Source organism: Pavona decussata, unplaced genomic scaffold (assembly GCF_977016875.1).
Source record: "Pavona decussata unplaced genomic scaffold, jaPavDecu1.1 SCAFFOLD_336, whole genome shotgun sequence".
Classification (NCBI taxonomy): Eukaryota; Metazoa; Cnidaria; class Anthozoa; order Scleractinia; family Agariciidae; genus Pavona; species Pavona decussata.
Genome location: NW_028145724.1, coordinates 2,356 through 146,534, shown reverse-complemented (window position 1 = coordinate 146,534; position 144,179 = coordinate 2,356). Strand labels below are relative to the sequence as shown.

The window sequence follows — 144,179 nt, the reverse complement described above, 5'->3', positions numbered from 1 at the left end:
AAAAAAAATTATGCCAAAACTTCTATGGCACCCATGGGCCACCATACAGGCTGGCACAGACTCCTCATGTGTTTTTTGCATTCGCATTGCATAAATGCCTTCAAATTATATCTTTGCTCTTACGAGCGTGTCTTTAATATCTTTACCTCTTTTGTATGATACGATCGGAGGTTTCTTATAAATAATTATCGTTTTCAGCAATGGCTGATTTTGTATTTGTCTCCAGTGTTCCATCAATATTCCTTTAAGATTTTTAACTGCTGGGTGGTACGAAGTGACAAAAGGGAGTATAGAATCCTCCCATTATCATTTTCTTTTGTGTGAGGGCTGATTGTCTAGAGGCAAAGGTAACCCCTGACAGAGACCTTCCTATAATTTTTTTTAAAATACCTGTGTGCTTGAAGGCCTGTATTGAATTTCACAAGGCACCCTTCAGATGCTGTTTCCAAAGAGTTTGTTCTAAGCAGTCTCATTGGTTTGGCTTGAATGAACTTTTTTTCTTTTACACCTGGGGATCACACGAGGTGAAATCTGTGTATATTGAAAGGTTTCCATCCACTTATATATAGTAAGTTTTACTGTCCAGGATGGAATCTTTTGTGAATCTTTCCCCTTTAAACGCCACTGTGTCGAGGAAAGTAACTTGGTTCTATAATACTTCTGTCGTGAATTTGATGGTAGGGTTGAATATTTTAGCCTGTTCAATAAGGCAATCCACGTCTTCTATCTCTGTCCCATAGGGAGAAAACGTCATCAATGTAACGTTTCCATTCTCTTGGACTGATTTCGTTTTGTTGTATTAACTTTGTTTCATTTTCCGCCATGAAAATATAAGGAAATTACACTGCCGTTTTTGTTCCCATGTGGTTCCATGTGTTTGGAGATAATTCTGCCCATTGAACTGGAATGAGTTCTCTTTAAGGATCAGGCCTTGCATTCCATTAGGTAGCGTGTTGGGATCGGTGGGTTTTGGTTGTGAAACCTTTTGTATGCCTGCATAGAAACGTCCATTGATACTAAAATTGTGTCTTGGCCTATCTTTGCTTTCTCTATGTAATTGATAACATCAGTTGTATCCTTTATAAAGGATTGTTGTTTTTGTGGTAGGGCTTGTAATACCACAACAACATCGGGAATGTCAACACCCATGCCCAATGCACAAGTGGCAACAACCAGCCGCATCTTGCTGTCTCTCTTTACAAATTCGCATAAGACATTCTTTAAAATTGACTCGGGGGTCTTACTGTGGAACATACCATACAGTTCAATGGCTGGGAGGTTTTCCAACAGGACTTCAAAATTGGCTCCACATGCAGTGATAGATCTACAGTAAATGATGGTCTTTTTCATTTCAAGACCCTTGGACTTCAGGTCCTCAATAAGCGATGTGAAAATTTTGTCTAGTTCTTCATTTCCATCAAGTTTCGATACACACAGTTTTATGTTTGACTTGTTTGGGCTAAGGTTTACAACTTTAGGATTCTTCATGTGCTAGTTCTTCACAATTTGGGTTCTGATAGTTTTCGGCGCAGTGGCTGTAAGGCACAAGAATGGTTTTCTTGTAAACCTCACACATCGCCATCGTGACACTCAGACCCCTTAAGAAGTTAGTGTTTCATTACTAGGCGACATGAGTTAATAGTATGTAGTTTTGTTGGATTTTGTTGAAAAGTGGCCAGCTTGTTAAAATTTATACAAAAAAAAAAACAGTGTGAGGCTTTTACTTAACTGCTAGAAGAGGGGTCTTTTTATTTGTATAAAGAAGCCTCTGATAGCAGGCAAAGCTTTTAAGGCAATTCAATCAATTTTTTCTTGTGACACCCCAGTGCTTGACACGCATAGGAATTTTTTGCTATTGGCAAAATTTACAATGAATTTATTCTGTTATCAATATGAATTTATACCAAGGGCCTCAAAACGTTTCTTTGTTTAAATTATCATGCTGATACAACCAAATATGTTGTTTGGATATTTGGGCTTACACAATGGCAGGTAATCACACTGTGTCTGAACAAGTTTGCTTTTCGGATCCTACATTTTGTCACCATTAAAATGGTATATAGGCCTCTGTAATGTCTTACAGTCTTACGTCTTACCTTAATAGGAGAAAAACATGCAGAATTCATGGAATGAAAGTCAAAAAAGGAAAAATATTTTAAATGTTCAATCGTAATCTTTATATTTCCTATGTTGTATGTCATTTAACCTTTTCAATTTAGGTTTTTAACTCTAATTCAACTCGTTAACTCATTTAATTGAAACCCGTAAAGGAGCAGTCTCAGCTATTTTAGTGTCACTTTGAATAGTATTCAAAGTAGTATTTGTATCTCTAGAAACGTTAAGATAATGGTTCTGTACTTTTGTTAACAACAATGCTAATTAAGTGCACAGAGTCTAGAATTAATTGTTTTTGGTCACGGGTGGCTTGGATGGACATGAATTACAACTTGAGAAAAAGTGGCCAATTTTCCTGTGTATCAGTGTTAATGAAACGACTAAGAAACTGATTATAGTTTGTTCTTCCTTAAGTAAATTAATTAATATTTCCTCACAGTGATCCAAGAGCAACTTCGTGTTGGAGAAAAGATTCTTTGTCAAATATTTGAGAAGTTTTCACAAAAATACGACAACATGTTTGTGGTAGTACTCGTTTGATTCTACTCATTGCAGTGCCCCTTGAGAGGCTTCTAAAGGTTTGCTGCATTTTCAGCAAGAGGAAGCGAAGTATAAATTATCCATTTTTTCTTCTTTACAGGAAAAGCATCGAAATCAAGAGCTAAAACAGAAGCAGCAGCAGCTTCAAAATCAATGTCAAAGGTGAGGCTTACGTTACTGGTTTTGCTGATTATAATCTTTTGGAGGGATTTCTCCTGAGGAAGAGAATTGAAAACTTCAACCTACTGGTTTTTACTAAACATTTTAATTTTTTTGTGAATTAGGACATTGAGATGGTTTTAATTCACTACTAAACAAAATTTAGTACAGTATGCAACCCCCGATTGGGTCAATGGGGAGGTGGGGCTGGAGTTCTGTCGGGATAGTCAAAATAAATGCCGCTTTCTTTTGAGTACTGTGAGTGGAACATCAAATCTGGAACTCAGTGTAATCATCTAACTGCTATCTATAGATCACTACAATCTGAGACCGATTTTGTGTCTACCAGCGTATTTGTCACTGAATTTGCAGAGTCTGCTGTTCTATGCACAGACAGAGTTTGGATTGTGGGTGATTTATTCATGTTGGCATTGCTGGTGATGCCAATGCTGATAGGCTACACGAACTGCTCGATAGTGCAGGACTAGATCAACATGTTAAATTTCCAACTCATGTTTGTGGACATTTTCGTGAAATTTTCGCGAATTTTTCACCCAGCCAAAGACTTAGTACATTTTTGTGGTGGAAAATGGCGCTACCCCTTCTCTTCTCAAATGTTGATTTCAACATCCGGGACTTAAGCTGATATGGAAAACGCTAGCAAGAATGGGCAAGGATTTTCTCTTCAAGAAGCGTGAGTTTGAAAGCTATTCTATTATTTTTCGCCGTTATAACTGTATCGTTGTTAGGCTAGTCATCGATTAGTCGAGAAGTGCGATTTTGGTCGGATTTCCAGACTTAATGTCATAACTAATTTCCAGATGTTCGTTCGGCGTGATTCGCACTAGGTCTTGAACTTATAATTAACCCGGAAAATCGATTTAAAACGCTGTCTTGCCCCGATTAAGCCGATTCTTTTGTGGAAGGCTAGTCTTGAGCGCTTAAAGACCAGGTTTTGGTTGAGATTTAAGATGCGTTGGCGCCGTTAATAATTACCAAGTGTCACACTTGTTTAGTCGGATCACAGGTCATGTCTCATTTCACTCAGGTGTCAATGTCACGTCTAATTCCAAAGAAAAGCCCCTCTTTTCTCTTTCATAGTATTTCCTGACCTTACTTTCTTGTGATGAACCGTAACTTGAGTATTGTTAATGACTAGCATATTCCTTCAGCTTAGAAAGTCTCAAAATGTGCTCAATTTCTGTAGCCACCTTTTTGAAAATCAGCTCAGATATACTGTCGAGTCTTGTTGCGTCCTTTTATACGTCATGTAGTGTGCACGAAAGGTGTTCTCAACCCATATGCCTCATGCAGTGTACATGAAATGTATCATGATCTATCAATGCTCATCTTCTGCTTCCGCGGTCATACGTGCGTGGATAATTTTATTTACGAACTACAAAAGTACACTTCAATAGCGTTTTCAAGGAACTCACTCTACACTTTCTACTCCAGAAATCCCACCTGTGGAATTCACCAGTGCCTTCGGATATCCAATCGTAAATACCCCCATGCCCTCAGAATTCCATAATCGTGAACCCCCCCCTCCCCTTCGGAAATCCTAAAAGCCGTCCGTGGTATGGTATGGATATTTTCTGGAATCGCCCATTTAGGATTTAAGATTTAGGATTTAGGATTTATGATTTAGGATTCAATCCACAGCTGATATGTTTACAGTTATTTGCATGCGAAATAATGCAATCGTATGAAAAAGATTACCACCCGAGTTACCTAATCCCTTCCGAATGGTTCATAAGCAACAAATTAAATTACACAGACTTCGGTCATAGCGAGCAAAGGCAAAAAAGTATTTTTATTCATGGACATGCACAGAACCGTGGACCCCTCGCTTTAAACTACATCCTGACAATCCCTCTCTGAGAAAATCACAAGTATCCAACCACAATTGAAAAGGCCTGGAACTAAGATTGTTTTAAATACTCTTTGTCTGATTAGCAACCTCCCATTTAGATAGGTTACAGCACATGTCATTCAACAGTGGGAGATCAACGAAATTTGATTTGGAATATAATATATGCCACGAGGGCCACGTCTTGTTCCCCTTATTTTGTCATGTATGCAAGTGAGCTGATCACTGTACTGGAAAGACATCCACCATTAAAGTTGATTCTGTTCAGATCTTAGTAATGTTTTGTTAGGCAGTGGTCTTCTGCGTTTCTGCCATCCAACCAGATATACAAACCGCATTACACCCATTCTATATAATCTTGCAGTAATCACAGATTATAGGGGTGCCTTTGATACCTTACATAGCACAAATGTTTGTTTCAATTTGACTTCATTCGTTTCAACTTTTTTTGAACTTTTTGCGCAGTTTTTCTTTATCGCGAAAATCATCATTTCACAGAATATTTGAAGTTTTCTTTCAAATTAATAACCACAGCTCTGCTGCTGCTAACCCAGCTTGAACAAAATCGAAGTCAATTGGACGAACAAAATTGGAGAGAAAATGTATGTCAAACCATGCCAAAAGAACCGACAAACTGTGGATCTACGTCGAAGTGGTAGGAAAACCTGCCCCAAGATCATCTTCAGTGAGCACTCCATTTGGAACAATCTTTCATAAACACGCTCAGTTAAGGAAGGTTTTCACGAATCCAGCACACGATTATGCTAACCAATTGAAGTGGAAACCATGTCTCTACATGGGAAAGATGACACCAACACCCCAACAGACCAGGCAAATCCAGACAGTTTAACAATTGCTGGAGATCCGCAGGAAGAATCAAGTGCTCTGGAACATGATTCGTGACTGAAACTAACCGTCGAACAGCCAAGCTCTCTGGAACATGATTCACCACTGAAACCCACTGTCCAACAGGAGATTAACAAGAAATCGAAAACTTCCTTCCAAATTTAAAGATCATGTGACGAACATTTTATCTTCGAAGAACTTAGGTTAGAGACGAATGAGAGCATTGCAAAAGCCGGTAATCGACATCAGACTTTTATCCTTTTGTCTTTATAAGAAGGAAGGAGTTATACGTGCACATGCACATGCACTTGCACGTGTGCATTTACAAGTCCCTTAATTTTCACATAACTTGTTCATTCTACACGAGCAACAATAGTGAACTTAGAGGGCCAGTTCTTTACATGGAAATCACTAGAGCAATTGCTGAACTCAGTCGCTTCTCACCAACCATCGCCTAGTTACGAAATGGTCGATAACTTTGATCTTTGGCGTGCTTTAGTTTAACCAATCATCGTTAGAAGTACGCTGTTCGTTGGTTGTCAGGACTCCCCGGAAACTACACTCAATCTGATTGGTGCCACATAGTGTTACCCACTAACATGCATACCAACGCAAAACCTCAGGCCGACAAGGACCTATGCAATACAATACAATACTTTATTTCACATTTCCTAAATACATTTCTTATGTTAATGAGATCAACATGATAAAAAAAATCTGTCATTGCATTGATTAAACTAAACTCTTGGTGATGGGAAATCGCCAGATTCTGCAAAGACTCCCCAAGGATTTTCATGTCACTTTACTAGGTAAAGAAGTTACACCATCCAACTCAGCTAGGGATGTCGGCATAGAAATGGACGCTAAGCTTTGATGATCATATTAAGAACACTGTCTCATCTTGTTTCGCTAGCCTATGCCAGATTAACAGAATTAAATATCTTTTTGACTCAGAGTCTTTAGAGAATGGTAACCACGCTTTGGCATTTAGTCGATTATTTTATTGTTCTCCTATATGGTCCAGCACATCAAAGAAGAACGTCTCCAAATTGCAAAGTGTCCAGAATTTTGCTGCAGGGAGTTGTCACAGGCTCGAGAAAAGTCGAACACATAACACCTGTCCTGAGGGACTTAAATTGGGTTCCTGTTAGTAACATGCTGAATTATAATCCATGAAATATTTTCGCTCGCGCCAATTAGTCTAAACACCTCACGTGACCGAATATACCCCAGCTAAAACTGGGGAATATCCGATGATATTCCCCAAGTGATATTCCCCAATTTCAAAAACTGCAAGGCGCATCTTGTTACTCGGGCCGTAAGGTGGCACGAGTTAAGGTTTTGGTAGCATCATCAAATTCTTTTTTCTTTTTGGGGTCGCGATGGGCCGAGAGATAAGACATCAGTCCACGAGTTATTGTTCTTGGTCTGGTTTTTTGTACTCGGCTGGTACGAGTTACGTTTTCGGTCGTATTATCAAATTCTTTATCAGTAATCAATCAATAAATTTTTATTTAAACACGGTTAAATCCATTAGGAGTATAAAAATTAGAAATAACCTAACTATCCTAAACAAAATTCAGTACCTAACTACAACTAATCTAACTAAAACCTGTTTTTCATGAATGCTGTGTATACTAGTACTCTAACATTAAAAATGATCATTAACTAATCTTTTGAATTGACGAAGAGATTTAGCTTCTCTCACATGACAGGGCAGGCCGTTCCAGAGAACTGCTCCGCTATAAGTAAAGCTGTTTTTCATGAAATTAGTTCGTGGAAACGGGACAAATAGTTTGTTAACAGAGTCCCTCAGGTTAGCGTCAGCATCATAGCTAGAAAAGGTTAAAACGTGAGCGGCATGGTTCTGAAGCTTTTGTAGCCTGTCAAATAATGTTTTACCACAATTACCCCAGACAAGATTGCAATAATCGAAATGAGATTGAATTAGTGCATTGTATATATAATGAAGGGTAGGTGGAGGGACAAAAGGTCTAATTCTTTTTATTGCTCCTATTCCGGAAGCGACCTTTTTGGATAATTTATCAATGTGTGTTTGCCACCGTAGATTTTCATCAATAAATACCCCAAGGGATTTGACAGAGGAAACGTGTTCTATCGGAACATTATTAATCGAGAGCTCAAGTGGGTTCGACAAAGTACTCAATTTTTGTCTGGAGCCAATTAACATGAATTCAGTTTTAGCAGTGTTCAAGGTAAGTTTATTGGAAATAAGCCATTTGTTTAGGTTATCTAAATCGTGATTCAGATTTAACTGTATTGAATTCACATCAACGCCAGCATAAGTGATGTGGGTGTCATCGGCATACATCCTAGGCTGGGACGAAGTTAGGCAGTTTGGCAAGTCATTAATATCAATAAGAAATAAAAGGGGGCCAAGGATTGTTCCTTGCAGTACCCCAAATTTAAGTGAGCAGATTCTAGAAAGAGAACCGATTAACAAGACAGGGGGGAGCAGGGTTGGCACAGTGTTTGAGCACTCGCCTTCCACCTATGTGGCCCGGTTTCGATTCCCGGACTCGGCGTCATAAGTGGGCTGAGTTTGTTGGTTCTCTACTCTGCTCCGAGAGGTTTTTCTCCGGGTACTCCGGTTTTCCCCTCTCCTCAAAAACCAAGATTTGATTTGATTTGGTTTGTAATTAGCTTTCTTGGATTGTAAAGCGCCTTTGATCATTTAGATGTTAAAGGGCGCTATATAAGTATTAAAATTTAATTTTAATTTAAAATTTCAAGACATTGTTGTGTACGATTAGTTAAATATGACTTAAACCAATCAAGAGCGGTTCCTTGTATTCCATAAAGGTTCATTTTAGATAAAAGGATATCCTGGTCAACGGTGTCGAATGCCTTTTTTAAATCGAGGAAAACCACAGCATTAACATTACCACGAGCAATATTAAAGGCCCAATTATCCGTAGCTTCCAGAAGGGCAGTTACAGTTGAGTGTAACGAGCGAAAACCCGATTGATGATTAGAAATGATATCTTCATTGGTCAAAAAGTTATACAACTGATCATAAACAATCCTTTCAAACACTTTAGCTATAACGGAAATGACTGAAATAGGTCGATAATTATCCAGATCAGATGGCTCACCTTCCTTAAACAACGGAGTAACTCTAGCACATTTCCAATCATCAGGAAATATACCAGAAAATAAAGATTTATTAAAGAGAGCACATAGTGAAACTGAAATAAGATCAGCACATTCACGTGCAATTTTAACAGAAATGTTATCAAGACCTGTTGCTGTAGATCTACATAATTTGTTTAGATGTGAGAAAACAATACTGCAGTTAGTCGAAGAGAAGCTGAATTTGCCGGTTATTTACATTTATATTATTGATATAAATTGAATTATTATTAGCAATTGGAGGTATTTAATTAGCAAGTTTGGGCCCAATTGTTGAAAAATGGTCATTAAAAGCATTAGAAAGCTCACTAGAATTAGAGATAATGGTATCATTCAATTTCAGTTCTTTCACGGTTGTATTATTCACACGACGGGATGTAAGCTCATTAAAGGTTTGCCACGTTTTTCGAGGATTACCCTTGGATTGAATAAAAGCATTAGAATAATAAAATGCTTTAGAAGTTTTGATGTCATTGTTTATTATATTTTGCAACTTTTTGTACTTTTCCCAATCGTGTGGATCATTCGATGTAATTGCTTTTCTTTTGGCAGCATCACGATCACGCATGCCTTTCTTTAATTTTAAATTGGTCCAGGGTGCTTTATTTGTCCTAGTACGTCTAGTTTAGAGTGGTGCGTGAATATTAACAATATCCAAAAATTTTGATTTCCAGTCAGTCCACAAAACATTTGGATCTTCAGAACCATTACAGGACCAGTCTCGTTGAGCGACATCGTTACGAAAACTCTCTCGATTAAAGTTTTGGAAATTTCTATAAGAAATGGTTGAATGCCCTTTTGAAGGAAAAGCGAGAGGTAATTTCCTATAAACGTAAATACGGCTAGGATCGCTGATACCAATATGAGAGACTCCGGAACAGACTACCCTGTCAGTATAGTTTGTATAAATTAAATCAATTAATGTTGGAGAGGATTCAGTTATACTTGTAGGTTCAGTTATAAGCTGTTGAAGCCCAAATAAATCAGAAATTTCGCATAAGCGTCAAGTATTTAAATCATATTGTGCAGAGGCTAGGTTACAGTTTAAATCACCTGGCAGATAATATTCTAGGCCGAGGGAATCTAATTTCTCAAGAAATGATTCGTAATATAAAAATAAATCAATTGAAGAGCAAGGAGGTCTGTACCAAGTGGCTATCAGAAATGGCCTGGAGTTTGGTTTCCGAATCTCTATACATAAATTTTCAAGATTGAGTACATTCAAGTCAGAGGGAACTCCAAAATTAATCGAGGTTTTTTTATAAAAACCCACTCCTCCTGGCCTCCTTGTCTGTTTCTATCACGACGAATAAATTCATAGCCTGGTATTTGGACCTCACAACTTTTGATAGAGTCGTCAAGTTTAGTTCCATTAATTGAGAGAATATCAATGGAGCGATTGGCAAGGAGAATTCTTAGTTCATCAATATGCTTTGTAAGACTATTAATGTTTAAACCCGCAATTTTAAAACCACGTCCAGAAGGAAGAAAACCAGAGAGATTAGTACTTTCAACTGAATCAATGTTTTGATTAGGAATACCTGATGATACATCACTTCGTTGAGAACCTAGCGTGGGCATCTCCTGTCGTGAGCTGGAGAGGGAAGGTTTCCCAGATCCATCAGAAGCTTTACCAGTTGTTGGATAGCTGAGGACTGAAAACCCTTAAGAGACTGATTATACTTGCCAGAACCAGATCTTAAAAACTTAATAAAATGCATGGCCAGCAATGACGAACCTTTGGCATTCAGATGAAGTCTACTACCATTTAATGCTGAGGTGTCAATAACTGAATTATCAATATAAGTAATAATAATGTTATCATTTTCTGCTATGAGCTTGACCCTCTCATTAACTTCGACGTTGGTATCTTCTCTGTAGGCTATACCCGAGAGACCAATGCTTGAGTTAGGAAACTTGCTCTTCATCTTCAACACAAGGCTCTTAATATCGACGACACATGAATCGACAGACTCCAATGGAAGATTGTTAGTGCCAGTATGGATTATGATGTGAGAAGGATCGGATGCAACGGCGATGTTGTCAACAGCTTCAGCTATTTCATCAGTGGTTTTCCCGGGATATGAGAATTTATGTACATGTCTTTGCGAAAGCTTTTTTGGATCAATGTGTTTTATCACTGAATCACCGATTAGCACTATGGGTCTTGTTTTTCCGACTTCACCGCTTTTGGAGTTATTTACACTAATTCGAGAGGTATTTGCGTGCGCTCCAGACTGATGCAGTGGCCTCTCAGATGATACTTGACTCGAAGGAGAAGGAACATGTAAGGCCTGATAGTGGTTATGACTGGTTGGAATTGAGTTAACTGCCTGGTTCGCTTCAGATGAATCAACATGTGATTGTTGCTGTTGCTGTTGTTGGCGTCTATCTTCGTTATTTGCAGTATGGTTGTCCTCATTTCTCACTTGAACTTGTACCTCACTTCTAAGGGGCTCAAATCTGCTCTGGGTCTCTATGTTGCAGGCGGGCAACGGCGGTTGGATATGTTTGTCATTCACACTTTTCCCAAGTGTGCCCACTTGGGACCAACAATCACATATCTTTTGTTGGTGGCATTCGCCCTCGCTTCTTTCTTGCATAATGATCTTCATTGCCAGCTTAAGAGAATCATTGTCTTGTTGCAAGGACAAAACTTGGCTCTGATAGGAAAAACACTTTTCTTCCAACACCTCAATTTCATTATCTTTTTAGATAGTGTCGATAGCACCTTCTCATATCTCTCTTTGTAATCGAGGAGCTCGGCGCTGAAAGCGGTTTCTTGTAATTGGCATTTTGTCGACAGAAGGCTTGTATTTGCTTCAACCTTTTTCTGAAGAATTAATAAATCCAGTTTTAAGCCCTCAATATCGGCACTGATATCAGAGTTCGATCGCTCTTGAATACTGTTCTCAAGTCCCGCGTCAGCGGTCGAAGCTAGTCGATTACTGCAGATGCCATTGCCTTCTTGCAAAGGCGGAATTTCTTGTTCGGTTGTTGGAGCATCCGAGACAGGCGTATCGGCTTCCGTTCCCAGTTTATTTTGAATAAACTTGACCAACTTGTCCTTTAAGACGGGACCATCTCGACCTAGGAAACAAAGGGTTAGCTGTTTCTTATTATACCAGTTCATGACGAGATTATTGTTAGAACTTTTGAATTGCTTTACGTTTCTTCCGGGCGACGACCACTTTCCTTGTAGTTTCAAGCCATTTTCCACAAAATACTTTAGCGATTCAAAGTTATTCGTCCACGTTAATCGTTCCCCATTTAGCTTAAGGGATTATAATTCGCACCATTCAAGGTTAAGCTGGTAAGACTTGGTATCTTTCGTCAAAACGGGACCCGAAGGTTCACCTCTGTCCGCCATGCTGTTGCTTCTCTCTCCTCCTTAAATTCTCGGTCGCTTTCTTTGTTTTCGGGCCGTGGGGAGTGTTTGCAATATGCGAGCTAGACGTACCAGGCATGAACAAAACATGTGAGGCATGAACAACCTCAACATAAACTGCTAACCGTTAAGCTAACCGGGGAGCTATTTAAGCTAACCTAAGTGCTTTTTAGGCTAACTGGAGTGCTCTTTAGGCCAACTGGAGTGTTTTTTAGGCTAACTTGAGTGCCTCAAGGTTAGTTTTGTTTAACCAAAAATTTGGCAACTAAATCAGTCTATGACCTTGCGGGCTAAGATAGATAAAGATGTCTCACGTTTACTATAGAAAAACAATCAATGTAGAAACGGTTTCTGTCTTCAAATGAAAGGTGAATAACAAATGCTTTCCCCTGAATTTCATTTAAAAACATAAACAGCGAAACATTGAAAAACGTTCAAGGATATAAACGTACGCATGATGCGTAATGTTACTCTAGATCCCTGGGGGGGGGGGGGTACTCAACAGATGCTTGGGTAGGGAGGTGCGGCCCCGGGGTTCAAACCCTGACCCTGTTTAAGACAATTCTCCGATTTCCCTATCCCGTTTAAGACAGAATTCACAATTTTCAGGTCCTTTCTAAGACATTGAACCCAAAATCACACCCTCTTTAAGACTAGAATGAAATAAGAATACACTAGTTTCTTACTGTATTTTAATGTATGGCAATCACAATCTGTTTAAGCCATTAGTTTATGTAGGGATACCGTGTTTAAGACAGAAAGTGATGAAATAGATACCCCATTCAAGACAAAACACCCTGAAAACCATACCCTATCGGGCCGCACGTCCCCATTAAGGTCACATAAGGGAGTACCCCCCCCCCCCCCCCCGCCGGTCTAGATCATACCGAAAATTACGATCCGTCATTGACCCGGCGTCGCGTACATATTGGGACCGTACAAATGGTTTCTGACTCAAAACGAAAGGTGAAAACGTAAGGATTAAAGCCCGGGGATTATAAAAAGTATTCGTATGATAAATGTCGTTTTCCCCTGTATTTCATTCTGACTGCAAGAAATGCAATTGTATCTGGACGTACTTATTGCCTCACTATATCTCTGTACCTATCTATTTGGTAGCCTACGAGCAAGCTCTCTTTGGGGTGGGGGGCAGGAGGGGGAAAGAGGAGCCAAATGGAGGCTATTGTTTATATATGCTGTCGGCAGTCTCACGTTTAAATGTGTTAAGGGACTAGCGCCTCGATATCTCTGTTCCCGCTTTGTCACTAGGGCTACTGTGCACGATCGAGATGCTAGAAATAAGAACAAATTAGATATTTCAGGATACAAATCTGCTACTGGGTAGCGATCTTTTCTGTACCGATCAGTAACTATGTGGAACTCATTGCCTACTGCTATCATTGATTGTAATAACCTATCAATGCTTAAGAGGAAATTGAATGATTATCTTTTGCAATTATATTTTTCAAATAGTTAATTGTTTCATTGTACGATGATTATTATTTGCAAATTAGGACTGAATGCCCTTTTTATTGTAGATAATATTAATTTTAATATATATTGGTAAATTAGGATTGATAGGTATTTTTCCTATTGTAGACAATGACTAATTCATTTCTGTAAATTTTAAAGATCATTTCATTTCATTATTCAAATATGAACTTTGTTTCACAACTGAAATTCTAAAATTGGGAAATTCTGCAGAAACATCAAAGAGGCTGCCATATATGGAAGTGCAGGCTTATTTTGATTAACTTCCGAGAAAACAGAAGTCACTTTACTTCTGAAGATGTCAAACTAACAAAATTGAGTTGAAGTGTTTTAATGCACTGATCCTGAGTATGCTACATTTTTTGTCAACACTTCACTTGACCCTGATACCTGATGAATATTATATGTGCTTTCCCTGAAACTTTCCCCACACATTCATTAGAATGTCTAAGGATCATTCTGCGGTTAAAAAGATTCAACAAACGATTTTTCGGGTATTACCTTGACTATTTGGTTTCAGTGTTAAAAGTAGAGATAAAGTCATAGCAAGTTGGAAAGCAAACTTTGATTTGCTTTTTCTTTCAGCCTCTTGAGCAGTGAACAACAACTTCTGGCAGCAAATGAAAGACTTAAAACATCGCTGGAGTTACTTAATGATGAACTTAGTAAGAAAAAACAGTGTTTGTTTTGTTTTCTAAACGTAATGCTCCTCGTTTCAATATCAGACTTTTTTTATATGCGCATTGTTTCTTCATGCTAGTAGTGGGAAACAGAGAGTTCACCAACAGGGTGGACAGGGTGGAGGTGACGTCACGGGCTGACTTCATTGGAAATGATGACATCATAATCTAAACATAGCACAGTGACATCATTTGGTGGGGGTGATGTCATTGGAAAAACTAAAAATAGAATAGTGACAGGGTGGAGAGGTGGGAGGTGCTGTCATCGGAAATGATGACATCATATTCTAAAAATAGAATAGTGACATCATCGGGTGGAGGAGTGGATGACGTTATTCGCTTAGACAGTAGAAAACATTTTTTCCTGGTTGATTGATTCCTTGCTGCTAAATTGTGCATGTTAATAATGTCCCGCATAAAATAAACACATCGTCCTGTGAACTAGTTACCGTGCAATAAACAGGTTTCCCGGAGCCGACTAAAACAATTCATCTTCAGGTTTCATAAACAAATTTCAACAAGTTCCTACCATTGCCCACCCAACAGCATTAATGACCGAAAGTTTTGTTTCCTGGTTAAGGTTACCGTATACCTTCAGAGGTGTCTCACGTCCAAACGATGTAGCATGTCCGGTTTAAACTGTAGATACGTGAACCCCCATATCAAATTAAATCTTATAGAGCTGGCTATCAAACTATACCAAGCATTTTAAAATAAAACGAATAACCGAACTTTTAGCACCGTTTTCTCGAATCAATTTCTTCACTTGGAGGAGACACTTTAAAGAGCTAAAACTCAAAGGGAATTTGTTCGTTTGCCTTTAAATTTGGACAGTAGCTAGTTTAAGATACAAACAGCAAAAACGTGTCTGCGAATTTTTTCTTTCGAAATGTTTTTCTTCGAGAGCAATTTTAGTACGATCAATCCACATTTTTTTTATCCTATTTCGAAAATGTTCTGTAACTTTTCACTGCGATTGAATATGGCAAAACGCAGACACGTTTTTTAGCGCTTTGGTATCGGAAACTGAGGAGCAAATTAAATTAGAGAAAAACAAAATTCGCTTTAACTTGTAGCTTTCAATAGGTGATTCAGACACTCCCATTTAGAGGTCATGAAAAATTCGACAATTTATTTTATTTCAAAATTCTTGGTATAGTTTGATAGCCACCTCTATAAGCTTTAATTTGATATAGGGGTTTAGGAATCTACAGTTTAAACTGGACGTGCTACATCCCTTGGACGCGAGACACCTCTGAAGGTATACGGTAACCTGAACACTATATTTATTGGTTTTTAACAGCATGTTATTTTTGGCTGATGGGCTTGAGTGGAAACTTCACAGCATTCTGTCTCACCAATAGTTGATCCACGCAGAGAATCGTTGAACATCACAATCAAATGTCTCCTTACTGTTTTATTTACAATAATTGTGGATTGTTTGTGCTTCTTGGCAGTTAATCAGCCCTTCCTCTTCCCTTTGTTGGAAGAACTTAAAGAAAGAAATTAGAATGTGATCAGTCATTAATGATGATTGAATATGTGGCCATTTATTCCCCCGTCAGGTATTGCAAGATCAGATCTGCAGAGACAACAAGAAGAAGGTCGCACCAATCTTGAACAGAAGAAGTAAGAACCACAAGAAATTCCAGATGCTCAATTAACTCTTGTTTCTAATTCAGTGTGCAAATTGGGGTTGAAAACACAGAGCAGTCATTAAGTAGGAGATCACTGAAATAATTACAAACAGGCTTGGATGACACATCATTCTATTACCATGTAAAATCAAGAACATGAACGTGGCCCTCTCCGATTGGCAAATTAGAGTAATGCTGAGCACTAGTCTAACTTCAAATTTAAAATATCTGAATAGAGAATCAAATTAAACATTCTATTTATCAATTTAGAAAAAAAACTAACTCTAAATTACCTCCTGTTTATCAAAAATATCTGAATCTGAATTGAAAATCATATGATACGTCCTCTGTATGAAATAGATAATTTTAATCTCAAATGAAAATCAAATTGTAACAAAATTCTTGTAAATCGTCAGTAGGAGATCCGATTAAGCAGTTTGCCAGAATCATCATCTTGTAATATAATGTGAGTAAGGCAGAGAATTTCTCCGTCTCTGACCATATCATTTAAAGACAGTTGAACAGGGGCCACCTCCTATTAATCGGTCAGTTTTCAAAGTCCCGAAACTAGTATGCTAGTATAATACTGTATTTAAACCCCAGTTTAAAAACAGCCACCTTTACCGAGCATTCTTCCTGTTAAATTTACCCATATTAAATGAACACCAAGAAATTTGTTAGACTTTTGCGTGTACCCACGCGAGTGTATCGCATGTGGATCTATCACGTGATCTGTTATTTTACTCACATGTTTTCGGGAATAAATCTTGTCGTTTTTCGTTCATAACATGGCGCCCAACATGGGGCACAGACTCGTGATTTTTTTTCGTTTAATAGTCTTTTCACAGTGTTTATAAATCATGTCGGAGGATCAAACGTTATTGTTAGCTTGTTTGAGAGCAAAAAGAAATGGACATTGTTCAGTCATGACAAGAAACATCAATGAAGCAAAAGGTATACTCGAAGGAGATGAAATCGATGCGCAGAAAGGGAATAGATTGAAAATCATAGAACAAGTTTTGAAGGAAAAACTTGAACTACTCACCAGTTTCGACGACGAAATTACGCAGCCATGCAAAATAGATGCCAATCGAATTGGCGGACGAAATACGGTCGAGAATTCTAGAAACTAAAGGAAACATCGCCATAGCACGTGCTTTGCTTCAAGTTCATGATGGACCTTCGTCGACTTCGTCACATACCACCTGTCAGGTTGTTAATGTTCATGATCCATCGTCAATTGCTCCCAATCAATCGTCTAATCAAGGTGGAGGATCGTCTCCAGCAACCGTTGCAGGACAGAATCATCATTTGGAAAATGAATCATCACCGAGTCTTCCCGCTCAATGGGAAATTCAAGATGGCGGATCGTCTCGCATGTGGCGGGACAAAATATGCATCTAGAGAATGAATGGCCGCCGACTATTCCAGCTCTATCCATCTCGTCAAATCATAGCCAAGCGACGCCGACCAAGACATGTCTCCCAAAGTTAGTGCTCCCCAATTCAACGGTGAGATTACAAAATTCACTTCATTTTGGGATAGTTTTGACAGTGCTGTAAATAAGAACGTGGAACTGTCTCCCATTGATAAGTTTAATTATCTGCATGCACTGTTAAAGGGCCCAGCTGCAAGAGCTATCCAAGGGCTGACATTGTCGGAATCTAATTACAAGGCTGCAGTTGACATACTACATGAACGGTTTGGCAAAACCCAGCAGATCATATCGGCACATGTGGATGATCTTTTTTTTTTTTTTTCCAACTACTTTGTAGTCTATTGTAACAAAACAAAACTGTTTTACAATAATTACAGTAGTTCAGATTACAGAACGTTACAATTGACAATTTACACTATTCTACAATACTTGCGTTACAATAATAACTAATGAAACAAAACTAACAAGCTAAAAGGAAACGAGATTACATTATGCAAAATATATATACATAAAACTACTCAAACAAAACTAAAACGCTAAAAGGATACAACCGCCGACCGGTTGGCTCAGTTGGTAGAGTACTGGACTACCGTGCAGGAGGTCGTGGGTTCAAACCCTGGCCGGACCAACACTCAGGGCCTTTAAATAACTGAGGAGAAAGTGCTGCCTTTGCTCTGACATCTGTAAATGGTTTGACTTTCTAGTCTTCTCGGATAAGGACGATAAACCGTAGGCCCCATCTCACAACCCTTGTTTGTAAATAACTCTGTGGGACGTTAAAGAACCCACTCACTGTTCTCAAAGAGTAGGGGACGTAGTTCCCGGTGATGTGGTCTGGTCTTTATGTGTATAATCTCATGGTTGGGTGGGTAAATGCTCGGAGATATTAGCTGCATTAAGCTAATCTGTAAATCCGAGGGTAAATAAAGATATGATGATGATGATGATGATTACTCTACGTCATTCACTTATATTTATACTTAGTTGAATAACAAAGAAACATGTGGATGATCTTCTTAGGCTGCCAAATGTAATAGGGGACAAACCAAGTCAACTGCGAGTTGTGTATGACAAGATCAAGGTCAACGTGCGTGGTTTGGAGTCGTTGGGGGTTGGAGCGGATCAGTATAGGAGTTTCCTGATACCAGTCATAATGTCAAAATTGCCTGTGGATGTACGGCTGCACATAGCTCGTGTTTCAACTAAGGATGTGTGGGAAATCAAGGAGTTGTTGGAGGTGATTCGGAGGGAAGTGAATGCAAGAGAAATGAGTGAGACAATGAAGGTACATGGCAAGAAAGGAACTGACATGATTCACGGTCACACAAGTAAGAAATGACATCCCCAGTCCACTGCGTCTTCAGTTGTCGTCAAGTCAGGGATTCATTGTGCCTTTTGCAAGGGTGATCATTATTCGTCTGCTTGTGAAGAAGTCAAGGATGTTCAGAAGAGGAAAGATATCTGGAGAAAGGAGAGTCGTTGTTTCTTATGCTTGTCAAAGGGTCATCGCGCGAGCCAGTGCTCATCTCAGCGAAAGTGTAGGAGGTATGAAACCCACAGAACAACCAACACAAACAGCCAGCAGTCAATTGCCGTTGGTGACATTGTGATTGTGAAGGAGGACATACCAGGACGTTCATGGTGGAAGGTAGCTAAAGTTACGGAGATGCTAAGGAGCAAGGACAATGTTGTGAGAGCTGCAAAGATTCAAGTCCTTAACAAAGCTGAATCACAAAGGAGACCAGTAATCCTGAGGCGTGCAATTCAGCACCTGATACCCCTGGAAGTTAAAGCTTCATAGAGACATGAACGGTGAACAGTGTCTTCAAGATTGCTCCAGAGTTGAACATTTCAAACCGTTACATACTAGTTTTTTGTTCAGAGGGTTTATGAAGATGACAAGTCAAGACTGATTGGAGACACTTATGAACAGACTCGGCGTTGTCTCTTGAAACAGTTACTTGTTTATTGGTGCCTTTCATTGTTGTTGTTATGGACATTGTAATTCGTTGTGTCAACATTTTCGCGTTAGATTTCCTTCCGATAATCAAACCCCCGGCAGTGTTATAGACTTTTGCGTGTACCCACGCGAGTGTATCGCGTGTGGATCTATCACGTGATCTGTTATTTTAGTCACATGTTCTCGGGAATAAATCTTGTCGTTTTTCGTTCATAACAACATTCAAGACACGTTTATTACCGTGTTAATTCCATTGTCACTTGGCTGAGTGATAATCTTTTGAAGTTGTGGCAAAAAACCCTGTAAACCATAACATTAAAAATGATGAAATGATATAAATAACTTGTTGAACCTCCATGTTGGAGACTAACAGACGCGTTTTCAGGACTTTTTCAATTACGGACTTTTTTTTTATTCCTCCGTTTACCTTATTTTTCTAATATCGACTTACTTTAAGGTGATTCCCGCAAAATGAAAGTTTTCGTGAAAATTTTCTCAAACTTCCTGCAATTGTCCACTACTATGTACTACTTCGAAAAATAAAATAAAGAAGATAGGTTGCCATGTCCGCAAAGGAACTTCAATCCACTCAATTTACTCCATAATCGCCTGCAGTACCGTAAACTGACGCTTATGGGCTTATACAACTTCGTAAGGGGTTTTAGATGGGCTTATATCAGGGGAGGGGGGGGCTTATAAGCGGCAGTTTACGGTATTTGCTTCAAAAATGAGTTTATTCCGATCAGTTACTTCCATGTCTGGTGGTAACAAAAGTAACGTAGAGAAAGCACAACTTAGAAAAACGTAATACATAGAATGCATGCAGCATAATCGGCAACTAAAGGTGAATTTCTTGGCAAGAAAGCAAAATATGAAGCAGTATCAACCCAAAACGTTTCTTACGTGCGAGTTCTCTGGGAATAACATCTTTCTGTCGTCAATTTTTTCTAAAAAAAATGTAAACATAAAGAGGATAATAGCTAAGTTAAAATAACGAATTAATAAAATAGATAGGTCACCATTTAGTTATTGACTAGGCTCAGCATGTGGGAAAACAGATTATGTTTTCAATGCGGGCGCCAATGACGCAAGTAATTACGCGCAGTAAGAATGTGCAATGCAATTCAATGGACTCACCTTAAATGGTTCTTGTTGTAGTTGAGACTTTATGACAGAATTTTCTTGAGAGAAATTTCACGATTCAGTTTTTAAGGGATGTAGAATTGTCATGATAATTATAAGTGAAACTTTGAATTTGTGAATAAGAGCTTTTATCATGTGCAGCATTTGTCCCAAAGTCTAAGTGTGTTGGTATTCAAGTATAGAGACGTTTCTAGCACGTCGTCTGCGAAGTTGTGATGAACCCTTATTAAACGGTCAACCCCTATTAAGCGGCCACTTGGCATTTTCAAATCGGGGTTCGACGGTATCTTGTGGGTTCCTACTAAAGGGTATGTTCAGGGATGTCCATCGTTCAAATAGGCTGATGAATATTGTCTGTATTCTATATCTGTGGTTACAATTACGGAAATATAAAAGCCTTCTTCAAAGACTGTTCCAAAAAAAGGACCGTAAATATAGCATAATTAACATTCATACCTTTAATCGATTTTAATACCGTATTATCAAATTAGTGGTTCAATTTCTGTTGACATGCAGTACTGTAAGTATTCCGTGTAAGGGATTAACAACAACAGCAATCTTTATTTGTACTCTTGCCTAATGTGAAGTAATTATTTCATTGTTGAGTGTTCTTATTCTCAGGGAAGTGTGGAAGGATGACAAGAATAGATTGCAAATGCAAATTAGTGACTTGGAGAAAAAGCTAAAAGGAAAGGAGGAAAATTCCCGAAAACTTGAAAAAGAAAATAAAAAGGCGAGTATGCTTACAATGGTGATGTAGCTGCTGCAAATCAAAGGAAGTTTAAGCTTTCTCATTTTTGTGAGATCGTACTGATGGGAAGAAATTGGAGCTTGATAAGTTGCACATGATTAACTTTGATTTGATCATGAATGATTTATGACATTGGAGTGTACGTGCCCTAACTATAGTAAAATAACTGGCATATGTAAATGCATACCTATCAATAGGCTTCCCGACCATTCATCTATGACCATGATTGACGGCAATGATTTTTGTTGAGTAGCTGACCAATTCAACAATGATGTTCTCGTGTATCGGGGGTATCAGTCTGGTAGTTGTCCCTTTAATTTTGATGTTCTAAAAACTTGCAGATAGGCATACATTTGTTTTAAGAACATCAATTTCCATGGGGCAACTATAGCGATAGTCCCGAGACAGAACACCCTGTCAAACTGTCAAGCAAAGGCATGAGTTAATTATGGGTTGTTACAGTTACACTTATTTCTTTATTTGTCAGTTATTGTATCCGACTTGGTGTAAAGGAACCACTTGTCAAAAATGCCATTCTATCATCAACAAATTTTTACGCAATTTTCCTTTTTGATTTTATTGCTTGCCAACACTCTCTGAGGCAATACCAACGCTAATAAAAGTTTTCCTTCTTCACAGAAATACAAGAAACACCAACAAGAAATAAATCAACTTAAGGACACGATTCAGGTTTTGGAGGCAAAAGAAGAACAGCTAAAACTAGAAAAAGATTCGATAAAGTAAGTGTTCACGGCACAATTAATTACTACATCAATCTTAATACGATACTAGTTTTGATATCCAGAAACTGATGATGATGATGATGATGATGATGATGATGATGATGATAATGATAATTGGCACAGCCGAAGTATCTATCAAGACACAACGGAGCGCTCAAAATACTTTTCTTTGAGCTGCTGAAAGACTACCAACTGATAGAAGCCGTTCCGCCTTGGTACTACCGCACAACCTAAGCCGCTCTACCAAAATGATCAAGTGACAGCATATTGGGATGTACCAGTATATGCAGACCACACAGAGGTGCGAGTTAACAGAGTAGACGCAAGGATTGTAGATAAGGAGAGGAAGACAGTGACCCTGTTGGAGATGAGCTGCCCTTGGATTGAGGACTGGAAGCAGAAAGACGAGAAGAAAACCCGCAAGTACACCCCACTATGATGGGAAATCAAGAAGCAGTACCCGGGCTACAAGACAACTCAAATCAACATTATAATGGATGTACTTGGTGGATTTCCTAAGGGACTGAGTAATAGGTTAAGGGAAATACTAAGAGCAAAGCGTAGCAGAGATGTTCTAGGACGGATGCAGAAGTCTGTCCTAAGTAGTAGCCTGAACATTGCCAGAACTTTCAAGGTCTTGTGCTAGATTAAGATGTCCAAACTCCCGTTGCATCCTAATATCTAGATTAAGCAGACCATTTAAAGACTTTTAAAATTTTAATTGTTTTTACTAATATTTTTTAATTTTAAGACGCAGGGCTAGCCACGGGTTTCCGCCTAGCTCCTTGTGTGTTTTTTATTTTATATCTGGCATTCAGATGTTGACATACTGCCTTTATAATAATGATAATAATAATAATAATAATAATAATAATAATAATAATAATTTCATTTCGATTAAAAAAAAGATAATATTTTTAAGCAATAATGTTTTTGTAAAGAAAAAGAAAAAGAAAAAAAAAAGCCAAATGTCATGAAGTTTTAAAAAAATGAAATTCGGCATTTTAAAATCAGTTCCACTTGATAAGAAGAAAAGAAATGGTCCCTTCTGCAGTTTCAATGTCAATGTCCGCGTTCTTGATGTCACGTTGAATTCTTCGTAATGTCATAGAACCTCTAAGACAGACGAGTGCACATCTTAACAGTGCAAATGAAATTCGGCTTCTGATTCATGACATGGTTTTGGCATATTGCTCCCCTTTCTTGATAGCAATCAGCTCCGCTAATCGACTATGGTATCTCAAGCATTAATTGCCCATTCCGCCGGTTGTAGTGTAGACCAAAGGTGTAAATGTTCCATGCTCAATGTCGAGAACTCTCCTTGAGTACAGGCGCTTTTTCTCATTCTCATGCGTACGATAGATCAGTTGCGGCACCAGGTCCTTATACGATTCAGCATTGGGGTGGCAAACCCTTACACCAAAGAATGCCGATCGTCGTTGCTCCCAGAACCCACGTGCATGGATATCCAATCTCGCATCTTGTGCTTTGTTGGATCCTCTTCTTAACTGTTCTCCAGAGATGTCTAGGAGAACTGGCTCAGTCTCAACGTCACTGCAAACTGTACTCAGGAGTTCAGCCTCCAGATCTCTGAGCTCATTGTGACGCTGAATGACGAAACTTCCTAGTTTACAGATCATGGAGTGGTTAACTGTAAATAATAATAATAATAATAATAATAATAATAATAATAATAATAATAATAATTCACTGGGATCTTAGTGAGAAGTGTGGTTTGGAAAGGGAACCAAACTGGTATGATCATACAAGCCAAATCCAGTGTGCGAGTCAGAAAGATACAAATTGCTGTGGGATTTCAAGATACCACCAGATCGCCTCCTCGATCATAAGCCAGATATTGTCCTTGTGAATAAGGAGGTCAAAAGCTGCCTTATTATCGACGTTGCCTGCCCCTTCGATACCATGATAGACAGTAAAGAGACAGAAAAAGTTGAGAACTACCATGACGTAAAGCACGATATCAAATGGATTTGATTTGGTCATTCCAGTTGTCATCGGTGCATTGGATAGAGTCTCGGGAGGACTTCGGTTAATGGTTGAAACTGCTGGGGATGCCCTACAACATGGACCTCTTGCAACGTGTGTGTTTGCTGCCAGAATTCTGAGAAAATTGCTAGACTTAATATTTATGCCTGACAGTTAGTAAAGGAAACAGGTGGTGGCCCGATCCTCTGCAACTCACTTCCTGCCTAACCAGTGACTGATTAACACACAGTAGTAGTAGTAGTAGTAGTAGTAGTAGTAGTAGTAGTAGTAGTAGTAGTAGTAGTGGTAGTGGTAGTGGTAGTGGTAGTGGTAGTGGTAGTGGTAGTGGTAGTGGTAGTGGTAGTGGTAGTGGTAGTGGTAGTGGTAGTGGTAGTGGTAGTGGTAGTGGTAGTGGTAGTGGTAGTGGTAGTGGTAGTGGTAGTGGTAGTGGTAGTGGTAGTGGTAGTGGTAGTGGTAGTGGTGGTGGTGGTGGTGGTCGTCGTGGTGGTCGTCGTAGTCGTGGTTGTATTCATAGTCGTAGTCATAGTCGTAGTCAGAGCGGGACTTGAACCAGGGACCACCAGATTAAAAGTCGGACGCCTTAACCACTCGAACACACTGCCTCCCACAAATGTGTGAAGCGAGAGCATTTCTACTACTGTTTTATGTCTGACATTTTAATTTCTTTAATGGTACTCATAACTGCATCCATCTTTGTAGTGCCCTGTCTTGTTTATATCGTGCAAAGCTGATTAAAATGTGGCTTGCAGGAAACTTTTGGAGTTAGAGAATGAGAAGATGAAGAGACAGTTTGAAAAGGTAAGTGTGCATATTCTCTATATGCCACAAGTATGGATCATGGATGTTGTGAAGCAACATTTGTGTAAGAAAGGATATCATACAGTTGTTTCAATGTGAAGATTCCTTATTCCCACCACTTCCTCTAAACGGTATAGGACAAGGATCCACTTTTAAGTTTACTTTTAATTATTATAAACTCACGTTTCTTATGCCTATGTTTAATTCCATTAACGTCAGTGGTGCAGAGTTAGAGGATACTGCAAGTACGAAGGCTGCTTTGCAATGTAAAAAACAAAAAGTGTTTCCTTACCAAGATATACGATGCACAGTAAGCTAGTATAGTACCTGTACGTGGGATTTATTATTGTTATTATTATTATTATTATTATTATTATTATTAATTTTTTTTTTTTTTTTATTTTTTTTTTTTATGAACTTTTGGAGTCGGACTAGTTCAAACACATTTAATTGCTACTCGGAGTTTCATGCTTCTAGCGAAGCAATCATCAGGCAACTGACAACAATAACGGTTACATGAAAAGATATTCAAATTTGAAAAAAGGGAACACTGCTTGCTTGCGTGATATGTCAAGATTCTATTGGGCGGCAAAACTGAGCGCAATTTAAAACGATTGGGTAAACTAAGTAAACGCGGCATTTAACAGAAACCTCTTAGAATGTCTACAAATCGATGTCAGTTCATTTCTATGATTGAGTGTTGACATTTTCGGTCTGCAAATTATGAAATATTTCTCCCATAAGCAAAGATTACATTTTTTGTTGACATTTGAATACGATCTAGCTTGCTTCACTTTTCTCCATTTAATGTGATAATTGATTTTCTGTTCCTTTAGACTAGATATATAATTGCTTAAAAGTAGAAACCGTTGTAATCTAATACTTTTCCACTCATTCTGTATATATTTTTTACCAGCTTTACGTTGTAATTTTACATTTGGCTATTTATCTGATGAGTGCCGTACAGGTTGTGCAGTACGAAACTATATAGTAATAAATATGCCAAGTCAAATCTTCAGTTGACCAGACTGTCTTAATCTATTTATGCTCTAGTTTTTCTATTGAGCACTCTGACAGCAGTTCTGCAAATCAACTAATATATACATAATATATATATATATGATATATATTTTTTTGGCAGTTCAGGAAAAGACAGAATCGTTTCAAGAGTGTACTAGACAGTGGCCAGGGTGTCGGATTCACGTTTCTTCCTACCTCAAGTTCACCTGTACCATTTAACTCCTCTTTTGATCAGGTAATCAAAGTGCAGACCATGAATATGAAGTGTGTAGTGATATTTTAATATACTTGGCTCCTGTGTTGTTTCTTAATCTCGCGCTCATGCATGTCATACCTTATAATTAAATTGTACACGAGATGCGGGCTAAGGAAATGCGTCTATTGTTAATTGGACTTCTTTGCACATCATTCAAGTGAACATTGCTTTCTTGAATATACACTTGCTAGCCTGTTGTACGTATTGCAGTAAAGTAGTGTGAAAGTTGTTGCCTTGTATCACTATGCACCTACTACTCTGTTGTGGCTAAATAATAGAAGCATGTAAGTAAGTAACTATAGAATGTTCAGGGCCAATCAAATCCAGCGGCAACCAATGAATCGGTTGAGAACTGAGCGGAGTTCATTGATCTTTATTGATGAAAAGCGATGATGCACCCGTTGTTCCTCCATTGCATTTTCGTTCTCTCTCTTTCACTATGCTGGAGTTTCAGAATTTCTGCCGTAAATGCAGTATTCGGAATAACTCCATCCAACCAGAAACAATAAAAGCTAAGAGTTTTTCAGTTTTGTAAACAAAAATAGGTCGTTCTGTGGTCAAAAGTTGACCAATCAGAAGAGCTTGTTCCCACGACTGGAAAACAAACCTTTTATTGAATTGGATACGCACTGTCCAAATCAGCACGCAAGCTGTTACCGGGTTCAAAAAATAATGGTGATGAATTCCCACCTTGAGTTAATTTACTCTGTAAATGACATTTCTCACTCAGAGTAAAAGTATTTGTCATCTACACAACAGTTGCTTCGAAGTTATGCAAATTTGTATTAATTTGTCATTTACATTCCACTTGTATTGCAGTGTAAGACAAATGCAGACTGCAGACCTAACACACTAGCCTTTCGCAATTTATTTTAAAAATAATATTGTGCAACCTCCGCCATTTCCACACCGTGCGCTTGCCGCTTGGTACGCTTTTAATAACAGCCTTTATAGGCCGTTACCTGGAAGGCTTAAACTTAGCATCCTTCATTCGTGTCAACACTCTCACAAAAATCCACAAACCGAATCCATTCGGCAGACCTATAATATCCGGTTGTAGTGGTGCAACCGAGAGAATCTCACCCTTTGTAGGAGGGGGGTGAATAGGGGTATGTAAATCCGCCCATCCGCTAAAACTAATGGCTGAATCCGTCGATCCGCTCAAAAAATCAACTAAATCCAAATCCAAAAATTGTTTGCCGCGTTAGATGATACGCGAGATACAAAGCGACTTCAGTTGTTGGAGTTGCCTTGCGTGATATTGTGTTTTAGCGTTGAGGATGACTATCAACGAAATACTTATGTAACCAATGTCTGTATCGAAACAAAATCTTGCAGATACGAGAAAAAAGAGCAAACTTGAACTTCCTGAGAACCAAAATCCAAAATCCGAGCCCCAAAACTGGATAAAACCGGGATCCGTTGTGATCATAGGATCCGCAGATCCGTTAAAATTTCGCTCTGAATCCAGAATCCGGGCTAAAATATTTACCAAATCCGCCGATCCGTAGACCTATTCACCCCCCTCTTGTAGCCTATTGCTATAAAACAGAAATCGTATCTAAAAGATACAAAAAAAAAAAAATAAGTATCGCACAATAAAATTCTAGTATCCATTGATGATGCCACAAGCTTGTATACAAACATCTTCCAGTAGAGGAGGGCATCAGTGCAGTATGCAAGCATACGAGCGTTTCTTTAACAATTATTCCATGAGCGCGCGTTGGAAATGAGATGGTAAATAGCCCACGAGGCGCGAAACGCCGAGTTGGCTATAACCAATCTCATATCCAACAAGCGCAAATGGAGTAATTGTTTTATTAAATTCTCCCCGTTTGGATATTGATGTTGAAGTTTTAAGAATTTAATTATAAGTAAAAATTTCTTTTAAATTAAACGACCGGATGTTGACTTGTTGACACAACTTCCGACCAAAGCGCGCGAAACTTAATGATCACATGACACGCGCAGCTCATTGCGAACGGAGTTGGATGAAAAATCGAAAGCGAAGTAGATCGAACAAAGCCGGACATCTCAAATTCAAGATACGTACGTTCAAGTGTACAAGTAACAACCTTTCTGAGACAAGCATTTAAGTGCCTTTGAAGTTCCAGCTAATCGAGAAGCGTAATAGTTGAGCACATTTGAGCAAATGTTTTGCTGTGTGGTGCCGAGCGAAGGAAGGGATAAAGGACGGCTTTTTTTATGCTGAACTGAATTCCACCCAGACGTTTTAAAACACTTAAGGCAAGCCGAGTCCAAGTGTACGAGGTACAACCTCGCTGAGACAAGCATTTACTGCAAGTTTTTTAACTTCAAGCTTATCGAGAAGCGTAAGAGCTGTGCACATTTGTGCAAATGTTTTGTTGAGTGGTGCCGAGCGACGGAAACGAACATTATGGACGCTGCTCGTACGGATTTCATGGATGAACTTTTGTAACTGGAGTCCTCGTAAATGCCTAGAAACGGAAAGACAGGCATTAAGCTCTTCTTGAAAAATTTCTTCGATCGGGTTTTAACCTCTTACCGCCAGGATTTGCAAGCCATCCTGAAATTTTTGAAGGTAACCGGTTGTTATTGTTTTTGTTGTTATGTAATCGTAAAATCGTGCAATTTTTCTGATTTTAAAAGAAACTTAAGAGATACGTACCATTAAATAGTGTCATGCCGAACTTTGTGGCTTTTATTGTTGTCATTGTCTGGTATTTCTTTTCTTTTCTTTTCTTTTTCTCCATTTTTCCGAAGAAACTTTCGCTTCCCGACGAAAAAAGTTTTTAGCTTAGCGACACCTCGGGCAATCGTTTTCCATATAAGGTCAAACTACGGTATATGAGCTGATAACCGGGATTTAGTGAACCAATCAGAACGCTAGAAATGCAATTTCCGAGGCTGAGAATTTAATAAACGACATTAGCATACCTCAGTGACCGACTATCGCGTAACGCGCAATCTGATTGGCTACACAGGTGCCGTCTATCGATCGATAGACGGCAGTTTGTCAGAGCGCGCGCGATTTAGCATGCATCGTTGCACAAATATATCAAAATGAATGAAATAAAAAGATTTTTGTGCTTGATAGATCGATCACTGAGGTATGCTAAAACAATTAGACGGCTCGCTCTCGGTTTCTATCGCCTTTGATAGTTGGCTCGGGGCTTCGCCCCTCGCCAACTATCAGCCGATAGAAACCTCGAGCTCGCCGTCTAATTGTTAAATATCCATTCCATCCTATCACACTATCTGAAAGAAATGTGTGGCCTTATTCTAAAAGAAAATTAATCAGTCCAGTTCAACGGAGAAAACTATCTCCACATTCATGGAACAGCCTTGGGAACAAAAATAGCAGTTTATTTTACCAACATTTTCATGGCACAAACCTTCCAGTACACCCATTTTACCTCGTGCCACATACCGGGATTAAGACAGGTTTCATTAAAGGTGAAGCTATCAGACCTATATAACCAACTCCTCATAAAGTACGTTGATGTTGCTCATAAAATTTGCTTTTTCTCCTCACATGCTTCGTTCTCGTGGCTTTAACGTATTTTGAATAAATGTTGGCTTTAATGATCTGCTCATTCACAGAAGCCCTTTCTATCAAGTACTGCTGAGCTGCCTTATCCATAATGATCGCTACACCCCTCTAATCACATCCTGAAATCTAGAGTAGAGGGTTACTTCTCCAGTTTAAAAACCCCCAACTACCTCATCTCACTCACACCAAGAATGCTTAGGTTATCACCACTTATTTCATTAACCGCCATTGCTGTTCTCTCTCCCGCAAACATGGTTCTCATGTTCCGGCTTCCTGCCCTACCATAAACCGTGGGGCTGACTATTGACATCCTCTGGGCACGAGCTTCCAACTGGCTATCACGCATGGCCCTTCATACGCGAATTCTCCCAAACTAGGCGGTGCTCTTTGGGAGATTTACAGGTCATTTTTACGAATTAACACATAGGCGAGCCTCCAACCCTAGAGAGCAGGGAGACTGCTCTTCTCCGGACTCTCGCCTTCCACCTGTCTGCCATATATGGTCCTACCAGGAAAAATCTCCAGCCCGCATAACTCTCAGGGTAACTGGGACTCCCAAGTTTTTTTTTTCTCTCATCCAAGTCTCTCGTCCATGGCAAGATGGTAGAGTCATGTAGAATGGTAAGCAACTTTTGTGCTAAATTTCCAGGTTCTGGAGGAATGGCTGCTAAAAAAAGAGCAGAGATTAATAGAGTTTGATTGTATCAGTTTAAGGGTTTGTTATGGCTGAAGACAAATTGAGCACTGGTACCATCTCCTTGTAGCTACTATTAGTTTCTTGGGGTCCCTTCTGTGAAGCAGGTTATCCCACATAAAAATTATTTGTGTTAAGTGGAATAGTGTTTTGCACGTGCTCTGCCTGACTGCCTAAACTTCAGATATTATTTGCTATTCACCTCTTGCTTTCTTCTGTATTTGTTGCGCTGGTGTTGTCGCCAATATTTCAGAAATAAACTGGCTAACTGGGGCTCGCTACCCACTGTCATTTTTATGCTAAAACAATTTTTATATACCACAGTCAAACCTGTATTTAGCGGACACCCTCGGGACTCATGCTAGGGTCTGCTGAAGACAGGTTCCCTTAGAATTCGTTTTAAAAGGGTCATATGAATACTCCTCAGTATTAAAAGGCCTAGAAAGGGTCAAATATCATTTCCGTGAACGGAAAGGTGTTCGGCACGCAGAAAGAGGGAAAGAGGGTCAACAGAGGCGGTTGGTACGGTTTGGGGCTACCTACCCTGCGAGCAGTGGTTTCTCCACCGGACGCTATGCTACGAAAGGGTTTCTGTCTCTTTCGTAGCGTAGCGTCTGGTGGAGAAACCTCTTCTAGTAGGGTAGGAACTACCCTGCGAGTACAATTTAAAAGGGGGCACGAAATTGATGAAGGAAGGATTTGTAGTATGTGATTCGTTTTACAGACATGTCTCTATGTACACGAATTTCCTGTTTGCCGCACAAATGTTTTGTCGGTGAGGCCACGCATTGCTAATTTGATCACTTTTTATTAATCAGGCCGACAACAGAGATAGTATTTCCTGTTTGTTAAATGTCTTAAAAGATGTGACAGCTCTTTTTGTCGGCAAAGTTAAATGATCGATCTATTAAAGCGAGGACAAGAAACATCCATTCTTTTTGCAGTGTCCGTTTAATACAGGTTGTTAACAATAAAAATGACCCTAAAAGACAAGTTTAAGGTGTCTGCGTCCCCTTTATACAGGCCTAGGTGTTCGTTGAATACAGGTTTTTTTTGGAGTAAATGTGGGGGGAAAATATGGGACTTGTGCTGATGTCCCCTTAATAGAGGGTGTCCGCTTAATGAGGGGTTCGCTTAAGGTGGGAGTAAACGTGAATTTGAATGGAATTTAAGAGGTTTGAAGAAGAGATAAAAGAAAGAAAATGATTTTTGGAACACTAACAGACAGTTGATACCCACGCAAGAGCACCCCAAGTTTCTGGTGGACTAACTTGGGGTCCGTCTATTAATTAATAACTACAAATTCTAATTTTAAAACTTCACTAAATCTTCAATATTTCTTATTTCTCTTAATTTTACCAATCCTTCTAGGAAAACTATCTCCTCCCAAATATACCCAAAATTCACCTAAAAATTCACAAAACACCCAGCAACATAGATTTACGGGATAAGCAGAGAGCTTTTGGATTGCTTGAAACGTGAACGAGATATTTCCATTAAACCGATTTTAAGCGGCATGGAAACGGCTTTCAGGTTTACCCCCGCCTTAATACAGGTTTGACTGTAAAGTAATTCTTCGTGGCTTGTCTTTGAATAATTCTCCTCTTCGGTGCATAAGTATATTCTTGTATCCGTTATCATCACCACGATCATCATCATCATCATCATTATTATTATTATTATTATTATTATTATTATTATTATTATTATTATTATTATTATTATTATTATTATTACTCTACAGTACTCATTAAGATAACTTAGCTTCCCAGTTAAGAAACACTTCTTTCAACACTGTATTCTAGCACTGGTCCAATGCTATATTCAAGATACATTGTAGCGTATTTCTGCTCTTTATTCAGGATCGACAACAGCGTGATATGACAACAGTACGAGATCGCCTTGAAGAGCTTGAGGAAAACCAAAAGCATATGAGCGATTTACTGACGAAAACAGAGAGACCCATGGGGGATATGAGCATCAGTTAGCCCCGACCTAACTCACAACATTATAATGGCTTAAAAGAGAAAGAAAATTTGTAATGAAAAATTGAACAGTCTTGTTTGTCTATTTGGTTTTTTTTTTTAATGCTGCTACTTTTTGGCAGTGTAGGAAGCATTTTACGGACTCACTGTCTTGGCGTCCTTGTTTAACGTTATTAGAGACTGGAGCTTTGCTATAACATGTACCTTATTTTCACTAAGAATATCGTTGAAACTAGTAAAAAGGCCTTGTTTTAAAAACGCGAGTTCTTGGTTTATCACTGATTCTCTCGTAGACCCCTCACCGTTCATGCCTTCGTTCCACCTCCACCCTACATCTGACGTGCGTTTGGAAAACTTTCCATCTAGCAAAAGAGCAACTGACATGCTCTGGCTGATTTGAGGCTGTAGTTGCTCATAAGGGACTGTCAAGTCCCAGTGTGCTATTTGTTAATAATTAATAGGATATCGTCGTTTGTTTGTTTGTTATTCTTTTAATAATCACGATTCACTTTGATGTATCAGGGTACGTTTTTTAGTGCGGTGCGGCTCGCTTCTCCAAACCTAGACCTTATTTCAGACCAAAATATGAAATGTTCTGTTACCTTTTTTCAGACCTGGGGCCAGATTCACGAAGCCCTCCCAACTTAAGATTTATCCTAAGTATTGCCTCTTAACAATAGTCTATCGTCATTACAACAATAGACTTTTGTAGACACAAACGTTTCGATGCATCTTAACAAAGAACGGCGTCGTAAATCTGGCCCTTGGTCTCTAAAATTCATACCCATTTTCAGACCAGTTATCTAGAATCTATTTCCGTTTCTGTAAAAGCCGTACCAATTCTCACACTTGAGCTCAGAATGGTTAAAATATATACCCAATTTCAGACCAAAACGGCTCAAAATCCGTACCGTTTTGCGCCGTAGATGGGCCTTATGTAGGGGTGGTAGACAAGAAAAGGAAGTTATTAAATTGAATAAAACATTTGATCTACACTAAAGGTAGTCCGAGAGCCGAGTCATCTCGTTTTAAAATGAGAGTGGCTATATAGTCTACAGGGTTTCTATAGTTATAATTTTCTGAACAGTAGATAGGTGTTCCCCCCCCCCCCCCCCCTTAGAAAAAAAAAATCCCGTTTTGACCCTGAAATGCGGTTTACAATACCTGCTGAAGGCACGCCCTTCAGGCTTGGCTGAATGGTCAAGCCTAGAAGAACCTTGGGTCTAGTCAGGGTCTGACGTCATTTCAGGAACGGACAATCTCCCACAAAAGAAACCACAGGTTCTCGATACGTTCACATATCGGCTCCGTGAGATATCATGCTAGACAGTTGTGTTGTTTGCGGGATGTTCGAATTTGAACAATACGAGAAATGAATCTACACCAAACCTCAAGCGCTCGGCCAACCTTAAAGGGCATTCAAGCCAGAAACATTTCATTTCTAAAACAATTTAAATCCTCTATTCGTAAAGCTGATCTGACCCAGATTCTTGACACCAATCTTGTAGATACTATACCCTTTGCTCCACATAGTCCTCACAAACGTCATGCATATGGCAATGACAGCAACGTAAATATTACTTTAATTTCTGGTAGTAGGCTTTTCAAATTCTTGTATGTTGTAATTTAAGGTGCGTGCAGTCTAATAGTTTAATTTTTAGGTTTTGGAAACTTGTAATGTTTAGGTCTCCACAATAGTACAGGGGATTTCTCCCCTCAGCTACACGACACCAACATGTTCGTTCCTTCGAACCAAATTTGTACGGGGAAAACGGGTTAGAATACCTACAATTGTGGACAAAAACTGCGTATTGTGCGCATATATTTCGATCTACCTTAAAGAAAACACCACCTGGAAGGTACTAAACCTTCACTCTCCCCTCCCCATAACTCAATGTGACTTTGAAGGCCGGCCGATGAGCCCGCCTTTTTTTTTTTCAGCGGCAGAGCAACATGGGGGAGGGAATTCATAGCTATTACAGAACATGGGGGGGGGGGGGGGGGGGTCTGTGTTGTTGACGTATCATTGTACCGCTCGAATTTGGAGATCGACTAACAGATTCTTATCAGTTTTGTCCACGCTCGTATGCTTCATAAACTTGCCAAAACTGCTAAACCATGCAGGCCATATAGACACTTAAGTACAAATACTGACGGCAGACTGATCCTAACGTCGGAGGTGGCGAACTTGACAGAAATAAACACCAAGGGCTAGAATAACTGAAATATGTTTTTTAAAAAAATTTACCCGATGTTAAGTGAGAAACATAAAATGATCGTTACAAATTAAATACAAAATGCGTGACAATGATTATCATGATTATCAATGATGGTCACGCATTTTATATATTTTCTGTCTTTGCAAGTTCCGGGCAGCCCGACACAAGGTGTTCCACGGTTTCTTCATAGCTATTACAGAATCGGCAATGAGGGTCTGTATTGTCTTTTATGATGTGATGGTGGTATGATCTAGTGACAAGGCTTTGATCATGTGCTGCCACTGTTTTCGCTTAAAGCCCGGCGGATTTCAGCCACTGGTTTGTTTTCTTTGTATCCACATCAGCCTCTTGAATTCGTTGGGAGTACTTTCCATGCAGTGCCTTTTCTTCCTCTTTTCGTTTTAAGTTGTTGCCGGCCTTGTTGTTTTGCAGCTACCTTGGCCCGTGTTACGTACACTATTGCACACACCTTTGGATGAAATCTCGTGGAGGTCCTATTCTCGCTTGAATGTTGCACCTTCTTTGGGAATCGAATAAAGCTTTTTCTTGCATCTTTCATGTTGTCGAACCAAGGAAAGGTGTCTCCTTAGTGGACGATAAGTACGGGTCCAGGCCTATGGTGATAGTTTTGTAGCTCAGCTCATGTTGGAGAAGGCCTCTTCCACCGTCCGTTGTTGAGAGATAAAGTCAGTGGATGGTGTATTTTTGCCATCGTCAACAACTTTCTGATTTCTTTCTATTTGATGACCGTGTTTTCCATGAGCACAACAGATGATGACAAATCTGAACTGGGCCAATTTGATCATCACCAATTTGTACCACTAATACCAGGAAAGGACGTCGTGGTTACTTGGAGTATGTCCGACCAAAGGCAAGCTGAAATTGAGATTTTGTTCTCCAAGTACAGTTGCCATGCCATTCTCTCACGAACTTCATGGGAGAGACGTATCTCGAAGAGAAATTTCGTATCTCCGCGCGGCCATGTAACAAGCGAATTTCTCCAAGATAACCTAACAGTTCAGTACCCGCTTCTCGTTTAAGAAAGTCGAGTGCTGGACTAAGCAGAATAATTTTTTATTTGTTTTAGCATACACTCAATGTATACAGAGGAACTATGGTAATTATATTTCATAATCCTGTGAACTTGCATGGACATAGCACTGTACATAGGAACCGCACCCTCAAAGTGTTTGTGACATTATTTACGTTAAAGTTTTGTTTAAAATGAGACGCTCAAATAGGATAGAGATTTATGACAATGCTTTCAAAAAATCTTTAGGTGTTAGCCGTCTTTATCACTATTAACATTACCCCCACTAGTTAATTTATTGTTTTAGAATTGGACGTTTGGGGTGAAAATTAAATTGGGCCATGCCCACAAAACTAGATTCTGGTATTCTAGATTCTAGTATATAGTAGTGGTGTTTTCGAACAGTTCAAAATACAAAATAGTCCATGGAGCGAACGTTTAGCTGCTTGCAAATGTCTTGGATTACGGCAATTCTTGACGTAATATGTCAAAAACGAGGGCGAGTGCTTTATCACGGGTTCCAAATACTGAGAAACAGATGAAAGCACGAGGCCGCAGGCCGAGTGCTTTCATCTGTTTCGAGGTATTTGGAACCCGTGATAAAGCACGAAGCCCGAGTTTTTGACATGTCTTCTCAAATGAAACAATAAGAAATTAATCTCATTAAAATGCAAATGTTTGATCTCAGATGAAAAACATGTTTCATGTCAGATGAAAACCTGGTGGTGTTTCATCTGGTGTTTCATTGGGGTATCAAGATTCATCCACCTGACCGAAATGGAGGTCATTTATTGGCTTTTGACTGCATGAATTATTAATGAGTTTGAGAATTCTTGTTCAAACAAGGGTACTCTACAAGATGTTTCCTTTGAGCCAGAAACAATGGATCCAACATTTTGATCCCCTAGTTCTGTTCTATTTCACAGCGGATGCCACATTTCAACTACAGTGCGAAAAATGCGTCATTTCCTCGTCTGTTTGAATCAGAAATATAACGCATCTTGTAAAGTGTTACTTAATTGTAAGACGTCACGGCGGTGCCTGCCCCACTACAATTCCTATGGGAGAGATATCATCCTAGCTTAGTTCACATGAGATATCATCCTTTCATCTGCTGATGACATGTGATGAGATAACCAAACGGTCTTATTTGCAGTTCTTTGTGAGCTTTTTAAACTGTTTCTTCTAAAAACAAAGTATTGGAAGTAGGTTTGTCGAGGCTTAGAAGTCTCAACGAAACAATGCTTAGTTCTCTAACAGTTAAATTCTCTTCCTTCGGATCGTAATACTCTTAGTTACAATTTATCAACTTTTGAGTTACAGTAAATGAGAGCACTAAACAGAAGTAGTGTGCTACAGTATTCAAGACTGGTAAAAAAAACATAGGGGTGTGGGGGAATGGCGGAGCGGAAAGTGGTGGCTGGGTCATCACTTCTTGAGGGGAAGGTCATCTTATTTTAAAACAGGAATAAGCACACACAATAATTGTTTTTAATAATCAAAGTCTTGACACTACTGGAACAGTTGACCACACATTTATATTGAGCAGCTTTACTGATCTGCGGTTTTTTGATTTATAAAACACGTTGACCCATTGTTTAAAATAGACTCTCAACTATGTCTCCTTTTAAATAAAATGCAATTAAAGTAAAATGTATGAATCTTTTTCTTAAATTTCATTCTTGTTTAATATTCTAATAAGATTAAATACAGTTGACTGTTACATTCTTTACTTGGTGATAGTGCCAAGATGACACCGAAACGTCGTTCCGTTTTTTCGCTTATTTTTATAGGCAACTGTTAATTTTCTGCTACCTTAATCAATATGTTACTACCGTACAACCAAACTTCTAGCAAAGAAGCAAACAAGGAAACATGAAGTTCTATTTCTTCTCGTATAAAAAATAGAAAGAAAGGAAAATCCAACAAATGCATTTACAATATCACTAAGAACTGTGCATGGCTAGTATATATCAAGAAGCAAAACTGCTTCTAACAGTTGGGGCAATTCCCCACGAAGCGAGGCCGGAGACCAGAGGTTTAAGATTATGTCATACACAAAATGTGGTTATGTGAACATTACATTCCGACTGCATTCGTGCTGTTATCTACTGTAATTTACAAGACAATTTACCATATCCTTAATCTGTTGTACACTTGTGTCCACCGATGAACACAACTCTGACTTGGGTGTCATTTTGAAAAAAATATCGTCAAATTCGTCGGTGACATATGCTAGAATAATGTAAACTACTGCAACAACAACAACAACAACAACAATAATAATAATAATAATAATAATAATAATAATAATAATAATAATAATAATAATAATATTGATTTGTATTGCGCAAATATCAATCCAAGAAACAAAACAAAATCCAAAAAAAACCTAGTACATATTCCAATTTACAAATCGTCTTATTTACAAATCCTTTATAATAAATTAGCTGGGAAACGCCATCTGAAATAAATGAGTTTTAAGAGCCTTCTTAAAAGCATTAACTGAAGATATATTTCTAATAAAATATCGTTCCATAATTTAGGGGCAGCCATATAAAAAGATCGATCACCAAGCGTGGAAAGAGACTGACATGGTGGAATGTTAAGAAGTTTGCCGTTATCTGATCTAAGACAATGCCTACCCCTGTGTCTTTCAGAGATACAAGTTCAGAAATATAAGTCGGAGCGAGTTTATGAATGGCCTTAAAAGTTAACAATAAAATTTAAAAAACAATTCGATATCCTACGGGTAACAAGTATAAGGCTCTGAGCAATGGTGTAACATAACAAAATTTACTTTCTGCAGACGTGCAGCAGAGTTCTGGACTCTTTGCAGTTCTTGAATCTGATACGCTGGTAAGCCGCATAAGATGCTATTACAATAGTCAAGACGGCTAGAAATAAAAAGGCATGTATCAGAGTTTCAGTACATTCTTTGCTAAGATAGTGGAAAAACTAAAGCCTCTTTCCAAATTTCAGGAAATCATCCTGACTGTAATGAGTTGTTAACGATCTCTGTGAGAACTGGGAGGAGATCCTCACATTTGCTAACCAGTGTGGATGGCATAGGGTCAAGAGGGCACGTTTTAAGGGCGGAATTCTGGATAAGCTGTTTAACATCTTGAACTGATAGCATCGTAAAAGTAGTGAATGTGGTTAGAGAGTGCATATTCGCTCGTGTACGAGGAAACACTGAAATCTTTGCAGAGATTGAAACTGTCGCATATATGCGTTATTGACCAAGCGTGAGGTCAAGATGGCTGGATATTGGCCTCGTTCTTTTTTTGCGTTTTTAAGGACCGAGACGCAAAAAAAGAACGAGGCCACTATCCAGCCATCTTGACCGAACAAGCTTGGTCAATAAAGGATTTATTATATGGCTTTACCATCAAGTTAAAACTACAATAACAAAACAAAACACGGCATGAAACTGCTCTACTCGGAAAGAAATTCTTCATAGCCGGCTGGTGCAAGATTTATTTTCAGTGCACTTGTGGATTAGCATGTAATCGTGGAAAACAAGAAATCCTAAATTATCTTAGGGCTCTAACTTTATAATGGCTTAAAGGGAGTGTACAATTATCGAGAACGAAAAATTTAGATTTTCGCAAGAGCGGGAAGATTTGAATAGAATCCGGCAAACTCGCCACTTTCAGGCGATCGCGCGGTGGCGTAAATAATAAAATTTTTTTACACAGTTTTCGGCTTCCAATCATTAATTCTTGAATGAAACAATAGATTTTGAGATTATATGCAAACATAAGCCGAAAAAAAGAGCAGGTAAATCAGAAAACTGGGCGAAACTTTGACAAGATTTTGTTGTTTACAACAAGCAAGACGCGGCTGAATTAAAAACGTGACGGCTTCTTCGCCGAACTTAAAAAAAATACTTTCCTGAACCACTCTAAACACTAACTGCAACTTCCACTACGCTATGATTTAAATACAGTCATTGCAAACCTAGAGAACTTATCAATTTGGCACTCGACTTGAGACAATAAGTTTTTCAAAATCAATTCTATCTAAACTACTACACGCAGAGCAACTCACCGATTCAACGCACATTCATTGTAGCTAAAACGAAGTTTTCACTACACCAGGACGATTCCATTCTCTTTCCTTTCCTTTAGGTAAATGTTGAGAGTTAACCGAACTTTTTAGTGAGCGTTTTTCCCCAAAACAACGAGAAAATCGAAGAAAAGCCGCATTGTTGTTGGGATTAAACTTTCGATGCCAAGCGAACGGGCAACGGGTAATACCGAGCGGGCAAGATAGCTCCATCTTGCCCGCTCGGGTAGCCAATCACATCGCACGATTTGACTCATCTTGCCCGCTCGCGGAGCCAGCCATATAATAAAGTGACTTATCCACTGGATAAAGTTATCCGGCCTTTGAACAACTGGGGCCAGATTAGGTGGGAGACCGTCATCTATTGTGCGGTTAAATAGGAGCTGACTTGCATGGAATAGTTTCTTTTGGTCACCGGGTAGTAAAATTACGTTTTGCTTTAAAAGCAGCAAGATCGGACTCCAATCGAGATTTCCTCCACCTCTTTTCCGCCTTCCTTCGTTGACGCTTCGCCTCCCTGATCTCTTGGCTGAACCATGGAACACGATGTTTCTGAACAATTGTTCTTGTCATTAACGGCGCGTGCTTGTCCAAAGCAGCCATGAGGGTATTGTTATAAGATTAAACAAGTTCCTGTAAATCATCAGATGGATTCTGGCACAATTCAGAAGTAGCCAAGTCCTCATTCAAGGAGACTACGTTGACTGATTGCAATTTTCGGTAAGAAACTTCCCGCACAGAAGTGGTGGCTTATCACACCGGATAGAACAAAGGACAGTTGCATGGTCAGAAATGTACCGGTTGATACGCGGTGTATTCCCTAATAACTGATCAGATTGACCTGTGATGATCAAGTCAAGGGTGTGGTCATGTTTATGAGTGGGACTTGTAACATGCTGTTGAAGGCCATATGACTCCAGCAAATCGATCAGTTTTATGGCGTCACTATCCTCTGCTGAATTTGAATAATACGGACACGGTATTTTATGGCGTTTGATCTTGAAATTCCAACTCCAAAAAGATGACAATAAGGCCTTGTTAGCGCAGAAGGTTCCATTATCTGTGATAGTCCTATTGTTAATGGCCATGGTGTTCCAGGTTGGCAACAACGAGAGTTCCTTAGCAAAAACGGTTCATTGTAAGTGTTCTGGTCCACAAAATTTGCACCTCCAACTGCATTTGTCCAAGAAGGAATCGGCCTCACGAAAAATATCTGATTTTCCCAAGCAGACGGCGCCTCCAAAACGAGCACGACCGTCAAGGATGGACCCCAAGTAGCCAGATGTGATCCACAGCAGAAAAATCCATCATTACGGCATCCAGAGAGAAGAAATGAAACGAATAAGACAGAGCTCAGCAAATCGCGGCTACCCTGTACACGCACGATTGACTGCCGCATACTGTATCTTGTACTGTATCTCAGTAAATAGTCAGAAATAGACTTAAGCCCAACCAGACAATTTTTTCCGTTTTCCTGATTTTAAAAAATCGTTGGGTCCATCGTGCTCAGTTAGCCTATCATGTCTAATTCCATTGTTTCCTTTTACTGCTCAGCAATGGCTGTTTGATTTTGTTTCCATGCTTTATCAAACAAATCTTACTGGTAGAATTCGTCAAAACCCGCCAAACCTGAATTTTCATTTTGTTTTTATCAAATCGCCAGACCAAAATCATTTTAAGGACACTTGAAACAGGAATGGAGTGGTTTGGATTCTTGGAGGGGATCTTGTCAAATAGGAACATCAAATAGAAGGCATGCCTCGATTTCCATCATACTTCGTATGTAACATCCAAAATGTTTCTTCAGCTTAAAACTTGCTCGAACATCGGGGACAAATATTATTCTAGCGGCTTACAATTTAAAAGAAAAATGTGTAAGGGTATTTTTGAAATATCTCGATTTATGCAAATTGCGAGCTTTTCAACTTATTTTTGTTTTATTTTAGCTGCTTTGAAACAAAAATATCTTCAATAAATGGCAGCCACCTAAGAAGCTCAATGTACGTTTAGAATGTTTTCCTTAACGATAAAGTCTAAAATAATACCTGTTTATTTTTAGTTAACTCGTCCAAGGGAAGTGGGACAGGGCTGGCACTAGTTTTCGCACCTGCGCACACCGCTTTTCTTCCATGCCATGTGCTTGCGCAGCGGTTTTACGATCTTGCAGATTTTGTGGTCGATAGTTTGGTGGCGAAGGCGACGACTCCGCAGCAGCTTAGCAACGCGGTGAAACATGAGCTCACACAAGTTGAATCTTTGATCAAACATCTTACGCCTGTGAAACATGATGGTACAGAAAAACACAATGCGGAGCAGTTCAGAGCTACGGAAGATGTTAAATATAAAAACTTACAACTGGAGCTAGAGCTGACTCGAGCAAAGCTTGAGCTCGCCAATCTACAACGCGAGACATTAACCGTTAATAACACGAGCTCAGAATCCAAGATGGCCGTCCAGCCACCTACAGCAGCAGTTCCCGGTGATCCTCCCGTAAAGCCAACTCTGAAAACTCTCCAGCACGATCCTGCCGTGCAAAAAGAGATGTCAGACTAATTGAAGTCCTTGTATTACTTGGTTTGACAGATGCAGAGCAAGACCCGGCACAGCAATTGCTGGAACCTGAAGCATCTGCAGTTCGAGGTAAACATCCATTGCTCATCCCTGATTTTATTAGCAACCTTCCCCTTGTGCTTCATGAGGATTGGGAAACCATACTGGGAACGTCTGGTGATTCAAAAATTGTCTTAAAATCCTCAAACGAAAAGAAGCTGTCCCTCGAAAAAATAACCTTTCCTTAGTGGTCGGCTGCCAATTTCAGAATTATGCATACCTTGATGAAAGAGGGGGCCCTTTCAACTACTGAAGAGGTGCTCGACTACATTATGTACAGTGCCAAGATCTCCGAATTGACAAAGTGCAACCCTTTGCCAAGGGTTATGCAGTATGATGACCTCTTTAGAAGAATGCAGTTTGCCACTAAGTGCAAATGGGGCATTAAAAGCCAGTTTATTTCCCAACAAACTTTGCACAGACCGGAACCCACCACTGCTACGCCCTCTCGCCAGACCAATCGCTAGCCACCTCGCCCCGTCATTAACCAGGCCACAGGGAAACAAGCGTGCTATGAATTCCAGAGATGGGAGGAATGTCGATTTGGCCCCTCTTGCCGATACGACCATGTCTGTATCAAGCCCCAATGTCTTGGGTCTCGCCCACAGTGGCAGCACCTATCCTCTTCACCCTCGGACCCCCAATACTGAACTCATACTCCCCTGCAGAGCTACTTCCGACATCTGTTTTGAGCCCACAACCTGCAGGAGGTAGCTCGAATACTACGTTACATACACAGACAGCAGAGTGTGATAAAACGTCTACATGCATGTCATATGCAGGGTCTTATCTTCAGCCTACGCAGCAGCCCGATGCAGCCCAAGTTTCCACTGACTTGAGTTTTGAACCTTAAGCAACAGAGCTACAAAATGACCTTGATAACGAATTTATTCTTTCTGGTGTTAGGGAAGGTTTTCATCTTCTCCCTGTTGATACTACAGTCACACCTGCTTTTACAAAGAACAATCAATCGGTTTTAAAGCCTGGTGCCAAAGATCAGATTGAAGCGCAAATTGAACAAGGGTTATTGGATGGCCATTTGGCACTTGCAGACGAGACGCATACACCACTAATTGTTAACGCATTAGGAGCAGTACCAAAGAAGGACTCAAACGAGTTAAGAATGATAATGGACTGCAGTCGCCCTTTGTACACAAGCGCAAATTCTTACATGGACTTGGAACATTATAAATATGTAACTATTGATCATGCCGCAGATCAAGCACTGCCAGGTTGGTGGTTGGCAAAGGTAGATCTAAAACATGCTTATCGGAGTGTAGGAACTCATCCTGACGGCTGGCATGTTACAGGCATGTCCTGGTGTTTCAAGGGCTACCGCAACCCCATGCTTTTATTTGACAAGCGCCTCCCCTTTGGAGCTCGAATTTCCCCTATGATATTCCATAGGCTCACACATTCAGTTTGTCGCATGATGGCTAGTAGAGGGTACACTGTTTTAGCCTACCTTGATGATTTCCTAAGCCAAGCGGCTTTTGATATTCTGATTACTCTTCTGGAATCCCTTGGTTTTGCAATCAATTGGACCAAAGCCGTTCGCCCCACTCAAACATTAATTTTCTTAGGAGTGGTAATTGACACTGCCAAGCGTGAACTCCGTCTTCTTGAAGATCGTGTAGCAGAATTACTGACTCTTCTTCACGAAACATTGTCTAAACGTTTCTGCGTTTCTGCAAACTGCATCTTCAGTGTCTGATTGGGAAACTTAACTGGGCAGCACGCGTAGTCAGGGGTGGTCGCACCTTCTTCAGGTACCTCATTACCATGGCAAACTCTGTCAGGCGTCAGCATCACTGCGTGTATCTGAATCTTCAAGCACGAGCTGACCTCCAATGGTGGGCCTCGCTTCTCCCAGCACACAACTGTAAAGCTCTCTTCCTGGAAGATATCCCTCAGCTCACTTCACCAGTGTTCACCGATGCTTCTGTGGCTGGTGGATGTGTTTGGCAGTCCGACTGGCTCTATGTCAACTCGGCATTAGATTATCTCTGCCCTCTCCACATCAACTATAAGGAGACATTTTCAATTCTTCTTGTAGCCTTTCGTTGGGCACCTTATTGGATAGGGCACAGAGTATGCATCAAATCAGACAGTCAAGTAGCTGCCGCTATCATCAACAAAGGCTCAACGTCCTGTACAATTATTATGGACTTGGTACAGACCCTCTTTTGGCTTAAGGAATACTACGATTTCAGCTTATCAGTTGAACACATCCCCGGTATATCCAACAGTTTGGCAGATAGCATTTCATGTCTTGATGAAGTAGGGCATTTGCCAACGTTCCAAGTATGGGTTTCCCAGTCCTCTGCCTATTATCAGCTAGAATCTCACATGTCTCCATCCTCTCTTGCACTCGTTAGGTTCGGGGGACCAATGGCAACTGGACTGTGAAGTACTTTTCTTCCGCCGCCAAGCCTACGCCCAGGCTACGAAGTTTACGTATTTAAGTCAAACTCGCTCATACCTTTCGTTTTGCGTGTACTATGGTTACAAGCCTCTTCCAGCCTCTACACTATCTCTAAACCGTTATTCAGCATTCTTGGCAAGATCCCTCTCAGCATCTTCCATTCCGGCATACTTGAATGCAGTTCGCATCCTGCACCTCGAACATGGTCATACTGACCCAACTAAAGATAATTTCCACTTGGCCACTCCACTTCGAGGTATCCGTCGTATTAACGGTTTGACTGTTTCCCAGAAGGAACCTGTTACCCCTTAGATGCTGTAAGCTTTCAGACACCACCTGGATTTGGATAATCCCGTTCACGCAAGTTTCTGGGCAGTCTGCCTGGTCACATTCTTTGGCTTGTTACGCAAAGCTAACCTACTCAGTAAAGGCCTTGCATAATTAAACCCGGCAAAACACGTGGGGACATCTTTTTCTTCACCGACTGGGTCGTTGTTGTCAACAGGTGGTCAAAAACTATCCAGTTCAGCCAACGAGTCCTGTCAATCCCCTTGCCTAGAATTCCACAGCACCCATTGTACCCGTATACAGCACTACACCATGCCTTCCAGCTGGTACCTGCTCCGTTATCTGGGCCAGCATTTGTCATACCAACATCACAGGCGAACAGTTTGGTTTTGGTTGTGGGGGCAAATGTTATTAAATGGAAGGGACCCCTTCATACGCCAAGTTTGACTCGCTTCTTTAATGTTTGGCTGTCAAATTGAATCTGGACCCAACTCAAGTCAGCGGACATAGCTTCCGGGCAGGTGGGGCCACTTTGGCTTTCAACGCCCAACTCCCGGCGGAACTTATCAAACGCTTGGGAGACTGGCACTCCGCTGCCTATCGTTCTTACATCCATATCCTCGTTAAGGACAGAATGCAGGCCGTCAGTCGATTCATTTCTTTTGTTTAGTTTACAACGCTTTTCACATTATTAGGCCCCTTCATTAGGTCGTCTAGGGGTTAGGTCGTGCCTCCCTTGGGGCAAATGTTATTAAATGGAAGGGACCCCTTCAGGACCCTTCCCTTATACCCCCAGACGTGTCATGTTGTGTTTTTACTATATTAGCTTGCACAGAGTTAAGTCTAAAATAATACCTGTTTATTTTTATTTAACTCAGCCAAGGGAAGGGAGAGAGGGCTGGCACTAGTTTTCGCACCTGCGCACTCCGCTATTTCTTCCATGCCATGTGCTTGCTCTGCAGTTTTACGATCTTCACTGCCCTCCCTCCCTTCCCCCATTGTTGTTTATTATACATGTTATGCGTATACCCCCGTTTTTAGGGCAAATGTTATTAAATGAAAGGGACCCCTTCAGGACCCTTCTCTTATACCCCCAGACGTGTCATGTTGCGTTTTTACTATATTAGCTTGCACAGAGTTAAAGACCTTAGGACAGAAACGAGAAAGTGATAGGTTTTACATAATGTGAGATGTGGGAAAAACTTTTCTTTTTTTTTTTCTGTTAAGAATAAGTTATTAGTTGAGTTGATTTTACGTCATTGTTTTTTGTTACGTAATGGCGGCTGATGGTGAATACATGCACCTTACGTAACTCATTAATAATTTATAATTATGGTTAAATTCCGATTAAATTAATATAAAGTTTACAGCTGATTGAGCGAGCGAGTGAAATTCAGCTCACATAACGATTACTCGTTCATTGCGCATGCGCGCATTCACGAGTTTAAAACGGACCCTTAAGGACTATTTGTTTACTTTTTAAGTGAGCCTCCTTAAATTATTTTCATTAGTTCCTATTAGGTTTGCTGTGATGGCAGATTTGACGATTTTATTGATTTTGGTAATTTTATCACAATGTTTTCCTTTCCACATCTGCCATTATACCTAACTGGCCATTTTCGTCTTAGTTTTGCCCCCCCCCCCCCCCCCCCTTTCAAGGTAAATCTATAATACAAATCGGGAAAAATTTCGTAAAATCCGTCATTTCCATTGAGTTGTCGTAGCCAATTTATTTGCATTAACTAGCCGTGCAACAAAAGACATGAACATTCCTCATTCTACACATGTTCAGCATGATAAAGTGAAAAGTCGTCGTATCCACGATTACCGTCAACTCGTCATTTTCGTAAGATCCTTCGTTTTTGTTAAATTAACTCATCCAATTTCATTAAACCTTTGTATTCCCCAGTCTCTAGGTTGTTCACGGCAAAACCGTTGTTTTTCTTTGGTTCCTCTGGTCAACTCATTTGCATTTACTACTCAAATTCTGTCAAAATCTTGGACACAATTTCGCCAGTTCCGTCATGGCGCAACACAACCGGCGTTATTCTTGTCTTTTTAATTTTTACTTTTTTTGAGGACACTACTTACATCACTTACATTATGCTACTTACAATACGGTACTACGCTACTTGCAGATACCCAAGGATATATCTACAAAATCCAAAATATGGTTGAACATAAAGGCATTACTAAAGCAATGGGTTATGAATTGTGAAGCCGGCCATCCATGCATCTTCTCCTGAATTACTCTACAAAAACGTTCCCATCTCTTGTGAAATTCTGGGAGCGTCTTGTTTTTGTAGGCAATAAACCTTTCAGTTTCCCTTTTAATTTTCTATCTTTTTCTGAAACAACCTAAAATTAGGTAACGTTTTGGTTTTTCTACATTCCCAAATGCAGAGTTTTTCAAGAATTATCAACTAATTTAATACGTCAGCTCTATCTATTATATCATAGGATCAAACTCAGCCATTAGAGAAGAGGATAATCATTCCTTTGGGATCGACGCTCTTTAGGCCGTCCACACTAGAAAGTTGGTGTTAAGGTGGCAGAACACGGTTTTCTAGTATACAGGTGTTAGTAAACGTTATTTGGAAACTACGTACTTCTGGGTTCCCCATATTAGCATAATGCAAGATTAACTAAGAAGGAATGTATATTGATTCTTGTTGTCGAGCTAGGTACCGTTGCCATGGCAACGCAGCGAGCTGTTAATCGTCCACAAATAAAAGGTTTCCCTTATTTTTAGAAAATGCACTCGTTAGATTTTTTCCATTTTTTGTATCCAGAAAAACTCACAAAATACTGACATAGTCACGCTGCTTTCATGTAATTTTGACATAAAGATCTCCTGTAAATGTTGGTTTGGCACTTTAATGTTTTTTGAAGATACCCTCTGTTAGATTTTGGGTTTTGTTTGTAGGCGTGTTACCCTCTTAGAGAACTACTGTTTTGTCAAATTTCACGAAATTCTAACCATTAACATAACCATTAACATAACCAGTCACAATTTTTTGGTCAAATGCACATGCGTGGCTTTTTAAAGGGACACAGTCACCTTTGTGACCGCGCTGACCTGGACACTAGTTTTGTCAGTTTGAAAAATGTCTACCTCAACCTGAAATCAAAAGTACGCGTCGAATACATCTAGAAATCCGCTTCAATCTTCCCAGTGTTTTATTGGATTTTCAATCTTTTCCTGAAAACCTGTTTTTACTCGGGCCGTAAGGCGGACCGAGTTAAGGTTTCGGTAGCATTATCAAATTCTTTTTTCTCTTTGGGGTCGCGATGGGCCGAGAGATAAGACTTCGGGCCACGAGTTATTGTTCTCGGTCTCGTTTTTTGTACTCGGCTGGTACGAGTTACGTTTTCTGTCGCGTTATCAAATTCTTTAAATTCTCGGTCGCGTTCTTTGGTTTCGGGCCGTGAGGAGTGTTTACAATATGCGAGCCAGACATGCGAGGCATGCGAGGCATGAACAACCCCAACATAAACTGCTAACCGTTAAACTAACCGGGGAGCTATTTAAGCTAACCTAAGTGCTATTTAGGCTAACTGGAGTGCTCTTTAGGCTAACCGGAGTGTTTTTAGGCTTACCTGAGTGCCTCAAGGTTAGTTTTGTTTAACCGAAAATTTGGCAACTAAATCAGTCTATGACCTCGCGGGCCATGCAAGCGCCAAGATAGATAAAGATGTCTCACGTTTACTATAGAAAAACAATCAATGTAGAAACAGTTTCGGTCTTCAAGTGAAAGGTGAATAACAAATGCTTTCCCCTGAATTTCATTTAAAAATATAAACATCAAAACATTGAAAGACGTTCAAGGATATAAACGTACGCATGATGCGTAACGTTACTCTAGATCCCGGGGGGGGGGGGGTGGGGTACTCAACAGATGCTTGGGTAGGGAGGTGCGGCCCGGGCGTTCAAACCCTGACCCTGTTTAAGACACAATTCTCCGATTCAAAATTTTCAGGCCCTTTCTAAGATATTTAACCCAAAATCACACCCTGTTTAAGACTATAATGAAATAAGAATACACTAGTTTTCTTACTGTACTTTAAGCATTGGCAATCACAATCTGTTTAAGCCATTAGATCATGTAGGGATGTGATGAAAAGTGATGAAATAGATACCCCGTTCAAGACAAAACACCCTGAAAACCATACCCTATCGGGCCGCACGCCCCCGTTAAGGTAACAGAAGGGAGTACCCCCCGGGTCTAGATCATACCGAAAATTACGATCCGTCATTGCCCCGGCGTCACATACATATTAGGACCGTACAAATGGTTTCAGTCTCTAAATAAAAGGTGAAAACGTAAGGATTAAAGCCCGGGGATTATAAAAAGCATTCGTATGACAAATGTCGTTTTCCCCTGTATTTCATTCTGACTGCAAGAAATGCAATTCTATCTAGTGGTTACTTATTGCCACACTATATTTCTGTATCTATCTATTTGGTAGCCTGCGAGCAAGCTCTCTTGAGGGTGGGGGGTGGGAGGGGAAAAGAGGATCCACCCCCAAGAGAGCTTGCTCGCAGGCTATCTATTTGGGGAAATTGGCGATGCTGGAGGTTATCACTGTTAAAAGATTGAAGGCTTTACGCACCACACAGTCAAATATGGCCCGAGTATAAGCTGGTAACAGCTTCTTGTTGAGTATGCTTTTGCTCATCCTATGATATTATTTTATCATATTTGGTTAAAAAAAGTATTGATCGCGTCTCCAACGGAACATGAAAAGAAGAGGTGGGAAACGTGAACGCATAGGCTCTATCACGGTTTTCGACGCCATTTTGACGAGTAGGCAAATAGGCTTGAAATTACAGTGTTTGTATGGAAATCAGACGCCAAATTACGTTCATAAAACATCGCTTCTGAAAAATTCATGAATTGGAAACTTTTAGCACTAGGAAAAGGATTTCAGGAAAAAAAATTGGAGGGATGTAGCTGTGCCAGAAAGCGTCCAGTTGGTGTTTTGAACTTTCCATACATTAGTCTGTAAAGCGAACCAGCCGTGAACTGCTACTAAAAATAGTTCGCGGGAAAAAAATACAGGGAAATGTATGGAAAGTTCAAAACACGTCTGGACGCTTTCTGGCACAGCTACATCCCTCCAATTTTTTTCTTAAAATCCTTTTCCTAATGTCAAAAGTTTCCAATTCATGAATTTTTCAGAAGCGATGTTTTATGAAAATTATTTGACATCGGATTTCCATGCAAACACTGTAATTTCAAGCCTGTATGCCTACTCGTCAAAATGGCGTCGAAAACCGTGATAAGGCCTATTCAGTGGAAGAAATCGCCTGCGTTGACTAAAATAACGAGAGAAATCAATCAAAAACATTGGAGAGCAAATCACCATGATATATATTTGGAAAATCGCATTTTCTCAAGCTGGCGAAAGGTTAGTGCGGAGGGAATCTTCGTAAACGATTCGAACTTCGCGTCATGGCTGCTTGGTTTGGAGCTCAGACGAAGACAAGCTTCGGTACACAGTCGAAAACCTCTAGTAGAGCCTTGTTTTTACGGGTGGAGCAAGCGTTCTTGCAATGACATAGGTTTGGTTCCTAAATTTAGATAGTAGAGAAGCTGTAGAAACGAAATTATAAAAGCAAAATGTGCGATTGAAAGCAGAAATAAAGCTTACCGGTCGTTTCGCTACAAAGTAGTTTCGCTACGCTGCAGTTCAGTCGATTTGCTACGTTTTAAAATTGACATATTCTGTAATATTTGAACTCAATTCGCTTCTCATACAAACACTGTGAAACGTAGAAACAGCTAAGATAATTTTTAACACGACCGGATATTCAATGATTCTTCGACTTCAGAGGTATTCGTTGACGTTTGGCTTTCCCTGGACAAGTCCATCAGTAAATTCTCCATGGTATCAAGAAAATGAGTGTTCTAATATGACATCAGGTCTATACTCACTATAACAATTTTGACTGGCAAATACTTTGACTCGACAAGATTTGTTTAGATTTTTTAAAGGATGCGCTTCTCAGCGCGAGACGTGCAATGAAGTGTGATATGCAAATCAGCTAAGAAATGGTATCTAATGCGCATGTGCAACAGGTGACTGTGTCCCTTTAATTGGGTTTTCACAGCAAAGATGAAAAGCATGTTAAAAGGCTTAGCTCTTCGTGAACTCACTTTCCTTGCTCAGTGATAAATGAAAAAAGGTTCACAAACGAGAAACTAAGTTATCTTAAAACTCAACTTTGTGATCCATTTGATATTAAATTGAGGGATCACTTTATCGACGCCGTATTTGCGTACTACAGCCATAGCGCACGCTTGATAGCATCACTAACGGAACGTGTAAAGCGCGCGCAAATTGTGTTCGGCCACCTTAAGACCTTTTGATTTCTGGAACTCAAAAGATTGAACATTATCCTTCTCAAACTCTACGTCTTTCAACTCAAACTAAGTATACCTCTTTCCCGGTAGGTTTTATAAAAGACTGTTTTGTTAGAAATCCGGATGTCCTTGTTGTTCCATATAATATGGCGAGAGTAATTAATATCAACGAAATTGCTTCTAAACCCTACCCACCATTCAAGCATCTCTAAATAAAAGCCACTGCGGTTCAAATTGAGGTCATTAACATCATAGTTACACTTAAAGGCCTATTTAAACGGTTTCAACAATTGCTTCGGCATGCGTTGAACACTTTGTTGAACCAAATGTCGGGGGCGTTTGAACGGGTCGTTCAACATTGTTGAAAGAGTGTTGAATCAAATATAATTTGGTTTAAATGTTCATTCAACATCCATACAACATTTCCTTTGTTCTCGAAACTGTTGAATGGTGTTGAAGCCGTTTGAACAGTCCGTCCAACATTTTCCCAACACCCAATCAACTTTCGTTGAACGAATGTTGGTCAAATGTTGAAACTGTTTAAACAGGCCTTAAGAAGGAAAAGACCTCCATATTTCTTTAAGTGGAATAAAATATAATATTTCCATGGGCCCTCTCTCTCACCAATTGCACAGGTGATCCAAGATAACCTCAAAGCTTTGATGTGAGTAACAAGATCTGTTAATGAGAATGATGTATTAATCAGTAAATGACAGGCATACTGTGGAATTGAACCTAAGACCTACATGGGAAGGTGACTATAAGGTGACATATTCGATCACATTATTTCCAAGATCTGTTAAGTTTAAACCGCGTTCGTTTAGAGAATTTATTACAGAAACTCAGGTCACTTTGTCAGGTCCCTTTCACAGAAATTCAAAAATCATTTTTTCTATTTGTTAAATAGTTTCCAACGGGTTTCTACAATAGAAGAGGCATATAAGAGTTTTGGTATAAGAAATCATTTAATTATAGTCACCTTCAGACCTCTCAATAAATTGATTGTTCTTTGGACGATGTTAATCGTGGAGTTAAAATTCTCCTTAAACACTTCCTCACGATAACAGGAAAAATGAAGTAACCTATTACTATCGATTATCCTTGAAAGTTTTCTACGGAAAAAGAATTAAGTAGCAGAGCTTGATGAAGATACAATAAACTGTAGTTAAAGGGGCACTGTCAAGGAGATTTTGCTTTATGTTGAACAAAACTGCTCAAATATTTGACAAAGAAACCCTTCTTCGATGTGAAATCACTATTAGAGCACCGGGAGGAAAATATAAAATGATATGTTCGAGTAAAAAATAAACCACAATCAGCTTTGTGCGTTTTCTTGAAAATAATATTTTTTTCAAGTTGCAAGCAGTTTCCATCCTAGCCATCCACAGACAAAGATGATAGATATTAGTTTCTGTGCACTAGTAGGGTTGTTGTTAGCAATACTGAATAATTATTTCAACGTTTCCTTCGATACAAATGTTTTTTGGCCATTCAAAGTGACACTTAAAATAGGTGACACTGCCCCTTTAAATGTACCCTAAACTAGCAAAACCTGAACTGGACTGACACGGTGTAAAGGTCGGCACACACGAAGGGACTAGTCCCGGGGACCGAGCCCCTTTGTGTGAACTACCCATTTTCCTCGATAAATCTAGTCGCAGTGACCAGAATTTGGTCCCTTAAACATGGTTTGAATTCGTGGGACAAGTCCACGGTACTTGTCCCCTCAAATTACGCTCGTCCCTGCGTGTGAACTGTTCGTGGTACAAGTCCCTGCGACCAAATGAAAATAAACCAAACGCTGATCAGCTATTTTTCAAGATGGCGGCCGATTGTGAGGTTGAAATTTTATTCGAATTTTTTTAGAATTTTATTCTACAGAAGACTCCCTGAAACAAGTCCCTGTGACTAGTCCCCTCGTGTGTGCCGACCTTAATGCAAAGACTGAAATAATACACGGCTGCTTCAAAATAAATTCAATGTTTTGGACTACAGTACTAATTGTTTTGACCTGCCAAGTCTTGACAGTCTTGGTTCGAAAATGATATAGAAAATGACCTAAAGGGAAATGAAAATTGGTTCGAGTTAGCAACAGGTTCGAGTTACCGAGGGTAAAATTACAGTAAATGTATGATGCAAATCCAGAGGAAATCGATTTTGGTTCAAGTTAGCGCGAGGTTCGAGTTATCGGGACTCGACTGTCGTCTTCCCCAGCCGCGGTGCTCCTCCCTCTCAATAATTTCTTTGCTTGCAAAATCTCACGTTCTAAATTATTCTCTAACTAAGGATAGATAACCTGTAGCAAGGTGGTGAAACATAAATAGTAGTTAACACAATTTTAGGCTACTTAGGTTCTTAAAATAGGTTCATAATTGTGGAGAAAAGCAAATAAAACTCAACTGCAAAACAAGATGGTTATTGGCCTATTTTGTGGGTCAAGGGAAAGGACTTGAGATTCCTGTGGACTATTATCAAACACGAGAAAGGCGTGTTTCATCAGATATCCAAACACTGAGAAGTAGGTTGAAAAAACGAGGTGCAGCCAAGTTTTTTTAAACGACTTCGAGGTGTTTGGATGTCTGATGAAACACACTTTCGAGTGTTTGATATGGCCTCTTAAATGATCAATAATTCTTGGAGAAATTCAAGGCTAAAGTTGGCAAAATTTTATGGTAATTAGAATCACATATCCAAACCACGGTCACGGTAGTGATTGTCTTTGTTTTCTTTTGATGAATTATTAATGAGTTTGAGAAGAGACTAATAAAGAAGCTAAACAGCAAAGATCTGGGTCTCAGTATCAGTGACATAAGGAAATGTTTTATAGTAACTGGGCATCAAAGGCTTCAATGTTTTTTTTAACCTGGAACTTAGTTGACAGAACAACTGCTTCCAAGATATTAAAAGATATTTTGAATCCTTTTTCATATGTACTGTAGGTTCACTGCAAAAAGTGATCTCTTAAATTTAGTCCTTGAGGTAGTCCCTAAAATTTACTTAAGTACTTTTGGGAATCTTTTACTCAATTTCAGAAATCCTACACTATATTTTAGGGACTTTAAAAATAAGTATACAACATCCCTTACCCAATGGTCAAGCACTAAATTTAAGTAACCACTTTTTACAGTGTTATATTGTTCAGACTGCATTAGTAAAAAAACTCATTTTTAAAGTAATGAGAATCTGCATTTTTCTTCAAATAGGATCCTTGCACTGCAGCTGTAATGTACTAATATGATTTTAGAAAATAAGAGGCTGTTTTCAATTTTTAGGCTAAATAGGTTCTTGTTTGTAGGGGGTATAAAATCCCAATTTTAGGCTAACAGGTTCTTAATTTTCAGGTTCTTAGTTGCGGGTTTTGTCGTCGTTATCAAGGACTGATGATTTCTTTGAATGCAGATTTTTTTGACATTTTTTATATCAGGAGGAGCGGAGCGCGGAGCGACATGTGCTCACTGGAGGGAGCGCATGTCCAAGTCCCCGCATTGTTCTTGTTTCCTTCTACCCAAGTCATTTGCAGTAACTCGTCAATTTCAGCAAAATCTCAGGCAAAATTTCTTAAAATCCGTCCGTTTTGCCAAATTTGCCGTTCGTAGCCAACTTATTTAAATTTACTCGTCAGATTTTGAACATATTTCCCATTCTATTAAAAAAAGGAGTGTAAACGGTAAGTATTATTTAATTAACAATAATAATAATTATAATTTAATTATTTAAATAATAATTAGTTTAAAATAAATAACTTGCTCCTAATTGAGGATCGTTATTGAACCTACCTACGTGCCTCCTACAATTTTATGTAAAAGACAAATAGTTCGGTCAAAGGAACATGTCTTGAAAATACTCTTCAAATTCCTCCTCCCTGTTGATTTGGAACGGAGATTCAAATCAAACAAAAGACACGTACGTTCACGAATAGCCCATACACTACCAAAAAATTAGCTGAAAACTTGGCTTATATTTAACCTGCGTAAAAAGAAAATCTCAGCAACTGTTGTGGAATCTGGAGAGACATTACACTGTTCACGCTCACCAGCAGTGAACACTACATTACATATCCAATCCCAAGGTTTATATACAAACCAAGGTCTTTGCCCTCATACAAATTCTTTTAAGCTTCCAACACTGTGGACCAACAACCTGAACAAAGAACTTGACAGGGTACATCAGAAGACACCATTTACTTCCTTAGGAGCTTTGAGTTTTCTTGGAATTGGACATTAGGAACATGCAGTGCGCAAAGAGTTCAATGAACTGCATTGGAATAAAAGAACTGAAGGAATGGTCTATCCTTCCCCCCCCCCCCCTTTCCTGTATGCCTTACAAGGAGAACTAAAGCTGGAGAGAGGTATCCATACGCAACGCCATTCATTATAAGTCACCATACCGACATTGAAAGTATGCATACTGATACACCAACTTACATCATTTCGGAACCACACTAAAGTGAAAGGTTGTTATTTTCAAAACTTTACAGTAATTACAAAGATACTCGAAATATACGTTTATCATACCTCTGACAGAAATCAACAACATTTATTTTCCTTGACAAGCGCATTACCTTGTTTTGTCTACAGTGATTTTGCCAGAACCTTTCCAAATAACTTCTTCACTTGCAGCCTGTCTCGTGTGAAGAGCCTCAGGTGGTACAGAGGTAGAATCTGTGTACAAATAATAGGACACTGAACTGTAGAGAATGACCTACGCTATCTGTTCCACATTCTCTAAATAAACCTAACTAAACATAACGAATTCGCAGAGTTAATCCAACAAAAGCCTCGAAAAAGATAATGCAACAATCTGCTTTAATAATAATAATAATAATAATAATAATAATAATAATAATAATAATAATAATAATAATAATAATAATAGTTTAATATCAGCATTTCCACAAGGTGGCTCTTCATCTGACATTACTAAGCTAGGTGGGAGAATTATTACAATGAATGAGTTACCAATGGTGCCGATATGAGAGTAAATATTTACAAATATATTTTACTAGTGTTCACATGATTGACGAGTGACAACACTGTCACAGGAGTGGGGTCTGTGGGGCTACTGTGCATCGTCACCTTAACCAGTGATGCCGTAAGCATTGATCAATAGCTGCAAATCTCCTTAGGCATGACTCACTTTCACCTTGTACTACTTAGATTGGTCCCTTAACAGTTTCCTTTACACTCTGATCCTCCACTGTACAGCATTCATAATCCATGCTAAGATCATTTGCAAATTTTTAATGGTAACAATTGACAGGATGCCTTAGAAATGAAGTCCTCCCTTTTTCAGCACCTGCAACGGCACCTCAGGTCTTGCTGTCTGTTCGCTTTATCAACTCATGAACAACTCCAGTTCTCCAAAGTTTCGTGGCAGAGACTCGTCATGCACGCTGACCACATCCCCCAGAGCCTTTTCGACATTGAACCTCCACTCTATCTTCTGTTCTGACATGAAGGATGTGTTGTCCAACTGTGTTCAACAGTTCTGCAAAGTGCACTCCTGTACTTGTGATCGGATATTCCTCCTTGGATCTGAATTCGGGTATATCTGACAGCAGGTCTGCCTTGTATGCCTGTCCCCTAAGACGTCTACAAACCGAGCAATTGTAAATCTCTTTTCTGACAACCTGTCTGCTTCTAGTGAGCCAGTAACAAGATCTTACCTCTATCAGTTTTTCGTACTCAGTTGTGCATCACCCTACGGTCACAGTCATTGATGATGTCTATTGCTTGGTCAGAAGCCAAATCAGATGCTTAGCATATGGCTGAGGAGTAGAGTATGCACCTCATAACACTCCCAACTGAATACATTGCTGTGTGAACTTCGCATTTGATTTCAGGAAACCTTGCAACTGTTATCCACAAGAGTTCACTGACAACTAACTCGTCCTAGCTCAAGGGAACAGACGTCTCAACACCGTTGTTGAGTTTCGCAAATCTCGTCTTAAGGTTTCTCACAAAATGCAGAGCATAGGCCGTAAGTCAATAGAGTTTGAAGACATCACTGTAGTTTTCACATTTCATGACGTGATAGATTCCCACTCTGGTGGTAGGTTGACTAATTCAGGCATATCTCTCTTGCGGCTTGTTCCTTGAAGGACTAGAAGCCACAGCGTGTTGAAACAAAATCTTCAACTGGACAATAAATGGAGATATGAGGCCCATTGGATCATAAAATTCTGCTATTTATGTGCAAGACATTTTGCTTCGTGGCACTTAAACCATGAGTAGATTTCACATGTGCCTGAAACTTGAAGAAGAAGCTCCAGTTTGTGCCAAGTACCTTCTGCTCGGTACCGGTGTCTCTTTCCTCAAGAGACACGATGAGCGAAGCATCAGGCTCGCGAACTCTGGATCCTCCTTCTCGTAACTTGTAACATGTTTGAGCAGTGACATTCAACAGAAAAGGAATTGAGGTAACCCCGAAGACAACATATGCAAACTGGTAAACTACAACTTTGGGCTGTGCTGATTCCACATCATCTGCCTACAGAAACTGCAATGCATCCCTGTCACTCTCCTCCACAAATCATCAGAAATGCCTTTTCAATGTCTGCAACAAGTGCAACAGGATGGAGGCAAAATCTGATGGGTATGCCTAGAATGCCAGTGGTAACAGCTGGACTAGTATGGAGACAATCATTTAGTGTTGGCCCATCCTCTCTCGCTGATGCATCATCACGATGCAAAGCTTTGTTGTGGCCTTGTCCTCTCTTACTACATAACGATGAGGGAGGTAGGGAATCTTGCCATCTGGGGTTTGTTTTGACAAGTCAACCCTCTCGATAATTCTTCTCTCCAGCTGATTCTTGATCATGTATGATCATACTCTTTGAGCTGCTCAGGTTTAAGACTCAGTCTCCTAAACAAGGACAGTAATCTGTGTAGACTGAGCATGTAGTTGTCGGCCAAAAAGTCGTGATCCTCCTTTCAAGGGAGTTCCAAGTGATTACAATGCCCAGAAGGTGTTGCGCTCATCGTCGAGTTCCTTATCACCTTGTGACCTGTGTGAGTCAACAAGAAGGACATGTGTGACTGCTAAATTGACTGAGTGTGCATTCTCAACAGCAAGTGATAGTGTCCATCCAAATCTTGTCTTTTTAGTAACATCGCCACGTCTGGGTTCTCCATTTGCAACATTCCAGAACTGATCAGCGCTAATGAGAAAATCCACTTCTAAGTCGTCTCCTGAACCATTTTACGATAACACAATGTCTTCTAAACGAGGGTGCTTTGCTGTGAAAACTGACTGTCTGATGACTTATGGAGAACAGATTATTGGTACTACATGGCCTGTGACAATCAGTGTGTTATCATCACGCATACATTCACAATGCCAACTGTCTTAAGATTATTGCAATCTGAACTGAATGTCTGAATGACAACTTCTCTCTAGCAATTGACTTGAGCCCCAAGGCTTCCTTGATTCTCTTGGTGACGACGTCTTCTGGCTCCAACTGTCCAAAGTGAGTCTTACTCTGCTGATCATGGCATTTCTTCGTTTCAGGATTTGAGTCCAAGGCAATACGGGCTTGCAACAAAATCGTAGTTTTTATGTCAACAAACTTGCTTGCGGTTGAGCCAGTTTGTTCATTCCTTATGCAGGAGGATGACATTCACTTGCTACTGGGTTTTCTGATAAACGGGTGTTACAATTTGTACACAAACTTCAATTGTTGCGGTTGCTAACACTTGTAGCAGGACCTTTTAAGGAGGCTCGCAGCAGTTTTTTCGAGCTTCATGGGTGTCTCCGATTTAAGATATTTATGTTTGTAAACAGTTCAAATAAAGCGCAAATCAATGAAAAAGTTCCTACTTTGCATAAATCGAGATATCTTTAAAATGCCTCCACAGATTTTTCTGTTACATTTATAATTCTTTTCGACATTCGCTTAAGTTTAAGGCTCAAGAACCGAAACAGGTGTTAGATAAGAAGATTAAATCTTGGGCTAGTTTCAGTCGTTATTTGCTTTCTCTGAACAAGAGTTTTATTTTGTTTTTCCGCGTCTATTTCACTGCTATTCACGTGCTTTACTAAATATTTATCATAACGTGAACTCATGCAAAAGGTAAAACTTGCAATGGAAAACTTGACAAGCAGAAGCATATATTTAATATGTAAATTAAACCTTTTGCACGACTTCACGTAATCATAAATATTCACAGCAGGTGAACCGCAGTGAGATAGATCCGGACAAAAAAAGATGAAACTCTTTTTCGCAGAAAGCGAATAACGACTGAAACTTGAACAACATCCAGCCTTCTTATGTAACACTAGTTTCCGTTCTTGAGCCTAAAAGTTGCGTGAATGTCGAAAAGAATTCTTACCCTAAACGCTTGCAATTTAACAGATAAATATACGCAGGCATTTTAAAGGTATCTCGATTTATCCAAAGTAGGAATCTTTTCTTTCATCTGCACTTTATTTTAATGTTTTCAAACAGAAATATCTTAAAATCGGAGACACCCATGAAGCTCAATACAAATTGCGAATATTTTTCTATGAGGAAAGAACTTTTAACAGAAAAGACAAAGTGTCAATTTTTATTTTGCCAGAGATATTGGTGAAAAATGTCGCAATAAACAAAATCACCCCGTAAAAATTGATTCATTATTTACTTGAAAACGCTCTTACAGATTTGTTTCTAATTTCGCGTACAAGTTGTCGAAATTGAGTAGTTTAAATCCCTAAAGTTTCGTCATAAAGTGTCAGACAAGATTTCTAGATAATCGACAATGTTTAAAATGTGAGGTTATGCTACTGTTGCTATGGTAATAGTTGTTGCTTGGAAACCTATGAGAAAATTAACTTTGATCACAGATTGAAATGATGATGTAGTATGAAGGAGATCGAAGTTTATCTTCTATGAGAGATTGTAATTTCAAAAGTTCCAGCCTAAGTCCAGAAAAACTGCTGCGAGCCTCCTTAAGAATCGCAATCCCTGGTGAGCTGAGTACGGTTGAGACAGACAAAGCAATGTCCTAGTTTTTTGACAATTTCTCTTCTTTCTTTCACACAGACCTTTCTTACAAAGGTGCATGTAATTCTTTGTGCTTCTGGGGACAACAATGTCAACAACGTCCTGTGACAACAATGAGTAGTTTTTGGAGGATGCCTTGAAGAATCCTTTTTCTCTGAATTAATGCTGAATGTCAGTGTTGTTGCTATTAGGCTACATCTTTCCCATTTTGGAGTTCATCCAGATTCCAGCCACCACTGTCGAACTTCCTACTAGTTGTTAACAGAAGATCCTCTGGTAGCTTGTTGATGAGGACTGGGACAAGTAAACTTCAATACGATTAGACTCTACCCCCAAGGTCTGTAAACCCCTGATGTGAACCTCGATTTTATCATAGAGTTGCCTGACTCCTTTGACATCACTGACAGACTTGACTATTAGCAAACTAAGCAAATCGTCCATGTGGATGCAAATTATCAACTGTTTATTTTCCCACCTTTGTTCCAGCAGCTCCCTTGCTGTGTTGTTCTTTGTTGATACCAACGTTAGCAGCAGAAGCTGGACCTTCTAAAACAGATTTCAGATACTTTATCTTATCGATGTCGCTGACCTTTGAGTTTAAGCAAATGGCGCTGTCACAGTTGATAAACACCTGCCAATTAGTTCGTTTACCGTTAAACCTTTTCATTTTCAATCTCGCACTTGAATCTCCAGCAGGGCTTGATGAGAAAGATGTAAAATTTAAAATGTTGGACAAGGTACTAATGAGCACTTATTAAAGTTTTTCAGTCAATCCTTACTATCGCACACGCGATTTGATCCATAATTTCACTTGACTCAAGAACGTCATCATACTGAGTAGATTTTTCGCCATCTCCGAGTTCCATTATCTTTTTATCCAAAGACTTGAGCAAGTCGAGTTTGTCCTGAAGTAAAATCTGTTACTGTGATAGCTTTTCCTTCAACGATGGCCCAAAATTGCCGACTAAGGTTCCCATTTGTCCAAGACGTTTCGTCACATAGCCTCGATTGCCTCCACGAATTTGCCGTGCTAATTTTAGCACGTCAGTCACTGTTGGTTAACCCAATGCTTAAGCTCCATGTAGAGAATTTGAACCTGAATCGTTGATATCAACAATGACCTAGGCTATCGTAACGAGTTTCACAAACCATAAATAAACCTAACTAAACACGAGTTCACAGAGTTCATCCGACAAAGGCCTTGATGCATATTTATTTATTCATTTTTTTTTATTTATTCACCACGACATACAATCATAGAAAGTTACAGTGAATAATAGACTAGGATCTTACTTAAGTTTAGAGTGAATAATAATAATAGCAAAAAAGAAGAAGAAGTGGCGAGGAGACCTCAAGAAACCCCCGGGCTTATACTGAGAGGTCTCCTTGGAGATATGTTAGGACCGTAAGACTGGTAAAGACATTGTATTTAGGTTTTTTAACATTCGGTGGTGAAACTATAAAGACATAACAGAGTCGGACGTTTCATACAATTAACTGAGGAAATCAAGAAGCTGTCATAGGGGTGTGGTGTCTGTACATGAACTAAATACACAATACTGCAAGTGAAGTGAGTTCTAAAGAAGATTGATATTTAGCGGGTAGAAGAGAAGAAGGGAGGTGGGAAAGTTTTTATTCCACTTGACACCAAGTGGTACAAGCTTTTTTTTAATTAACCACACCTAAAACAACATTCTTGAATCTGATCGGATACCTGTTTTCACTGTCATGCAAGAGTTGTTATAGGGCACAAGTTTATCTACCTCTTTGCGGACCATCGCCATCATCACAGTCACTTTTGGAATCTGAGTGGAGTTTGTCTTCATTTCTCTCATCTGTTACTTGTTTCCTCTTTTTATTGGTTGAATGTGATTCTTGTGATGCTGTATGATTATCTTTTTTCATTTGCTTTACAAGTTTTTTCCTATATGAAAGTTGCGAAAAGGCATTGATTAAATATGAGATGAAACAAAACAAGTAGACAATGGCATCGCTATTTTGTCACAGACGCATTACGTCTTGCTGCACTCACCGAAAGACGAGGAATCGTGTGCAAGATCAAACGTTTGACTCGTACAACTACAGTTAAGAAAATCAAAGGTCCTGTGAAACAAGTTGTGAAGACGAACGTTTTTTTTTTTTGTGGTTAAGATCCATGAAGTAGTATCAATGATGATGATGATGATGATGATGATGATGACAACAACAATAATAATTTTCGATCAAATAGACCACAATTTCTTCCCCAGTGGTTCCCAAGGAAACTGGTAGCTTCTACAATTACAATTCAGCAGCAAGAATAATAATAATAATGAGAATAATGTCACGGAAAAAGAAAACGGATAATTGGACAAGACAAAACATAACAGATCTGAAGAGGATACCAAACTAAACAAGGCTTAGTAAGAGAAGAACACTTGGGTGGGCTACTGCGGCGAGTTGGCACAAAGGATGATCGGACACTTCAAGAATAGATACTGCTGAATTTGATTCAAAATATATTCAATCATAAATGAGGTTTGATTTATCGCTGGTAATCATAAAAAAAAATGACTTGAGGGGAAACAATATTTATTTTGAGATAGTGGAAGGTTTGGGTTGAGGGTAAAAGTACAGTAAATGTACGGAGCAAATCCAGGGAAAATCAATTTTGGCTCGAGTTATCGGGGGCTTGATTTACCGGGAGTGAACTGTACGTAGATCACGGTTTGTATTTTGTGCTTGTGTCCCCTGGCTTAGACATTTACTGGGCATTGCCGCACGAATCCATCCCAATGCAGCAGTTTGTTTAAAAGTAACTGTGCACTAAGTAGCTTAATTGTGCCATCTATGTAGATTTTCACGACATGAAATTGGGCAGGAATCAATTGGTATAATTTACGATGAAAAATTCAGCAAAGTTTCAGCGTAACCTCAATTTATTTAATTTGCAAAAATGAAGACAACGTAAAGCTTGGTGATATGCCATTCTCGTCCCCAGAGCCCCAACGTTTTTTTTTTTTTAATTTTTGAACGAGTGGCTCTGGGTCCATCCAAAAATATCTTTTTTTCATTGGCTGTCTCAAACCTGATGCGCTATAACGTGAAAAATGCTACGCTTCTGCGCATTTGTCTCTACTTCCAAATACTGAACGATACTGATCAATAATAATACTGAGCAAGCGCAATGGTAATTTATCACACTGAGCGTGCGCTACCGGATGTCGTGAAATTCACGACATCCGGTAACGGCTGTTACCAGGGCCTACGATCCAACCGCTGACCAAAAGATCGTAGGCTCTGGGAACGAGGATGGGCGATATGCCTGAACGTAACAAAACGTCATTTATCATCTCATATACTATGCTATCTGGAACGTGTGAGTGTTTTAGTTCCTATAACATCCTATGATGAACATACATGCAAAACAATGTACAGTTGTACAACAGATAGGGCCAAGCTTTCTCTTACGGAATAGTTTTCTGAGCATAATGCACACTATGATCTGGCAAACCATTCAGTGAAATGATAATTAGGCTAAAGTTTGAGCGTAGATGAAATCGGAATCAACTTTTTAAGGTATGATTTTGCAGCATCTCGAATTATTGTTGCCTTCCTTAATAATTTCATAACTTTCATATAAGGAATTCCAGAAGGTTCTTTGTCACGTTTCTCTCTAGGAAGCAACTCAGAACTGAACAACCTGCTCGAGTGTGACACAGATTTCTTCTTACTACAAAAAAAACTGTACGTCCAGTAATAGAAAACATGGCCGTGAAAATCAGTCATTTGGTAACTTAATCGAGCCATTTCCAGCTTAAAAAATAGGCTAGAGCTGGCCTTTACTTGTGCCGTTGTATTCATTGCTGACAACTAAGAAGACTTACTTGTGATGATAGTTGAGTTTATAAGAACAGTCTGTACAGAGTCCTGCATGAAAAAAATTCAAGTTTAGAAATGAATGATTTAAAAACAGTCATCACTTTTGTTCCAATTTTTATTCTTAATACTTTCAACTGAACTCAAACAAAATCACTTCGTTAACAAAAAAGTAAACTTTTCATGATACATACTGAGCTTTATGAGAGTATTTTTCTTCTCTCCGTGTTCCAAATAACCAAAGTTAACCTATGAAATGGTAGAAATAGAAATAGAAATCAAGGAAGACAACATTTGTTGGGCTGAGTTATATTATGGGTGCGCTACCTTTCCCTTTATTGTTGTGAGCAACATTTAAATTTACTTCACATGTTGTCAAGTCACGTGTATAAACTTGTTCAAAACAAGAGAAAACCGCGATCTCTTGACACAACATTGTTAGTTTTAAATGTTACATTGAAAATTGCCAGTTTTAATATTCATAATTGTCATTATTTTTATCGCAATTAAGCTATCCTGTTTCTGAGTCAACCTGTTGCACGTCTTCACCTCGTCACAACCACAAGATTTTGAAAACAATCAATTACTGCAACGTCCTGCACTGTGCAGTTAGCTGTTTTAAGGTTACTCCAAACCTTCGAGGGGCTACTTTTTGCCGAATGTTTATTTTTCGATCAAATTAAAGTTAATTGCTTAAACTTACATTTTCAAAAACAAATTATTTAAAATCTTAAAACACGCGCGAGAACATTGAGAAAAAGGTATTTTCGTAAAAAAGTTAATAAGTTTTCAAGGTGACAATCTCTGTAAGGCGTGGACTCCCCAGCGACCTTTTCGCGGCAACGGCTTCATTTCAACTTATTAGCATTTTTGTTTACACTCGAGTTTGAGTGCTGTGGTTTTGGAAATAGGCAAGTCAATTTCTTATCACTTTGCAGCACAGAAGGTGCTAAGTATCTTGAATATTCCTAGACCAGTGAGCAATGTTTCGTGGACTGCACATACGAAGGCCCCTGAGAAAGCTGTAAACGAGCTCCTCGAAAGAGAACTCAAAAACGCGATGCTACAACTGAAAAGACACAAGCGTACTTCTTCTGTTCACTGATTCAACTTGAAAAGTGGGAAACTCCTATCCTTTTAATGCTATAAATGTAGTTTAATTGATATTGAAAGCCTCATATATTCTATTTTCAATCTTGTATAATAGAATGTCGATTTGAACTTCATTTTCATTTGAAAAATTCAAGCAAGTTTTTTATTATCTTGCACGCATGGAAATTATGCGTCAGTCATTAACGTCAGTGTAACCAAAAGTTTGAAAATTCATATCTTTTGAACTATTGAACGGAAGAAAACCATCGTTTAAAACGTTGTTTAATAAACTATTTGAAAACGTACTACCGAAAGTAGCTACACGTTTAGTTTTTCTTACATCTCCAGTGCGCGTAACGGTCTCTGTTGATGCGTGTTACGTGATACTTAAGATGCAAAATGTTCAAAAATCTATAGCTCGGGTTTGAATCATCGTAAAATTCTCGTTCTTGCACCAAAATAAAGCTATCGAAATGTGCTATGAGATGCTATGAGATATTAATATGCGCGTTTGCTTTTTATTGAAAAATATTCGCATAAACTTTTGTTTCCGGTTTTGTTTACAAGTTCATGATTCACGCTGCGCACTTGTGCTTTTTACTGATTTCACCTTGAAACTGTGCAACTCTTATGTTGTTATTGCTGTATAAATGTACTTTCATTAAATTTAAAAACCTTATGTATTGTAGTTTCAATATTCTATAAAAGACTGTTCATAAGAACTTCATTTTCAATTGAAAAATGGAAGCAAGTTTTTATCATGTGGAACGCGTATGAAATTATGCGTCACCCATCAACGTGTAACCAGGCAAAACGTTTTAAAAAGTCGGATCTCTCGAAATATTCAACAAATAAAAAAAATAAAACCATGCTTTTAAACCTCATTTATTACATGGTTAAGTGTAGGAGATTGCCTTTGGGGGTTCTAGTATTCTTGCACATCTTGGTTTATAAACCAAAATACGCTCATCAATTTGAAGACTTGCAATGTTACTGAACACAAACAAAACTTACCCGATAGCTTTTATGTCGGCCACTAGTGCCTCCCTATGATGCTGCATTGGCGCTTGCTTGTCGGTTTATCTTCTTTTCTTTTCGTTTATTTTTTTTTAAACGTTTTTTTCCCCTGGGTAATACCGAAAACGTGCTCGCAGAAGCTAACTGGGAAAAACATGACTGAAAAACTATAACTTTCCCGCGAAGCACCATTTTGCTTCCTGTGAACGTCAGGGGTTCTACTATGTTATTGGCTGGCGGCTCACAGTGTGAGCCCGGTGTTGACATAATTCTCCGAGAAGGCGTGACATGCTTCTAAATCTTTAGAAGGCGAAAACTCGCAATACGATTTCTGCAAGATGCCTCATCTTCAAATGAATTAATAGGGTATGTAGAATTGACGGAATTTCGTGAAATTTGGCCCGAAAGTTAACTGAACAACGAGGAACAAAAGGGTGTCGGCATTTTTTTTTTTTAGTCAAATACTTCCCTCCTGGCGGCCTCGGAAAGCAACACGTTTGCAAATTCTTTTTTACTGGAACTTGACAGATATATTAAAAGAAAACCAATAGGAATACGGGGAAATGCTCACACCCTTGGAAAGATTGATGATTTGTGATTAATACTGTGCAGCTACATTTCGTCAGAGATCACGTTTGATACCCGATTAATTCGACGGAATGGCGCTCTGTCATTTTACTGTTTACCGGCTTCCTTCGCCTTAGCAGAGGAATAACCAAAATAGCTTATAATTTTATTGAATTCTGCATTAAATAAGCTTTTTGTCGATATATAGATTGTGGTGGTTTTCTAAAAAACAACGCGCGTACGAATTTTTTTCGGGAAGGCACCCGCCAAGGTTTGGAGTAACCTTAAGCTATTAGAAATGCAAACCCGTCCAATAATAAGCCCTGGTTGCTCTTCCTCCACTTTCCTGAAATAAGGCCCATAGAAATGATCTTTGGGCTGCCAAGGCTTAAATTCGGAATGTTAGGGTATTCTAGTGGATCAAATTGTAATAAAGTATGTTTTACTGCTTCCACACTGGCGCTGCTTCTTTGTCCAAAAGAACAAGATTTAATGTTTTAATGCTTGACCTAATAGTAAAGATGCAATCACGAAATTTAATGCTTGCCTCCCAGCTGCGAAGTCCCTCGGTCTCTGCACATCTCTTATCACCGCATATGAACTGTCCTAAAACAAAATTGGTTGTTAGCCAGGTATTGATTGCAAGGAAAAGTGCATGTATTAACCACCTGAAATGCACATTCTACATTGATTGAAGAAAACTCTGCAAAACAACGATCAGACACCTCCTTAAAGCTGCCAAAATGTCAGTTTTGAAATGTTTCAACGAGGGCTTGTATTGAGCGCCAATCAAATTGCTTGTTGCATGAGTTCTGTAGTTATCGGCCATGACGATGTCATAGTTAGAGAGGAACCATATTGCATAGGAGTTGTTAGCATGGTTGGAATCAAGATTGGGTTGATCACTCGGGCACATTATGGACATTACAAAAAAAGAAAATGCATCCTGAAAATATTCTGTTTAATGCGCTGATAGTTGGACCAACAAATTGTGGAAAAACAAGTTATTTAGTCAAACGTTTAAGGCATGAATTCATTCAGAAGTTTGACTATATTTTCCTTCTTTGTCCAACATATATTCATAATGCCACCTATGATGGATTTGCTGAAAATGACAGACTTTTTCGTGATTATTCCGGAACAAGATCAAATCAATGATTACTTGAAAATTATTAGCTACGCGTTTGATGGAACTAATACATTGATAATTCTGGATGATTGCGCTTCTTCAAAAGATGTACAACAAAAGACTAATGAACTTGTTAACTTGGCATTTAGCGCAAAACATAAGGGAATCAGTGTTTGGGTTTAAACACAGCAAATGACGAGTATCGCGAAGCCTTTTAGAGAGAATATCGCTTGTTTGGTTCTATTCGATACACCATCAGTAAAAGACACATCTTGATTTCTCACTCAGACATCCTTTCAGAATTGAAATGCATGTATCATGGAATTATTTCTATTTCATATAAAATGGAAATAACTGAAGAAGAAGCTATTAAGGATGTCATGAACATTCTTGAAACTGGGCCCACTTCCGAATCAGATCATTGAGGCATGTAGTATTTCCAGGAACGCAGGAATACAAAACAACAGAACATCACGAAACACCCCAAAAACCCGGAACACCTCCCAGAAAACCCAGAACACCCCCAAGAAAACCAGGAACCTCTCCCAGAAAACCAGGAACACCTCAGAATTTGTTTGTAAAACACTCAGAATACCCCCATGCATCGAAGTAAGAAAGCGGCCGCTGATGAAGGGGCAGAAGCCTCGAAAAGTTATCCTAATTTTACAATGTCACAATCTCGAAAATTTTACAATCTTCACAATCTCGAAAATAGTTACAAGCGCTTCACATTCACATATTTTAATTTTTTTGCGGGCTTATTTATATGAAGGAGCAAATGAGGAAAATGGAGGTGGAAAAGGGGAAAGACCGCCTCTCTCCAGTTCCCCTCTAGCTCGACTCGTTCACTCCGTCTCCAGTCCTGCCAAGTCTAGGTCTTAGCTGACTAAGTCTTAGTCTAAGCTGACTAAGTCTTCACTGGATTACCAAAGCAAAAGCGAGACGTTGATGAAAATCTGGACCAAGCGCTTATTATAGATAAACTACCAATATATAAAATTATACAGATTGCAGTAATAACTTACCTTTTCTAATTCAGTAAGTACTGATTAACATCAAGTTTCGCGTTTTGAAAGTACAACTTTGTAGACCGACAGTGAACAAACCACTCGTTTATTGAATTCGTAAATGGAAAGAAGACGGTCCAGCGGTAGCTTGAGAACTAGGCTGGGCCACACAAGATCTGCTGGGCTGTCATAAAAGATCGTAGTTACAAGGAATTCTGTATTGCTACCTACAGACGTTTTTGGTTAAAAAGTTAGAAATTGATTTTGTATTTACCATTATATTTTTCCCCCTTCACAAAAGCAACACGGTTGCATATTTTAAAAGAAAAATAGAACACGCAGGTCATGTGCACATGTAAGACTTGCTGTCAGTCTGACTGCATGTAACAATTATTGGCATTATGTTGCATGCTATTTTTCACTGGATTTGGCCTTTATCCATTGCTATTGCGATTCAATCTAGCGTCGTGAAGCACCAGCAGTATTCCCACCTAGGTTCTAGTTCAAGCATCGTGAATGATGCCATTATATTGTTTCTGTCAAGGGTGGTTTATTTGAGGACAAGGTTAACGAGTCGAGAGGGGAACTGGAAAGAGGCAGTCTTTTCCCTTCTCCACCTCCGTTTTCCTCATTTGCTCGTTCATATAAATGAGCCCACAAAAAATTAAAATATGTGAATATGAAGCGCTTATAACTATTTTCGAGATTGTGAAGATTGTAAAATTAGGATAACTTTTCGAGGCTTCTGCCTTTTCATCAGCGGCCGGTTTGTTACTTCGGTGCGTGGAGGTATTCTGAGTATTTTACAAACACATTCTGAGGTGGTTCCTGGTTTTCTGGGGGTGTTCTGGGTTTTCTAGGAGATGTTCCGTGCTCCGGCGTTCATGGAAATACTACATGAACGCACCCTATAATCTTTGATTACTACCAGTAGTTAACAATTATTCCACGAGCGCGCGTTGGATATGAGATGATAGATAGCCAACGAGGCGCGTAGCACCGAGTTGGCTATAATCATCTCATATCCAACAAGCGCGAGTGGAATAGTTGTTTTATTAAAAACAATCAAGAAATATTGCTAGATCTTACTGATTTCGCTGTGCAAAAACAACCAGAAGACAATTTAATGGTCGCTATTTTTCGGCCATGGTATAATGGCTCATATACCATGGCCACTAAGCCAATCAAATCCCTCGAATTGCATTATACAATGCTTTAGTTTTAATAATTGGTGATGGTCGATGACAGTACAACTGAAACCCGTACACTATCGTGTACTGCCCTGTACTATCAGATAAAGGGGTTAACAAGAAACTGGAGTGCTGTGTCGGTGGGAAGTGGAAATGAATATTGTTTTTATATCAACAGAATTGATGAGATAATTTTGCCACCGTAAAAAGATTCGAGAGTTGACGTTTTGAGCGACAACCCTTCATCAGAGTGAATACCAGGGGTGAACACTCGCTTTGAGGAACGGCTAACGCTCAAAATGTCAGCTATGAAGTCTCTTCACAGTGGCCAAATTATCGTATCAACTCCTTTGATAAAACCAAATATTCGCACTAGGTACTAACATTCACCTTGACCTTGTTCAAATTTTTCATGATAGTCGGTGATAGCCTTTCGTGTTTGACCACGTACATGATAGTTGATTATCGGTAAGCTGTTCCCCCCCTCCAAACCGACCGCCTCATGCTTTCGCAGGATCCCAAATGGCTGCTTGTGGTGGGAAATTATAAAGAAAATAATAAAAATCGAGAAAAAGTAGATTCTATATTCGGATAAAGGAGGGAGGCCGGGCAAAGTCAGGGCACTTGAGCCTAGCTAACATTTTTCTGTTCCAATACCCCACTGCAGAACATTTGTAGATGGTCTAAAAAGTCACTGAACGTCTTTAAAAATTTGTTAGGAAGTCGACTAAAATGGCCAAAAGTCTCCATTACAGGCAGATAATTGCCAACAAATCGGCTACCTCACCCCGACCACACCTTCCACCACCCCTTCCACCTAGGATTGGACAAAGAGAGCAAAGCGGTGACACGGAGTATATCTTCTGTGTATATGCTTTCGACAATTCAAGAAAAGTGAAACAAGCTGCCGACCTCTTTCGTTCGGAAAAATTAATACTTGAGACGTTGCGGCTTAACTCGGCACCATTTTCACATGGCAGGTGCCCGCCATTGGAGGCTCGCGCGAGTCTGTTTGCATGTCTTCCCGTAAACTATCGTCGACTATCATGAACTTTTTTGAGCCGTTTGACCATCCTCATGTTTGTTGATGGTAGTTAGGGGGAAATACGAGTTCCGGCTAAAACCATTATCGACTATCATGCGCCGTTTGACCAGGGCTTTATAATAGAAAAATAGAATGTTTACGAGATCCTGTACTCTTAACGCTATGGTCGAGGGAATATAGCCAGCTATGAATTACTGATATTGGGTCATACTATGTACAACGTCTGTCAAAGGTTAAGAAATGTAACAGAAGCTAAGAATCACAGTTTTGGGCCAAACTGTTGAAGCACTGTCAGAACAATAACAATCCCAACCTTCACAATTAATATAGAAAATCGAACAACCTCAAGTACAACTCGTGATTAACAGGTACGAATGATGTTGAGTGGAATTGGAGAACTTTGTACGAGAAGGTCGTGAGATGTTTATTTTATTTATAGTACATTAATTACACAAATTACGAATTGCCAAGTGCTTCTTCAAGGTTAGGGTTTTAGGCATACACTATATATATTTAAAAATTGTTATCCACCTTTCCCTTCAATGACTTCTTTTTCAATCCTCCATCTTAATGCAACCTGAAACGTGCAACAAGGAGTTAAAACTTGTCCCCGTGTTTACTAACAGAAATGCCCAAACCAACTAATCAGCCAGGGTCACAATGTCAAAATCTGTGCTTCACTGACATCAAGTCTCAAGCCGGTGTTTCACTATGTTAGGAGATTGGTTTTAGAGCCACTTCGACCATAAAGCCCGGGCTAAACGATCTAACCTTGCTGTACAACATTTGTTAGTTTAACAATGTTCAAAAGCCGGCTAAACCCTTCAACACTTGTGAAGTTGGCCGAAATATCTTTGATCGAAGCAAAACATTCTTTCAACAAAAATGTTCAACACACGTAATCAAACAAGGGGTACTAAACGTTTCAACTTCGCTGTCCTAGCAAATGTTGTACAACAATATTAAGCCATCGACACACCTGGCGATTTTATACGCCGATCGCCGCGATCGGCGAAAATCGCCAGGTGTGCCCGTTGAAGCGATTGCGATTTTCGTCGCTCGCCGCGATCGGCATATAAAATCGCCGATATCTTGCATGTCAGACATCGGCGATTAAATTCGCCGACATTCGCCAAGTGTGCTCGTTCCCGCAATTTTCTACGGTCATTGCTGCGAATCGCCAGAAAAGCCAACCCATCAGGTTGGGCGATCACATGACTTTTCAAAACTGCCACATCAACGCGATCGGCGCATCAATCGGTGGTGAAAATCGCTTGCGAGTTTTGCTGGCGGTCAAATTCGCCGCAATCAGCGTATAAAATCGCCAGGTGTGTCGCTGGCTTTAGATCGCTTAATCGGGGCTTAACAAAAGCAATAATATATCATCACAGGTGACAAATAACTGTGAGAAATAGTCCAAACTACTACATTAATGAAAAATACAAGCACGATACCTTGTTCTCCTTGAATCTACTAAGATCAGAAATGCAATACTCCTTAAACAGCTTATCGTAATACTTCTTAGCCAAACGCTTCTCCCTAAAACAAATTGTGTCATTTTAGGAATAAAAATAAGCGAAAACACTGAGGTACTTAAGGTCAAGAGAACTTAATGTATACAAAAACTTTGACCAAAAACGTGGTGTCCATAAATGGAATACATTTACACAGCTAATGCTAAAATAACCGTAAATTGTTCATTACAATGAACTTACTTAGATAAAGTCAAATGTAAACAAATAGAACAAGGAACCGAGTCTTGGAACACACAGTCTATGGACTTCTTGTTTAACACGCGCAATAAATATTTATTCAGTCTATAAAATTTCATTATAATGAACATTCTATTAAGCTGTACGACCACATCCCGTAAGCAACCACTTTTTCAAAACACCAAAATTTTTTCCAGTTGGAACCTATTGTAAACAACCACCTCTCGTAAGCGACTGCGACCACTTTACGGTGACTTTGACGCTTAAACTAGCCGTTAAATATGCAGACAGCTCTATGATCCGTGACAGGCTCAGTAATATTCAAATAAACTGTATCGTTGTACTAGACTTCTCATTAATATACAGAACACTGAAAGAGAACTAAAGAGTTTATCAAGTCATTGTTCGTATTATATTAATTAAAGAGGTTCTTTTGCATCATCCAAACCTATCTCATACGGCGCATTAAGTAAATAAGAGGGCAAAATGTTCTCAGTTCGGCAATCGTACCGGAAATGGTTGGTTTCAACATTGTAACGTAATATCGTCACTTGAAACGTTTAAAATGTTTTTGCGACTTCTAAAACGATATTTTGCTGATGTTTGGGCTATACCCGGGTTTTATATGCATTTGTATCCCGAAAATAGCACCGGCGAGTGACTGAAAAGTTAAACCGCTGTTGTCTCACCTCTCGTAAACGACCACTTACGCTTGGCATCTTGGGTGGTCGCTTACTAGAATTGTATTTTATACAAGTAAAGTCAGTCTCAATCTTAAAGTATTAAAGAGTTGAAGTGTTCGCATGCCACATACAATTTCTAGTCATTGCAACAATAAGCATACGTTCAGTTTATTCCTCGCAAAGCGAGGCTAATAAATTTGTCGGGTCGAAGGCCCAAGCAAAGTTCGAATGACGTCAGACAAAGGGAAGGTTGCTAGGTTGAGGGCTGAACGTGTGTATTCATCGAGCAGTGAAAAATGTTTACTATTGGTGAAACACGACTAAACTGTGATCCAAATGAACCACAGGAGGACGCACAAGAGACAAGATAAATTCACCGAAGGAGATTAAACAACGAAACTCGGCGCGAGTAAATGGAAGAAGAAGACATCAGGAAATCACAGAGCTAAGACAAAAGACAACATCACTTCGAATCAACTGTCCACCCAGCCCTAGCTTCGCGAGGTTTTGCGAGTCACGTATTTCTAGTAGTTACTTTACGGTTACAAAATAGTTATTGGTGGCACAGTCACCACATAGCTCATGTCATTATCGTGTATGAGCCTGAAGTAACCTCATCTGCTGTTATGAAAAAATAACATTGATTAATGGCCTGAATAAGATAAACCCTCATCCTTGAAACAACCTATCTAAACAGTTTCCGAATCGTTGTATTGTTTGACATTTTGTTAAATGCATTTTATTTTCTGCATATATGACTCAGTACCATGATTAGAGCTAGAACAAGACAATGGTAGACCACCAGGCAACCCCCCCCCCCCCCCGGCATGAATCGACAGGACGATCAAACATACCATGTACTTTCTGGATTGTCTTCTTCATTCCAAACAAACCTGCGTGTATAAAAAACAAACAAACAAATGGAGTTTTGAACCCTCTTTTTATAGAACTTTCCATGGGCAATGTTTCAAGGGAAATGGAAAACATGTATCCGTATTTCAATATAAGCACTCAGTAATATGCAATTGTGGAAGCTTGGGAGAACTGGAAAATGTTTCAGTCGGAAAACGGGTAAACCACAAAAAAAGTCCTCGTAAAAGAAAACAAATTTTTCTTCTGAGAGTTTTGCTTTTAATAAAACATTTTGGCCAACACAGGTTTAGCCACATACCCAGTATTCCTATAAATGTTGTACCTCATTACATCAGAGCATAAAGACAGATGTGTTACAGATGCTGCTATCCTCTGAGGACAAACCCAACCCACCAGCCAAGTGATAAGTACAGTCCCCTGCACTTTTTGTGTTGAAAAGGACTACATTAGGATGTACGAGACAAAATCACGAGTCTGACTAAAATTCCATTCTGCACCACAACACTTGGCTAAAGATGAGAATATGCCCATGTACGTATACTGCTCTCCCCTCCCCTCAATGTTCAGCCAAACAGTTTTTCTTGTGCTAGGCACTGTTATCAACATTTGGCGACAGTTTAGGGGAACGTATTACAGGATTGTAGAACTTTCAACTAAGAAGGCAAGTCCTTGAAGCTTGATAGTCTACAAAGCAGTCATATGGCGCAGTTCTGGTGTGCATGTCAAAATAAATTAAACCCAATTACTTGACTAGCTTTTGTGAAGTTCATCCCTAAGTTCCTCATAACCCAACTTGGTCACAAAATAGACTTGCTTCAAATCTTACATGTGAATTCCATTTTGTCCAGTTACCCTAAAAACACTTTTTGTTTGGGCTCTAACCGCTGCCTGCCTCAGTTTCCAGCGGGGAGTTGGGGGTGGGGGTGTGCTTAAAGGGCGTTCTTTTTTTGTAGTGAAAAAAATGCAAAATTGTAACAACTTTGGTAATTTCTCACAATACCTAAAAGGCCAAATACTATGATTGGTTGACAAGCACTAGTCTCCCATATAATGAAATATTGATGTTTCCACATAATGGTTTCCAGAAGTAAAAACAGCAAATTTTAGCAATCCACCTCCACAGCTTTTTTAAAAGAAAAAAAAAAGAAAAAGAAAAAGTAGATGTACAAAAATAAAAGAAAACCAAAAGTGAGACTTTCTACAGCAATGACCACGTGGTTTTAAAAAGACAAAAACTTGGTCTTACTTTATTATCATCTCATCATAAAATAAAATCGTGCGATCAGACGGTTTCAAGACCCTGGCGGTGTTTCCGAATACCATGCCAGTATTTCACAATTATGCAAATTAGGAGCTTCAACCTTTGCATCAAACTCACAAGACGTGAGTCGAAAAATGCTTTCCAATGTAAAGGAAACCACGAAAGTAGTTTCGAAAACCAGTAGAGTGCAACTGTATGTTGGCACTCGTACGTAAATAGATTTAATAAAACTGTATGCAGCTTTCAAATGGAAATAATTATAGACATCCGTCATTCTAACAAGATACCCCTAATGGCATTTTAGCAAGATGCTTAATGTGGCCTCATTTATTCCCATTGTATGCTTCGCAGCTTTTTGGAACTATCCTTGTTAATGGAATAGTTTGAGTCACAAAGATAGCGTGATTTCCATATTCCCTTGTCTTACGCTACTTATCGTTATACCGGAAATTGCGACCACACACATAGCCTCACTCACGTTTTCTATTCTGGTTAAGTAATTTCAATAAAAGTGTAAGATTACAAATTGTTCTCGACCAAAAAAAAAAGAAAGAAAAACAGGCAAAAACCTTTCCTCAATGAAAGCTTTTAGTAAAAATTGACAATCAAACCTTTAATCTTTTTGTGAAGTGGATTTCCAGTAGCGTTCAAACATCAATTCGGCAAAGTGATGTGATGTGTGTTTCAACTTCTGTTCTACAACTGTCAAACAAAGCATGATTCCTTCGCCAGGAACCCTCCAATTTCCATCGTTTGTCGAGTGCTTCTTAGAAGTTATTCTTTTGATTTACCGCTTCAAAAGGGTTAATTTTCTTTTTGAAAGCGGCATAGTTGAGTCTAAAACATGTAAACAATATGGCCACTACAATAGCGGACAAGAACATCCCTTCAAGGGGAGAGCAGAATTAATCCAGGTTTAATGAATAAATCAAACGTCGCAGAGGTTGCGCCCTAAATCCTTTTCTGTTGAAGACAATCAGAACAACAGATCCCTTCTAGGAGAGAGCAGAGTTTAACAGATTAATGTGCACATTTGAAGCTGCGACGAAGAAAAAGATATCCGGCCGAAAACTTGACTCGGCCTGCGCTGCGGACATCCCGAAGACTATGGAGTCACGCCCCGAATATTCAAACTGATACAGCGTCGGTTATGGCTGGACAAGCCAATTCTAGAGTGGCAGTGTCACTGAGTGTAAGTGAAAACTGACGCTGGTCTCGCTGACTGGTTCTGGGCCTTTCTTTTTCTTCTCTTCGCCTTGGCCTGTTGGACAAGCGTCTCTTCGAACTGGGAGAGGCCCCTCCGTGCCTTTTGTTGCCAGGCCGGTCTCTCTCAGGCTGACTTGAGGTCTCTCTTGTAGACGATTTTATAGCGTAGTTGAGGTCCGCCTGTGAGACGTTTTCGCTGTATCGATTCCCCTTAGAGGAGATCCTCAGGGATCCAGCCGTCATCCATTCTCACAACGTGACCAATCCAGCGTATGCATCTCTGTTTTGGCAAGGTGTTCATGCTGGGGATTTCAGCTCTCCTCAGAATGGTGTTGGTTGGTGCTTTGTCCTCCCAGGTGATGTCCAGGATAGTTCGAAGGCAGCGCCTGTGGAAGGCATTGAGCTTTCATTCCTGCCGCGCCCGCAGGGTCCAAGACTCGCTGCCGTACAGAAGGGTGCATACAATGCATGCTCTATAGACCTAAATCTTGGTGTGGTCTAACAGTTTGCTGTTGCTCGGTGTTGAGTGAAAGGGAGTCTGAGATCGTCGAACCCAAGTACACACAAGTTATGAATAGTCTGAAATGTCAGCCGTCTCCTCCCCCTAACCCACAGGGGGCGCGGGAGAGAGAGAAGTCTGAATTCCGAGCGTTATAATGCCGTCCGGTGACGTCACGTACTTTTGCGAATATGGTAGGTAGTTTTTGATTGGTTCTTTCCTAATTGAAATAGATAACCATTTCTTATTGGTCGAACTTGGGAAAACAGATATTTCATTTCGGCGGCGAATATAAAGTGTTGACAGGCCAGACACAACTCGTAAGTTCATGGTGAGAAAAGTGACTTCTCGTTTAACGTAGTTTTGCTCTCACGAGTATATCTCTTCAATATTTCTCGAGCCAATGTTTGGTTTCTAGGTGTTTTTGAGGTTAATTAAACAATGCCACGTGGTAAGTTGTGAAGAAGGGAAGAATTTTATTTCGCACTCTCTCGTTTTGTTGTAAAGCCGACTTCCGTTCAGTGAATTTAATCTCAGAGGTTATTTTTTCAATGAGATTGTCTTGATAGCCTCTTGCCTGAAGGCGCATTTTGAAGTTGGTGGTATTGCAATAGAATGATTTCACTAAGTCGTTGGTTCTCAGAAGTCTCAGCGATTCCAACAATCAAGCGAGAATCCTTGACATTCGCACGCACTTTAAACCCACAGAGACTTTCCTGTACACATTTTTCTTCCTGCCACCCACCGGGGTCAGAAAAGGACTCATAAGAAATGAAGCCCTGAGACTTTTTAGAAACAACTCCTCAGCAAAATCATTCTATTACAACATCATCCACTTCAAAACGCACTTTTGGGCTAGAGGCTACCCCCACAATCTCATTGAAAAAATAACCTCTGATTTTCACTGAACGGAAGTCGGCTTTACAACAAAACAATAAAGTGCGAAACAAAATTCTTTCTTTTGTCACAACTTACCACCCGGCGTTGCCTAACCTCAAAAACATCTTGAGGAGCAAATGACTTTTAATTCAAAACCAACCATTGCTTCGAGAAATATTCTGAAGGACCTACTCTTATTTCAAAAAAAAAAAAAAAAAACAGTCAAAAAAAGCAAAACCATAACGAGAAGCCACTTTTCATACCACCATACCACGAGCTTTAATATGAGTCGTGTCTGGCCTGTCAACACTTTATTTACTAAAAACATTTATCGGAACATTTTCAATTCATCTTCCGTGGAAAATGAAGTGCGATCCCGTATATACATTCTTGATGCTTTGTCTTCAAATTTTACGGCTTACAAAACGCCGGCACACAACCTCCTACATTAATGCTGCAATGCAAGCCGCGTGCTTCCATGACTCGTGGCCGTCATTTTGTTTAAAAGGTTTTTATTTATGCAAAATTGCATAAATTACTTTGTGACGTCACCGGACGGCATTATAACGCCCAGAATTCAGACGTCTCTCTCTCCCGCGCCCCCTGTGTGTTAGGGGGAGGAGACGGCTGACATTTCAGACTAAAGTTATGAACAACCTCCAGTTTGTAGTCGGAGATTCTGATGTCTGGTGGGGAGGCCACATCCTGACCCATGGCCTGTGTTTTCCTCAGACTGATGGTGAGTCCGAAGTCGTGGTAGGCCTTGTTAAAGCGACTCATAAGCTGCTGAAGTTCTTGAGCTGAGTGGGTGGTGACTGCTGCGTCATCAGCGAAGAGGAAATCCTGCAGGCGTTTCAGCTGTTAGTCTGGAGAGGTTGAACAGCTTTCCATCCGACCTGGTCCGGAGGTAGATACCTTCTGTAGCAGATCCAAAGGCATGCTTTGGCAGAGAAGCAAAGAATATCCCAATTAGGCTAAGAGCGAGTACATAACCCTGGCATTCGTACGATCTATGGAGGCTATGAAGAGTGGCTGCCTTTACTCCCTGCATTTCTCTTGTAGCTCCTGAGGGAGAATATCATGTCGATGGTGGACCTGTTTGCTCGGAAAACGCATTGCGATTCTGGGTAGACTTTCTCTGCAAGTACCTGGAGTCTCTTCAGTACAACTCCAGCAAAGATCTTTCCGACAATGCTAAGGAGGGAGATGTCGCGATAATTATTACAATGGCTCCTGATACAGTCTCTTTGTTCGCAGTTTTACCTTGCTGTACACCAAGGAGTGGTCAGTGTCACAATCAGTGCTACGGTAGCTCATGTGAACTTGATGCTGGGTAGGCAGGAGCCCCTAGTAAGCTGGTGCCAGTGCTTGGATCAGGGGTGGCTCCAGGAGACTCTGTGCTGACGCTTCGTATTGAAGAATGTGTTGCTGATGCATAGGTTATCATGACAGCAAAACTCCAGTAGGCATTGCCCGTTTTCATTCATTTTCCCAGCGCCAAAATGCCCTAGGCAGATAGGCCAGGAGTTCTGATTGACACCCACTGTAGCGTTGAAATCACCAAGGATGAACAATGGCTCTTTTGGGGGGATTCTTCTGATGGCAGTGCTGAGATCGTCGTGGAACTTGTCCTTGACGTCTTCCGAGGTCAGAGTTGGTGCATAAGCACTGGTTAAGCTCACTAGTCTAGCTGATGGTGGGTGGAGCTGAAGAGACAATATTCACTCGTTCCCTTCTGTAGGTGGAATAATAGATGCCCACAGCGTATTTCTGACTGCGAATTTCATGTCATCTCCCTTGATCTCGTTTGGTGATTTTCCATGCAGAAAAAGGAGAAGTAAAGAAAAAGGCGAAATTAACTATGCTAAATTCACAGAAAATGTGTCATAAAGATGTCTCTCGATGATCAGCGTTTTCACTACGTTGGTAAATTTATGACACCGTCTCAATCTAAAAGTATTTGAGAACAAAACATCACAAATAAGACATAATCAGCAACCGTGCAATGGAAACCAATTTCAAGAAAACTACCTCACTTATTTCCCTCATCCTCGATCAAACAGATCAACAGGATTTACAAATGATCGAGGAAGCATCAACACAGTCGAGTAGTATTAGTTCTTGATAAACGGAAACCCTGCAAGGCGACCACCAATCAGAAAGCCCTATTCGGCACACTTGGTCGAAATGAACCAATCAGATTACCTCATTTTCGCATTCCAAAGTGTGACATATCACTTTTCATACATGCCTAATGAGGTGTTTTGAGTGTTATGTAGGCAACTAATGCACACAGGTTGACCGCTGTTTGAAATAAAATGGCCACAGTGTATATCACGTAATAGTCGTTCATTAAGCAGCAGAATTCTGTTCATATTAGTGTTATTGCAGTGCTGTATGTAATGAACTTGATAGGAAAAAAAGTGTATCACTTATCTACATGTCTGGAACATTTGTTTTTCCTAGTCACATCTTATGAGGTGAGAAGGTTGTAGTTAAGAAAAGATCCAACGAGAGCAACGAACAATTCCTTATTTGTCTGCATGTTTTCAATTAGCTTTAAATCTACTTTCGCATAGAGAAACTACTTTGCATAATACCCGTTAAATGGCTCATTTGCAAATCTCAACAAAATTCTTCAAAGAAAAATACAAATATTCGTTTCTTCATTTTTCAGTAGATGAAAGTTATTATTTATGTAAGTCTGTGCCGAGAAACAGCACCAGTACTTAGCTGAATTTCGGGTTGCGCAGACGTCAATCAACCAATCACCAATCACGTGACTGTTTTTTTGCGGAAGGGAGCGCGCAAATCATGTTTTTTTTCTTTACACTATGGAAGGTGAAACGTTGTACGTTCGATAAAGCGATGTAGTACCGAAAATAAAAAAATATTTTACAGCAGAGCGGTGGGGTGGCTGAGGGGCCGGAGGTATCATTGAAAATCCCGCACAAATGTCGAGGGGAGAAATTTTCCTCTCTCCTCCGCAGAGCTCGGGCGGAGACAAATAAGGGACTGAAGAGAGCGAAATAACGAGGAACGCTCTTCCCCCGCGCCCCCTTTACTCAATTTCCGTTTTTTCCTTCCATTTCCGACTTTCGCTTTTTGTTTTTTTGGAGCATCTGTGGAGGAGAGGGAAATTGGTCGACTCATTCTGGAGCGCTCGCACGGAAACCCAACCAAACTTTCAATGTCCGTGAAAACATTGTACCTCAAGGCTTCAAAACCAAAATTTGGAGCAATTTGGAGAATTCCCGTCATCAGGAGCTTGATTTCAGTTTTGCCTGCAAGTTTGCACAAATTAAGCGTAAGACTGCTGACAGAATAGCTTGTTGGCTATGCGAAGTAGTTTTTTGGGCCGGTCGATTTCCCCTTGTGACATGGCTAGTTAGCGCCAGATGGGCGAAACCCTTCCAAAAATCGGTCGTATTTCAAAAAATAAACACCAGTAGGCTTGTAAACTCAGGTAGGTTAGGTTTTCAACTGCGGCCACGAATTTTTGGTTTTGCTCGATTTTCCTGTGCATTCGCTCTTAAAAGAATGAAGATCGTCTAATTAATCAAAGACATAAAGTGTACGTAAAATAAGAAGTTCATTATCTAATCAACCGTCTAATTATTTGATGACATGAACTGAGAGTGAAGATGAAAAAAAACATTATTCAAAAGATTCTAAAACTTACACTTTAAATCACGTCTTCTTCTTCTTCTTCTTGCTTCTCGCCTGACCTTCTACTCAGGATGTCGAAAATGTTGAATCACTTTCATTTGTTTTCGTTTTATTTGAAAAGGTGTTTTCCCTATTTTAAAAACTACATTGTGTCTACAATTTATGTGGTAAATACCAACAGAAATGGTATGGGCCATTGCATCTTGCAGAATTCAAATCAGTTCATTTGTATGGGTATGGAAACATCGATAATGGCAAATGAGGTCATGAGCAGGCTCACAAGTAACTCTTGCTCATGTTCATTGCGCCACTTATGTCATCCAACAATTTCAATTCAGTTTCTTTTGTGACTATGTTGCCAACTGAGCTATTAATCATAGTGATCCCTCCAGAAGATCTACACGGACCAACTTAAAACCTCGGCTGGCGCCTCTGTCCTGTTTAAAAAATGCTGAGAGAAAGTCTTGACCTCTGAATCCTCTGATCCCGCCATATTTGTCACAGACTTCGAGTAATATCCAGTTCTCCGTGGATTTCATATCTCGTCCCAAGCTCCAAGATTGAGTAAATGAGTGCGAGCAATAAATGGATATGCATGAATGAATTGAATAAACAAGAACGGATGAAATTGAAATAAATCTATAGCGTTTTCACATGACGTCAAGGCAGCCATGTTGGTGTTCCAAACCAAAAAAATGGCGGCCATGTTGGTGTCCCAAACTAAACCTCTGGGAATTGAACTCTATTTTCATGCAAATACCTCCTTTTGTTTCATTAAACCAATAAAGCCAGTAGTCACGTGAATGAAAACACTCTGTAGGGACGAATAGAACTGAATAAGTAAAAGGATTTAATTGAATGAATACTTTTGATAACATGAATTGAATGCAATTAAGAGGATTGAATTGAATAAATATAAAAAAACATTAAATAAATATAAAGATTCAATTAAATGAATATGGTGAAATTGAATATTGCTACATTTGGCTTACCGTATCCTATCCTCCTTCAGTTACAATACATGTTTTTAGAGTTCGAAATTAAAAGGAATCGCCTATTTAAAGGACACTTGAAAGCGAGGAAAAAGCATATTGGGAATTTTGAGAATCTCAATTCAATGAACTGCACAAGCTCTCGAGCGAGCCGAAATATCATTTCTTTCACCTGTTTAATTTACGAGTTCACTCACAGAGTGCTTTGATATGATAAGTAAGAACAAGTCTTTGTCTTTCTATAACTACAACGACATTGCCGTGGGAAGCCTCACTTTTGGCTTACATGTTATTTTTGTACACCCATTTTTTTCTGCTGTTGTTGTTGTTGGGTTTTTTTTTTTTTACAAGCTGTCAGTGAAGGTGGGTTGGTAAACGTTTCTGTCTTTACTATTTGCAACAATTTTGTGGAAACATCAATGATATTTCAGAATAATGAAGACTTGTGCCTGTCCGCCAATCGTAGTACTAAGCCTTGCATCAAATTTACCGAAGGTGTTAAATGTTTTTACCAAAAACAAATTCTTAACCACAGTATCTATAACTCTATAGAAACATGAAAGATGTTGCCTTTTTCTAAACTGTCAAATATATATAACACGAAGTAAGCAAAATGCTATTATTAATAACATTTATGCCCATTTGGGGTCAGCAATTTTCATTGCCAACTATAAAGCTTGGCCTGTGTAGGCTGCCCAAATGACCCCAAACTGCCCTGTGCAATTTGACCAATAAGCAATTTTTGTTGGCAGTAGTGAAACTGATTCAAGTAAGACAGGGCCAGAAAGTCTGGTACCCGCGATTATTTGGCATGAAGCTGAAAAACATTTTTCACCTTTGCTCAATATTTAGCGTGGTGAAGTGCCTGAAAAGACTTCTGGGCCTGATTGTTCGAAAGCCGCTTAACACTAATCCCCGATTAAAAGTCAACTGAGGTGTTAATCTCGCTGGTTTAAAATGCTTTTATAAGCTAAGTTGAAGCTAATGGTAAAGAAAAGTGTAAGTTAACACTAAGGGGCAAAAATCTTTTTTTTTAGAATCTTTATTTATCTGTAATTAAACTCACGTTAACCCAGGATTAGCTTAACTGGGCTTTGAACAACTTGGCCCTGGACACGATGACTAGGGTAATGCGTCATTTGACAAGCTAGTAACGCAACATAACTTCGTCAATTTCCAGTTACTACAATGGTCACAGTATATAAATGTGATCCACATGCATGAGGAAAGTGTCCATGTTATCAACTACAAGCTAGCACACCCTTTAAAAGATAACATAACATGATAAGACTAGGGAAGGCCTTTTTTAACCCTTAGTTAACCCTGTCTAGACCGGGGGGGGAGGGCTGTTTGTGCCCATGGTGACTTTGAACCTGAATAACGTTTTAAATACCTGAGCAAGCGCCCTGAAACTTAAGGACTTTTTTAGAAACTTACCATGCCAACCAATCTTTGACAGGCATTCTTGTTAGAAAATCCCTTTTTAACATGAAGAAATATCAGTTTTCTTCCCGTACTTGTTATGTTTTTAGCTCATAATAGTGTTCCGGTATTGATTTTGATTACTTTTCATTCAATTTCAGTGCTTTCCTGAAGTTTTGGGAAATCCGGAAATCCAAGATGGCAGATCCAAGATGGCCGCCATTTATTTGGCAATCAAAACCTTATTACCACGTAAGGAGATATCTTTAAATGTACTATCTGTCCTCCAAGTCTCACTGTCAGAGCTTTTATACTGGCAAATTTATGAAGGGTCCCCCCGGTCCCAGAAGACAAAACAAAGGCTAGTCTAGATAGGGTTAAATCTTATGTGCTGTAGGTTTAAAGGTTAGATAACCTAGTATTTCTTAGTTACACGGTTCGCTATTTTTTAGGGTTCAAAGGGAGTGCTCTCGTCCTTTTGAACTCGTCAATCCGCGCATGCGCAATGAACGAGTTATAGCGATGGTGCGGTTTCACTTGGTGGGTTGTTTGGTTGGTTCAGTTGTTAACTTTCGGGCATGCTCAGTGAATGAGTTTTAAATTCAATTAGATGAAAAAAACGTGGGTTTCTTTGGTTCACAGCGCATCAGGATATTCTTATTCAATCTGTAGAGAATAATTTGACCATTATTTAGTGCAAGAATGGAGATTTTTCAATAAATCTGAGCAAATTCATAAGTTTTTTTTCAGTTTGTCAGAAAGTCCGGAGTCGTAAACACAATTAGTGAAAAAAAAAAACGAGAAAGTTTTTCTCACGACGCATCTGAATAATCTTATTCAGTCTGTAGAAAATAATTTGACAATCGTTTTAGTGCAAGTATTAAGATTTTTGTCGAATCTGAGCAAAGTTACAGGATTTTTTTTTCCCACAAAGTGCGGTGTCTTAATTAACAATTATTCACCGAAGTGGAGGTGACTAGTGGCGGATATTTACTGAGCCGCGAAGCGGCGAGGTAAATATCCACCACTTTCACCAACACTAAGGTGATTAATTGTTTTAGTATATACCACACAAGCTGAATAACTAGCGGGCCAAAATTTCACAGTATACCGACAAATGGTGGGAAATTTTAAAATCTCGCGCACCGCGCGGTAAGCGATTTCTTGTTGTATAAAGTTTCGTCTCGCTTTCTTGTGAACAATTAAAACTTTTTGAGACTCTTGTTTCGTTGCTAAAGTGTCATTTCTTTAATTGTTGGGTGAAATTAGTCTTGATTTTGAAACCATGCTCCAAAACATTAGATGTTTTATCGTCTACATTGTAATTACAGTGCTCGGCAGTTTTCGTAAACAAGGCATTGTAGTTTCATTTTTTGCCTTAGAATATGAGGTCGGAAAGATTTAATAACTTACCATTTAATGCCGTCAAACTAAACTTTGTTGTCATTTTTGTATTTTTTGTAACAGCTGCCTCGTTTATCTAAATAAATTCTTCTTCAGTGACTGTGGCGAAACGGGAAGCCATCTTGTTTCTCTTCGGTTGCTGGGAGGTGAATAGTACTTGGCTAATCACCTCCGAGCTAGCCAATCAGCGCGCGCGAAAAGTACTATTCACTTGTGCGGTATATACTAAATTCAATTAGTGAAGTGTCGGCATGAACTTTGAATAAAAAAACACGTGAAAATCAGGTTTAATCGGCGCATCAGAATAACTCTATTCAATGAGTAGGGAATAAGTTTACAATCATTTTTATAGTATGTATTTTTTATAGTATCATTTTTATAGTTTATAGTATTTTTATAGTATATTATAGTAGTACAATGGTTATTTCTCGTTACATGATCGGGCAAGGGTATGATTTCTTTTAGCTTTCAAGGAAGTGTCCGTAGCCGTCTTCATTTCAATTACTGATGTATCATCTGCATTCACGAGTTGGCTCACAGGAGCCTTTGATTTTATGTCTTTCTAATAAACTCTGTAGGTCTCTACTTTCATTTAGAAAAGCAACCTGTTTTGAGTAACTATACAATTTAGCTGCCTTCTGTAACTTTAGAACTTTCCTGCAGCAAGAATAAAATCAAAAGAACGCACCTGTGCTCTTGCTTTATAACATCCACGTCTCTTCTGTCCCTAGAGCTAATTAATAAGGTTTTACATCTTAGCACCTGTCATTTTTGTACCCAGTAAAGGCGAGATACGTTGTATAGAAAAAATAATAAACCAATCACTCATTATTTCCGGGGCGACCTGCTCCGTTTGCAATGTCTTATATTATTAGTCTAGAGAACAACAGAACAAACAACACTGAAAACAATCCTCCCAGCCCTAAGAAAATGCAGCTGCAGGTTATCAGAGTTCAGTGAAAACTGTGCTTTTGAAAGGTGCAGGCCTGCTGTTATTTTCTGCTTACTAGTCACAATCTTCCAAATTAGTGGATAATGTTGTTTGCATACTCTGATTGGTTACTCAAACGCCAGATAGTATTACTTTGTTTTGTTGTTGAACTTCTGGTATTACCCTGGATTTTGTGCGCAAGTTGTTTCGCCAATTTGTCAGCAATAAAGTGACTAATTTGGGCTTGCTATCCACTGGTTTGGCATCTACTAAAACAATTTTTCACCTCAGTCTTAGTGAAAAGTGGTAGATATTTATTCACAAATGTGCACTTTTTGTTCAAGGATACATGTACTCCAAAAGAACTGTTGCATAATAAGCTTAAAACCCTTTAAATCTGCAAAACCAAAAATCTGCTTCTGCATTTTATATATCCGCCAACTTACATTTAAATTTAGAATAAGAACATGAACATGTACTTTTCAATTCACAAACCTGTCTCTCTTGAAATGCTCTATTCCTTTTCCATAATATAACACATAATCATTGATCATCTTTTTGTGTCTTGAGTACTTAGATTGAATTTGAGTGATGTTAAGGAGCTAATGTCTTAACAATATATTTAACATTTAATACCCTGAACCTAACCATCCAGCTGTCATTATTTATCAGCTGGCAGGTCCAGAAGATTTAATTTTGGAGGGGACATTTCGTTAATTTTATAAAGATAGAGAAAGTGGGCGACGACAAGTTTTTTTAGTTTTATGTTAACATAACATCAACGCTGCTCTATAATCCTTGTAGCCATGTACATAAAACTATTCTAAAAGCAATTAGTTCAGGGCTTGATTAAAAACAGAAATTTCCAGACTCTGACTTATTCGAATGTCTACTGGTACATGTGTAATAAATTCCACAATTCTCGCACGACAATGGAAAAAAATGAAACCCTCTATTTCTTGCATGTCAGTAGCGGTCCAAAGTTGTCACACAAATAAAGGAGCTAGGCACAGACTGCCAGTGCAAATCCACTAAAAGGAGCCTTAGATCATAATTATTAACAAAATGTTAAAAATGAGCCTTAGATGAAAGAAAATATTGTTCCCACTAACATTAGTAATCTTTTCATTAAAGCTAATGAAAAGCATAATCATGAAACAGGTTCTCTTCCTCCGACAATTTTTATATCAACCCATCGACACTGAATCAAAACCAAGGTTCTTTTCACTAGGTTTGGAGCTAAGCTTTGGAATTCCAGTTGTGGTGAACTTCGTCAACTCCCCAAGAGATGAATTGCCCATACTGCTTCAAAAATAGCGAACGATCTGACGGACACAGAGTTTAATTTATAACGTATACTGAAACGTATACTTATTTGTATACTGAAACGTATACTTATTTAGTTTAGTTTCGCAGCTAAATTTACTTGTTACAAGTGGTTGATTTTGTAAATGTGATTTATTTATGTCATTTATCACTGACTGCTGTACCCCTTATCTCCGCCCGCCTCGACTAGCACCTGCTATTTGCGGGCGGGAATGCACTTATGTAAATGACAGTTGTTAATAATAATAAAGTGTAATAAAGTGTAAAATATAAGTCCTGGAGGATGCATTACTTAGCTATTACTTGATACCCTAGAAGAGGTGGAAGAGCGATTTAATGAAGAAATTTTGTTTTCCTACAAACTTTGGTAGCAGATTTTAACGTTTCTTAATCTGCCTGGCTTTTTGCCCATAACGTTTTCCTTGCAAATTATGTTTGCTTTTTTTTGGTTTGTGCAATCTTCTTATCAAAAGGTTCTCTCACTTCTACTGTTCACCTACAGTATCTGAGATTTGGTGCTTAAAAAGCATATGGGTAGGGCTGCTTGCAGATTGAATTCCTCAGCCTGTTCCCGATCCCAATAACACCCAGAGACACGTCTACATGGATAGCTCTGACAGCCACACGTACCATGAATATGGCCAGTGCCCTAAACCAGCTGATTATCCGCCACAAAAACTGCCTCAAAGATCTGTATGACATTAAAACTAATACCTAAAAACGCACAGAACATAAAGCAATTTTCAGAGAGATGTTATATAGAATAAAAGTTTGTTGTTGAGTACACCTAAGCTATCTTGAAGATATTCACTGCCAGAAGGCAATTCAAACAAAAGTTACCCCAAGAAAACAAGGGAAAACTAAATGCAAGTAAAAAAGCTTGAGCTGTGCTTAATGCAGCATGGGCAGGTGACTACTAGAAAAAAGATGGATTACATGTTGATTGTTTTGGAAGTCAGAAACAAACCAATACTGAGAAGATTGAAACGCATATTGCAGGAAGTTGACCTGAGATGAATTCTTCTGAACGTGCGATGGAAACAGAGATACTGTGGAGACTAAGCTGAGGACAGTGATATTGACATTGTGATCGCAGTCTTTACTTCTGATGCTGCCATTCCACTCATCAGATGGTACAGTGTACATCGTTGGAGGGATAACATGGCATGACCTCCAGTCCTAACAAAATGTTCTGGAGAGCCCCATGCCAATAAACCAATAAATATTCTGTTCTCGTGCTCGTCGTGTCCCGCCTTGACCAGCTTTGTGGCTATTTGCGGGACAAGCCCCTTATATCATCTGAATTTGTAAATAAATTGTTGTTGTTGTTGTTAACTGCCTGCAGGTGCCTTTCATTCTGACTCCCAACAACTGATGCCGTAGAATTCCGAAAGTAACGCCCCCCGTTACTTTCGGATTTAGCAGGCCAAAGGGGCTGCTACTATCAGGTAGCCGTTACTTTCTGATGGTCTAAAAACGTTTGAAATTTTCTTAACGGTCATTCCACTTATACATGTTCAATATTAACCTCTTCACATGAACAAAGCAAGCTGTAACAAAGAAGGCCCCTCATGTTTATACTGTATAGCGAAAATAATGTTCATATTATACTGTAACTAGTATCACTGTATGATTTGACTCTGTTGACGCATCCAGCTCCTCCCATGACCTGTGGAATTCCTCAGGGGAGCACATTCAGGGTCCATTGTTATTTCTCCTTTATATAAATGACTTGCCAAATTGCTCAGAAAAATTAAGCTTCAAACTTTTTTGCGGATGATTCCAATGTATTTGCCTCTGTGAGTAACCTTAAAACTCTTGAAGCTCTCATGAACTCCGAACTTGAAAAAGTAAAGAAATGGTGCGATGTTAACAAATTATCGATAAACATGGCCAAAACTAATTTTATGATCATTAAGTCGGCAAGGAAAAAGGATATGCCAGTAAATATTCAAATACGAAAAAACGACGGTACTATCCATTCTCTAGATCGACAGGACCATATAAAATATCTTGGGATAATAATAGATGACTCAATCTCATGGAAATATCACATTTCGTACATTTGTTCTAAAATCTCTCGGAATATTGGGATAATTTCACAATTACGACATTATCTTTCCGTTAAGCAAGTAAGACAGATTTATTTTAATTTAATATACCCTTTCATATCTTACGCAATTTTAGCATGGGGTAGCACTTATAACTCACATTTACAAAAAGTTCAAATTAAGCAAAATCACGTAGCTACGTTAATTTTCTTTGCCACAACTCATGGCAAGGATGTTAAGAGTGCTCACTCACTGTTAAACTTGCTAGATATTCTTACAGTACATAACGTATATTGCCTTCATGCTCTAAAATTTACCCACCTCTGGCATAAAGGATTTTTACCCAATATTTTTTGTGACATATTTCAATATGCAAGTAGTATACATAGTTATAATACAAGATATGCAACTCAACAAAATCTTTACAAACCACGTATTAGAACGAATACTGGTAAACAGATGATTTCCTTCGTAGCAATTGATCTCTGGAAAAAAATCCCACAACACTTCAAAGACTTAAATGCAATTGCTTTTTCCAAACAAATTGAACGTTATCTACTGGCAGAGCAACATCTATATTAATCATATTGTGACTACACGTCGTTATATTGTTCCTTTATACTTGAAGCTTTTGTACCGATAACCTTACGTGTAACTTGTCTGAACAATTTGTAAAAATACTTTAAGCTGACCTTATCGTACATTTGTAACAATAATATATCATAATCTTCTTTACTAGTTATTGTAACTTATACCTTTAGTTCTTTTTATTTAAATCTTTTCATTTTTTTGGTTCCTCAACTGTTATTAATTTCTAGACATTATTATGCAATATGGAGGCCAACTAGAAAATCGGATGGTTAACTTGGCCTCCATCCTCAATCTACCTTAAAAAATTTTCAAAGCAAACTAAACAAATTTAACCATATAAGCATGTAATCAAAACACTTAAATTAATCTTGAGGGAAAATAAAGGTTGTTGTTGTTGTTGTTGTTAATGATAGTTTCCAGTAGGATTCCGTTAATTTTGCAATCAAATTACAAATGATTTTGCTGGTTGTTTAGTCCTACACTCACGCTGTTCCATACACATTACGCTTGAGAGCAGAAAGTTTCTCTTCAGTGACTTCTTTAAATCTGGAAGGCCGTTCAATGTTATCTAACTCTAATACAATGCTAATAAAAATTAAAAGGTCATTACAATCGAAGGCATGAGCCTGTTGGTGATTTTCACTGTAAGAAAGAGGAGACATTTTTTGTGTTCCAGTTACTTAAGTTACACTAAATACTTTAACTGAATTGTAAGTCGATCGAAATGGACACAATGTATTCGTAGGATGGTATTATAGAGTCAAAAGGGACTACTTGAAACGTTACATCAAATACAATATGGCATTCTATTGTTGTTGAGTTGTCATTTTCGAAGGGCCCCCACTTTCGGGTGGGCCGTTTCTTTCAGTGGGCCCCTTGTTTTGGGTGGGCCATTTCTTTCAGGGGGCCGCTACTTTCGGGTAGGCCGTTTCTTTCAGTGGGCCCCTACTTTCGGGTGGGCCGTTCCTTTCAGAGGCCCCCTACTTCCGGGTGGGCCATTTCTTTCAGGGTGCCCCTAATTTTGGGTGGGCTGTTTCTTTCAGGGGGCCCCTACTTTCGGGTGTGCCATTTCTTTCAGGGTGCCCCTACTTTCAGGTGGGCCGTTTCTTTCAGGGGGCCCCTACTTTCGGGTGGGCCGTTCCTTTTTGAGGGCCCCTACTTTCGGGTGGGCCGTTTCTTTCAGAGGGCCCCTACTTTCGGGTGGGCCGTTTCTTTCAGGGGGCCGCTACTTTCGGGTGGGCCATTTCTTTCGGGGGGCCCCTACTTTCGGGTGGGCCGTTTCTTTCAGGGACCGTTACTTTCGGAATTCTACGGTACCAGCTACATGTACTCTTTCCAGATAAAAAGATACAGCATCCAAGGCAAGGTATTGCGATTTTTGTCCTTTTGCTTCCTCCCTAGAAAATTAAATTTATATAAAATGATTTAGTAACAAGATTTTCACACCAAAGATGCTAAATATATATTTTTCATTACAATTTAAGCAGAAGTACATGTGAAATTGACATTAATGGTGTCGAGCATCAATTTTGCGATTTATAAATGATGTAGCAAGAATAAACATCCAGAAAAAATCCAAGTACAAGAGGATACAAATCGCACCTTTAATAACATTAAAATGACAAACCTTTAGCTTTTTCATGCCAACACAAATAATTATCATGAAATTACGAAACAAAAGAATGGCTGGGGAAACACCATGTACAGCTAAGGACAATAAAAATAAGTACATTGCATGGAAAGGTAGGCAACTACCCCTGTACATTGATGGGAAAAAAATATAAAAAAAGAGCAAGATGTCAGGGAGTTCTACACAATTGCACAATAGCACTTCAAATGAGTGGACTTCAGAGCAATTCCACACATCATCCTGGTCTAGTTATCACTGAAGGTGAATAAAAATATGTGTTGGTCATTTTCATGGTTCCCAGTCCAGATGATTTCATAATTGACTGTGAAGCATGGAAGGCACATTTTCAGGAGCAAGCCGGATTATCCTATCATGTGGTCAGGGACCATTTCAATACTTATAAATTTTTCCTAAACACGATTCTATTTTCACCTTGCCTCAAACTCAACTTTCTGATCAAAAATCACCCACTTCAAAGTTCCTTTCTTATATGACCATTTGTTGCAATTTGTTATGAGCTCTGTCAATCTCTAGATTTCTACTGGGAATGTATGACATAAAAATGACTACTAACAAAAGAGAAACATGTAAAGCTGTTGATTAAAAAAGTCTTTACCTGCTATATTCATTTGATATCATACATTTGGATGGTAAACCAACAGATGAATTGGATTTCCTTTTGATCCCGGACAATTCATCATCTCTCCAGGTCTTTTTTCTGTGTAATGGAGAAATAAATCACACAAAACCTCATACTTCAGACAACATTCCATCTAAAACGTTTAGCTTTATAAGGATTTTGAAATTAAAGTTAGCTTAAACAGGTGCTGAGTCCGAACCTGCACATCCATTGTATGGATAAACTTAAACTTTTGTAAGTATTTGAAAGCGGAGTTACCTGTGTTTTAGTAGGTTTGTGGAACGTCTTTGTCAAGACTGAAGAACAAGTCGCTGTTTACTGATCTACATCATTTCTAAGAGCAGTTTGGTGGATGTTTTTAATATCACATTGATTGGAAGTGGATGGGGATGAATACATACTTTGTCTCCATATCTGGCACTGGGGCAATTGACAGATTGAACAGGATAAATTAATATTTTATTCTATTCTTCAGTAGGTTCTAGAAGAATGTGGAAACTTCAGCAGTGCTTTGAGACACTTAATTTTTTGTTTAACATTTGTTTGGCTGGAAAGGTCAAAGGTTGTATTGGACGTTGGTGATTTGGTATTTAAACTTAATCCAGGCCCCACAGGAAATGATCACATAACCTCCATTGTTTCATCGCAAATTAAGAGCCACGCTCATCTGTGCAGAAAGTCATGTAGCTTTTGTGGACCTGGTATGTGACCTGAGGGCTGAGCTGTTTACGATATGCGAGTCCTGGCTCAGTGAGTTTGATTCTGTGATTTTAAGTAAGCTCACTCTACCCGGTTATTCTAAGCTTTACCACTGTTCACCTGCAGATTGTAGGGCTGGCGGGACTGCGCTATTATATCGTGACGGTCTTGATGTAAACAAAGTGTTTTCAGCTGAGCGGTCTTCGTTTGAAGCGTCAGAATGGCTTGTGGGGTTCGGAACCGTTCATCTGCGAGTTGTCATCGTGTACAGACCAACGTACTCTGCGGATCATCCCGTGAATACGAGTGTTTTCTTTCATGAATTCTCGGACTATCACGTGTCATTAGTCATGTGTCATGAGTTACTGTTAATATGCGGCGACTTTAACATTCACACGGACATTCCGTCAGATGCTGACACCATCCGGCTCAAGGACCTGTTGAACTCTATGGGTCTGGTCCAGCATGTCAAACGACCCACGCACATACATGGCCACACTTTAGACTTAATTATTACACGGCAGGCCGATGATATTGTGGATGGTAAGCCCCTTCCGAAGAGATATTTTTCTGACCATGCCACCGTGATATGTAAGCTAAGGGTGGTGAAGCCGGCGTTAAATATTTTAAAAGAATGCTGAATACAGGAAAGTCAAATCAATTGATATAACCAAGTTGAGAGCAGATATCTGTAACTCCCAGCTACATCAAGAGCCGCCTGATGATTTGGACATGCTGCTCGACTGTTACATGTATAACACTACCCTAAAATCGCTATTAGATGATCACACGCCGGTTTGTTCTCGTCATGTCATCACTCGACCCAGGCCCCAATGGTTTGATGTTGATATAATTCAGGCTCGAAAGGACAGGAGGAAAGCCGAGAGAAGATGGAGGACAAGTGGACTCCCATCGAATCTAGTAGTATTTAAAGTGAAGCGAAATTATGTTATACATCTGATCAACGAAGCTAGGTGTACTTACATGTATTACAGGCAATTTATTGATAAGAATAGTTCGGACCAATCAAAGCTATTCCGGGCTAGTAAGAGTCTATCAAATCTGCTAGCTAACAAGTCTCTTCCACCTCATACCAACGCCTCTGTTCTCGCAAATGAGATGGGTGAATACTTCATCCATAAAATCGTTGCTATAAGATCAAAGTTAGCTGGTGACACGATCCCTCATGCGGTTTCTACTGAGTGTGGGCCTCACGGTTTATCGAGTGGTGATGACGTTGTCATCAATTACGTCAATTACTCTCTGAGGAGGCTTCGAGGAAGATGGCTGTGGCTTCCATGAAGACACGTGCCCTGGACCCCTTCCCGTCATCCATCTTGTTGCTTTGTATCAAAGAGTTACTTCCTGTGATTACTAGGATGGTGAACATATCATTAGAGCATGGTTACTTCGCTGAAGAATGGAAAAAGGCATTAGTGCATTCCCTGCTCAAAATATCTGGTCTGCAATTGATAAACAAGAACCTTTGGCCTGTAAGTATTTATTCCACTTAGACAACCCCCTGCAGCCATTGTGGTACATGTGGTCATTAGCATCTTTGACATACCACGCATGTGTGACTGAGTTAAGCAAACTATTCTACAGAATAGCAGACAAAGCAGCCCATAAAATAGAGTTTCTAATCAACATACCGAGAATTTTCACACATAATCCCCTCTGCAGATTGGTGCATATTTCAACACATGCACGATTGAGTAAAGAAAAATTGCTACTGAGGGCCAGGTAAACATAGCCCAATCAATGGGCTATGCAACATACTTCTAAACTCTGAAAATAAGCCCCTCCAAAAATTAGTCTCAAACCCCCCCCCCCCCCTCCCTCCTCCTTGTATGTTAGCCATTGGAGGAGTATGACAGGCACTTCGAAATCCAATACAGATTTCTTGTTCTCTTTTATTCATCATGATCCTAGACAACTTCCGGTATGACATCAAGTAACATAACGGAAGGTCAGCAAAAGCATCTCAGATGGGCATACCATCAAATAGAACTGGGGGGTGAGTCACGGGAAATAACAACCTTCGTTACCTATTGGAGCTGCTTATATCATTGCAAACGATGAGAGATGCATCAGGAGATCATTTCAGATGTAAATATGGGGTTGCAACAGACCTACAAATATTACAGATGAACTGAATGTTTATGGTGCGGACCTACAGTGTAGATGAGCATGACAGAAATTTGCATACACTTCTGTGTAAGAGCAGGCCAACCTTGAATGGAAAGCAATGCCAATTTATATTAACAAAATTGATTTTCTTTGGACATGGTCTTAGTCACACCATGTCATTATTTCAGTGCACAGCTTGTGCAGTACAGTAAACATCCACATTGAAGAACCTTCTTTTTGCAAGTTTAGCCTGAATAAGTCTTCCTAGTATATACCACACAAGTGAATACTGTCATTCGTGTGCGCTGATTGGCTAGCTCAGAGGTGATTAGCCAAGTACTATTCACCTCCAAGCAGCCGAAGAGAAACAAGATGGCTTCCCGTTTCACCTCCGACACTTAAAGGAAATTATTTTGATAAACGAGGCAGCTGTTACAAAAAATACAAAAATGGTAACAAAGTTTAGTTTGACGGCATTAAATGGTAAGTTATTTAAAGGGGAAGTATCATGGGGTTTTTGGTATCTTTTGTTAAAAATGATTAAATAAGACCTTTAATCAGCCGCCAAATAATTCTAGAATGACGAGAGGAAAGAAATCAACTCAATTCTTGAAAGGAACGAGTCGTGATCTGTTCTAGAGCATTTTGAAAACAAAAATGCGAGAACTTGAAAAACATTAGCCTAACATTTTTCAAGTTTCAATCCATACCGGCCTACTCTGTCCCTGGCCAGAGGCACTAATCGACAGTTTTATTGCACTGGGGTGATAATTTATATAAACTTGACAATTATTTCTTTGTTTCTGCTGACAGACAAACATTTCTGGTTTTTAAAATGACAGCCAATTTGTGTGATACTTCCCCTTTAATCTTTCCAACCTCATATTCAAAGGCAAAAAATGAAAATACAATGCCTTGTTTACAAAACTGCTGAGCACTATAATTATAATGTAAACAATGAAACATCTGATGTTTTGCAGCATGGTTTCAACTGAACAACAAGAGGAATTTCACACAACAATTGAAGAAATGACACCTTAGCAACTAAAACAGTGCCTTCAAAAGTTTTCTTTGTTCGCAAGAAAGCAAGACAGAACTTTTTCTACAATAAGAAATTGCCTAACCCCGGAATACACGGCGGCGCGCAAGATTTTAAAATTTCCCACCATTTGTCAGAATACTGTCAAAAATGAAGGAATTTTTTGGTCCATTAGTTATTCAGTTTGTGTGGTATATACTAAAACAATTATTCACCTCAGTGTCAGTGAAAGTGATAGATATTTACCTCCCCACTTCACAGCTCGTTAAATATCCATCACTATTCACCTCCACTTCCGGAAATTATTGTTAAATATAATTTTTGTAAGGTTCTTTTTATCAGGTGTCTAAAATGATGAATTTCAGCCTGGAGATTCTTAATCCACTTGTTCTTTAATGTGGGTGTTTACTGTACTCGTAAAAGTTCATCCCCAACTTGCTGCAAGTGGCAAGTCGCAAGTCTTCTCTTTATTTGGGGTACTGAACAGCAAGTCGCATTAAAAAAAGATCAAATGGCTGGTGACAAAAGTGAATGCATTTGCCTATTTAAGGTAACTGTAAGACAAGAAATGTAGCAGTGCAGATCAGTGCCATATGATTCAAGGAACCTTACAGATGTTGTGAGCAGAGGCATAACACACAAACAGAGATAGAAGCACTGGACCTAGTATCGGTATACAAAAGATTTCATTTCTACATCTAAGGGCGCAAGTTTGAGCTTGAGACAGATGAGAAGCCTTTGGAGTGTATCTTCAGGGGGTCATCCAAACTAGAAACTCCATTATAAATTATGGATAATATACTTGCAATTTTAAGTCTTTGCTAAGTTAGTGTCCAATTTGTAATCAAAAAGTTTTGACTTTTACTGTAAGTCATAAGTTTTATATAGTATTCTGTTTATGTTTTTAAGTAGTATTGTAAAAAAACGTTAGTAGTGTAAGTAACCTGTATTGTTAAGTAATCTTAGTAAATGTAAGTTTCAAGTACTGTAAGTATCAAATTGTAAGTAGAGTATTGTATTGTTAGTAGTGTAAGTAACCTGTATTGAAAGTAATGTGAGTATTACTTTGTAAGTAGAGTATTGTATTACCCTGACAAAAGTGTTAAGCAACGAAAGGCCAAGGCAGAGTGCTGCAGTAATGGACAAAAACGGCAAGATCTTCAATGATAAAGAAAGTAAAACCAAATAATAATATAATAATAATCTTTATTTGTGCTTTTTTTCAATGTACATAGTTGATTCTTACAATCTTGTAGTGGTAATACATAGAATTGAGTCAGTTATTAGTAGTAATTATTAGTAATCAACATGGTGAAAGCGCTTTATGATGACTTTCAATGTGCAGTAGTGGATGGACAAGATACAACGGAATGGTTTAAGATCAAAACTGGAGTGAAACAGGGCTGTAACATGTCAGGTTTACTATTCCTACTAGTCGTTGACTGGGTAATGAGAAATACCTTGCAAGAGGGGAACACCGGTATAAGATGGAAGTTCACCACAAAGTTCGAGGATCTAGACTTTGAGGATGACATAGCCCTTTTGCCATCAACCAGGCAGCACATTCAGACTAAGACCGATAAGTTGGCCCATGAAGCAGAAAGAGTGGGACTGAAAGTCAATGTAGACAAATGTAAACTGCTTTAGTCTGGCCGTGTTAAAGGACATGTTGGCCGATATACAAGTTAAAGTAATTGGAATACAGCACGAGAACCTAAACCTGAAGGAAGAAATCGCCCAATTTAAGGAGGCTCAAGGGAGTTTTTTTGGACTTAGGGTGGAAGTTTTGAAATTACAATCTCGCATACAAGATAAACCTCTATCTCCTTCATACTACATCATCATTTCAACAAATGATCAAAGTTAATTTTCTCATTGGTTTCCAAGCGACAGCTATTACCAAAGCAATGGAAGCGCACAGTCTCTCATTTTCAACATTGTTGATTATCTCGAAATCTAGTCAGACACTTTATGACGAAACTTTAGGGATTTAAACTACTCAATCTACACAACTTGCAGGCGAAATTAGAAAAAAATGTGTAAGAGCGTTTTCAAGTAAATAATGAATCAATTTTTGCAGGGTGATTTTGTTTATTTCAGCATTTTTCACCAATATCTCCGGCAAAATAAAACTTGACACTTTGTCTTTTCTGTCAAAGGGTCTTTCCTGATAGCAAAACATTCTAAATGTATATTGAGCTTCATGGGTGTCTCCGATTTTAAGATATTTTCTTTAAAAACTGTGAAAATAAAGCGCAGATAAATGAAAAAGTTCCTACTTTTCATAAATTGAGATATCTTTAAAATGCCCCAACTGATTTTTCTGTTAAATTACAAGCGGTTAAAGTAAGAATTCTTTTCGATATCTATGCAAGTTTTAGGCTCAGGAACCGAAATTGGTGTTAGATAAGAAGGCTGAATCTTGGTCAAGTTTCAGTCGTTATTCGCTTTCTCCGAAGAAGAATTTTATTTTGTTTGTCCCGGTCTATTTCACTGCTATTCACGTGCTTTGAATATTTATCATAACGTGAAGTCGTGCAAAAGGTAAAATTTACAATGGAAGACTTGAGAAGCAGGAGGATATACTTATGTACATTTCACCTTTTGCACGACCTCACGTAATCATAAATATTCACAGCACGTGAATAGCAGTGGAATAGACTGGGACAAACAAAATAAAACTCTCGTTCGGAGAAAGCGAATAACGACTGAAACTTGACCAAGGTTCAGCCTTCTTATCTAACACCGGTTTCGGTTCTTGAGCCTAAAACTTGTGTGAATATCGAAAAGAATTCGAACTCTAACCGCTTGTAATTTAACAGAAAAATCTCCCGGGGTATTTTAAAGATATCTCGATTTATGCAAAATAGGAACTTTTTCATTCATTTGCGCTTTTTTTTAACTGTTTTCAAACACAAATATCTTAAAATCGGAGACACCCATGAAGCCCAATGTACATTTAGAATGTTTTGCTATTAGCAATGACCTTTTGACAGAAAAGACAAAGTGTCAAGTTTTATTTTGCCAGAGATATTGGTGAAAAATGCTGGAATAAACAAAATCACCCTGCAAAAATTGATTCATTATTTACTTGAAAACGCTCTTACAGATTTTTTTTTAATTTCGCCTACAAGTTGTCTAGATTGAGTAGTTTAAATCCCTAAAGTTTCGTCATAAAGTGTCTGACTAGATTTCGAGATAATCCACAATGTTGAAAATGAGAGGCTATGCGTTTCCGTTGCTATGGTAATAGCTGTTTCTTGGAAACCGATGAGAAAATTAACTTTGATCATATGTTGAAATGATGATGTAGTATGAAGGAGATAGAAGTTTATCTTGTATGCGAGATTGTAATTTCAAAACTTTCACCCTAAGTCCAAAAAAACTGCCTCAAGCCTCCTTAAGGCGGCTTTTCAATCGCAGAAACGGGATTTGGAAAAGATGAAATCTACACTTGAAGCTTCCATGAATGCAAATCTAGCGCTTAAAAAAAACTTGATGCCACGAAGAAAAAGCTGAAAGATGAAATCGAAGAGTCAAAACGATTAAGCGAAGAACTGGATGACCTAGAACAATATATGAGAAAAAACTCGCTTGAAATTCATGGAGTTCCTGCGAATGCTTATACCAGCACCGAAGAAGTAGTTCTAAAGCTAGGGGAAGCCTTACATGTGCCGATTAAATCGGAAGACATCAAGATTTCGCACAAGCTAAAGGCTTGTAACACTCCAATAATCGCTAAATTTGTAAGCCACAAGGTTAAATTTAATTTATACAAAGAGCGTGTTAAGTTGAAGAATTTGAAAGTATCCCATCTTTTTCCAACAACGAGTTACGCCTCTTCCATCAGCGGAGAGAATCGTCTTTTTCTAAATGAAAATCTTACAGCATATGCATGGATATTTTAGATTTTTAAATTTTTAGATTTTAGGTTGTTAGCTAATTTTGATCTTTCTTTTTGTTTTGTAATTTTATCTGTTTGTTTGTGGGCTTCCTGTGAAGTAGCTTTTAGCTAAGTGGAGTGCCACGTAAAATAAAGTTCTTATCTTATCTTTTTATATCGTCGAAGTATTGTGAAGAAAGCTAATGATATGAGAAAGGAGGGACTACTACTGAGTGTGTGGACTATGGACGGAAAGGTATTTGTAAAAACGTCACCCTATGGAGCACCGGTAAGAATTTACTGTGTAGAGGACTTAGATAATCTTTGAGTTTTATGGAGGGAAGATCTTGCTACAAGGACGCAGAGGGACACTCCTAATTAGAATTGAGTATTTTTTTTCTATTTGTTTGTTTGTTTGCCTAAGGTCAGTGCTCATAAATCGGAATTTTTTTTTCTTCATTGCTACAGCTTCGGTATTTATGAATCAGATTGAGCATGCAAAAATGCAAATGTTTGTCGCTCAATGTTCGTGGTCTTAGGGACCCAACAAAGAGAAGGAGCATATATTCTTATTTAAAAGACCAGGGAGCCTCTTTTTTTTTTTACAAGAAACTTATTCAGAGGTTAAAATGAATCTGTTTGGAAAAATGAATGGGGGGGGGGCAAATTGTTTTTTCTCATGGGAGTTGTCATAGCAAAGGAGTGTGCACTTTGATTAACCCATCAGTGAATACAAAAATAGAGTTTTCTTTTTGAATTTTCTGACACTCATGGTAGAATAGCCTTATTTATAGTGAGCTTCACATGTCATTGTGTAACATTTATGCCCCAAACAATCCAAACGAACAATTGCAATTTATACAAGAGCTTAATAATTGTTTGATCGACAAATCAGAACTTACAACGCTAACTATAGGGGGAGACTGGAATTGTACCTTGACAAAAAAAGTGGATTGGCATGGAAAGCTACGAACTTTAGAAATGCAATTTTAATAACAATGGGTATGTTTGATCTCATTGATATTCAAAGGAAACGATACCCCAACACAAACAAATTTTCTTATACATCAAAAGCTTTGAATGTAAAATCAAGGATTGATTTCTTTTTAGTCTTGAAAGAGCTGAAAAAGTATGTTAAAACAGTAGATATCCAGGCTTCAATCGCTCCAGATCACAAAACAGTCTACATGTCACTTGATCTGCCTAAAAACACCTCGAGGGGGCCGGGGTTTTGAAAATTTAATAACACATTGCTGTACGACAAGGAATATGTTGAAAACATACGGAAGATATACCCGAAGTTACGAGAGAAACTTAAAAACATGGAAGACAAACGGTTATTCTGGGAACTGTTAAAAATGGAGATCAGATCGGTCACCATTGCGTACACAAAAGGAAAGTGTAAATTAATAAATAAGCGAGAATCTGAAGTAACGAAACTATTAGATGATTTAGACGTGAGAATTTGCCAAAGCAATAACCTACAAAAGATAGATAGCGAATTAAAAATATATGAAGACTTAAAAAAGGAACTCCAAACGATATACGAAAACAAAGGTAAAGCGGCAATGTTTCGGTCCAAATGCCGGAGGTTAGAAAAAGGAGAACGTCCGACTTCTTGTTGCTTCAATCTGGAGAAAACAAATTATAACAAGAAGACGATCTCCTGAGCTTGAATTGGAATGGAGAATTTATATACAACGACAAGGAGATTCTGTCAGCAATAGAAGATTTCTACAGAGTCCTTTACACATCAAAGATATCGGGAGCGCAGTCTGAGTTCGATCAATTCACTCAAAATTTAACAACACCTCAATTACTGAATGATGAACGAGATGAACTGGAAGGAATTCCAACATTTGAAGAATGTAAAGATACATTAAAGTCCTCTAGCAACGGAAAATCGCCTGGTGAAGATGGATTTACAGTCGAATTTTACAGAAGCTTTTTTGATATCCTAGGAAACGATCTAGTGGATTCTTTGAACACTGCTCATGAGAAAGGTCAATTATCCATTTCCCAGCGTAGAGGAGTGATAACCTTAATTCCAAAAGAGGAGGAATCCTTGGCAAATCTTAAAAATTGGAGACCAATCACCCTCTTAAATGTGGATTATAAAGTAGCAGCAAAGGCTACGGCTAAGAGAATTGAACCTTTATTACCTAAGTTGATACACTCAGACCAAACAGGGTTTGTATTTAAGACTTATTAGTGAGTTAATGGAACAAACAAAGAGGGATCAAACTACAAGGATTCTCCTTTCATTACACTTTCGTAAAGCCTTTGATACTTTAGAATGGTCACTGATACAACATGCTCTCAGGATTTCTATTTTGGGACAAACTTAAGGAGGTGGGTAGAGGTCTTCTACAAAGACATTGAAAGCGCAATCCTAAATAATGGTTTCGCTACTAACTGGATTAAACCCTCCGTGGGTGTGAGACAAGGTTGCCCTTTATCTCCTTTTCTCTTTATACTGACGGCAGAACTAATGTCTAACAAAATTAGGCAGTCTGACTGTGAAAGGCATCAACCTCGGTAATCATGAAGTTAAATTGAGCCAGTCTGCAGACGACACTAATCTTTTCTGTGCAGATGTCTGTTCGGTTGAGGAGACATTGATTATTTTAGGAGAATTTGGGAAAATATCTGGCTTACGTTAACACATTGAAAAAACAAAGGCTATGTGGTTAGGCAAGTGGGCTAATAATCGTAATAAACCATTAAGTCTTAAGTGGGTTCATTGCCCAACCAGATTCCTTGGAGTATATTTATCGTATGATTCTAAAGGTAATGATGAACTAAATTTTAAAATTAAAATCCAAAAACTCCAAACGAATCTTGATATTTGGAGATCCAGAGAAATATCTCTGTTTGGAAGGCTTATAATAATTAAAGCAATAGGGATCTCATCTCTTGTATACTCTGTATCCAATATAGACGTTCCAAACGATGTCATAGATAATGTTAAAAGACGCATTTTTCGGTTCTTATGGAAAAATAAGCGTGACAAAATTAGAAGAGCTGGACTTTACCAGGAGTATGTCAAAGGTGGACTACGCATGGTTGATGTTGAGACAATGATAAAATCGTTACATTAGCTTGGATTCCTAGGCTTTTAAACTGTCAAAAACAGAATTGGAAGACATTACCAGATTATTGTTTTAGAAAGAGAGGAGGTCTGAGATTCCTTCTTAACTGCAATTACAACATCAAGTATTTACTCGATCTACCAAGGTTCTACAGAGAAATGCTCAAGTTTTTTAGGGAGCTAAGAACTCTTTATTCTACCAAGGACTTTCATGACACAATTTTGTTCAACAACAAGGACATCCTAATTGGTGGTGAACCCTTTTTTATTAACGAGTGGTTCTTGAAAGGAGTAGGAGAAATTGACGACCCACTGAGAAGCGATGAGAGTTTCTTATCTTTCAATGACTTTCGAAGGAAATATGGCTTAACTAACACTAACTTTCTCCAATTCTATCAGGTTGTTAACGCTATACCAAAACATCTGGTCTCAAAATCAATATCAATGCAATATTCCGCCCTGGCTCATATCAACGATGTAACTTCTTTTCATCTTGGAAATGAGGTACGAATCAACCTTATGGAAGCGATGGCGAAAGATTTCTATTGGCTCATAATTAATAAAACGTATAACAACAAGCATTCTGGTCCCCAACGTTGGGACACTACTCTCAACTTAGATGAAGAAAAATGGAGTGGCATTTTTAATTCCGTTTGTGATATCAGCAAGGAAAATATAATGAAAGAATTTCACTTCAAGTTTATACACAGAATTATCATTACAAAGAAAGAACTTCTTCACAAATTCGGAATTAAAACAGATAATGAATGTATTTACTGCCGGGAACAGGACTCTATTGACCATACTTTCCTTGAATGCCACCTCACTCAGCGCTTCACTAGAACTTGTTGGTCTTGGTTTAATGATAACAATAACACAAACTTTACTCCAAACAAAGAAGAACTTTTATTTGGAATCTTTAATAACTCCATTAACTCCATGCCATTATTAAAGAAATTTAATTACACGCTCTTATTCATCATGCGACATATATACACCAGGAAACTTAACGAAGAAGCATTGCTTCTCTCCGACATTATAAAAGAAATTAAATTTAAATACCGCATTGAAAATTTCAACGTTAATTTCAGCTGTCAAAAAACAATATGCTCCTTCTTTTACCTACATTAGCTTCAGCTAATTTCTTAAGTAATAGCTGCCGCGATAATGCAACGGCTTATGCAGTTCGGTTTTGTGTGTACGTGTGTTTAGTATCTGTGTTTAAAAGAAACTTCTGTCGTATAGAATTTTAAAACGGTAATATATTATAACAACTTTGTAATAATAGTAGCATTGTAGTTGTTGTTGTTGTTGTTGTATTATTTTTTCTTTTCTTTAATTATTTGAAAAGTGTAATAAGTATTTATGTAGTATAATAAAATTCTTCTTCATTAAAAAAAGACTGCTACGAATAAATTCGCGGAACAACGATGTGGTGGAGGTAAATGGACGGGGAATAAAGGATGTTGATAGATTTGTGTACTTGGGTGCTACAGTTTCCCAAGAGGGCGGAGGCACTGAAGACATCCACAACAGAGTAATCAAAGCAAGAGGGGTATTCTTGAGATTAAAAAAGATTTGGAGTAGCAACAGCATCAGTGGATGAACCAAAGTCAGGCTATTTAAGACACTGGTAAAGCCAGTCTTGATGTATGGCTGCGAGACGTGGAAGATGAAAAAAAGTGATGAAAACAAAATCGACGTCTTCCAAAGCAGATGTCTTAGACGGATATTGTAACCGCCGGAGGCAAACACTTCTATTCACGCAATTTATTCTAAACTCTTTTCACTTTGTCGACTGCCCGGGAGGGCTGGACATTGTAGCTGAACAGTGTTACTGACGAGGCGAAGAAGGTTTAAACTGAAACATACAAAAAAAGTCAACTTGTACAAAATGTACAAACTATAAGGTAAACAAACCTATAAAACCGATCGAAAATACAGCACACTTACATTGTTGTGGCACGTTTAGACGAAACTTCCAGAGGAAATTGCTAGCAGACTGCAGTAACTGCGGATAGCTACGCGAAGCGCGTCTCGTTGAAAGTTCAACGTAAAATGAACAGAAAATGTCATTTCAGCAAAGTGTCACTTGCAAAAAGGAAAATTATTAACCTAAATTCCCGCGCAAAAACAGGCCCAAGGGAATACTAATTGAGGCCACTATAACAATCGGGTGTTAGATCCAACATCCCGGCCCCTAAGTGTGAGATACTTATCGAATCACTTACAATGAATGCCTGTAGGATCTACACACATACACGCTTGACGAAAACGCTAAGTACAATCTAGAAAACTAAGTTAGTTGAGCAAACTTGCGCAGAAGAGGAAAAACAGAAAACAAATCTAAATTGCATGATGCGAATTACGCATCCTAGAACGAATGCCTGACTAGAAAAGTATCATGCGATAGTCTCTAGATCTTAGTGTCTCTCATCCTGTTTGTGTCCTCTTGCTCCACTAGCAGACATAGCTTGTCAACAGGTCTCTCGTACACAGCTGATTTGGTCTGGACTTTTACTCGCCGAACGAAACCTCTCTTGTCGGAGTGACCACAAACTCTGTGGTAATGATCGATGATCAAACTGGTCACGTGATCTCCTCTCGGACGAATAATCTGATTTCTTGACTGTGCAAGTACGGGCGCATTGTGTAGCCTGCCACCAACACACAGGAGGCCATCAATAAGAATTGGATCTAGCTTGTATATGCGGCTAGTCTTCTTAACTAGTTTCTCAGGATGATTAACTTCATCTGGGAAAGCTCGACGCTGCACATTCTTAAAAAGCTCTTTTTCAGCTCTCCTGATCTATTGAAGGGTAATGCACTTCGGAGTTTCGCGCAGTGCTCTGTCACCCTTACTCGCTCGTAGGAGGTTGTCTTTGTAGCGCATCAGACACGCGATAATCTTCTGTAGGTGAAACCAAGAGGAGCATTTCTGAGAATATTCCAAGAGTGGATCACACCCTTTGCGCAGCGACATCGTGGACGACTTGACCTCCCGTTTGACTTCAGGATCTTCATCGGAAATGTCTCCCACCGCTTCCATCTGCGTGGGCCATAAACTCTCATGCTGCCAAATGAATTCCGGCCCCATTAACCAATGCGCTTGGCGAAGGAAGTTGTCCGCTGTCAAACCTCGAGAGGCGTGGTAGGCAGGATTCTTGTCGCCACCAACATGGTTCCACTGATTTGGCTCGGAGCCATCGCGAATGAGAGCAACTCGATTGGCAACGAAGGTGTGGTACCGATTTGTCTCATTCTTGACATAACACAGGACTGCAGTACTATCAGTTCAGAAGACTGATTTGGCGCTAATCGGCAATTCAAGTTCCCTCCTTAAGAGTCTGTCTTGCTTCACGGAGATTGCTGCAGCGGATAACTCTAGGCGCGGGATCGTGACTGTTTTCAGCGGCGCTACTTGTGACTTGGCGCAGAGAAACGAATGAACTTCGCCTTGATTATTGACGAGACGGAGGTATGACACTGTCCCCAAACCGATTTCTGAGGCGTCTGAAAAGTGGTGCAATTGACTAGACGAAACGACTTCAAAGCCTCTTGGTTTGATACAGCGCTCGATTGAAAACTGCGACAACTTGGGAAGATCTGCTAACCATCGCTCCCAACGAATGCTGTCCTCCGGGGAAATTGGATCGTCCCAGCCCAACTTGAGTCGACACAGGTCCTGAAGAAGCCTTTCGGCAGTCGATACAAAAGGGGCGGCTAGTCCGAGCGGATCATATACCGAGCTCACGACTGAGAGAAAGCCCCGAGGCGTGGGAGGTTTGAGCTTGATGTTAACGTTGGAGCTGAATGTGTCCGATTCTATGCACCACTTAACTCCATGAGCTCTTTCAATTGGCAGGCCGTCCTTACTGAGGTCAAGGGTCTTCGCTTCTTTAGCACGTTCATCTACAGGAGTTGTTTCCAAGACTCTGCGACTATTGCTGATCCACTTTGTAAGTTTGAAACCACCTCTTAAAAGCAGGGCTCGTAGGTCGCTTGTGAGTTGTGAAGCCTCCCCTTCTATAGGCAAGGATTTGAGACAGTCTAATAACCTCCTTTGAGAAATGCTCAACGTTATCCTCTGCTGTCCTGCGGAGAGCAAAATTAGAACACGCTGGTGAAGAGGCTGCCCCGAACAAATGTACCACCATCTGGTATTCTTCTAGGTCACTGTCCAGCCTACCATCAGGCCACCAGAGAGAGCGGAGATAAGTGATGTCTGCATCAATCACTCTGACCTGATAAAACATCGCCTCGATATCAGCCATGAGAGCAATTCTTTCCTGTCGGAATCTTGATAGAACTCCAAATAGACTGTTTGTTAAATCAGGAGCTTTGAGTAACTGATTGTTAAGCGACATGCCTCCGTATTTGGCTGAACAATCAAAAACCACATGTATCTTTCCAGGCTTGTGGGGATGGTAAACGCCGTGGTGCGGTATGTACCACTTCTCACTGGACTTCTGGAAATCTGCCGGAACTTTGCGGGCGTAACCCTTCTCAATGATGTCCGACATAAAACCTTTGTAGTCGAAGTATAAGCCACTGTTACGCTCGAGTTTTCGCCTTAACCAATGGGCGCGCCGTTCTGCTTGTACTCTGTTATTCGGCACTGGAGCTTCTTGATCTCTCAAAGGCAAAGCCATTTCGTAATGACCGCTTCTCAGGGCTATGGTGCTGTCCAAAACGTTCAGGAAGCGAATCTCCTCTTGTGACATTTCTGGCTTCTCGTCAGCACTGGACTCTCCAAAACCACTGTCATAAAAGTTCTTCACCATTCGATGGAGTTCAACATCTGTCTTGACATAGAAACTCGACGCACGCAGGCCATAACGATTACGTCCCAACGGACCATTGATCACCCATCCTAAACTTGTGCGAGAAGCATACGGGCCGCCATCTTGGCTGTGCTTCACTTCCAGAGGATCAAGGGCCATAGGAACGTCACTGGCAATGAGAAGACCGACACCCGCCTCAACGTCAGGCAAGCTTACACCACTTAGGTACGGCCATCGGTCCACATCAACCTGCTTGGGTATATCATCCTTAGAAACAGGAATCCCAGGTCTCGTGTAAAGTGCGGGCAGTTCAATAAAGACATTTTCGTCCAAGTCTGAGATGGTAAGGCCCGTTAAAAATGAAACTGTCAATAATACTGTCCTTCTTCTCCAACGTTGTTAATGAAATCTTTGTTTCCGCACCACTGATCCCCAACTGCCTCATGAGTGTCTCTGAGCAGAACGTTGAGGAGCTGCCACTATCTAAGAAGGCGTAGGTGATCGTTGGCGTTTCACTGCTCTTTGTCCAAACCTTAACTGGAACAACTGCCATGCCAATCTCTGGGAAGCTTGCCCAGCCCGTATTTCGCGCGTGGTCTCCTCGTTCGACATGGGAATAGTTGGAGAGCCAGCAGCCGGTCGACTACGAGCCGTCGAGTTGGTATGGAGGACAGTAGGGTGTTTCTTGGTGCAGTTGGGAAACGAACAAGTTTTTCTTTCAGGGCAGTTTCGAGCTGTGTGGTTATTAGACAAACAACCAAAGCAGAGGTTCTTCGACATCAAAAACTGAATTCTCTCTGGATACGGTCGGCTTCTAAGGGAGTCACAGTAATCCAAGGTATGACTTGATTTGCAGAAAGGCCACTTAGAATTATCTTCTGGAGATGATGGGTCAGAACACGGTGCGACAGTTGGCGGACACTGGTTACTACGAATCTGTGTAGCAAGGCTTAGCTCCGGTGACTTTCTCTCCCCAGGCTTTTTCCACAAATGACTGGTTCCCGTTGTTCTGGGCTTCGTGTCGTCCACGATTCTTCCAAAAACTGGATTGGTAGCAACTCTGGATTCATTGTCCACAAAGTCAGCAAGGTCTCCGAAGTTGACAAGTCTTAATTCAACTTCCATTAAGTGGTCAACCAAGCGACGCCATCTTGTTTTTAGGCTAAAGGGCAACTTAAGGACTAGCTTTTGGATGGTTTCAGGTTGCGCGAGCTTAAAGAGGTACTTGCTGCCTTCCATAGCGTTCTTACACCTCATGAGAAAGATAGAAAATCTGTTCAGAACAACGCCGTCCTCGTTTTTAACCTCCGGCCAGTTCAAAGCTTTGTTCTCGTAGGCTGCTGCGATGCGGTAGTCGTCACCAAATTTCCTTTTCATCAGGCGACGTGCTTCTTTATAGCCCCTTTCAGCGGCAAATAATGGCAAGATCGCACGAGATCCTTAACATCTCCACTGGTAAACTGCTCGAGATAGTATAACCTCTCGCTGCTATTGGATGTTTTTAACTCAATTATGTTTTCAAAAGCTCTCCTAGAAGGAGCGTACTCCAATGGATTACCGTCGAAGATGGGAACCCAAGGCTGTGGGAGACTACTTTTCCTTTGCTGATCTGCTAGCATTTCTACGATCTTGTTTTGCTGCTGTTGCAGTGTATTCTGATGAAGATGCAACTCCATCATTTCATGGAAGGCTCTTTCACTCAGCATAGATGACGTATTGGAGTGACTAGATTCACTGGCACGTTCCTTTCTGTTGCTGGCTATGGGTGGCTGATTCCATGTTGGCGCCTCAGGATTTGAATCAGGAATAGCTCCGGACATATGTGGTTGATTCCATGCTGGCGCTACAGGATTTGAATCAGGAATAGTTCTGGATATGAGTGATTGATTCCATGCTGGCGCCTCCGGGTTTAACATAGAAGTGAACTTCGCATCTGGTAACGAACCGATTTCTCTGTCTCGCATAGCTCCGGGTTCAGCCGCTGCTAATGGAACTTGGTCTACTCCTGGCTTGGATTACAACTTGACAGAGCCTGGAAACGTTTGAACTCCTGGAATGATTTCCAACTTCTTAGAATCAGGGAATTCGCCTATCCTTGGCCTGGAAACTGGCAACATGACGGGGTTGGGTACAATACTACGCGGAGTAGATTCGGTCAGAGAAGCCAAAACATTTTCCTTAGCTTGTGCCTTGGCGATTTCGGTTTCCAAAGTCAAGCGCTCTTGCTGTTGGCTTAACTGAAATTTCTGTTCTTCTAACAACTGACGCTTCTTGAAGGCTGCAGCTTCGGCTTGAAGTTCTGCTACGCGAGCGGCTTCTTTTGCTCTTGCTGATGATATTGACGAGGAACTACTTCTACTTGAACGCCGCGATCCCTTGGACGCCTTAGATCGGCCGGACTGACTGACAGAGTCTTCGGGATTTATCTGCAAATGTAACCGTGCTGCTTCATTTGCCCTTCTAATCCAGTCCTGAATCCTATCGTTGAACTCGTTCATTCACTGAAACTCGCGATCGAAGTACTCGTGACATTCAACTTTGCTACGCTCGTCCACAAGATTCTGCAAATAATTGAAATTAGCATCTTTAAAAGCTTCGAAGGCAGCCAAGTATCCGGTAATCTTCTCCTTTACGTGATGAAAGTTTTCCTCATTCAATAGTAACGCGTCGATTTCGTTCTTTCTGGCAGTAAACGTAGAGAGATGACCAGATCTCGAATTCCTAAGTTGCAGAAGCTTCTCACCAAGAGCACCATCTTGATCGAGTGTTTTACTCAGCGTCTTTGAGCGGGTGGTAATACGAAATTCGGTTTCTCCAACCCCATTGTCGTCTCAATCCATCGCGGAAAACTCGAACAATTATAAACGATGTAACCGCCGGAAGGCAAACACTTCTATTCACGCAATTTATTCTAAACTCTTTTCACTTTGTCGACTGCCCGGGAGGGCTGGACATTGTAGCTGAACAGTGTTACTGACGAGGCGAAGAAGGTTTAAACTGAAACATACAAAAAAGTCAACTTACAAAATGTACAAACTATAAGGTAAACAAACCTATAAAATCGATCGAAAATACAGCACACTTACATTGTTGTGGCGCGTTTAGACGAAACTTCCAGAGGAAATTGCTAGCAGACTGCAGTAACTGCGGATAGCTACGCGAAGCGCGTCCCGTTGAAAGTTCAACGTAAAATGAACAGAAAATGTCAGTTCAGCAAAGTGTCACTTGCAAAAAGGAAAATTATTAACCTAAATTCCCGCGCAAAAACAGGCCCAAGGGAATCCTAATTGAGGCCACTATAACAATCAGGTGTTAGATCCAACAGATATTTAAGACACGCTGGCAGGAAAGAATTATAAACAAAGAAGTGCTGATGATGGCTGAGATGGAAAATCTCAGTGAGGACGTGCGAAGGCGGAGATGGAAATTCATCGGCCACATCATGAGGAAAGAACCGAATAATGACTGCAGGACTGCATTAACCTGGACACCGGAAGGGCGACGAAAATGGGGCAGACCAAGGACAACATGGAGGGGGACGGCAGAGAGGAAAAGGGAAAAGGCTGGATGGAAGAATTGGCGTAAGGTACAAATCGCAGCGGCTGACAGAGCTGGTTGGCGGAGTTGTGTTGAGGCCTTTTGTGTCACATGGTACAAATTGGATAGGTGAAGGTGAAGAGTATTGTATTGTTAGTGGTGTAAGTAGCCCCCTATTGCAAGTAATGCAAGCACCATGTTTGCTATTAGTAGTTTGGCTGAATCTGTGTGAGTTTTGGAATGACCACCCTTTTTATCTTTATCAAAGTCTAGTTCCAGGTTGGTTGAAATCTCAACCAATTATTAAGTCATCACACCAAAAGTCAAGTAAATGTAAAAAGCAGGCTCACCATCATTAGGAGCATATATGGTGGCTAAGGTCATGTACTTCTCTTCAGGTTGATGTCACAAATAATAAATCTGCCAGTTGCCTCCAAATATGAATTTGGAAGGGAAAATTGTTGTTAAAAAGAATATCAACTCCTTCCAATTACTAGTTTGCATGCTCTACCACTGAGCTATAGGAGTCTTGTGGGAGCTAAGGCCATTAAACTAGGTTCATGTGACAAACATTTTGCATACTGCTAGGCTTTGAATGTTGATGAGTGGTATATGTGAAAGAGATGTGATGTTATGTTTTTAGCCCGGTGAATAAACAATAGATGAATTTTTCAGTGACACAGGCAGACTCGGGAAAATATGCCTCTGTCACTGACTGAAACATTCATCTACCGTATTATTTTATACATTTCAATGGCCAATCCATCTTTACCTCAGTATAAAAACCTGTGAAACTCACAACTGACGTAAAACAAAGGGGAAAAAAAACAACAAATCATTACAGGAATGGAAAACCCGTTAGGTACATTACCTTGCAAGCAGAGATCCCTTCGATCCTCCAAGAAAAATCGGAAAGAGGAAGGGACCTCTGCTAACTGCCTCGACTTTCTTTGTTGAGCATGCATTAGATTCAAATGTAGCCGAAACTCAGCCTCGTTTTTGAATTGTAATTCGCAGACAACGATCGAAATACTTCTGAAGATGGTTCAACGTTATGAAACAGTAAAAAGTGAAAATAGAGAATACTGGTATTGAAACTTATATATATAATAATATATCTGTGAAACAAAAATGAGGACAATAGCAAATAGCAAAAACTAAATTACAGATAAACTACGAAAGCTATTAACGAAACACAGTCTTTGAAAGGCGAACAAACTAATAACAACTAATTATTAAGACCTGTTTACAAATCTTCAAACATGTGAAAAACTGATATGAATAATTATTATTAAACACTTTACAGTTAGTTGAGAATGTTTCTTTGCATGCTGTAGTTCTCTGAAGGTTGTTTGTTTCTTGCTTTTAATTCCCTTGTGAAGAGAAGAAGTGTTCTTTAAAACTCACAAAATGAAACAAGGCCTTCAACTGTCAGACTATCAATTCCACAGACGTTTACCTTTTTGAGAGCACTGTTCACGGCGTTGTTGAAAATTTCTTTTGTCAGAGAAGCTACAGCCATTTTGTTGATAGACGAGTGTAAACATTAGAGCGCAGGGTGCTTAATAAGTCAGCAATTTTCTACAACTACTGTGGATGAGCGGTAAATCAAAGAAAGTCGAGGCAGTTAGCAAGGAGCCCCTTCCTCCTCCCAATTTTTCTAGGAAGATCGAAGGGATCTCTGCTCGCAGGGTAAAGGTACATAAGCGTTATTTTAAAGGTGAAGTGTCACCGGGATTTGGTTCCCATTTCTGTTCCTGTTTTGCTACTCAGTAAAAATGTTGCATACAACTGAGGGGTGGTCTATTTATATGAATGATAAATTTTAGAGAGGAGGGGGGGGGGGGGCGAAGAAAGGGAGGGAGCCTGTGGACATTCTTTTGATGCCGCCGTTCCACCCCCTTTTAATTAACCATTCATCATTCCGCTCCAATGAGTCGGAATATCAATAATATTTGCCAATAACATCATTCATTGGGGAAATACAGCGAGAATGAAAGCTCATAAATTTGTAGATTCTGCGAAAAAAAAAATTTAAGATGTGACGAAATTCTTAAATGCAAAAGAGTGCCAGTAGTTTCTTTTTTCGACTCTTTAGAAATTGCTTGTTAGTCCTGGGCAACAAACTCCAAAAGATTCGCCGACCGTACGATCACTGACTGATGAATCATCTTCAGTGAAGACTTCTTCCTCCCTAGCGCCAATTGCAAACGCTTTGAGGTCTAAGTTTAAGATAGCTCCTTAACCTTGTCCTTCACTATTAACACCAACGGCATGACAATTACAACCATAGAACACTCAAACTTCCACATTTCTTTTAACATCAAAGGAAGCAACTGGGAGATCAAACTTTTGTTGAAACCAGTCAGTAAACATTCCAACATATCCTTTTGTTTTTTGTTTCCGGTAAGCGACCACCCAACATAAGTTTAATTTTTAATGACGCTACCCCGGACTGCTGACAGATAATAACAGTTTACAGACAGAGAAGATGGCTATAATTTGATCTGTAGGTAAACGGGAATTGTTACAGTGATCTGTTCCAACATGTTATACAAAGTTTCATCAGAAGAATGAATAGATTGTCCAGGTGCTATTCGATGTGAAATATGCCAGTGCTTTCAATCTTTTTCTTAAGCCATGAATAGAAATGTCATTGTCTCCGTAGAAAATGTTATTATTTGCCTAATTTTAGCTGATACGGTAGCAGTTTATGTAATAAATTAATCAATCCAGTATTAGGCTTATTTTGTTGGTCTTTCCCGTAAGCGACCACCTCCCGTAAGCGACCACTTTGTCGTCCCCCAAGAGTAGTCGCTTACGAGAGAGTTGACTGTACGTGCACAAATAGATAGCTACAACATTTGGACATGATCAAATTACCTTTCATTTAAGCTTACTTCTTGTTCATCAAACTCAGAGCCATATCCTCCAACATATTGAACCTTCAAGAAAAATAAATTCCATAATATGTTAAGTCGCACAGAAACTCATACACATGACACAGATTTTGGTACCTCTGTCATTCCCTCTGCTAAATGTCGTTTTCCGCTCGCCATATTGTTTTTCCTGCAATAACTGCCGACCGCTGACCTTCTGCTTAGTCAACCTCGTTCCCAGGGCTCGTCGTGGCCACCCCGCGGACGAGCAGGGTTTGGAACATTACCCACCATGGCATGAACCACCGTGGGATGAACCACCGTGGCATGAACCACCGTGACGTGAACCACCATGGCATGAACCACCGTGGGATGAACCACCATGGCATGAACCACCGTCGCATGAACCACCATGGCATGAACCACCATGGCATGAACCACCGTGGGATGAACCACCGTGGCATGAACCACCATGGCATGAACCACCGTGGCATGAACCACCATGGCATGAACCACCGTGCCATGAACCACCATGGCATGAACCACCATGGCATGAACCACCGTGGCATGAACCACCATGGCATGAACCACCGTGGGATGAACCACCATGGCATTAACCACCATGGCATGAACCACCATGGCATGGACCGCTGACCATGGCATGAACCAGCGTGACACGAACAACAATGAGCTTATGTCACGCTGGTTCATCTCATATGAGAGGAACCAGCGTGACATGAACCACCGTGGGATTAAATATCGTGACATTAATTACCGTGGGATTAAATACCGTGACATAAATTACTGTGGGATTAAATACCGTGACATGAACTAGCGTGGTATTAAATACCATTACGTGAACTAGCGTGGGATTAAGAACTACCGTGGTATACCCTACTGTGACATGAACCGTGGGACGCAAACTACTCAAACTTTGATTTCAACTTTTATTTCTCTTAGTTAACCGCTTCGCTAAGAACCCTTGCAGGTCTTGGAGTACTGTAGATAAATACTTCCCCATATTTTCATTAAGCCATCAAAATAGCCGAGTCAGTTTACTCTACATGAAATGAACTCAACCATTTATATACTAGCCTGCGAGAGCAGATGCCTTTCTGGTTTTTGTTTCACCCTACGCGAAATCCGGAAATGCCGTCTGCTCTCGCAAGCTATTAATTCAGTTCCAATCTCAGTAAACGTTTAATTAATCATTTTAGTCATTTTATTTTAATCATTTTCTCTCATTTTAATGCATTAACCTAATACGTACCGGAATCTTTCCTCGGCCGAAAAAGTGCGACTTGTCGTTACTCTCTTCTCAGTTTATTCAGGGAAAAGGTTCAAATTAGTACGGCATGATCACTAGACGTAAAGTTAGATTCGTTCTCGTTTACTATGCTTTTCAAGGATAATAACCTCCCAGTTTATCTAAATGACCATGAAACTGCATGAGAAAAATGCATACAGAATTAAGAATTACATACAAGTTATATGCTAATCTTGAGTCTAAAATATAGTCCTAATGCTTTTCAAGCAAGGAAATAGTGGGGAGACAATTGTCAGTGTAAAAAGGAAAGAAGATAGGCCTGCGCGACTCCCACTCGCGTGTTTTTAGCCATGTTCCGGTTATAGTTTTGCTATAAAAACGAGTATGTCTCTCAGGGAAAGCCCTCTCTTGTATTAGCGGTGCCGCTCCCTGTAAATTTAAGTTTAATTTTAAATTTAATGTAAGTCTAAGGCTTAATCAAAACACAGGAGGAAAATGGTACGCTCCCGCAACATAAACACAAACCTCACAGTTACAGAGCGGAGCGGAGCAATAACAAAAAACACAACTGTAACTAAAGCGGCATTTAGCCCTCAAATTAACGCATTGTACAGCTTTTTTAAAAAGAAGCCTTAATGCTAAAGAAAGGTTTAGAGCCAAATAACCGTGGCAAGTAACACAACATCTTGCCACAAAAGCCGGGCCCGGCAATACAAAAGCTGCAAGATAATGATTATTACACGGTTCAAATCCTATCCTTACAATTACAAAGATAAAAAGAGAGGCTATACTGTCGCAAGACACACTGAAATGAGCCATACGAAGCCTGAACCAATTGCCACAAACGGCATAAGAACGACAGTCGCTAAACTGAAACAACAAGAGGTCAAATAGATAGAGCACATGCACAAAACCCAGGCATGACCTTTGAGATCAAAATACAAAACATGCGACATTAGCAAATGGCTTTGTTCAGTGACTATCACGCAAATCCTCCAAACCATAAACGGCATTTAATAAGAAGAAAATGAAGCTCTAAAAGAAAATTTTGCAGGGAGTACCGCTCATACAAGAGAGGGCTTTCCCTGAAAGACATACTCGTTATAGCAAAGCTATTACTGAACATGGCTAAAAACACGCGAGTGGGAGTCGCGCAGGCCTATCTTCTTTCCTTTTTGCACTGAGCCCGCAAAACGTAGCTAAACTTTAATATGAGCCCTCGTTTTAGTTTCGGCCTTCCATGCCAAATCACAAAACAGTCTGAATATACCACTGTCGTCCGATTTACCCAATAAAATTGTCATCGTATGAAATTTTTAAAATTTCTATTAGTTGCATGAACCATTTTATAAAAGTAATAAAAAAGAATGGTGTAGCATTGCGCTATTTTCGATTGAGTGATACAGTCATTCCACTACTTTAGCTAAACGACCTGTGTGCAGCTACATAATAGTTGTTTTATTTTTTCAGTACTAGTTGCGAAAGTGACTGTTTACTGTGTGGTGAAGCATGCACCAAAGCACATGCATGCATGGCAAGTTACATTTGTCACTCAATTGAAATTGAAAACCGCCCCGATTAAAAGAAATACAGTCGAACCTCCCTTTACGACCACCTCTCGTAAGCGTCCACCTCTCATTAGCGACCACTTTTCCAAAATACGAAACGTTTTCGAGTCAAATCACTATAGATGGAACCCTTCGTAGGCGACCACCTCTCGTAAACGACCACTTTTAGAGATGATTGTTTATAATTTTCAATTGATTTTAACCTCCCGTAGGCGACCACTTTACGCGCAATCTGCTGTATCTCTCACGGGCGGAAATCGAAAAATCTGTCGTTGTAACATATTGGCTGCATCATTACAGCAGACGCCGTAAACGATAAATCTCACAGTCGGTGCTATCGGAAGTGTTTTCCGATATAGCTTAGCATTGAAACAATTGATAAAATACACATGCACTATACTTCACACTGAAATGACATATAATCCATACATTTCCCTGTATTTTTTCCCGCGAACCATTTTTAGTAGCAGTTCACGCCTGGCTCGCTATACAGACAATTCAGACAAATGTATGGAAATTTCAAAACACGGCTGGACGCTTTCTGGCACAACTACATCCCTCCAATTTTTTTCTTAAAATCCTTTTCCTAGTGCCAAAAGTTTCCAATCCATGAATTTTTCAGAAGCGATGTTTAATGAAAATTATTTGACATCCGGGATTTCCATACAAACACTGTTATTTCAAGCCTGTTTGCCTACTCGTCAAAATGGCGTCGAAAACCGTGATAAGGCCTATTACCATATGTAAATTACCCGAGATTTAGACCCCCTGTGGTCTGACCTCTGGTAAGCGACCACCTCCCGTAAGCGACCACATATCCTTGACATTATGGGTAGTCGCTCATGGGAGGTTCTACTGTAGGACTCAATAGCAGATGATTTCATTCTTCCTCCTCCTCATCAAAGCGACGCAAGATTTCGCCAGTGACAAAGGCTAAACAATTAGCTGCCATTTTTGTCGTCTGCCCTGTACCCTCCCTTCTGTTCCACCCCAGATGCGTTGGAAAGCGTCTGATAAGATCTTCCTCTAAAGCATTTGCTAGAACTTCCGAAGCACTCAACCGTGCATTTATATTCTGCTGAAAGCTGTTATCACTTTTCGTCTTTGTAGTTACATCCAGGAAAGCAGCCAGTCCCTTTCCGCCACCTCGGCCGAGATCCTTTGCAACGCCCTTGCTTTCTTTCACTGCCTTGTTAATGATGGATTGGAGTTCCCCTTTCTTTTCCAATTCATCTAGCATGGTTTTCACCTTCCTTTTCGCCACTTCCTCCTCCTCCTCCTCTTCTGTTTCATCGGTATCAAAACTGCGGTGACCGAATCACAGTAAGTAACGTGTTTTCTCACTATTACTGCTGCTACTACTACCACTACCACTACCACTACCACTACTACTACTACTACTACTACTACTACTACTACTGCTACTACTACTAATAATAATAATAATAGTAATAATAATAATAAATATCGATTTTGCTCCGAATATTTTAATAAAGTTTAATATTATTATTTTTTTAAAATATAATAATAATAATAATAATAATAATAATAATAATAATAATAATAATACATCGTTTATTTCATTTGCTAAGGAAAAAAAATATCACTTTATAGACAAGTCAGGATAAACAAATTGGTGTCAATGTACTGCATGTTATGGAAGTGAATGTTATTCAATCGCTTACCGAGTTTCTTCTCTCTTTATGGCCTTTGGCTTGTACGCCAATTCAAACTCCGATGATCTGTATTTCCTCTGTGTAAATAATTCCAACGTTGAACAAAAATTAGTTGTTGTCACTTACAGATAACAACATGAAGAATCTCATCCTAATCAGGACGTGTCAAATTACCTTGATTTGAGATCGACGTCTTAACGTCATTCCGTCCTGTTTTAGTTCGTCTCTTTCTGACTGATTCGTCATGATTTCCACATCAACACTTTCCTCTTGAAACTCTGGATCTTGCTGTTCACTAGTTGTCTCCCTTTCACTATTTCTTGGCTTTGTGTCCTTTCCCTCAAATTTGTTTTCTTGTTTCCTGACATATTGAAAAAGTAATGATCAAAACAGTGCAATGAAAATTCATGATTTCAAGGACATGCGATTTATAGTTGCTCTTATCCATTAAAAAAAAACTCCTTAGCAGACGAGTAAGGGGCCAGTATACTTGAAAAGGTTTTAGAATAAAGGATAACAGGAAAAAATCCCTTTTTACTCCTTTTCAATAACTTTTCTTTCTTTACTGAAATCTACAAAAAAGTGGCTTGATCATTTTGAGAAGAGTGTGCTTTCATTTAAAATGTAACCAGATTCGATCTAGGTCCATTAAAGGCAATAGCAAAATGATCGCGGTAAAACGCTTACCGATAGAGGTCGATAATCTCTTCACATTTCAAGATGTTGCGCATTTTCAGTTCCCTCATGTTGCTGAACATACTCATCTAGAAGAATTAGTAAAAAAATTATTATTTTCACATCCAGCGCTATACTTCACAACAACACTTCACTACTACGCCTAAGAGAGAGAAATATGGCACTCAACTTACTTTACAAAACTGGACATCACTATCCTCACAGAAACATTGCGCCATCTGTCAACAAAATTAGGTCAACAAGAGATGGATATGTACAAGGAAATTAAATAAGCGTTATATCTAATTACACTGATCAAAATGAAGAATGCTTAAAGGGGAAGTATCACGAAAATTTGCTGTCATTTCAAAACCCAAAAATGTTTGACTGTTAGCAGAAACAACAAAATAATTGTCAAGTTTGTTAAAAATTATCACCCCAGTACGATAAAACTGTCGATTAGTGCCTCTGGCTAGAGACAGGGTAGGCCAGTTACCTAGCAAGCCGCTACTCGGTACGAGATCTGTTGATCTCCTTTCCTTTTTCAACTGGGATAATGATGCAGTGAGAAGGGATAAACGGCTTCCCCTTATAATATTAGACACATTTCACAAAAATGTGTCTAAATATGTTATCGGTCTGTTCCCGATCAGCAGTAACAGAAACTCCTAAGATTTCGTCTTAGAGAAAATATTTCAGTTTAATATATACAAAGGTTCATACAATTCTCTCCCTCTGTATTTAAAGACTGCAGAATCAAAACTATTACGTGAAAAGAACCGATCAAACGCCGTCAGACCGTCCCTTGATACCTAAAAAGCTGTGGATGTCATTTGTGTCCTTTGACGCAGGAGTGTATTTTGTACGTACACATACAATAGGATGTTTTGTATTTGAGACGTAAATATTGTATCGCCTATTTATCTACATACAAAAAAGTTATAACTAGTTTATTGACAGTCACTCAATAATTTTATACCCATGGTATTAGAAGTTATTGTATGATCTTTTAGTTGATTAGTTGTTATGATTAGTTATTCTAGTAGATATCACTAAACCTTTATTGTAATTAACAAGACCAATACCTCCCTTTAGAGTGTAAGGCGTAATAAAGATGTACTGTTAGCCGTTACTGTTACTCACTCACTCACTCACTCACCCACTCACTCAACCCGTCCCCCAACCCGGAGGCTAAACCGTCTCTTTAAACAGTATGTGATCCTGAGTAGCTAATCCTGTTCTGTAAAATAAATCGTAGTGTTCACTTTTAAATTTGTGTCTGGGGATAAGATAGAATATATGCAACATTCATAGAGTAATTAAAACCAAAAAATGTGATTTTAATCTTATCACTTGTCAGATGATGACAACAGAAGCTAATTAGGGTGTCTGGCCTTCGCGATGACCCCCAAGGTTTCTTTTACTTGAGATCCATGGAACGCAAAAATATGTTGAAATATTATTTATGTGAAGATTCTAATCCAAAACAGAACATGTTAATGCTAACGAGAAATTTAACGGAACCGTTTTAGTCAAAGCATGTTGTTAAACCTCAGAGTGAAGCCCTCTTGAAATGGGAGACTTTTCTTAATTTTGAACAATCAGTGATTATCTTTCATGCAAGGCTTGTGAAACACACAGGAGTCACCTTGAACCGTTCAAGGTAGAACGGCATTGTTTAAATGCGGCAAAGCACTTACCGTCATCTCATGGGGCTCTGTTTAAAACAAGAGAGGATCTCTCCCAGCTGAGTTCACCGCCAATTCAAGATTTGCAACGTTTGTACAAACAGACTATCAGGAGGACTATCAGATAAAATTCCCCACTAAACCTCACGTGAGATATGTATTTCGTAATTTTTATGTGTTATTCCCCGTGTTTAAGAACCGTAAACTTAAAGATTTATTGATAGCTTAATCCGTAAAATTAATAGGAAATTGTGGTGCCCAGTCCTCTGGTTCATGTGGCGGTGGTTTTGTGGTTCATCCTACGGTGGTTTAGCCTCCCACGCAGTCGTTTTTAGCGAGTCCCCTAAAAACGACTGCGGGGGAGGCTAACGGTGGTTCATCCCATGGTGGTTCATGTCACGGTGGTTCATGCTGCGGTGGGTGAACGTTGCAACCTTATATGGAACCTTATATGGAGCGGACCGCCCTGGGGACGGGGGACGAGGTTGCTGCTTACCCGCTGTCGGCACGTAAGTCGGCAACACTAAGGCGGGGGTCTACATGAAAGCCGTTTTCACGCCGCTTAAAATCGGTTTAACCGAAATATCTCGTTCGCGTTTCTATGCTCATTAAACAAATCAATGTTTTGGGGTGTTTTGTAAATTTTTGACTGATTTTTAGGTATATTTGGGAGGAGATAGTTGTTCTCAAAAGAGTAGTAAAATTAAGAGAAATAAAAAATATCGAAGATTTAGCGAAGTTTTACAATTAAAATTTGTAGTTAATAATTAATAGACAGATACCAAGTTAGTCCACTAGCAACCTGGGGTGCTCTTGCGTGGGTGTCAACTGTCTGTTAGTGTTCCAAAAATCATTTTCTTTCTTCTATCCCTTCCTAACAAACCTCTCAAAATTTCATCCAAATTCATGTGTACCCCTACCTTAAGCCAGTAAGCCCGGGCTTACAAACTTTTTGTTGTTTATTTATTATGCAAATATTTTTATAATTATTTCATAGAACTAGTTCAGGAACTACTTTCTTAGGTGATTTTGTGGTGGGAAGGTAAAAAAAACAAAAACAAAAACAAACATTATGTTAAGCACTGTAAAAACCATAGCGTTTTACGTTTGACTGTACAGCAAAAGCGACTGCTGGCCTCAGGAGTCTCTTGATCAGGCCCCAGTTGTTCAAAGGGCATATAACTGGATCCAGCGGATAACTCGCTATCCAACGGATAAAATGTATTGCTTGGAGAACATTTTATCCACCGGATAGCGATTTATCCACTGGATAGAGTTATCCGCTCTTTGAGCAAACGGGACCAGAATGCCCAAGTCAGAGAAGAGATGGATAGACGTGCAAAGCTACGAACTTTGTGCAAGAGGAGATGGGCGAGTAGGGCTGATGCTTTATTTACCTTCCGTGCAGCGTTCCAAGTCGTAGTACTAGTTCAGGCGCTCGAGATCTTGTCCTAGTATGAACAGGGCCGTACCTACAATCTTAGACGGATTAAAATGAAAAATTCAACACCCCATCCCCCCAAAATCAATGTGAATTCGTGCGCAAAGCAAAACGCACCATTTTTCCATCATTGAAATAGGGGGGAGGGCTGGTCTTAATTTTTCATTTGATCTGTCCAAGATTGTCAGTCGGGTTTAAAGGGAAACAAGGGTCTAGAAAAATTTTACCTTAAATGAAAGTCCATGTTCCCAGGATTTGAAAACTGGTTTTCGTTTGGTTAAGCGCCTTCCTGAATTTTTGCTAGAGGTCTTTGAAATCGCGCATAATTGCCGCGTTAGAGATCATACGGCCGCCATCTTGGAAGTCGAAAACGACAGCGAGGCTATGACGTAGCATTAGACAAGACATGTTTCGTAATCAGTCTGACCTTTGTGGAAAGTCGCATTGGCGAATAAGGATTTCTCTAAGGAAGAAAAAACATGGTTCATTGTCTTGCTGTTGGCTGTAACAACACCTATAAAAACACCAAAACGGTATCCTTCTACAAGCTATCTGACGACGAAGGACATAGAAAACTGTGGCTCGCTAAAATAAAGCGCGAGGATAAATTACCGAAGCCCGAGAACTGCTCTGTTTGTTCCGACCATTTCACCCCAAATGACTTCACGCGAGATCTTAAGGTACGTATTGTGTTTAACGCCTTTCTAAAAGATATGCTTACTACAGTAATTCGGCTCCCATCTTTTTCACTTTATTACAGTATATATTAAAGTGTATTGTTTGGATATGGGAAGACCTGCTCTAAAATTAATTCCATCGTATAGTATTCTGCGCAAATTTTATGTGACCATAGGTGGCAAGATTTGGTCACGAAAGAAAACATATGGCTGGTATTTTGTCGGAATATTGAGAAAGCAATTATCTACATCAGCCCTTTTTGATTTCTTACAAGGAAGAACTATTAAGCGATTGCCTTCCTTCGTTTTCCAGGATATCTAACATTAAATTTAATTCCGCGCTTGTTTCTTACCTTTATACAGGCAGAGCTTCTTGGAAGAAAGGGGAGAAAAAGGAAACCACCATTGAAGGATGAGGCTATCCCTTCCGTATTTTGCCACGCTCCAGCGGAGAAAAAGGTCCGACAAACAAGTATTGATCGAGCAAACCGTCAAAGTGAACGAGAGGTGAGTTGGAAATATACTGAGCTATTCTCTGGGCAACCTGTATGACACCGGAAATGAGAATGATATATTTTACTTTGAATTTATGTCTCTGTAGATGATTAGCTCGCTACTCGAAGAAGGAAAAGACACCACTTCAGTGATGCCAACCGTTGCAGAATTACCAGAACCAATAATTCTCGATGAAGACATAACACCCACATCCCCAGTATCCACTGGTAACGCAACCCTGACGTCGTCTTCAATATCCCATACTGTGCTAGCTGAAAATGTAAATACAGTTCAACATGACCATGACGGGAAGGAATTTATTTCTTGTGGAACTCAATGGCTTGCTGCTGATACGGGAGATGCTTTACTTCTTAAGGGCCACACGTTTTGTTGTGTACCACCGTGGAACCCGCAACCTATACCGTTTCCTCTTACCACCCATCCACTTACCTCAACACCAAAGAAATCGTCGTCCAGCCCACTACCTCCGTTTTTCGACCTCGACGATGATATCACCGCCACTGTCGTCTGTCGATGATGACGGCAACGACAGCTCTTTCCAAGTGAGCTTCGAAGAACTGGACGACATCATTGAAAGTGATGCCGAAAATCCAGTAGATTCAATGGGCAAGTACGAAAACATGTATTCAGCTCCCAAATACATTGTATTTGAGGATGAACTCCTTAAATTATTCAAGCTTTGTGCTATCTGCGGAGAAGATGTGTTGGAGAAAGGCCTAGTTAAAAGGGGTTCTGCCTTGAAAGTAACAACTTTGTGTAAGAATTCACACACACACGAGTGGAATTCACAGGCTCAAGTTAAAAGAGCGGCCGCGGGCAACCTCTTGCTTTCACGCGCTATTTTATTCACAGGGAATACGTTTTCTCGCGCATCAGAGATGGCCTCGATCGTCAATCTTGCATTTCCCGGTGAGTCGGACTATCTCCAGTATCAAAACAAGCACCTACTTCCCGTTATAAATGAGCGCTGGCAGCAAGAAAAGGCTTCCGTCCTCACTGATCTTTTGGACAGAGAGTCAGTAACTCTCCTGGGTGATGGGCGGTGCGACTCACCAGGATACAGTGCAAAATATGGGACCTATACACTGATGGACGAGGAAACTAAAAAAATTGTCGATTTCGAGGTTTCCCATGTGAAGCAAACAACAAGTTCCCAGGCAATGGAGAAACGAGGATTTCACACGTGGCTGAAATGCTTTCTGCTGTGTTGGAGTCAAGGGCCACAGGTGAAGAACCAGAGCCAGTTGCAGTGCCTGACCTACCGAAGAATATCGCTCCCGTACCCTGTCCACCCAAAGAGGAGCTGCAAGCACGCCACGCATCAAGATTTGGAAAAAACAATTTAGGTCTTCGTGTCAAAGGACATCACCTCGGCTTTCAAATAAGGAAAATTTGTTTCACGTTTTGATTTCCCCGGGACCAACGTAGCAGTTGCTTATAAACAGTGATTTGTAAAACCATTTACAGTGAGCAGCTCTTACGATACAAAAATAACGCCTTTTTATGAATTCTAGACGATAAAAGATATCTTATGTATTAATTTAATAAGGTCTCTTCCGGTTCGTGCTTAGGCTTTTTCGTTTATTTTTTTAAGAAGACACACAATACTAAGACAATATTTAGTGATTTTCTTTTATTATCCCGGCCACGATTCGTTGCCCTCGGCATCCTTAAAGCCTGTATAGTTGCCACTTTCTTCTGGGTATTCATTGCGGATTGCCGAGACAACACAAGAAGGAATCACGCGTCTATTCCCCTTTCCAAGTCTGTTGTATGTCCACCACGTGAACTGTCTGTATGCAGCCAACCTCATGCTCCTGTAAATAGTAATAATAAAATTACAAATTGATATTCCTAAAAGAGTGTAAGCCTTGAAGAATCAGAAGTATATATCTTTCAACCCCAATAACTCGCATGTACCAGTATAAATAAAACCATCGCATGGTTGGAATAATGCTTCTTCATCATGATTATATTTTTTCCCGCAGAGTAATTGACCTCTAACGCCCGGGGTGGTAGGGTCGCAAAGTTTATGGCTCCTATGATGTTAATTTCTCGTGATTGTAAATATTTAGTCTGGCAATGTACTAATTGGGTATTTCTTAGCGGGACAAAGAGTATTGCGTCCATCAAACTTACTAAACAAGGCCAGGTTTCGTCAGTATCAATAAATGCAACAAAGTACAACAGATAAACATTCGGCCAGCAAAACATACGATTTCCGGTGGCAAAGTCCAGACTGTGTTTAAAATATTATAATCTGTGCATAGCCACCCTCTCCAAGGAAATATATACCGTTCACAAAATCGAGTGAGGCATATCTATAAAGCCGATAAGAGCAATGGTGTAGTTAAATAGAAAATTATTTACGAACATCACATTTGACGTTCACTGAACACGAAAACTATTTTTGTAAACACTTACGCATTCCGTGGGGGATCTTCTAGTGGATCACTGCGCACTTGATGAAGGCCGACAAGAGCCGTCCTTAAAACATCAGCAAGGAAGCAGACAGGTCTAAAGGACTGGTGCTCTGTTATACATCTATGCGGTGTTCCTGGAAATAATGGAAACAATTATTCCACCACTAGTAATTCGCCCGTGCGCGGAGAATGCAAAGTAGTCCGATGTCTCTGTTATTAAGAAAAGGTTCATTTCCTACCTTCGAGGTCCAATCGGTCACCCAAAACATCCATCTCCTGGCAGCAAATACTTTCGACTTCTGTGGATATAACCTGGCAATTGCTGCATATACACCACTCCCGATGGCCAAGGCGCGATCAAATGGTCCGTTCTATTTCGGTTTCCTCTGTTTCGGGTTGATTTTCTGTGATGCTCATGTCAAGTTCTTCTTCTGAAGAAGAGCCGTGTTGTGGCTCAAACATAAACGGGCGTATAGCACCGTCTGAAGTGATATCTAGCTCAAGAACTGAACCGCTGTCACTTTCTTTATCACTGTTTATATCTATCCCCGCCATCTTTCAATCCTTGTCTAACGTGACGTCATAACCTCGTTTCCGTTTCACAAACAAAAATGGCTGCTCTCGAGACAAAAATGTCAATTTTCTTTCTCAGATTTATCGAGTAAGATATTGGTAACAGTGCAAATCAATGCTATTCTCTGTTAGTACATTGCATGAGGTTTCGTCTTAGGTAAAATTTTTCTAGACAACGTGACAAAACAAACCGAGTGACTATTTAGTAGATTATTTGTCAACACATTTATAAGGCTATATCAACTGTGCCTGACGCAGTCACGCGCGTCATAGCTTGAAGGCAGTATCTATGTTCAGTTATTACAAAAGCGATATTTTGGTAACAGAGACAGTTTTAGAACTTTAAATTCACCAGATCAAATAAAAACAAGATGAAATAGGACATGTGTTCAGCGCGAGTACTGCGTACAGTGTGCTGAACGTAGATGTTACCTCTGGTTCGAGCCCCACTTGTCCTCGTCATAATATATATATATTTTATATCTTTTCTAGAGTTTTCTTTTTTTCTTTTTTCTTTCTTTATTTTTCCACCAGTCTAGTCAACAGCTGCCAGCTAGTTGACTAACACTTTCTTTTAAATACAATACTTATGTGATGTTTTCATTTCCACACGGGACCACTGTTTTCGCGTGGTTGAGTTTCTTTCTGCTAGATTTAGTTTAAAAAGTGTGATTGCAGGTTGCATCATATAGTATTTGACCTATGAAGCTACTGGTAACGTCAGTGTGAACGTTGGACAATCTTGGACAGATTAAAATGAGAAATTAAACACCCCCTCCCCCAAAATTAATGATGAATTCGTGCGCAAAGCAAAACGCGTCATTTTTCCATTATTGAAATGGGGGGAGGGCTGGTCTTAATTTTTCATTTGATGTGTCCAAGATTGTAGCATTTTTTGTCTGGCTGGGGCAAACTCCGCACACCCCTCACCCCTTACCGTATGCAGACAACGGGGTTTCTAGTTGGACGTTTCGTTTTCACCCCTACACAATGACAGAAAGTTGCCTCTAAGACCTTTAAAGAAAACAAAACACACTGATGCTTTTTGCCAGTCTTAAATTGTCATGACTTATTATGGCATAAACACCTTGTTTAGCTTGAAGCAAACATTTTTTCTCATTTAATGGTAAATTTAAAACACAGTCGATGCACTGCTGTAAACAAAAGGAGGAAATCACAGCTCTCACAATTCAAATGCACTATAACAGTAGAACGAAGCATTTGCAAAAACATAGCCGTGATTTAAGTACAAAGCAAGTCTTTTATTACTGACACGTTGCATAGCACTATAACACGACACAACGATTACTAGAGAACAAGAAAACAAAATAGCTGTGCCAAGAAACACAACACCTTGTGACAAAAACTAATAGCCGGGCCCGGCATTACAACAACTACAACACACCGTCGTTCACACAGAATGAGAGGTCATGTTCAAAACAACGAGAATCCAAAATAGGAAAGTCAAAACTCGTAAGACACAAATGATCCATGATGTTGAACATACGATGGTTAAATCCAAGGCTCTATCAAATACTCCAAACCCGCTACAAATACTTTGGAGTAGCGCAGGTCTTTAAAAGCCAGTGTAGGTTATAAAAAATATACTCGTGTACGCTAGATTTAAAAAGGCTAAAACACACTCCAGGGTGTCGCGTAGGCTTCTCAGTCTTACACGCCAAATTCAAAACCACAGACAGCCCAAGTTACAAAATTATTATTTCCATAAGGAAACTCGTACCAAGAAAGATTTTTTGGAATTCACATTGAAGGACGATTTTTTCAGTCAATTTGTCGATTTGCTTGTGATTTCGAGCCAATATGTATCAAAGAGTGAATTAGTAGCAACTCTGGCTGAATGATTTTGTAATGTTTAAAGCTTTTCACTCAAATAGCCACTAAGACAGTCCCAAACCGTACTGCAGTAATCAAAATGTGTAATATTAAAGCGTTATTGGAATACTATTAACAACCCAGAAGAAAGCGTGAAACTGCTGAATGCAAGCCAATGGTTAATGTTAAATAAGAGTTTTCCACTCGTCCGGGTCAGAGTATCTTCCAGGGACCCGCCCTACATTTTCCCCCTGGTAAAGCATCTCTGCAAAATTAGAAATAAAACTGCGCATCGGGGCAAACCAAGCAGAGAACATTAATGTCAACTTATTCGCATGAACCAGGTAAATGCTGTGAACAACGAGCGAATAAAATATAATCGAGGCTCCAAAGGATGGTGGGATACAGCAAATAGAATAACCGGCAGAAAGACGCAGCGTACACTCGTTAGCTCGATGATTTCCCCTGATGTCATCAACACGTACTTCCAGACCATCAACACTGATGACGCATATGAGGCTCCTACGCGTCTGCAACTAGTAGGAACCCGTCTCCCAACTGTGAAGGAATGTGAAGTAAGAAACCTACTGACGCATCAGAAAGGAACCCCTTCGGGGCCTGATGAGTTTCCTTACTGGCTTTGGCGCGATTACTCTCACCATCTTGCACCTGTAATCACCAAAATTTTCAATTGCTCACTCAAGCATCAAATTGTTTCGATTCATTCTTGTGGAAACTAACAAATGTCTCGCCCATCCCTAAGGAATGTCCTCTGACTGAATGCAATCAGCCTAGACCAATCTCACTAACGAACATCATGATGAGAATTTTTGAGCGCCTTGTCTACAAACAAGAACTATCTCCTATCCTCAAGTCAGCAATTGGACCTGACCAATTCACCTATAAGAAGGGACACAACACAATTATGGCCCTCGTCAAGTGCCAGCAATTTTGGCTTCAGAAACTTGACGGGGATGCAGATTTTGTTAGAGCCTTTTCATTTGATTTTAGAAAGGCTTTTGACTCAGTCTCCGATCGTGTTCTGTGCAAAACGTTAGTGTCGTATGACATTAAGAACTGGATAATGAGCTTCCTGTGTGATCGCCAACAGAGAGTAGTGGTTGATGGAGTGGTTACCAGTTTTCTCAACATCTATAGGGGGGTTCCCCAAGGGACTGTGCTTGGACCGTTATTGTTTACCATCATGGTTAATGGCATCAAACCCGTAATCCCCCAAACCCTACTGACCAACTATGCTGATGATATCACAGCGCGCGAGTGTGCCTGTGACAATTGGCCTCAATCACACTGATTCATCACATCAGGAAGTAGCAAACATCAAACGTTGGGCTGATGATAACCTGATGAAGCTGAACATGAAAAAGACCTTTGAGATGGTTGTTAAGGGTAAAACCAGGATGCCCCTCCCAGAGTTCATTGATGGAATAGCTAGGAAGAGTGAACTAAAGCTAGGAGTTACAGTCAATGAAAATCCATGTAACTGGGACACTCAATTCGAAAATATGCTAAGCAAAGCGAGTTCTAGACTGTACATTCTTAGAGTTTGTAAATACTATGGCTTCTCACTACAAGAGCGTACACTGCTGTTTGACAGCCTAATAATGTCCCTTTTCACCTATGCGATTGAGGTGTGGGCTTATGCCCACTATAATAAATATCTCTCCCGAATTGATAGGTTTTGCAAGCGGGCTCTACCAGTTATGGCTATACCAGCAAATATACACCTATAACTGATGTAATTACCATCAAAGAGAGGCTACTATGGGATAAGATAACTGCTAATAATACTCATCCCCTTCTTGAACTGTTTCCACCTGAGAGATCAAGAAGCCTTAGGAAAAGGGGACACCCTTACATCCTGCTACGCGGTCAGAACTGAACGTCATAAACGCTGTTTTGTGAATAGATGCCTTTTCAATCTTATCTAACTGTCTTTGCACACATAGTAGTTAGTTAAATGAAATTGCAAGTCCACACTCATGACTCTTGGCATGTTTCTTTTGGCATTTGTTAATAAAGAATTCATGCATTTCGTTATAAACTCGAATCGCAGTATCCTTCGAAATTAAGGGTCGCATGCGTTTTAATGCGCCTATGGCTGGGGAGACTTTCCTGCAAATCTTGTCGACATGTTTTGTCCAAGATAGTTGAGCATCGGTGGTGAGAACCAAAGATTTAGTATGATCAACTCTCTCTTTATCGCTTTCTCGTCATTACTGATCTCACTCTCTTCACACCGGGCATTTAATCTCTGCCTAGATTCAATTATCATTAACTCCGGCTTGGCCACATTTAAACTTAATCTGTTGGCTCTCAATCGGCAGTTACGGTTGTTGAGTTCGGGAATTATAGCAAGTTTCGGCTAACGTTTTCGCAAATAAGGTTACATTAGTGTCATGATCGGCGAACAATCTCAGCGTGGCATCCTGCAGGCAGTTAGAGAGATCATTAATATACATTAAAAAGAGAAAGGGACCTAGTATGCTGCCCTGCGGTACACCACAAGTAAGATAGACCTGAGGCCGGTTCCTGAAAGGTGTAATGGTGTAAAGATGTGCCTTATTCCAGGAATAACTTTATCCCCGGAATAAATTCTGTTCCTGGAAGAAGGAATAGCACCATTCAGGGAAAAAATCTGGGATAAATTTATTACACCTCGCGAGGTGGTAATAAATCGCTATTCTAGGGATAAACCTGAAAAAACAAGATGGCCGACATGTTGTTTGGTCGTTTTGCTGATGCAAGACGAGCCAGACTGCGGCGTCTTAGGCTTTTTAGTGCACATTTAGATGAATACTTAAGCGAGAAAGACGTCAAGTCAAGATTCCGTTTTGGTAGAGACTCCATAAATTACCTTGCCGATTTGTTGTCCGATGACCTAGCGAGAAACACCGCTCGTAATCACGCACTTTCGCCACTTGGTCAAGGCGGTTCTTGTAGCCTTACGTTTCTTCGTGTGTCAGATCGGTGGAGAAAGGTGAAGTCTCTCTCTATAGCATTGGAGCTTTAACATTTAAACACAAAGGGAAACCTCCCGATGTTTTAATATAGCTTTTAAATTTAAATTTTTAAGATTAAGCCCAGCTGTGGTGCCGCAGTTTGAAACGTGTGGTAGAGAGATTCACCCTGAATTTATTCATAATTTTCTCCCTCGCTACGAGGTTTACATATTTCCTTCGTGTTTTTCGTTGTTTGGCCTTTTTTGAACTTTCTACCGGGTCTGGGCATAAACATGTTATAAAGAATAAATTTTAACTATTTAAAAGCTGTATTTAAACATTACGAAGAAGCCCTCAATTCGGTAAAACAACCGTTAAATTGGCATTTGGTGCTGTTCTTTCGGTCGTGCGGTCATATCCAATATCTATATGGACAGAGGACTGAAAAATTTTAATAAAGATGTAAACACTAATAGCCCATTTTCAAACTAATTACAACCGTGCAATTGGTTTCTTATGCTGATCTTTCGGTTATGGGGCTGAGTTGGCTTTCGGTTGTGTGGTTTGTTCATTTTGGCTGGTATACATGGGGTATTTGTCTGATTATTCGGTTAGTACAGTCGAACCTGTATATAACGGCCACCCTTGGGACTTGAGGAACTGGCCGCTAAATACAGGTGGCCGCTTAATACAGGATCGCTAAAAATACTCACTTGGCGTGGTCTAATGTCAATTTTGATGGCGTATCATACAAAAATATTTCATGCAAGGAAACAATAGGACAATCAACACTCTTTCAAGCGATCAATACTTTAAACAAAGTCGTTAAATGTCGACACTGCCAGCGACAATTCCTGTTATCCATGGTACTGCGCAAACGCCCGTAGTTGTTCTGCATGTTCTATAGCATCTGACAGTTCTCCATCACATGGCTGAAGAACAAGCTGATTAAAGAGGAATTTCTAGCTTAAGAGTGAAGTATATTCAAAACAAACTTGTTTTACCGTTTGTGATATGGTACTATACTTCAGCACATTGCGGACATCTCAGTGAAAAGTGTTAACGATACTAAACGGCCGAGTATCAGCTTACAGTAGCTTTGTACATGTCGCATTTTAAGCACATTAAAATACCGCATAAAATAACATATGGCTTAGTTCCCACTGAAGGGTGGCCGCTTAATACAGGTAAAAATAACAAAGAAAGACAAACATAGGACTGCTACAGGGTGGCCGCGGCCGCGTAATAGAGATGGCCGCCTAATACAGGTAACAAATACAGCGTTTGTATGAGCGAAAAAATCGGGACTTTGAAAACTGGCCATTTAATAGAGGGTGGCCGCTTAACACAGGGCCGTTATATACAGGTTCGACTGTATCTCATTGGCCTTAGTGGTTGATGTTCACTCCTCTTTCCTTCTGTCTGTCCCTTACCATATGTCCGTATGGTTCAGTTATCTTCACTAGTTCTACTAGTGACACGGTTTTCTACAAATAAATTAGCTTTCTACATGGACTCAATCTTAAAAATTTTAAAAGCTCAGTATTAAAACATCAGGAGGTGTCCCTTCGTGTTTTAATATTAAAAGCTGCAATGCTATAGAGAGAGACTTCATCTTTCTCCACCGATCTGACACACAAAGACCTTCTTGGCCGTGCTGAATTTCTGTCTTACTTCGTAGATGGTTCTGTTGGCTACACCAACGGCATTAACCTTCTTTGAAATGGCTTTCCATGTTTCAGTTTAGGTTTTATTAGTAACATTGTCGGTAAACTTGCTTTGCAAGATGCCTTTATTTACTTCCACGTTTTCTGTAATTATAGTCAACTCTCTGGTAGTAAAATTTGGTTTCCATTTTCTTTTTGCGGCACTGTTTCCGGTACCCTCTTCCGGATCCATGTTCACACAGACACAGAAAAATTTCGTCCTTCACTCCCTTCAAAGTGCTTTATCCACAGGCAGCCCGCACGCGTTGCACTCAATTTCCCGCCAAACCTGTTTGTCATGTGGGAATCCCCTTTGCTGGAAGATTTATTCCTAGAATAGCAGACTTTTGCCTGGAATAGCTATTCCAAGAAAAAATAGTACTTCCGGGAACCCATTTTTATTCCTGGTATAGTTATTCCTAGAATAGCAGATTTATCCCTGAAATAACTATTCAAATTGCCCAAAAACCCCACGGGAGCTGATTATCAACGAGAAAGCGCTATAAGAACGGATTTCACACCCTAAATTAGTATGCAAAGGTATAAAAAGGACAAACCATGTTGTTTGTCGTGTTTTCAACGATAAAACTTCTGATCGTGAGTTTCGCTGAAGTTCCGTGATGGCTGAACAACACCCTGTGTTACCGGCTCCCGTTCCTGCGGCAATTCCACCAGCGCCAGCAGCGCCAGCAGCTCCAGTTGTAGTTCAACCAGTTCAGGCGGCTCAAGCGGCACAAGTCCGAAATTTAGAGGTAAACACGTGGTTCGTCTTTTAGCTTTATCTCGTTATTTGGTTTTCATTCCTTCCTTATACTAGACCAAAATTGTTAGTTTTTCGCTGTTTTACCCGGCGTACTAGTTCTTTGCTGGCGTCAGAACCGGGTTACGTTTCTTCTGACCCTAGGTCAACAAAATGTGCGAGTTCTGGCCGGCTGCTAGCCGGCGCGCTGGTTGACGCCAGCGTTGGTTAATTTTAGTCATGGTTTGGACTTAGTTAAATTAACTTGATATAGTTTTGACTGGTTGTAGCCGGTCCGCTGGTTGTGGCCAGCCTAGGCTATTTTTTGTTTGGTCTTGGTTTTCAGTTCGACGGACTATGTTTTTTATTGACTGGTTGTAGCCGGTCCGTTGGTTGTGGCCAGCGTAGGCTCATTGGTTATGTTTTTGGTCCTGTCAGTTAATTAAATTTATACATTTTTGAGCGGTTGAAGCCGGTCCGCTGGTTGTAGCCAGTGTAAGCTAATTTGGCTTTGTTTCTGAACTTTAGTTCAATTAAATTTTTTATATTTGTTCACTGGTTGTAGCCGGTCCGCTGGTTGTAGCCGGTGTAGGCTAGTTTGGCTTTGTTTTCTGAACTTTTGTTCAATTAAATTGATTTATTTCTTGACTGGTCGTAGCCGGTCCACTGGTTGTAGCCAGTGTAGGCTATTTTCGCTTTGCTTCTGAATTTTTGTTCAATTAAATTTCTATATTTGTTGACTGGTTGTAGCTGGTCCGCTGGTTGTAGCCAGTGTAGGCTAATTTGGCTTTGTTTCTGAATTTTGGTTCAACTAATTTTTATATTTTTTGACTGGTTGTAGCCGGTCCGCTGGTTGTAGCCAACGTTGGTTATTTTCGCTATGTTTTCGGACTCTAGTTCAACTCAATCATATATTATTGACTGGTTGTGGCCGGTCCGTTGGTTGTGGCCAGCGTAGGTTAATTTGGCTATGTTTTTTCGTTCAGTTCGTTAATTAAATTTATACATTTTTGAGCGGTTGAAGCCAGTCCGCTGGTTGTAACCTGTGTAGGCTAATTTGGCTCTGTTTCTGACTTTTTGGTTCAATCAAATTATATAATTGCTGACTGGTTATACCCAGTGCAGGCTAATTTGGCTTTGTTTCTGAACTTTAGTTCAATTAAATTGATATATTTGTTGACTTGTTGTAGTCGGTCCGCTGGTTGTAGCCAGTGTAGCTTAATTTGGATTTGTTTCTGAACTCTAGTTCAATTAAATTGATTTATTTGTTTTCTAGCTGTAGCCGGTCCGCTGGTGGTAGCCAGCGTAGGCTAATTTGGCTATGTTTTTGTACTTTAGTTCAATTATATATATATATATATATATATATATATCTTCGGCTGGTTGCGGCCAACGTAGGTTAATTTGGTTTTGTTTTTCGTATTTAGTTCATTTAAAGTTTCATATATCTTTTGACTGGTTGTAGTCGGTCTGCTGGTCGTGGCCAGTCTAGGCTAAATTGGCTTTGTTTTGAACTTTAGTTCAACTCAATGAATACTCTTTTTGACTGGTTGGGTAGCCGGTCCGCTGGTTGTAGCCGGCCTAGGCTAACTTGGTTATGTTTTCTGAACTTTAGTCTCACTGTTTTAATATACTTTGTTTGGTCGTGGCCGGTCAGCCAGCGAAGACCGTTTTTTTTTTGGTTATGTTCTTTTACCCTAGGTCACAACTAAATTATGCGTGCTTCAGCCGGTTTTAACCGGCGCGTTGGTAGTAGCCAGTATAGACTTATTTGGTACGTTTGTTAGTCATAGGACTGATTCCCAAAAGCCTTGTACATAAGATATGAGGGTGTATGAGGGTGTATTTCTTTGACAGATTTACTTTAATTAGTGGTGTTTTGGTGGTAGGAACAAGTGCAAAGCTTGACCACGCAATTGACTGAGGTTAAAAAGTCGGTTGATACCTCCTCAGTGGAGCAGGCCCTTTTAGCTGTACGCTAGCTAGCCTCCCGTCCGTCGGCTGTGTTTGACCCTTTTGCCCTGATTGGTGCCCTACTACATCTAGAGGAAGTGGCTCGCTGTGTTGGCCACCCAGAGGTTAAAAAATTTGCAGCTGTTCTATCCCAATGCAAGAGGCCCCCGAACGGACCCATCATGGGTGAAGTTGTGACACACTTGCTGGGCGATGAGGTGGAGAAGGAGGTCGCCAACGTTGTGTCTAAGATGCTTAAAGCCAGACCCTGGTATGGCCCTCGTCAGGATCGGGTTTTCTCTGCGGGAACGTCTAATCAACGTGGGTTTTCTCCACAACGTGCATATAGGGGCTTCCAGTCCAAGGAAGTCAGATGCTTCAGGTGCCAACAGCCAGGTCATTTTGCTCGCAGATGCCCTCAATCAAAATAGATCTCTTGAGAGGAAAGCGGGTCTTTTAGCCTTCCTGTGTAATGTTTTTTTCTTATTAAAGCTTGAGATGTTATCACTCCTTATACATATTTTTCTTTTCTTTCCCTTGTTACGTAATTTACTTCCCTCGCACCCTTGCATTCATTGGGTCTTGGGTTCTCTTTGTGGGGTGGGGTGGGGAAGTGATGGCAACATCCCAGGGTAATCTTATACCCTTTGTGCCCGACTCCAGCAGTTGCGCCGGGATTGTTCGCCATCACCGATCCCGTTTTACTTTTCAGTTTCAACAAGGTCCTTTAATATCCGTTTATTCCTTTGTTTTCTTTTAGCCCCCTACCAAACGATCGAGGAAAACTGTGCCTTATGATGTCCCGGAATGGGAACTACAAGGACACTTTGATCCTATAGCGGCGTTAGAGCGTTTTAGAATTCGCTCTGTTAAATGGATTTCTATAAACGGGATCGCTGATGGTGGGCACATCCCGGATGATCAATTGCCAACAGTTAATGAGATATCTGAGGGGACGAAGAATGCATCTCCTTCTCTCTTGAAAGTTCGTGGTCCAGACTCCTTTGTTGCGGGTGAAATTCATCACCACATTGACACCTGGGAGAAACTCACCGCCAATCAAGCTAATTCTGAGGAAATTATGTCCTGGGTTCGTTCTGGGGTTTCGATTGACAAGTACATTACCCATTTCAAAGGTCGCTTCGCTGGGCAATCTTGTGACTCGGAATATCCGGTTCCCAGAATATTCCGTAATCATGAATCGTGTAAAAAATTTACAGAGTTTGTAAATCGGTCCATCGTGGATCGTATCGTAACTGGCGCTGTTGGAGTCATTGGCAAAGTCTATGACTCTGCTCCCCCATTTTTGGTTATGCCCCTCACTGTAGAACCAAACAAGCCTCGGCTGTGTCATGACGAGAGATATTTAAACTGTTGGGTTAAGGATATGCCGTTTTCCCTGGATTCCTTGCTGGATCTCACGCGTTATGTTGAGGAGGGACATTTTTAAACAAAACTTGATGATAAGTCTGGTTATGATCATGTATTCTTGGATCCTACCAGTCGTCAACTAGTAGGTTTTCAATGGGCGGGCTGGTGGTTCGTAAATAACGTTCTACCGTTTGGCTGGAAAACATCGCCATATATTTATCAGTCTCTTGGATTGGTTGCAACACAAACTCTTCGGTCCTCCGGAGTTCCATGTTCACAATACATCGATGACCGGCACTTAGGCCAACTCAGGCGAGCCATTTCATCTCGTGATGTCGAGCTATGCCCAACAACCTTATGTTCTGTTCAAGACGATCGTGTCCAGTTAGCTTTGAATGCCTGCTACATGGCTATTCGAATTTTGACCTCATTGGGATACTTTTTAAACCTCTCCAAGTCGGTCCTTGTTCCAACGCAGTCGCTGATATTCCTTGGCCTTCAGTGCGATTCCCAGTTGAGAGCATTCTCTCTCCCGCCCCCCAAGTTGCAGAAGTTTGCGGCGCTGAGAGATACGATTCTTCAACGGCGAGAAATTCCCCTTGTTACCTTGCAAAGATTGATGGGCAAGTGTATCTCATTCATGCTTGTAGTCCCGGCAGCGAAGTTGTTTACGGGAGAAATGTCGATTGCGATCTCGAAAGCTTCCAAAAACAAAAGGCCAATCAGAATTAGTGGTCCTCTACGGGAAGAAATTATGTACTGGCGTTTCTTGGACTCCTGGCAAGGGCACATGAAATGGTTTGATGAACGACATTATACCATTCACGTCGCGTCAGATTCATCTAGTTTCCGTTGGGGTGGCGTTCTTCTTCGCGATCGAACACTTGCGCCTATCGAGGTTGGTGATTTCTGGGAGCCTGTTATGCTTTCGAAATCTATTGAGATCAAAGAAATCGTGGCCCTTTCCCGCACCCTATTGGCCCTTCAAGAGAACGTTCAAAATTTCAGAGTCGATGCAGCAGTGGACAACAAGATTCTGTGCGATACTTGGGAGAGGCAACACTCTCGCTCTCCCCCTGTCCTTCTGGCTCTAAAAGAGCTTTTTTGGACGACAGTGGAACTTAATTTGTCTCTTCACCTGCACTTTGTTCCTTCACATCAGAATCCAGCAGACCTGCCGTCTCGTCGTCTCAGCTTGGCGGATAGCAAGCTTTCCTCTCAACTTTGGGCCGTAATTCAAACGAAATTTGGTGGATCTCGTGGTCATTCTTTTGATCTGTTGGCCTCGAATTCTAATGCTCAGAGAGATCTCTCCGGTGCCTCACTACCCTTCTTTTCGCCCACGCCTTCTCCTTATGCTGCTGGGGTGAATGTTTTCGCACAACATATCTCTTCTGCTGAAGATTCTCGCTTTGAGAACTGTTACGCTTTTCTCCCTTCTGCGCTTATTGGCTCCCTCATCAACTTCTTAAGGCAAGAAAGAGCTCACTGTACTTTAGTGGTCCCAGATATTTTTCCTAGAAAATACTGGTGGCCAATCGTTCAGGCAGAATGCTCAGACCAGCTCCTTCTGGCTACCCGTGGTCAATCTGGTGCTCTTCTCCGCCCAGGAAAGTCTGGTTTTGTCGAGTTCGGTCCCTTCCATGGGATCTTTATGCTTTTCAACTCCATTATGATGGTTAATTCTTGTTACAAGGGGCTTACGCTTCCTTTTCTTTTAGCCTCTACCATCTGCTCTTAAAGTTTGGTGCCCCACGGTGGCCTGCCCGAAATGTTCGTATGCGAATGATGCGTCTTTCCGTTTCTGTCAGCTGTGTGGCTATCCCAGGAAAGTCCTTCTTCCGTGGGCGCCTGAAGACCTTCTTGATATCGACTTGGACGCTATTAATGCCCGTTTTGTCTCCTTATTTGCCTCGGAATCGAAATATGACAAGCAAAAGAGTCAGCTGGAGAAACTCCTCATTCAATTCTTGGCTTCGCTTCCCGCCTCAAAGGATTTGTATTCGGCTACACCGAGTGATGTTGTTTCCTTTCTTATTTGGAAGGACTCTAAAGGGAAAACACAAATTCACAACTCTAACTGCCCAAATGTTGGTCTCAGAGGACACCCGCCATGCGTCTGCCCCGTCCGCTTAGCCGCAGGAACAGTCGACTCCCTGATCGAAAAATTGAGAGAGATCTTTAAAGAAGCCGGCCGCACGCAAGATTGGGAGGAGAATTTGTGCCTAGGAAATCCAGCCGCGTCTTTGCTAGTGAAACGCTACTTGAAATTGGTTAAGGAAGAGCACCCCGAAACAGGCTGTTCCAATGTTCACTGACAAACTTGTCAGACTAGCTGACCATATTGACTCAAAATTGCGGGACACAAGTAATGATGCCACTGCCATATATATCCTAGCTAGAGATCAGGCCTTCTTCAAGGCTCTTCTTTTTTCGGGTGATAGACCCGGTGAATTGTCTCAGGTTAAAACGCAGGAAATTCTTCGATTTCCGAACGATGACGGATTGTTATTTAATCATACATGGGGTAAAACCTTACGTGGGGGAAGCTCTAACTTGTTTGGTATTAAACGATGTCAAAATACCAAAATTTGCGCCGTAGCCGCGATAGAACGCTATATTTCGATTTCTAGAGGTTTACGCATTGACCTTTCAGAAGGTTTCCTTTTTCGGCCTACATCTAAATCAGGTGGAATAATTAATACTCCTATTTCCTCTGAGGCAATGGGAAATCGCCTCAACACATACTTAAAAGAATTGGGCATCCATGAAGGGGAAACTGCCCATAGTTTTAGGTCTGGCTCTGCCATTACCTTAGCACTGACGGGTGTAAGTTTGGCCGATATCATGAGCCACGTTGGCTGGGGGAGGGAACACACTGCTCGTTACTATATGCAGTTGGCAAAAGTCCTTCAGTTTGACAGTGTAAGTTCTCGTTTAGCCGATGCTGTTGATAGTCACCAAACAACCGCCGAATTGACTCGATTATACCAGGATTTAAATCGCCTGAACGACTTTGCTACAGCCTTCTCTCCCGTGGAGTCTTTAAAACGCAAAAATGAGGACTCGCCTTAATCTTGCCCAACGCTCGACTAGCACACTGTTTTTCTTTCATTTATGCATAAAGATAAGAGTTTTTTGAAAGTTGAGTTTTAGATCTCGTGAGAGCTTCAAAATGTGTATTAGTAATCCGCTCCTGATTGTAGGTGTAAAACTCTGGGTGTAAGTTTTGGGAGTGAGTAATTGGGTGTGAGTATTGGGTGTGAGTTTTGGATGTGATTTTTGGATGTAAGTGTTGGGTGTGGGTGCTAGGGGAGTTGAGGTTTTACTGTATGTTGGCTATATGGAGCTAATAAAGGGAGTGATTACCGGTATGTGTGTTTGGTCCCTTTTTTCATAATTGTTCTAAGTGACTGGAACAATAATCTTCAATTATTTCCCGTTCTTAATCAGCGTTCCGTGGAACAAAGAGCAATTTGGATAGTTTACTATTTAAATTGCCCAAAAACCCCACGGGAGCTGATTATCAACGAGAAAGCGCTATAACCACGGATTTCACACCCTAAATTAGCATGCAAAGGTATAAAAAGGACAAACCATGTTGTTTGTCGCGTTTTCAACGCTTAAAACTTCTGATCGTGAGTTTTGCTGAAGTTCCGTCGGCTGTACAATCATCTTGGTTCTTAATCAGCGTTCTGTGGAACAAAGGGCAATTTGGATAGTTTACTGTTATACCTGGTATAATTTATTCCTCTTTTCAGGAACCAGCCCCAGGTATCTGTCGCCTCAAGCAAGACCGTCAAGGTACTGTGCAAGGAGCGAAACCCCGACTGGCAACTTGATAACAGTTTATTATCACTTAAATAATGATAAAGCTGGTCGTAAACAACCTTTTCAAAAACCTTCTCGACTGCTAGGATAACGGAAATGGGACGATAATTGTTAAGGTCCGATTGTGTACCCATTTTAAAGATTGGTGTCAGCCTGGCCATTTTCCATTATGTTTGATTATTTCCCGTGAAAATTGACATCGTAAATATGGCGGTTAGCGAGGGTGCAATAACACTAGCTGACATTTTAAACAACTTACTAGGGATGTGGCTTTCTTGTCATCAATTTTCTTCTGTACGAGATTCCATGCATTTGCGAGGGATGCCTTTGCTAGCTTCCAAATTGTCAGAAAAATAGCGTTTCTTTGCGAGTTTAGTTGCATTATTCGCCTGATTTCTAGCACGTTTAAATAGCACCCACGTGGCATAATCGTTCAAAGAAATTGCTTTCTCCTTCAGTAATTAAATCTCTTTTATGCATTTTAAGCAACGACCCTTTAGTTATCCATGGTGCCCGCTTTTTACGAATTCTTTTTTAGTTTGAGCGGCGCAAGTTTGTCCATGCAGCTAACAAACATTCTTTTCCATCCTTGCCGCATGTCGTTTGGATCAGAATACACAAATCGACATAGATCGCATAGAAACTTGTTTCTTTGAAAATGTTTAAATTGCCGCGTTACGGTCCGCGTGCGAGGGCCAACGGTCAAAATGACCTTTACGCGTCATGAATACGAGAGAATGATAACTTATTCCAAGGTGAATGACACCCGAGCTCGACAGTATTTCAATTGTTTGTTTACATATGTAAACGCTTTTCTTCAATATGCCTAACTGCAATAATGATTTCTGAACAAAAATTACCGTGCCAAGAGGTCCGAAGTGATCGGTTTCGCATATTACAGATTTATATCTTGCGAAATGAACTCTACGTAGACTGTGACGATATTTTTTAATACCGCAGAATATACTGCAGAATACAAACTAGTTAACATTTGAAATCTCTTTTCTTTCAATATTCCTCGCAGCAATGATATCTGAACATAAACTAGGGAGACAAGAAGTCCAAAGTGCATCGGTTACGTTTTTGCAAAACACACGTCTGTATTTTGCCAAATGAGCTCTGCGTAGACCGTGACGTTTACATTTTTAAACGTTTTACTTCCATTCTAATCTCAATGATGATTTCACTGTGATTTCTGAACAAAACATAGGAAGCCAAGAGGTCCGAAATGCTCCGTTTGTCAAATTACCGATATCTATTTTACGTCTTGGTAGACCGCGACGGTATTAACTCGTTTGTTTACATTCGTTAACGCTTTTCACCGCAATGATAATTTCTGAACAAGACATATTGGTAAAGGAGTTTGAAGAAATTTTAAAAATTGCCTAAAGAACACTCGACCGCCGAAACAGGGGATATTGGAGATTTTGAGAACATCAATTCGATAAACTGCACAAGCTCTCGAACGATTAAACTGAAGTGCGGACTTCACGTGGATTTTCAAATACTGGGATGGATAACACTACACTGCGGTTAGTATAGTTTTCAGTATGGTAAATGCGGTAAAATATTTTCTCTCAGTCTGAAAAAAAAAAAAAAAAAAAAAACGGAAAACGCCCCCGTCCGAAGGCGATCCCGGGACGTACAGATTACACTGTCCAAAGACTGAACAAGAAAACGCGTAAAAGTGAGGGCCACACCGATGTTTTTTTACTAAATTCGCGAACAACTGCTGCTTATACTATAAAAACCGAACCATCACTTCAGACACAATACGAAATATCTTGTTCCATTCACCTGCTAAATTAATAAGTTCCTTCTTGGTACTTTGATTTTACGTGTAATGTGCATCACATCCATGTATGTGTACGAGATAAACATAAACGTTATACAAAATAAAGTAATAAAAAATTAAAAGCAGAAGCCTGAGGTATCATAAAGCTTGACGACTAAAGAAAAGACAGCCGGTACGTGCAAACACGGTAGGGTGTGTGTATATGTATACAGTTGAACCTCTCCACAACGGCCACCTTGGGGACAGAAGAAAGTGGCCGTTGTGGAGAGGTGGACTAAGAAAACCAAGATAATGATTTTTCAAAAAGCACAAAAAAATGCGATTATACCTTTCACATAGGCGATGAATTAATAGATGTAGTACAAGACTACACTTACTTAGGGACTCGGATTTCGTCTTCCGGAAATTTCACACTTTCGCTTGAACATCTTCGACAAAAAGCTCTTCATGCTTTCTTTAGTCTAAGACGACACACTGATTTTAGCACACTGAAACCTTCACTTGCATGTAAAATGTCTGACACAATGATTCAGCCAATTCTAACCTACAATAGTGAAGTGTGGGGTGC

General features: G+C 39.8%; 6 protein-coding genes and 2 pseudogenes across 13 annotated transcripts in view; 4 read left to right on the top strand and 4 right to left on the bottom strand.

Annotated features, from left to right (window-relative positions):
* LOC146453337 (centrosomal protein of 83 kDa-like) overlaps positions 1-32,467 on the top strand; it is a 176,073-nt gene extending 143,606 nt beyond the window's left edge. For both annotated transcript variants that reach the window (XM_085096714.1, XM_085096713.1), the window contains 8 exons: positions 2,756-2,817; positions 14,148-14,227; positions 15,808-15,871; positions 21,042-21,153; positions 21,811-21,911; positions 24,671-24,719; positions 25,861-25,974; positions 32,087-32,467. In XM_085096714.1, coding sequence (XP_084952840.1) covers positions 2,756-2,817; positions 14,148-14,227; positions 15,808-15,871; positions 21,042-21,153; positions 21,811-21,911; positions 24,671-24,719; positions 25,861-25,974; positions 32,087-32,212 — 708 coding nt within the window. In that variant the 3' untranslated portion in view covers positions 32,213-32,467. The remainder of the gene's footprint in view (positions 1-2,755; positions 2,818-14,147; positions 14,228-15,807; positions 15,872-21,041; positions 21,154-21,810; positions 21,912-24,670; positions 24,720-25,860; positions 25,975-32,086) is intronic.
* On the bottom strand, positions 10,252-12,170 carry LOC146453338 (uncharacterized; annotated as a pseudogene).
* A 14,428-nt stretch (positions 32,468-46,895) lies between the features above and the next one.
* On the bottom strand, positions 46,896-115,140 carry LOC146453335 (protein FRA10AC1 homolog). Of its 6 annotated transcripts, none has more exons than XR_014859519.1 (17): positions 115,058-115,140; positions 114,924-114,985; positions 92,854-92,955; positions 91,959-92,004; positions 87,135-87,211; positions 86,397-86,441; positions 74,358-74,396; positions 72,563-72,647; positions 71,640-71,685; positions 67,285-67,343; positions 64,256-64,310; positions 64,070-64,112; positions 61,967-62,127; positions 55,782-55,881; positions 54,997-55,082; positions 53,232-53,278; positions 46,896-51,898 (listed from the first exon to the last, which is right to left on the bottom strand). XR_014859519.1 is itself a non-coding variant. In XM_085096718.1 (16 exons), exons 1-15 carry the CDS (start codon positions 115,097-115,099, stop codon positions 55,040-55,042), a joined length of 1,005 nt encoding a protein of 334 aa, XP_084952844.1. In that variant the 5' UTR covers positions 115,100-115,140; the 3' UTR covers positions 46,896-52,993; positions 54,997-55,039. The 6 variants fall into 6 exon arrangements, 4 of the variants coding, with proteins under 4 accessions (XP_084952844.1, XP_084952843.1, XP_084952845.1 ...); XR_014859518.1 differs by lacking the exon at positions 53,232-53,278 and adding an exon at positions 52,773-52,993; XM_085096718.1 differs by lacking the exon at positions 53,232-53,278 and having other exon boundaries at positions 46,896-52,993.
* Positions 93,092-95,122, top strand: LOC146453336 (uncharacterized; annotated as a pseudogene).
* Positions 115,141-115,843: 703 nt separating the features above from the next.
* Positions 115,844-120,659, bottom strand: LOC146453334 (uncharacterized). 2 transcript variants are annotated; one of them, XR_014859520.1, is made up of 6 exons: positions 120,300-120,659; positions 120,118-120,194; positions 119,605-119,791; positions 119,440-119,507; positions 117,901-119,058; positions 117,796-117,818 (listed from the first exon to the last, which is right to left on the bottom strand). XR_014859520.1 is itself a non-coding variant. In XM_085096721.1 (5 exons), exons 1-5 carry the CDS (start codon positions 120,342-120,344, stop codon positions 118,635-118,637), a joined length of 801 nt encoding a protein of 266 aa, XP_084952847.1. In that variant the 5' UTR covers positions 120,345-120,659; the 3' UTR covers positions 115,844-118,634. The 2 variants fall into 2 exon arrangements, 1 of the variants encoding a protein (XP_084952847.1); XM_085096721.1 differs by having other exon boundaries at positions 115,844-119,058.
* Positions 120,660-123,441: 2,782 nt separating this feature from the next.
* Positions 123,442-124,944, top strand: LOC146453333 (uncharacterized). Its single transcript, XM_085096739.1, has 3 exons — positions 123,442-123,914; positions 124,275-124,418; positions 124,513-124,944. The coding sequence occupies exons 1-3, from the start codon at positions 123,714-123,716 to the stop codon at positions 124,942-124,944; spliced, it is 777 nt and encodes a 258-aa protein (XP_084952865.1). The 5' UTR covers positions 123,442-123,713.
* Positions 124,945-125,002: 58 nt separating this feature from the next.
* LOC146453332 (uncharacterized) lies at positions 125,003-125,775 on the top strand. Its single transcript, XM_085096728.1, has one exon. The coding sequence runs from the start codon at positions 125,030-125,032 to the stop codon at positions 125,771-125,773; it is 744 nt and encodes a 247-aa protein (XP_084952854.1). The 5' UTR covers positions 125,003-125,029; the 3' UTR covers positions 125,774-125,775.
* A 10-nt stretch (positions 125,776-125,785) lies between these two features.
* On the bottom strand, positions 125,786-127,397 carry LOC146453331 (P2X purinoceptor 7-like). The gene is made up of 3 exons (XM_085096729.1): positions 127,090-127,397; positions 126,852-126,984; positions 125,786-126,244 (listed from the first exon to the last, which is right to left on the bottom strand). The coding sequence occupies exons 1-3, from the start codon at positions 127,121-127,123 to the stop codon at positions 126,064-126,066; spliced, it is 348 nt and encodes a 115-aa protein (XP_084952855.1). The 5' UTR covers positions 127,124-127,397; the 3' UTR covers positions 125,786-126,063.
* Positions 127,398-144,179: the final 16,782 nt, after the last annotated feature.

Excerpts from the sequence above, each read along its gene's own strand:
- LOC146453335 (XM_085096718.1), bottom strand. The coding sequence starts at position 115,099 with ATGGCGAGCGGAAAACGACATTTAGCAGAGGGAATGACAGAG. Across the intron at positions 74,397-86,396 it reads GTTATAAAGCAAGAGCACAG|GTTTGTTTGGAATGAAGAAG; the intron begins GTGCGTTCTTTT and ends TTATACACGCAG. Across the intron at positions 64,113-64,255 it reads AAATACTCTCATAAAGCTCA|GACTCTGTACAGACTGTTCT; the intron begins GTATGTATCATG and ends TTTTTCATGCAG.
- LOC146453334 (XM_085096721.1), bottom strand. The coding sequence starts at position 120,344 with ATGGCGCAATGTTTCTGTGAGGATAGTGATGTCCAGTTTTGTAAA. Across the intron at positions 120,195-120,299 it reads GTGATGTCCAGTTTTGTAAA|ATGAGTATGTTCAGCAACAT; the intron begins GTAAGTTGAGTG and ends TAATTCTTCTAG. Across the intron at positions 119,508-119,604 it reads GACGTCGATCTCAAATCAAG|AGGAAATACAGATCATCGGA; the intron begins GTAATTTGACAC and ends TTATTTACACAG.
- LOC146453333 (XM_085096739.1), top strand. The coding sequence starts at position 123,714 with ATGGTTCATTGTCTTGCTGTTGGCTGTAACAACACCTATAAAAACACC. Across the intron at positions 123,915-124,274 it reads ACTTCACGCGAGATCTTAAG|GCAGAGCTTCTTGGAAGAAA; the intron begins GTACGTATTGTG and ends ACCTTTATACAG. Across the intron at positions 124,419-124,512 it reads ACCGTCAAAGTGAACGAGAG|ATGATTAGCTCGCTACTCGA; the intron begins GTGAGTTGGAAA and ends ATGTCTCTGTAG.
- LOC146453332 (XM_085096728.1), top strand. The coding sequence starts at position 125,030 with ATGGGCAAGTACGAAAACATGTATTCAGCTCCCAAATACATTGTATTT.
- LOC146453331 (XM_085096729.1), bottom strand. The coding sequence starts at position 127,123 with ATGGATGTTTTGGGTGACCGATTGGACCTCGAAG. Across the intron at positions 126,985-127,089 it reads TGACCGATTGGACCTCGAAG|GAACACCGCATAGATGTATA; the intron begins GTAGGAAATGAA and ends CATTATTTCCAG. Across the intron at positions 126,245-126,851 it reads GAAGATCCCCCACGGAATGC|GAGCATGAGGTTGGCTGCAT; the intron begins GTAAGTGTTTAC and ends TACTATTTACAG.